This window comes from Rhopalosiphum padi, chromosome 3 (genome assembly GCF_020882245.1).
Source record: "Rhopalosiphum padi isolate XX-2018 chromosome 3, ASM2088224v1, whole genome shotgun sequence".
NCBI classification, from domain to species: domain Eukaryota; kingdom Metazoa; phylum Arthropoda; class Insecta; order Hemiptera; family Aphididae; genus Rhopalosiphum; species Rhopalosiphum padi.
Window position 1 is genome coordinate 24,839,578 of NC_083599.1, and position 144,179 is coordinate 24,983,756.

Genomic DNA, 144,179 nt, shown 5'->3' on the forward strand with positions numbered 1-144,179 from the left:
GCCATGCCGCCATAATATTATTCTATAGATTTTAATATTGTTTAATGTTTACAGTTTATATGTTAGAATCATAATATTATAATTTAATATAATATTCCTAATATAATAATATAGTAAGTTGATTGCAATAAATAAATGATTAATACTATAATATAGCCGTATAAAAATCACATTAAAATTATTAAGTATATTAAGCAGATTCTATTCTATTTACAAACGTCGACAATGAACATATTATTTATTGTTGATTAATAAATTTAGAAGTATATAATATTATTACAAGGATTATATGATTTTTACTAATGCAATTATAAATTAAACATAAAATGTAAATACATTAAGGTTACAATTTAACTGGAATTACTGGGTAAGTCTTGGGACGATTAAAATACATCCCATCGGGAAGTTCCTGTTAGGTATCAATTGAGTACTACACGGGAGGTTCCGGAGAGGTCGAAATGCAGCCCATCAGGAAATTCCTGTTAAGTATCAATTGGGCTCTATATAGGCGGTACCCGGGAAGGTCTGTGCTGTTAGGGATGTGTGCGTGTTGTGTGTAGAGCATAATATTATACATAATGTATTTTTAAGTGCGAGCTAAGTATTATTGTTTATTTTTATCTTTCGAGCGGAAAAACGCAGATGAGGTGTGGACGTGTAAGGTAGGTAAGAATTTGTGACGTGAAAACTGTCATAAGCTATATAATATGAATATCTTTTATTATAAACCTACAAAATACTTATAAACTATAATACTACAATAGTGTATTGTACATATTATTACCTACCTTACTATATTATAGTAGTCGTGAACGGTAAATTATAGTTGAACTAAATGTGTAGAACTGTAGAATTTATGAAAATAATTAGGTAGCTATTGCCTATTGTTACTTTGAACTATATACCTACCTAAGCGGAAATTCCAGCATCTAAATAATATAGCTACTTTATATAGTGTAAATTGCAAATTTAATTAGTAATAACTAGGTACTATAAAATAATAATATAGGTAATAATAAGTATAATATAACCTAATAATAATCTTAAAAAATTATAAATTATGATAACAATGTAATTAGTGAATAATTTATAATTATAATTACTAGTTATTTTACCCGTGACCACTCATTTGTTCATAATTCATATTTTATCTTGACTTATGAGTTATGGCATAAACGTATAGGTATAATAAGTATATAATAACAGGACCCAAGTTCATTACAGATTATTTTTGTTTTTTTTTAATCAACGTTTGCTTGATATAGCAATAAGCCAGCAAGTATTTATTCATGCATTGTTATATTTTTTGTTGTATATTGTTCTTTTACAATTGAAAACTAAAGACTAAGGTATCTAGTTTAAATAATAACAAATAAAGCACAATAAAAGATCAAGTAGTTACAAGTTTGTTTTATGTTACGACAAATTCAAATTTGTAATTGTATGTTGCATTTGCATATTATTTAGACTTATTTTTATTTTTAAGACTTTATTTTGAACATTTTACTGCACATTTTTTATTTTTAACTTATTAAAACGACATTCCCTTATTATATAATTAAAATTTTAAATGCACCCACACACCAGCAGACTGTGCACAAAAAAAAAATGAAATTTATCAATAAATCATGTTATGGAATATTTCCTAATCATTAAAAATAAAAGTTAAGTTAGTTAAATTTAGATAAAAAAAATGTTTTTATTTATTTACGAATAGTAATTAGTAATAGCGTAAAATATATTTATATTACGCAATTTTTAAACCTCTACAAAAAAATGAAGCTCATATGTATTTGATTGTTTTTAAATGTGTAAGTGTTTACATAATATATCTAATGTTTTTTAGGTTTATAAGCAGTGGTGTAACTAAGGGGGTGCAAAAATGTCTTTAACACCTTTTGTTTTTTATACCTAACTACTATTATTTTAGTGAAATATTATCAATTGGTAAACTGTCGCAGGCGCGGATCCCAGGGGGCCATGCCCCCCTCCGTAGACTATGCCACACAGATAAATTTTAGGATATCTGTTTTTGGCAGCTGATAAAATACGATACGCACATAGTATTGCTCCCCGTAAATTTAGTCTGGATCCGCGCCTGAACTGTCGACAGTTTTAGCACCCCACATTTTAGAGGTCTAGTTGCGCCTAGCCTGTCATCTGCCCTGCAAGTAATAATTCATAATAATGAATAATTAGTACCAATACTTACATAATTGATTATGATTAGATATGATTTTATAGTATTTAAAAATACACAAACATTTGCTATAATATGATCTTAAATATAATGAAGTATGTTAATACAATTTAAAAATATGTACGTGTAGGTACAATGTAACTCGAAAATATGGTGTTCAACCGACGAGTGTTAATGAGGTCTGGGTGTTTATAAAAATAGTAAATATTGTTTACTAATTATGTTCGAGTTGGTGTACCTCCTGCAATCATAAATATTTGTTGTTATTTTAACTACCAACTAGTTAATGAAAAAAGTCTCCAATAAAATAAATCATAATAGGTCGACTAGAATAATAAAATTTTAGACAATGACTATATTTAAAAAATATAACAAAACTGAAAGTATCTACCCATCATATAAGTATACCTACATACCTACTTATTCGAATAAATTATTTTCTTACATAAAATCTATATTTATATGCAATATTACACAATATATAATCGGATATAATGTATAAAAACTCTCATCAAATTTAATAAAAATAAAAATATGCAAATTAAAATTAAAATTTAGTTTTTATATAACACAAAACATATTTGTAGCTTACTCTCTTATATTTTTGAGTAGATACTTAACAAATATATGCACATAATGCTAGTAGTTCCATAATTATCTAATAATATTTAAAATATTTTTATTATCATCAAACATTCAATGTTAACCGATCATAATTATGATAATTATGAATAATGATTTACGATTATTGTCATATAGTAAAATAAATTAGGTAGTAATACTACATTGAAGTGTGAGTACTTACACTTGTTCAGTAGGAAAATAATGAGTAATTTATGTGGGCATAATATTGTATCGGCACATTTTATACCAAAGAAAGATTACATATATTATTAATATAATTTAACTATTAAGTAGTATAAGTACCAATTCCAATACACTTATAGGCGATGACTTACCTATATATACATAACGGGGGTCATCAAATAGTGACCCATTTATGAATTTTATCTGGCCTACTGATAAAAAATTTATTTTTATATTATTATTTTTAATGGTAAATTAAATGAGGTTTTTATTAGTTTTCATTTGATGTTTAGATACTGAATGCAGTGATGAATGTATTAATTTTACAATAATGTGAATTTTTTTTATTTTACATCATGTGTGAAGATTTTTGTACATAATATTCACGATTTAGTCGAAAAAATGCTTTGATCTTCAACTTTGAGAGTGCATTTGGAGATCTAGATGGTAATTTAGTTGATCAAAATTGAAAATTTCTTATAATTTTCAAAAAAATCAGGAAAAATGGGAATTACGAGCATTTTAAATTTTTAACATATTACATATTTTAAGAATTTAAATATCAATAAGAGCCTAGTTAGGAAAAACCCTAAAAATGTAAGAATAAAATGGAATTTTTACGCATCATCAGTTTTGGATAAAATCGATTTTTTTTATTTTTCTGTAACTCAAAAACAAATAATTGTAAATACTTGACATTTTCACTAAATGTGTCAATATAGAAAAAATTTTATGAGAACACGAAATTTAATTTTTTACGAAATCGCGTAAAATAACGATATATTACAATTTAAATATAGCTTATAATATAATATATCTTACTAATTATGCTAGACTGACAAATCATCTCCATTCAGTGTTTTTCGTTTACAATGATACCTGTCATTGCATTCAAATTTAACACATTCATTATAATGACCTACTCTCCATCTTTATTAGAATACAGCAGAGCGATACCCATTTTCCCACCATTTTTTTTTATCCGAATCAATGTGATAAAATATTATGATTTATAACAAGTAATAAGTATTAAGTAATAACACTACCTAATGATACAGATGAACTATATTGTATACCTGTTTTAACTGTAACATATTCTCATAGACCTTATACCTTATTATAAGGTTTATGCATATTCTTAAATAAAAATCAACAATTTTCCGATTATTCATTAATATATGTAGGTATTTATTATTTAATCTACTCAGTCTCTCAAATCTGAGATGTTCAAAAATGTCATTAAGTGAGTATCTCTTCCCGATATGGGTACTAAAATTTGATATCGTGTAATTGTTTTATCGAATAATATAGCTATTCACGTAATGAAACAAAATATTTGATATTACTAGGTATAGGTAGATTACTAATAAATTTAAGCGGGAATTATAATTTATTTATTATAAAATAAGACTTATATAATAAAATATGTATTAAATAGTATTGTATGTATCTACAATATGTGTTAAGTCTTAAGTATATGTATATATTATATATACATGTCTTGTTCACTAAAATGTATTATTTATTAAGATAAACTGGAAATTCAGAAAAATGTAATTGTACATTTAAGACTTCATGACGAATTTAAATCTGTTTACAGAATCTCAATTGTATTATTAAAATAAACAGTAGGTAGCTACTTATGTAGACATGAAGTATTCGTAGTACTGTAGTAGGTATGTACGCTATAAAACCGAAAATGAAAAATGTCCAAATAGAAAATATTGAGTACATATCTATTAATTATACCATTTATAGGCTATAAATTATAGCTTATACCACTAAAATAACAAATGCCTACCTATACTGCAACTGAACATTTTTAAAAAATAATTTTTTATGTTGGAAGTTATTCCAAAAACAAATGTTTTCATACACGTTGAGATTCAAAGAATTCAAACATTTCAAACACGTCATATTAAAAAAAAAAAAATATGTAAAAAGAACAGGCATATATTATAGCAAAGTAGCTACTAAACAACTAAATTGCATTTAGAATTTATGCCAGAAAACGCTCTAATATTAAAAGCTAACAGCATGGATTCTACTGAACGCAAATTTGCTATAGGTATTGTACATTAGTAAGACGGAGACAGCACATGCGCGTATGACGTCCTTTTAAGTTAAAGTTTAAACAATTAAAATCAATGAAAATATCAGTGAGATAGGGAGACAATCGATTATTATTATTCGATTTTGAATTCAGTTGGATAAGTTGGAATGTAATTATTCATTAAATAATTAAATATAATATATCAGTGAAAAACATCATTACAATATTAAAGTCGAATAGTTTGTATGGAAGTAATGTGTATGTGTATGCAATTATAATAATAATAAAATTATGTCAAAATAATTTGTCGTATAATAAAACAATTATGTTGTAGTAAAAAATCGCATTCAATAGTTATTTTTTTTTTCTTATCAGAACTCGACCGACAGTTAGGCGATTGCTGAAGTTATATCGATAGCAATTCCGAAACCGCAACACGGCCAGCTGCCGTCGTCGTTGTCGTCGTGCCACGGCATGACGTAGCATGCTGTTGGCGAGACGTTTGGTACAGCGGTGGTGTTATCACTAACCAAACGAATATGGTCCGATTGATATCCGGCGAGCATTATCGATAACGAGTGGGTCTACATCGTTTTCGTGTAATATTTCACAACACATTTAAAACGTATTATTATTTCATATTTTATTCGAGTCCGGTCGTGTTTTGGTTAGAGGTTAAAGTTTAAACTTACATATTTGATCGAATGCGATAAATGTAATGTTTATACATTTTCTAAGAACAAAAATGGCTCGTTGTTGACCGCACAAAATATGATGTAAGTACTTAGAAATACTTGCGATTTTTTTCGTAACTGCTTTTTGTTTTTCCTTTTGTCAGCGACAACAATATAATAATTACATAATAATAACAATACTGATTTCAGTATTTGTGACTGCGACTTGGTAATTTCTATGTTACGAGTATTGACACTAAATTTTTGTTCTAGACATATCTTCATGATGCAGTAGCCACACCGAAACTTATAAAAACCACACAACTGTCATTATTTAGCCATTGATGCACTGTCGGTATTCAAGCATCCTTACCAAAATGTTTAGTTTTACAAAAAATAAAATACTATTGCCAGTTCAACTCAAGAAACTCAGTGAACACACATATAAGTGTGAGAGCCGAAGTATTAGCGATGTATATCTGCATCCTTTTTGGAATTGGCTAGTATTAAAAACACCCATATGGTTGGCACCAAACTTAATTACACTTATTGGACTGATCGTAAATATTGTTACTACACTGGTGATTATACGTTATAGTCCAGATGCTAATTCTGAAGTAAGTGGAAATTTGCATTTGATTTAATTGAAATTGATATAGACCAATAGTTAATAAGAAAAATATATTATACTCAATTTATTATACAAGGTTATTCTTTTAATTGCTATGACTCATTCATTTTAAAAGTATTAACTTATCTAACAATTTAAGATGTATGCAATTTTAACATTTTGTATTAACCTTATTTTTTTACTTTTAAGTTTGTTGATGATATTGTTAATAGTATGGTTTAGATGTCAAATAATGATGTATTTATAATTTAAAAATACCAAACCTTTTTTTGAAAGTGTATTTAAAATAATAAAATAACTGGTTGAATTATTATTTAATAATTATTTTATACTATAAATGAGTTGATTCAACATAAAATGGTGGTCATGTGAAAAAAAATCATTGTGTAACAGTAGCACTTGAAAATAAAAAAATGCAAATGCAATGAAATCCAAAACTTAGTTATTAGTTTTTTATAATGATTTTACCAACAAACATAAGAATAAAAAAATAAGGGTTAGTTTTGAATGTATATTACATTTTGATAAAAATCTGTATCAAAATATTACAAGTTAAATTATTTATTGCTTAATATTTTTTTTATAATCTAGGTACAATATAATAGTTGAATCTAGTAAAAATGAGCCTTTTTTAATGTTAGAGCAATTTAAATCATCATCAAAAAGTTTTATTTACCTATTTTAATATTAACTACCTATTACTTATTAAATATATATATCAAATCTTTTAACTATATAAGTTATATTTGAAGATAAATTTTAATTTTAATGATATAAGCAAGGATCGTGAGTTCATGCATTTGCATATTATCAATCTTGCTAAGTCCTATTCAATGCTAGGTGACATGGAAATCAATTTCAAGGTACTGTGGTTGAGTATGTGAAGTTTTATTTTGCATATTTAGAGGTTTGTTTTAACTATTTGGAATATTTATGTGTTTTTCTATTTTATTGAGCATATTTAGAGTATTTTTACCAACATTTGATTAAAATGCAATAATTTATATTTTTGCCGAGTTTAAATATTTTGGAGTTCTTACAACATAAAATTATTAAAAATAAAACATATAAAGCAAATTAAGCGTGTACAAACGTACGTATACGAATGTATTCGTAGCTCGCATTAAGTAATTAGTGGAAAACATGTTATATGAAATAGTCTTTTACTCTAATCTTCTTAATAGTTGTACAGTGATGTATTCTTGATATTTCAGTTGTTATTGTGACAAATGTTTTGGAATTACATTAATTAAACAAATAAAATATAACCTTTACAAATATAAATGGACATTTTTTGTTATTCCAAAATTTACTTATAATTTCTTCTTTTTTTTATCTACATATTTTTAGGTTTTTAGTGATTATAGATGCATATTTTTGAATTTTTAAAGGCATATTTCAATGCATATTTTGCCAGCTTTTAGTGCACAAGTGCATACTTATTTAAGCATTTTTTAGGGCATGAACTCACGAGCCCTGGATACAAGTAATATCTTGAATAATAATATTCAAGTACAGCCAGTATATTTTGTATTATTTATACAACATTATTTTTCGCATTATAAAAAAAATAATTGGAATGTTATGTGTAAGCAATTATTAGAGAAACATGTTACTTTTGTGTACTGCCTTTTAATTATACTGATTAGTGAACTACTGTTTGTTCTAGAATCTAGTATTTTCTGCTTAGCACCAAATATATTTCTCCTAAAATATTTATAACTTGCATAATTAATAATTATATAAACATTCAATTAAAAAAAAAAATTAACGTCTTTAAAGTTTACATAAATTCCATTTATAAAATTAACAATTTAAAATCTTAAGGGTAGCCCTACAATTGTTTGTCCATAAAATAGTTTCTAAATGTATGACATATTATATCCACCAATAATAATTTCATTTACACAGTGTTTACCATTAAAAATAATTGATTATATTGTTAGTACATTATATAAAATGAGCATGATGTCAGAAGAATATTGAAACATTACAAAAACATTTATTCCAATTTTTTATTTTAAATGTATGCAAATCAATGCTGATTTAAATTCTTTTTCATTTCTAAAAAAGTTTTTCGTGTGGATAAATACTTATGATAATATTATTGTGATGTTACATATTATTATGTAAACATGATATTTGTTTATTTCTCCATTACAGTGTTTAAAAAATATTGTCAATTTTAGTTTCATTACATACATATACATTATTCATAAAGAAATCTAATTATTTAATATCAATAATATTAACAATTTATGAGTTTTATAACTTAATAAAGATAATATTGTGTATTAACTAGTAATTTTTATAGACATTTCCTAAAAACACAGAAAAATATTTTTGAGATTAAATAAGAATATATTCATAATTGTTCAATTTTTCAATTAATATTTATTAAATAATAGCAATTTTATAGATTTTAATTAATGTACTTCTTATATAGGTTTTCAAATTCTATAGATTTCAACTTTCTGAAATTATTTTACTTTTTCTAAGGTAATACCATTTTAATTTAACTTTAAATTTTGATGTTAATTATTTATTATTCAGTATTCCCCCCTGCATTTTAATAAATTACTAGGTATCTCAGTAATCAATACCAAGATTAAGTTTTTAAATATTTGAATTGAAAAAACAAATTAATTTGTTAATATAAAATTAAATTTCATGAAGTATGTTATTATTTTACATTGTTAAAAACATGTACAATACATCTTTTGTTATATTTTTCAATTATATACTGTTGCATTTGTGTTGTATAATACTTTTTTTTATCTAAATAAAATTATAATTCAATCAATCATATAAATTGCTCTTTGAGTTATAGACAACTTCTTTTTTTAAATTACATGAATTTTGTGTATGATTTCAAAATATAAAATATTGAAATATTTCAAATGATGAAAATTATTTTAACAAGAATGTAAATTGTAAAACAATTTTTAATATATTTTGTGAGACCTATATAAATGTAAAATTAATTAAAATGTTGATTTTATATTTTTTTGTGCTTTGGTTTGTCATACCATTACTAGTAATTATTAGTATTAATAACTAAATAATATCATAATATTATTATCAAATTTGACATATATTTTACTTAAATGTACAACTATGTATTACAGTTTTATACGAGTTATTCAAACCATAAAGATAATTTAGATATCATTATCTATAAAATTATTGAACTAACTGTATTTTAATTTGTTACTGTATAAAAACTGTATTTTTAGAATTATAATAATAACTAATTAAGTATATATTTTAATAGATTATTATTAAACTAGACCAAACACATTTCTTATCTTACTATTATTATTTTTTTTTATAAAATTTATTTGCATAAATTAAATTAAATTATGTGTTGTTGGTGTTATTTTATAAACATAGTTGTATATGTAGAATAATTTCAAATTTTAATCTCTTTTGGATATGTTATAACAACTTTATTCCTTAACTAGCTAAAGCATTAATTGGCCTTAACTAGGTATCTTCAGGGCCGGGGAGATGGTAGGGCAGGAAGGGCTAAAGCTCTAGGGCCCGTGACACATTTTTTACAAAATTATTTTATAATCATTTGCCGTAGCATAAGATACTATTTTAGAAAATATTATATATTTAATTCCAAATTAATTTTTTTTAGGTGACAGTGGCATAGCCAGAATTTTTTTAGGGGGGGGGGGGGTTGTAATAAAATGTAACTTGTGAAGGATTTCACTCTTCCTGAATTAATGTACTCATAAATTGTTTAAATAAATTATAATATGTGTTTAACTTCTAAATATTTATTTAAAATAATTTTTTTCTTTTTTTACAAATAATAATAGTAGTATTAACAATAAAATAAATTACCTAATATGTTGGTGTGTGTAAATTTATCTGTACGAGTGAAATAATATGACACTGTGTGCACTATTTAAGATAAAGTTTATCTTAAACCGTGGTAGTGTCTGAATACATGCCGTATTAACAGAATATTATAAACATTATATATTTTTGATATAAATACAGCCGAAGGGGGATTTTAACACCCAAAACCCCCCTGGCTAGGCCACTGGTAGGCGATCAGGTACTATCTCAAGAAGCTAAGGATATAATTGGTTTTTACTTTTGTTTATTTTAGTGTTGGTATTTATTTTTTTCCCAAAATGATTTTAACTAAACCAAATTACTATGTTTTTGATGTTTACATATTATAAATCTTAAATATTTGTATTGTATTCACTTTTGTACAATATGTATTTAATTGTTTTATCATGTCAGACAAATAAGTGTAAGTAAAGGGGGCCTAGAATCGATCAGCCCTGGAGCCCACAAAAGTTTTACCGGCCCTGGCTATCTTCATTCCCTTTGTTGCCCATAAAAAAATACCACCTCTTATATAGGACTTTTTAAAAATGATTTTAGATATTGTCGATTCCTTATTTACTGTTGTAAAATTGCCCATCCGCACTATTTGTTTTAGTTAAGCTTTCTTTTTTTTTTTCTCTTAAAAATTGTAGCGTGATATGTTAATAGCCTATAACCTTTTTCAAGAATTAAGCTAACAAAATGCAAACATAACTTTATAAATCTGACTGATAGTTCCAGACAATATTGCTTGAAAACAAACTAAAGGACTTTAGCTTTATTATATTAATATTGATTATAAGTAGAGCGTGGATTTCTATGCAATTGCATATTTTTTTCCTTTTAATATTTTTGAATTTTTGTCAGTTATCTCCACAAATCATCATAATTTGAAGCTAATGGTGAAATTTTTTTTGCATATTTCTGCATATCGAAGCGAAAATTTAAAAAAATGTATAAAATAATATTTTGTCAAGTAGAAAAATTAAAACTAAATTTCATAGTCACTAAATAATAATTTATATATAAATTTAGTTATAAGATAAATAATCGATTACGACGTAAACTTCAAATATACCCCAATAACTTCGGTTGACGTTGAACATTCATTCTCAGTCTTTAAAAATATGTTAATCGATAAACGACACAGCTTCACAGAAGAAAAACTTGAAGTGCATATGATTATTCATCTTAATAATAAATAAAATTTTAAAAATAAATTAAGTTCAGAAAATTCCCTAAATTTTTTTTCATTAAGTATTTAAGTAATTAGTTATTATAAGTTTTATTGTAAATTTTAAATAAATAAAAAATTCTTGCATATTTTTTACATATTTTCATAATTTCGACTGCATATTTTTTACATATTTTCATGATTTTTACTGCATATTATATGGCATATTTCGATACTTTTAAGTGCATAAAAATCCGCGTTCTAATTATAAGATATTTTAGAAGTAAAAAAAAAAAAAATATTTTGTTATTATAAATAAATGTTCTACAAGGAGAATTATAAATGTTTAATCATTAATAATAATATAACATAAGCTACATCATTTGTAGACAACATCTTTAAAATTAGAATTTTATGAATATATTTTTTTCTTTTTAATACATTTTTTAGTTTATTATCTAAGTGTGCATAGAGTTATTGATTCCTTACATTAATATAAATACTACAATTTCAATAATTTTCTTTACTAATTTTTTTCATTTTTGTTATAACTTAAGCAATTTTAGCATAATAACCATAATTGCTGATAAAGTATTTTTTTGGTTTGGTGGCTTAAATGGAGAAAGCCACACACTGGCAACACTTCTGAGTTTGGCTAAAAGGTAATGTCAGATGGTAATTTCTTTTTCAGTTTTTTTGAGGATTACTGGGCATTAATTTGGCTAAATATTTTTCTAGGATATTTGGGTAGTTGAATAATTAGTTGTGGTTATATGTGTAGAATTTAATATTTTTGTATTTCAGATCTAAGATCTGAGTATAGTATTTATTTTAAAATGTAAATGAGTGCATTTATTATTAAAAAAAATATTGTTTTAAGTAATTGTATATTTTTACTTGTATCTTAATTTTAATGTCCATTTATTTAACATTTTCAGATTCCTAGATGGGCAAGTTTTTTGTGTGGTTTTGGATTATTTGTTTATCAGAGTTTAGATGCTATTGACGGGAAGCAAGCTCGAAGAACTGGTTCTTCTTCACCTTTAGGAGAATTATTTGATCATGGCTGTGATTCTGTTTCTACTGGTAAAATAAATTTAAATGTTATTTTAGATCCATGTTAATAATTTTTATTTCAGTATTCATTACATTGTCAGCCTGTGTGTCAGTAAAACTAGGAGAATACCCATCATGGATGTTTTTGCAAAGTTTTTTTGCTGTTGCTTTATTTTATTTTGCTCATTGGCAGACTTATGTTTCTGGTATGTTATAATTTTTCAAAAAAGTAAGAGTATTCAAAATTAGTAATTTATTTTTAATTTGTTACTATTTTTACTTATGACTTAGGTACATTACGTTTTGGTAAATTTGATGTCACAGAAACACAACTATCTATTATATTTCTTCATTTAATGTCTGCTGTTTTTGGTACAGGTATTTGGGATTATGAAGTAAGTACCTAATCATATAACCTTGAGTAATAAATTAAACAAGATAGTGCACTTATACAGAAAAAAACATTTTAAAATATTTATAAGTTAATAAGTTAATTAACGTGAAAATTATTATATGTTAATATCAGCCAGTTTTGCATTTACCAAGGGTGCTGGGAGGTGTCATACATATTACATTAAGATGACGTTAGTGCACTATTTGTTTTCTCTCTGGTTTGCATGCAACATAGTATATTATTTACATTAAGTAGAACCCACCTTGTGTTATTGTTTAAATATAAGTGAATTGATTAAAATTTAATAGCATCAAAATCAAAATTAAGAACATCCATGTTTTTATGTTGGCTTTTGTACAATATTTTAATTTTTATGAGAGTTATAAGTATTTAAGTATATAAAATAAAATGGTTCTATCTCTTTTTAAAATTAAAATATTGTAAAAAAAAACCAGCACAAAAATACAGATAATGTTTTTAACTTTAAGTTTGATAATAGCTAATTTTATTCTTATACTAAAACTAACTACAGAAGGTTAGTTCTTCTTAACTAAAATTTGTTATGTAATATATTAGCTAGAGAGAAAAAAAATAGTACACTGACATCTTTTTAATTAATACCAGATATCATACGATCATTTTGACTTTAAATATAATATACTATTATTATGGTTAAATCTATTGAAATTGTAATTATGGATCAACTGTGTTAAAATATGTTTTTAATACCTATCTACTGAACTAATTATTTATTAATTATTAGAGCATGAATTTTATATAATAAAAAGCTATAATATTTTAATATTTTTCTTTTAATTTTTGCCAAAATATATTTTAAAAACAAGAAATATTTAATGCCAAGATTTTATTCAAATTTATTTTTTTTTATAAAAAAGAAATATATTGAATAGAGAAAGTCAAAAAATCTCAACGAGTCCGAATGCTAACTATAGTGATTAGAGTAAAATAGATTGTATAACAGAAATAGTAAATTGTTTACTTATTTATTATGATTTATGACAGATTAAATATATTTTCTACAGAACAATGATTATTATCAGAACTAGGATTTATATGCAATAAAAAATTGTAAAATATGTATTTTATTTGCCAAAAATCAAAATATGAAAAAATATGCATTTAAATAAGGTAAATACAAAAATATAGTTAAAAAAAAATATTTATTTATTGGAATACATCAGTAATTGGCTGTTTGTCTTAATATAATTTAATTAAAAAATAAAATGTATAATTCACATTCAATAGTGAAAATACGAGTGTTACATGCTACGACCATATATTTTTTTAAATTTTCGAATATAATAATATAAATGTTCGGCGATTAGATCGTAGTATTGATTTATATTGACTAAAGCTCCGTTCAAAGTCATATGATGTAGTTGGCGCATAATTAAATAAAGAAATTTATCCTAGTGTTAAATTACAACTGAAATTGTCATCATCCGATTCACCATTTAATATTTTATTTATTGTTTGTAGTTTTAATCCTTTATTTTTTTGCAAAACCAAGGATATTTTGTTTTTAACTTTATCTAGAACTATTCCGTTACACTCAAGAAGTTGATCCCTAGCATTTATTATAATTAGTACTTTCATATTAATTACAAAATATACTATAAAACATGCATTTTTTGCATTCTTATAATCGAAATATGCAATAATATTTATTCTATTAAATATATGCAATAATATGTAAAAACATGCAAAATAAAAATCACCATTTATCTCATATTGAGATAATTCACGGACATTACTGCCAAAATCAATAATCAGAAGTCTCATAAAAACATGGTGTTGCATATAAATCCTGCTAAAACTAATTATTGTCAATATCCAAATAAGTAAAATATAAAAGTACGAAATATTTAAGAAAATACATTTACTTCAAAATAATATGTAAAAATAAATATGTTCTAATTTTTGATATTATGAAACGTACTCTTATTATAGTTCAGAAATTTACATTCAATAAAATTATAAATCTACTTAAAATATTCGGACATATTAATTATGTATTAAATGGGCTATATAATATATGCTTGCATTGTCATCGATGAATACTGAATGCAGCACTGGTATCAGTGTTTTTATTTATTGTCATTAAAAAGAAATATATATTTTTTTATCTTACTTTGTATTGTGTTGTTGTAATAATTGTTAACATTTTTAGAATATATGTGTACATATCTAGTTTAATAATATTACTTTTTATATCTAGTAGTTATATGCTATGTTTGTATTGTATATTAATGTTAACAATTTTTTTCTTGATATAATGTACTAATATATTATAATACATTTTTATTTTTAGATTCCATTTTTCAATGTCAAACTCAAGTTCGTATTACTACTTACGACATTAATTATATCAATGGTTTTAGCCAAATCAAATTTATCAGTTATACTTACTGGTGGTGTTGGCAAAAATGGATCTTCAGTAGCTGTAAGTCAAATAACTATTTAAATCTTAAATAAATTTTCATTATTTATTAATTTTAGGGTACCAGTGTTTTGTCTCCTGCTATTCCTCTTATGTTAGTGGTTCTCCCTGGATATATTATTAGTTGCAAGAGTACTGAAAATATTTATGAAACTCATCCTGTACTTTACATAATGGCATTTGGTTTAGTTACTGCTAAAATAACAAATAAACTTGTGGTAAATAAACTTTATTCAATATAACATTTTTATTTTTACTATACAATTTAATTTTGTCTTCTGTTATTAGATTGCTCATATGACTAAAAGTCCAATAGAATATATTGATTCCACGCTTATAGGCCCAGCTATGTTATTTTTAAATCAATATTTTGATTCTATTCTGCCAGAATACTACGTACTGTGTGTTTGCATGGTAATAATTTCATATATTCTATTTTTTCTGATAAATATTAATGTTAAATATAAATTTATAATTACAGGCATGGACTGTTATTGATCTAGCAGTGTACTCAATGTTTGTCTGTAAAGAAATATGTGATCATTTACGAGTTTATTTATTTTATATAACTACTACTACATCAACTGCAAAATCTGGTGCATCTTATAAAATTACAGGATCAAATAGTAAAAATGGTAGCAACAATTCAAGTGGCATGTATCAACAGTTTAAATATCCATCCACATTTACTAGTTTTATATATCCATCAAAAACGAAAACAAAATAATAACATTTAAGTTAATTGTAGTCTTAATCATTGTTAATCTCATTGTCGACGATAAGCAACCAATATAAAAATATTGAAATGTTTGTTGATATTATTTTGGTTTTTTTTTTGTCTTATGTAATTATATTTGTTATTATATTTATTTGTACTATGTACGCGGCTGATGCAATCATATGTATATTAGGTGAATTGAATACCTACTGTTGCCAAATTGTACATGAATATAATTAACAATGACTGTTTGTTATTTTATGTGAGATGTAGTCTTTGCCTTATAATAAATAATTTAAGTGGTTACATTGAGTAAATAATGGGATAGGATTTAAGTTAATATGTAATTGATATTCATTATAAAACATTATTCAAAACAATATTATGGACTTTGTATTGAAATGCTAAATTTTCATGTTTACATTTAGGGCAGCGGTTCCTAACCTTTTTAGTTGTGCGGACCACTAATTTTGTAAAAAAAATCTTTAAGGCCCACTAATGACTAATAGCGAATAATATACATGTATATATAATATGTATAATACTATTATGTATATAATAAAAATATACAATAATATTATTTTAAATAAATATGTTATTAATGTTATTGTGGTATGGTTCACTGCCCAGTTCTACGCTGCCCACGGTCCACTTGTGGGCCGCGGACCATGGGTTGGGGACCGCTGATGTAGGGTATTACATCGAGTACAAGTTCACTATTACTAATAAGTCTAAAGAACAACATTTTATAGTGCTTAATTGAAAATGTTATTACGTCTAATATAATTTTTAAATTAAAATGTTTATATTTTAAATTATAATTCAATTGTATAGATGGTTTATAAATAAAATTTTACTTTACAGTCCTAGTTTGAAGTTTTATTGTTCTATAAATTAAATCAAATAGACTGTTTAAAATGTAGCCATCATGTAAGATTTATAGTTTTTATTGTTAATTTTTTCAATTCCATAAACTTAATATTGGTCTCCAATTATCTATTACAGTAAAAACTCTATATAACATAAATATTACATTATAATGGTTGGTTTGATTTATAATCTATTGTATAATTCTTATACCCTCTCTATTACGAAAACTCTCTATAACGTAAGAAATCTCTTGGTCCCTTCAAATTTGTTATAGAGAGTTTTCACTGTATTAGATAAGAGTGCATGCGACTAGTGTTGTTCTCATCTATCGAAATAGATTTAGTCCATAGCCATAAATATTTAAATTTAAATTAAAAAAAAATATATTTTTAAAAGTAATTATAATAATTGTTAAGGACCACATATGTTTATATAATAATAAACTGTATTATTACACAGTGGGACAGGGCTATCTAACTATTGTTTAATATTAATATACCCATTAAACCTTAGTCATATTTGGGAAATGGATTACTCACAGCCAGGGACATACACAGTGGGGTGTTTTGGGTGTTCAAACACCCCCTGAAATACTTGGGTTTTTGCATGGTTATTTACTTATTCAATTTTAATATTAATTTTGTTAGATTAATGTTTTATCTAAAAAAAAGTATTTAAAGTATACCTAATTTTCATAAAAATTTTTGGTATATTTATTAAAAAAAGTTCTACTTTTCAATAACTAATTTTCAAAAATACCCCCCAAAACTTTTTTCTGTGTACGTCCCTGCTCACAGCAGATAACTGCTGGGTGCACAGAATTATTAAGTATCAGTGACATGGCAAACTAAAAATTTTCTGGTGGCAAGTTAAAAATACCACATGTACCCACCCACTACTATTATTACAGTAAGTAGCAATGGGAAGGGGAGGGAGCTTCAAAATATTCTTATAAATAATCTTTTAAATGTTTAAGTTATAAATGCATAAATGTATTATAATATAATAGTACTAATTATTTCAGATCATTATTGACTATCTATTTAGTATATCATATCACATTTTCAACTAGGGTACCCAACAGACACCACCCACAGCCCTGTTAAAAAAAATTTGTGAGGCAATTGCCTTTGAGATTGTCGTCCACCACGCCACTGATAAGTATTAACTTAAAAACAGCATCACACATGTTGTACACAACTCAATATCGATAACAATAGATGATTAATGAAAGGTTCATTCTAATGATCTAGTAAGACAGTTTTTAGTCAAACTTTACAAATTCCACTTAATTTTTAATAGATTTTAGTAATAACCAAGATACTCGTACTGTAAATGAGCAGTAATATCGTTCATAATTGGTCGTAACAACATTCAACAATCTTCGAAACCGTTCCAAGTTTTATATTATATAAATAGTATAATTATTGTTTTTGAAGTTTTATAAATAAATGCAATATATCTTGATTGATTATAAACAATTAATATTCATATTTTTAAATATTGAAAACAAATAATTGTCGGGCACACAGCACATTTTTGTTTTAATTGAACTGTACATGAACTTCAACTTTGATATGACTCATTGAATTTAATATGTTCCTCACTAAAAAAATTTTTTTTAAATATTTTTACATAACATATAGTAGGTATACCTACAGAAATAATTGTATTAAACAATGCATATGTATTTTATTTGATAAAATTAACACCACATTAAACACATGTTATAGCTATATGTATAACACATTAACAAAGACAATTTTAAAATAAAATTTGATACAACTATACATTATTATAATGCCCTAAATATTTGCATGTACCTACAATTATCAATATATATACATACATATATATGTATATATGTATGTATATACATTTATGTTCATAACATGGTTGCTCAAACTTGTTAAGTATTTGCAAGAAATTAACAATTGCATAAGTTTAAGAAAATATAACTAATCTGTTATTAGGTACTTTTTTCTTTACCTAATATTATAAAGATTATAATAAATGATAATATAATAATTATAATAATATTTTTTATCCTATATATTTAAAAAAAAAAAACATATTATTTAGTAAAGTTATAAATAATCTAAATAAATCTAATTAAAAAAATGGTGTTACGAAAGTTATTTAGCCATTTAAACATGAATAGCTGTTGAACATCAAAACTATATAATAATAAACAAATAGGACTTTCTACTTAATTCTAAATACCATATTTCCTTGTTTACATATTTAGGTATATTAAACACCTGTAATAATGTCCTGAGACATTAGCATTTTTCACTTGATTCGGCTGAGTATGTTGACAACTTTCGTTGTGTTTTGTCTTTATAGGTTTGACTAATTGTCCGTTTATGACCAGCAGCAATATACGAAAACACGCATAGTACTGCATAACAAATTTGTCCAGCCTTAAACAAACAAACATGATAAAATAGTAGTGTATATAATATGAAATATATTTGTTTTAAGTATTATAGCTGATTCAATGCATTTCAAAGCAATTCAATGCATCAATTAAACTACTACCACTTAATTGATTTTTTTTTTAATAAAAAATAAATCTATATTATAAAATATATATATAGAACCTATGTTCTAATTTTCTCAGCCAATTTAACATTTGCTTAATTTATATTGTTACTATTTGGAGAGGAATGCATTATAATTCAAGGAACTTTATACTTGTGAAAATCAAATTTGTTACCTAAGTACTAAGATAGTTGGTAACATTTCAAAGCAATTGAAATTGTATTCATTTTTTGTTTAAGTGATTCATAAATCGGAATAAGATACATTTTAATTAATCATATAAATATGCATTCAAAATTTTAAGAAAAATAGAATTCTAAACCTTTAAGTATAAAAACATATAATTATTAATTTTATAAAGAGTATACATTTTTTGACAAATTTATTACCTATATTTTTAATTTATATGTTATGACGTGTTCCTATTGCCATTATAAAATAATTAATTTATAATCGGTAGGTTAACCGAATTGACTGAGAAAATGAACATAGGTAACACTAAGTGAAATAGATCACTCTGTATTGAAGAAGGCATATAATAAAATAATATAATAAAACGTATATGAAAAAAAAAAACAAAAACAAAACAAAACCTTAATGTGGGAGTGACAAACAAGAACATTCCAGTTTATATTATAATAATAATTTAGCTCTCCGTGACTTTCATTGTTCTCAGCATCAATGTTTGCGTATATACAATAGACATGATGCGGTGCAAAGACAATAACATTTCGCTAGCCTAAAACAACATAATGTTATCTATAAAAAAATAGTACGTTGTCAAATAATCACCATCGACAATTATGAATACATTTTACATAGCATAATTAATAATTCTTTGGAAACATATTATACGCAAATGCAATTTTTCATGCAGATGAAATTAACTCATATTGCAATAAGTTTATATATTATGACTATAACTAAACCTAATGATATACGACTATAATTGTAATAGGTACATTTTAATAATGTTAAATAAAATAAACTTTGTTTTAAATTTTTAATAATACGAATATGCATAGGCGTGCACAAGTCTTCATGGTTGCGGTGATACTAAGAGGGAAGGAAATTAAGGGGTCTTTATGGATTAGCCCCTCAAAAAGTTAGCCCCCTCCATTTAATTTAAAGTCATACAAACTCATTACAATTAATCGAAATAATATTATTATATGATTTTTATATAAAATTCAATCTTGAGTCTTGACTAAGACTACTTTAATGGTATTAAACAATTTTGTTTTTAGAATTTGAAAAGCTTAGGTATCTATTAGATAAAACGACTTGTCGCTATTGTTAGGTATTGAAACAATAATTACAATAAATTAGAAAATTAAAATTTTTGATTGTCCGTCAAAACCAGAAAAGTCTTTGACAGTTATTGTTATTTTATACTATAATACATTAATAGCTACCTAAAAATGAAACTGTAAAATATATATTTTGCAAAACAAATTTCTCAGAGAAGCATTCCATGCACCCTCTATAGAAATAATTAGGTACATATAGCGATCTATATTTATTCTGCATCTGCCTTTATACGGTATTAGTGTATTACACTTCATTTACTACAGGTAGGTAGTATAAATAATATATAGATTGTAAAATATTAGTTAGTTATGAATAATAATACTTTTAAATTATATAAAGAAAATATGAAGTGAATGCTTCTGAATTTATCTAATCGTATTTTAAATTAATTACTATATTATTTTTAATTAACTACAATTTATATATCAGTAAGGCTTGTTTACATTCGAGTAGAAATTTAAATTACCTACAGATAAAAAAAATGAATTTTTTTGCATAATCCATGTCTGCGACTAATGTGAAATTATTATACCTACCTATTTTAATCTCATCCACGTAAGATGCATAGTTAGAGTAATTTAAATATTAACCCTTTTTGATTTATTATTATAAAATAACACATATTTGAGTTGAGTAATTAAAATATTGATAGTTAGATTGACTCTAATTAAAGTTTTTATTAATTTATTTTTATTAATGATTCAATACATAAACATGCAAAGAGTGTATTAACTATTAGGTATGTACCCCAGCGTAGATATTACTAATTGAGTTAATTTATAAAAAAAAGAAAGAAAAAGATGAGTTTGTCGGATGGGCCACTGTCAATTTACAGATTTCATTTTAGTTGGCCTATAAATAAAAATAACTAAGTGCTCTATTTGTAGGTAATAATGTATAAACGTATATTTGTATGTACATTATACGGATAGGTCGTAGGCACACAAAGAAATAATACAGCTACAATGCGTAGGTAGGTACTAAGATTGTTTTAAACAAAATACTTTAAATGAAAAAATGATGTAGGTATATTTATAATATTGGTGACATGGTGAAATGGTGGATTTCAGATGTTATTTTGAATTTTAGTACAATAATGAATCATCACGTTCGAAAACAGATTCTAATAAAGGGAGAAACTATACTGTTTCAAAGTAATAACTGATAGGTATAGTATCGAGTTTGAACATTTCAAAATGTTCGGGTTTAATAATTAATAAATAATAATATAAACAAACATTAATCATGCAATTATATTATTGCGATATAGGTACTTTGGGCATGCATTTTAAAACAGTTATTAACCTATACTACATAATATATATATATAGAACCCAAGTTCTAGAACATAACATCATTAGTTACTACTTACCATAGGTGATTCGTATTGCCTTTGAATAATATGCTTCAATTTCGGATCTTAAAACACATTAAACGGTTATGGTTTTAGCAACAGTTGTTTGAAATAAACTAAATTATTTGGGTATACTCACTGTATTCTTCCAAAACAAATATTTTTTTCTGCACTGTAAAACACTTTCGCACGTGATCAAGTCGAACGAAAAACTGAAACGAAACAATTAGTTATTAGTTCTTAACGTAAACAATATTTTAAGTGAGATGACTAGATGTGCTGGTGATGCTATTTATTATGTATGTATAGTTGTTAAGTATTTAATTTTACATTCGCTAACGGCATCGGATTAAAATTGTGCACCTAATTTATTGATCTTTATATATATATATATAATATATATATTATATACTACTAATTAATTAAGTTTTTATCAAGACAATTACTATAGACATTAAAATTATTACAACAATAAATTATAGTTAGTCAATCGTTTTATTTATACTCGTATTTTATAATTAGGTAGGTAGGTACAGCACTGTATATTATAAACACACAAATCGCGATCGACGCGAAACTCGGAGTTGTCATTGATGGGAAAAATTGGGATGAACAAGACATCTACAGAAACGTCAGAAGCCGGAGTGAAGTGATCGTAAACGATAAACGATGGCATTGAAAAAACAAATTTTAGCAGAGCTTGATGAAACCTCAGTTTTGTTTCTCTGGCCACTACGTTATTTAATTTAGGTACCGCGTTTAAATCGATGCACAAATTTCTTCAAACATTTTCAGCCGTTCTTCAATAGGTACTTTAAGAAATGCTATTGAAAATTGCCATCCAAACTTGAATTAAAATCTTAAAAAAAAACGATCAGCCATTTACTACTGAGCTTTTCAAAATAAATATAGCACTTTCAACAACAACAAAAGTCAGTCCTACTAGTCACACGCGGGTAATGAAAATAATGATCTCGTTTTTAAATCGATTCTGATCCATCATGTGATGATTGTAATATGCTATATGGTAGATACGAGATACCTATGTAATTATTGGTCATATAGGTAATAAATGATATTGAAATGCTCTACGTTATTTTATTATTGGCTGGACGTAGAAAACTGTAGGTAAATTGAAGTATTATTATTAAAACAAAAATGGCGATTTAATTTTTGTAATGAAAACTGGTGCTGTTAAGAAAATATAGAATATATAATGCTCGGTGATCCATTTACTGCAACAGTCTTTATTTCTAAAACTATTTTTGCGTTTTCACGTTACATGATTTAATCCGTTATAAAACAACATTTTTTAAATTTTTATTTTTTTCAAACGATAACATGCATTTTTAATACCTTGTTCCAAAGTAGAATATATTTTATTGCAGAACTTCGATACATATAAATACAATTTTGGACAAGCAGTTTATAATTATAAGTATTCATATAGTTTAGAACTGGGGTGGTTAAGAGTGCCCCGCAAAATGTTGGTCCGCTATTAAATACTTACAATAACTAAACCGTTTGACTGAAATTTGATTTTGATAGATAAAAATATTCCAAATAGTATTCTGATTTGGAACATGATATTTTTCCAAAAATGTTGTCTTATAATGATTTGAAATTATTTAAAATATATATTTTTAAAAAGTTAGTGTCTTGCGATAAATGGATCACTCGTATAAGGGACTTCTGATCGTCATATCGGAAAAACAGCGCTATAGTTTTTATACACGTTGTAAATAATTTTTATAAGTACCAATAACTTACAACACGTTACATAGGTAAAAATGGGTAGGTATCTATTGCTATCGTCTATTAAACCTTAAAATATTTTATAATTTATACCTAGTGTAGGTACCTAATAATAACACATACCACATATTTTATAAAGGTAATTATTTAAATTAAATACAGTAATACACATGCAACACAATAGTGGGTAATACAAATTGTAAGCGCAAACTAGTTAATGTAAAAACAATTCGGTGCAGCTACATAATAATATTATAATCATACTATAATAGTCTATACAGGTACACACACTTACGGTAATAAGTCTAAAGTTAAACACAGAACAGTGATAATACTTAAAACATATTATTTATGGTTGAACATCGTTTTGATAAATATTTTTTTTTTTTTTTATAAATAATGAAATGTAATATGTCGGACAAAAGCACAAACATCAAAAATCAAAGCTTAAGTCAACTAGTGAGATGGCCAGGCAGTTACTGTAAATAATTATATAGGTAATTTACACATAGTCATTATCAATACACGTTGATGATACACATATATGAATATATGTATATACATATTTATATATACGTGCTACATAGGTAGGTACATGTAAACATATACATGCGTCATATATATCTATGTTATATATATTACTGAAAAACTAAGCTGTTATAAAGTAATACATAAACATATATACATATATATTTTTTAAAATTATTTTCATCGTCAATTATTTTTACTGAAATATATAGGTACCTGATCGAGTGACTTAGTTTTCAATGACATGCTTACACAGACTCTAACAGGCATGTACGTACGCACGCACGTGCACACACGCACACACACACACATATACACACACACACACTCACGTCACACATATACACACACACTCACGTCACACATATACACACACACACTCACGTCACACACACACACACACACACACACACACACACACACACACACACACACACACACACACACACACACACACACACACACACTCACGCACACGCACGTACGCACGCACGCACTAACATACACACATATATACACATATATATATAGATAGGTAAGTAAGTATATGTATATGAATACATAATAGGTATGTTATATGCATATAGATGTAGTTATGTAATATGTATATATAAATATAATTTTTTTTTTGTAATGTTTTTGTGCAATTACAGCCATGCTCCCCGTTGTAGAAACTCCTAAATAAATGCATCATTATTATTTATGTTGTTCACGTTTAGTGTGTGTGTATAGGGTAGAACGATCGAGGAACAGTAATTTGTAAAACAATAATAATAGAAAAAAAACAGTGACGCTACTCGTCTGCATAATATATATATATATATATAGGTAATAAAAGAAAATAAATAAATAAACGAAATATTTTACAGTCCAATCGTATATACGTAATATGCACTAGAGTGGTTGAATTATAGCAAACAGGAAATCAAAACTATATTATAATATCTATTACCAATGACAAAACCGTACTTTGTTTAAACGTAAATGTTGCTAATATAGGTACCTCAAAGTCCTGAACGAGACAACAATCCATCGCGTTATGACATTTCATAAAAAAAAAAAAAAAGGACAATTGAAAATCAACAAAACACAACTAAACATTATGTTTAACACGAATAATTAATATTATTATACATCGTGTTTCGATAATCATTATATTATCGACCTGACCGAGGACCATCTCAAAAGTTTCTTAAACTTTGCAGTTAACAAGAGGAATAACAACAACACGACGTGTTTTTCTGACTGAAATAAAACATTAAATTTAATCCAAGGCGATAACAATAAATTATCATACCGTTGTATACATTTATTGATATATATATATATATATATATATATGTATGTATTCATATATCTATATATTATGTATTCATATATCTATATATTTTTATAAATATTTAGATATAAATGAGCGTTAAAACACGTGTGAAGTATAATATTTTAACGAGCGTGGTGTTATTAATAAAACTTTGAGAATAAAAATAACAATAAATAAATAAATTATAAAGCGTATTGAACATTCTGAATTGTTAAAAAAAAAAAATGTAAATATAAATATCCAAAAATATTGAATATTGAATATACTTATACAATACGTCTCAGAAATAATGATCATGATCCATTCAAAATATCACTCGTATTAATTATTTAATTCAAACAAATTTGGGATAAAAAAATATAAATAAAACCATCTGTTGTGAGCAAGTATCGTTTATCTCCCAAATTTGTCGATATAAAATGTATTAAATATATTCATTTTTTAAAGGGACATTTTGAATGGTTCTGTATTTCTAGGACACAATGTATCTATATATATATATATATATATATATACAAATATATATATATATACAATCACACAAAATAAAATATATATTATGTAAATATATATATAAAAAAATATATAGATCAGAAAAGATATAAAGTATCGCATGCCTAATTTTCTGTAAAAATCGCGGTTAATAGAAAGCTTTAAGAAAATATACACGCCTATTCACGATAATGATATAATAGTAGGTAGGTACTAGGTACTTTTTATTTTATCGTGTATACATCATGAATTAAGTGTAGTTAAGTTATACCAACGACCCGAATTTGAAGTGGGATTATTCGAATATAAATTTATACTATATATTATACATAAATGTATTGCAGCTTCATTTACGTATTTATTGTGTTAATGTTTTAAAATCAACACAACAATAATGTTTTAAGAAAGTTTTGAGAGGTCCTTAAAATATATAAATTTGTAGTAGTAAGTTGTAATTAACAGCTTTCTTTGTATGTAAGTTTAGTAATCATAATATAGTTAAAAGAAAAAAAGTTTTTGCTTAAAATTAATTTTGTTGGGTATAGAAAAGTATATAGATATATATATATATATATAATATGTAAATTTACTTTGATATCCTTTTTTTGAAAATTCTTTAAAAAAAGAAAATATATGAAAGATCTAAAAAGAAGTTAGAAAATTAATCCACTACAAAAAGTAAAACAACATTTTATCATTATAAGAAACAGACATTAAGATATCTGATATAATGAACAAATATAATAACAAATATTAGAAATTTAGTTATTGTAGTTATAAAAAAATAAGGATTTAAGGATAAGGTAGTTAAAATTGTTGTCATATTTTCATGATTGTTATTGATATATTGCCATATTTTATGTGATATTTATATATTATTATAGCCGTTATAGGTATTATCCTTTATCTTATTTATTGTAATTAATAGTTTATTACTTATACACGAAAAGATATTATTATATATACATATATATCTATGATGTGGTAGTAAACTTGTTTTTCTTTTAACCACAAATAAATTGAGAAAGGAGGGTTTTAAACAAAATACTACCAATAAAAATTATAATAATAAAAAAATAAACATATAAAATAATATCATTGATAATAATTAAAATAATAATGATAATATATGTATATAAAAAAAATAATTATAATAATAAAATAATAATATTGTAATAATAATAATAATAATAATAATAATATATTATATTAACAATAATAATAATAACAGCAACAACAATAACAATAGTTTTAATAATAATAGTAATAGTAATAACAATAAAACGCATAATAGTAATATATATCATTGTTGCTGCGACATGCATTTTATTTATTACTTACCTTACTATCAGCGAATAATAAACCAACACCTTCCATGCATACTTGAAGTATACCACCTTCCCCAGTTGCCATGTCCTTAACAGGAAACTCGCCTCCTAATTCAACTCCAGGAATGATACCTTGTCCTCTCTCTGCGGCTTTTTCCATGGAATGCTTGATACGAGTATACAAATCTTTGCACTGTATAGCGTAATATATAAAATAAAAAAATATTTACTCAATGTTTTGTATAAAAAAAAAAAAACCAATATTTGTACTCTATTCAAGTCAAGAATAGGATGATCGAATTGCACTTTTTACCCATAATAAGAATTGAACTTGGTTAAAAGAAAAGTTAATGGTCGAACTGTACACGTTCAAAAAAGAGGTTTCAACAATATATTCGAAAAATAAACTAATAAACGTTAAAAAATAATATTACGAATTTTGTTTACGTTATGGCGTATTTAATATAGTATTATAATTGGTTCTCGAATGTCATTTAGATAATTCAGATAATTTTGTCATCGAAAATCGACAAAAGAATAGCCGGATAATATATTCTTAATATAACCAATGTCAGTCCTTAGCCTTTAAGATGAAAGGGAAATGAGTGTTTTCTAAATTTTAATCTCTTAAAATGTACGATATTTTTGTCAAAATATGTTTTTAAACCCGAGTGCAGTTCGACCATTGCCTTTAAGAAAACTTCTAAATGGCCGACTTGTGTGTAAGGTCAGTTTTACAACAGACTGTTGATTTAGGGGGGGGGGGGGTAACAAATGTGTATTGCTTGACTACCATCTGATGAAAACTGTTCGCTTGGTTACTTTCTTAACTTGTATAGAGTATAATTCTTTTTTTTATCGTTTGAATTAACATTTAAATTGGATAGCATGTGGTAGTTAAAATTGTTATAGAGCTATAATAATATAAGTAATTAAAGTAATTTGTATTTTTAAGGACCACATCTAATTAAAAATAGGTAAATACTTTGAAGTCTGTGATATTAAATAAAAAGTCTACGGTGGTACGCCCGGCTGATTAGGTTAAAACGGTTAGATAAATTGTAAAAGGATGAGACTTGAATGTAAATTCTCGGCTCTGCAAATGTCTATTAAGTTCATCACGTCATTGGATAAAGAGTAGGTATTGAGATTGTCACTTACTTTTTTTGTATAATATTTGTTCAGTTGAAGTTGTCCACCGTTGGCGGTTCTCCAAAGACAAAATATTTTACTTCTAGGGCTGTAAGTCATGTTTACAATGCGTTCATACCACCATCTACTGACAATCACTCCGCTCACTGATCTTAAAACTAGTCCGTCGTCTCTAACTTCTAAGAACAACAATTCCCCAGTTGAATCACCACAGTGTACAGCAAAGCTTTGTCTATGTGCCTGTCTTGAATTTGATGGCTTCAAATCAACATCATTTCCATTCTAAACAGCACACCAAACAAATAGGTATTAAATAAGTATTTAGGCTAAAGCATGTTGAAACTTACCAAATTGGCTAGTTGAGACATGAGGCTCGTTATTTCAGTCGCGTAACAATTTGTCACTCTACTTTTCCCGACTAAAGTCCTAACGATTTTCATAATACTTTCTTTAGGAACGTTTACCATGATCATAAATGCAATTAAATTGTATATCATTATGGATAGGAGTTTATCTTCATCGTATTCTAGGCGTTTCCGTTCACTTTGGTTTAGATTTTTATACCTATAAGATAATTATTAAAATACCAACATTTATAAACATGAATATATATTATTTTATGTTATAAAATAAAAAATCTTTTTATAGACCTTTCCATCATTTCTACTGGTCCTTGATCCATGCCTATCATGTCTCTCTCTTGACTGACAGCATCAATGAATACATCTTCCCAAAATTTTAATTGGTTCCAAATTGTACTCCGTTCTTTTCCCAGTATACCTGTACAAAATAATTGTGACGCGTGTTAGTATTATTAACATAATCTTATTTTGTAACCATTATACATTTATAAGTATTTTTAATTTAAAATAGTAAATGTAGGTATATATAAATACCTTCAAACAAATAAGTACGTCCTGATTCTGGGCTAGGTGATCCAGACGCGGTGTTCAACAAATTACCTCCGTGATATCGAAATCCAGCGCTTAGTGATGATTTACTAGACCAAATACTTTGAGTACGATTCTTATTATTCGTCTTGAAAAGCTGTAATGGAAAATATTTTATTTTCTATAATTTAATTGTAAAACTTAAGTAATAACTAAAAAAAAACATAAAACGCTAAACTTTTGTTCCTAATATACAACTTTTAAGTAAAAATTTTCAATGTACTTACTCCTGTATTATCAAGTTCGCTGTCCGACACAGCACTTCGAAAGAATGATGAATTGTTTCTGCAGTTATTACTTGTCATCCGTTTCAAATAAAACGACGGATTGTTGACTAGTACTGTACTACTGTTACAACTGGATTCATCTGATACTACTATAGGCCCAATGGATGATCCTTCTCCCTAAAAAATCGAGTAGATGTTTTTTTAGTAACTCTTAAAAGAGTTTAAAATCGTTGCTATTATTTCACCATCAATAACAATTTATTATATTTAAATCAAAATACTTATTAATATTGCTTTCGTATATACGTGTTTTAATTTTTAAAATGAGTAAAAATATATAAATCTAAAATCTTAATAGAATTATTTCAAAGTACAAATTTTCAAAACCAATTTACATTTAAAATGAATTCAATGACATTTAATTGCATCGATGCATTTGATTTTTATAAAATGTAATAATATAAAAGAACATAAATTATTTGATTCACCTTATAAATCTAATATGAACACTAAATTATCACTTTAATCGTCAATGTAATTGTTTCGCACCAATGAATCAAACATTATAGGTTTAATTGACTTATCGATGAAAAAATGGTCTGCTAGTAGTTAGTACCTAATCTAATTTAACGTTTTTACTTAGAGTTACATTTATTGTTTTCACTCCCCCGTAAGTAAAATTTATGCAGCTTTTAAATATAAATATTTCAGGTTATGTATTATAAATTCCGGAAATATATATGATTAGGCTATGTAGGAAAGAAAATCTTCCACATTTTCTAAAAGTGTTTTCAAGCCTAAAAGATTGAAAACTTTATTCTAACAATGAATTAATTAAATATTTCTTTTAAATATGTAGATATTAGGTAAGTATATTATAATAAATAATATAATTAAGTTAATTTTATTGCAGTATTGGCAACATTTTTCGATAAAATAATATTGATAGAAAAAATAATAATATTTATTTGTATTTTGCTTTTTATTTTTAATATTATTTATTTAAGATTTTATTTTTTTGATTTCATCAAAACAATTGATCAAAAACAATTTTGATAATACTTAAACAAATTATTCTGTTTAAATTTTTTTCTTATAAAATATTAATGAAAAGTATCTAGTTAACTATAAAACTATTTTAATTGAACTCCTGCATCTCTTCAAAGTGTATAATTACCTAACGCGATACAATATTTGGTTATTACCTAGGAATTTTTGACAGCAGCTTTAATTTATACTTAGAAATAATACACATTCTTATATAAGTAGAAAGTAAAAAGTAATTAAAATCATACATAAAATGTCTATGGTAAATTATACATAAATATATATATATAAACAAATTATTTACTTCATTTTCCAAGAAAGGGTTTGTTGAAATTTGTTCTGGTTTATTGTTTTCGATATTCATTAACTCATTGAACGTTTCATTTAAAGAAACATTAGAAGTCGATCCTTCTCCGTCATCAGCTAATGAAAATTCGTGTGAAAATTTTCCAGCTCCACTATTTTTACATTCTAATTGACAATATTAAATAATATTATGATTTAGTTTAAAATTATTAAATTTGAGATTTATAAGCATATAATATAAATACAACGCGATTCTTTTAAAAGCACACTCGCATTTAATTAAATGTACCTGTTAATAGTTTTTGAAATATTTCTACATAATTTAAAGTCCTACATTTTTGAAATCATTTGTATCTCATTTTTACTATTTGTATTGTTATATATTATTTTTATTATGTAATAAACTGTTTTGGCCGAGGTAGGGTTGTGTGAACAATATTGGTTCAGACTTAAATGGTAAGCTTGTAATAATTATATTATAGTAAATTAATTATAGTTTTTCTGTTATAACTCATAAGCCGTAGACAGAAAATGACAATGGACGATTGTAAACTCTAACGATGATAAATTCTCTCACGTCTACTTAATTTCTACTTGAAGGGTATATGTAATCTTTTCCGAGTCTGTAGTACTTCGTTTGCATATAAATTGTATAATTAAAATTTAAAGTTTATAATAATATACACACATGAATTTCAAAAGTCAAGTTTATAAATCATAGTAGTAAGACGCAATAAAAAACAATAATAATATAAATTGATTTCTTTAGCTGAGAGGTATAATTATAGCCAAGATAGGAATAATACAATTAAAAAACTGGTTAAATTGAATATATATTTTTTATTATTTTTTATTTTTTTATTAATGTTATCAGTTTGTGTCAACTTTTATATCAGTAAGACGTATCCACGTCTTCGTTTCGACTAATGACGTACGTGAAATACCTACATTGACCAGAAATCACATATTTTCTATTAAATTCGTCAGTTTTACGATTGATTAGTAATAAACGTTTATTAACAAGGTACTCCACAATTAAAAGCATTACCCTGTGAATAGCACATTAAATAATATGTTTTCATATTTATATATACTCGTATATACAAAAATAAGAATTTTACCAGATAATCCAGATGTACTGGTTTGAGAAGATTTCCTAGATGTTTGATAAACACTTGACATTGGTGAACCAGCAATACTTGGACTTTGTAGTGGTGATTGTACATTTTCACGGCTACTATATGGACTGGACATCTACACATTAAAATAATAATAAAATAGATAGGTATATAAGTGATCCAGAAATTGTATAACTTATACAGTATAAGTTAGATATAATTAACTGTTTACAGAAAGTTATAAAAGATAAATCAAATTATATAATATAATTTTATAAATAATTTTTAAGAATCCTTAAAAGTATTCTATTCCTGTCAATTAGTCATTTCCGGATCCAAGAGTTGGAACTATAACACCTTGTCAGAGAATCATGATATCAAACAATCGTCAGTCAAACAGTGAAAACCCTATTCGAGTACATTTAGTGGTTTTAATGAACAAGAATAATAATGTGAAAACCAAATCTTATTTATAAGTCGTAGGGACTAGAAAGAGATATTAATTATTATACAACACATATAATTTTATTATACAAATTTTAATAGTAGAACAGTGCTTAGATTTTTTTTTTAATACCCAAATTTGAAAATATAGATAATATTTTAACTTAACTATTCAAAATATAGATCTTCATAATATTGAAATAGCTAATGTCCCCTTTTTTTAAATTTCGTGTATTTATTGCAAATCAATATATTAAAAATTGTCAATAATAATCAACACTTACTCATTTAAATAATATTTCATTGAAATTTATGAAAACATACACATCTGTTTAAAACTAATAATTAATCTATCGTTCCATTATGTTACATAAAACAACTAAATGTGAATAATTACTTGAGATTCGAAACCAGTCATAGATATGTCTTTAGCCCAATAATGAGTATGAGCTATTTCTAGTACTTGGAATGCAGATGCTAATCCACCTCCACATTGATTGCCAAAAGATACTTCTAATCCATGAATAATTGCTAATAAGGCTTTAAGCATTCCTTTCCAAACAAATCTATTTATATACTAGAAGGAAAAAATATAATCTTAGTATCATAATAATAACATTTAAATTTATTTCATCGAAATAAGTGTCAATTATATCAATGAAATAATGTACAACAAAAATGTGTTAAAATCATTACCACATCATCAATATGATCACTTGGACTAATTTTATTATCCAGTGTGCGGTTAAGTTTACTGACAACTAAATTCCGGTATCCCTCTTCTTCCATTAACTTTTTGAATCTACTGAGCTTGAGCCAACCTATCCCATCTCCATCAAGAATTTGTTTTGTAACCTAAGATTTACAAGAACCTGTTAGTTTATACATCTATATGTCAATTAAAAATGATTTGGTGGTATGAATCATACATCCTTTAGAAACGTTTCATTATCCATGTGACTATTTGGTTTAACTGATTTTTTGTTTGGTATTTTTGTCGTTTCACTTAGTTTTCTCGGATTTGAGTGACGAATCAAACTAGATTTTTCAACTAAATCATTACGCCCGGCTGAAAATAAATAAATACGAGATATAAATACTAAAATATTGAATTTGTAAAAAATATTTTAGAAAAAAAAATTGATTTACCTTTTGTCGGGAAAGGTCCAGAGGAAGTTCGTTCTTTAGTTTTAGTTACTGGCAACGTGAGCGACGACTTAATATTTTTTTGTTGTTTATTACCACCTAAAACATAATATTAAATTTCTTTGTGTTAATACTCAAATTATTTATTATTTATTTAGTATTTAAGCAAATCATGCTGACAATTCAGCATATTTCCATAAGAAAATATATAAAATGAAACAAAAGTACTGAATTAAAGACAAAAATCTAAGTAGGTAATGAGAGTTGAGGGTACTTTATAGTTGATTAGACAGATAAAATATAAATGTACCATTTATCCTAAAATTGGAATCAGTATATAAAGGAATAAAGTGAATATAAAAAGAATTTTATTATGGTATCTATAGTAGGTAATAATAATTATTATTTTAACATAGATATGTTTTTGGTCTAGGTACAATGCTATTTTTATTTTTCATTATCTATTTTTTTTTTCGTAGTATCTAGGTTGCCTCTAACAACCGACACATAATATAATTAAGTTACTATACCAAGTTCTAAAAAATGGTTTCACAGACAAATTCCTGGTTAAACATAACTATGATTCATTGTTTTTTCAGCTGAGAAAATGAATAATTTTTTAACATAGATAATATTATGTTTTGGGATGGATATAACTTTTCCATTTCTGACCAATTACTGGTAAAAGATTTTACGTACCTAACGCTATTTATTGAAATCTGTTACTATAGCCACTTAATACTCATTATTCTTGGCGGTAATCAAAATATTGATTTAAAATCTACTAATGGCCAAGAATTCATAGTGTTTATACCAACCCAAGGACATATCTATAATTCCTCAATTTTTCTTGTAGAGGAAAATATATAGTATTTTTTTTCTAATCCTTACCAAATAAATCAGTAAACATGCTTGTAGTTTGATTTGCCAATCCATTTATATCGTTTGATATATTTGAAAAAAAATCTTTTGTGGCACCAGTTCCCATCGATGTCACTGATGATTTTCTAATTTCCGAAATAGAACTCGTTGATATTGGGTTAGTTGATGGATTGTTGTCATTTATTTCATCATCAAAACTAAGTTGTTGTGAGCTTAAAGACGTCGATTCACCTAATAATCCTACCTATAAAATAAATAAATATATATACAAATTAATAATATGTAATTGGTATGTACATTATATTTATTATACCTATTCATGGAAAGGTATATTATTTAATATAATAATATATATTATATTTATAAATATTATATTCAAGATTTCAATGTTGAAATTTAAAATTACGTTTATGACAACAACGCATGTACCTAAATACCTATGTGTCTGACAGTACCTGTACAATTCATATCTAAAATAAAATATGGCGGCAGTGAAGTATTAAGGCCTTACAGATTTTATCTAAAGACTTATCACTAAACAAAATAAGTTCAAATTTATCTAGAAAGAGTTTGTAATTAAATATTGAACAAATTTACTATGAAGTTAAATATAAAGGTTATAATTACTTATTATTTTAATAAATAAAATATATTGTAACATATTATATAAAATAATTATTTTCTATATTTTTTACTGTATTAAATTGCATTTAATTTATAATTATTTAAATAATTTTTAAATGCACATAGGTAGGTACTTATGAAATTTAAATTTTTAATAAATATCATTATTATCATTAGTGTTAATTTTTTTCCGAGTCATCGAATGGTTAAATTGTTTCTACTGCATATTGAAAATTATTAAATATATATAATGTAAAATTTTGAAGATAAATTTAAATTGTTTAAAACAATTAAGTTTGAGATATAAGCTTAATAATATATTTATAATAATATAAACAATACAAGTAGCCCCTACCTTAAATCCTTTTTTAGACGCTACTTGTTTTGCACTTTTAGTGAGGTCACCGATTGTACTTTTTCCAACATATGTTAAATCATCAAAAGTGTTTTTACTGACACCAGCCGCTGTTTTACTGGCTTCAAATGCAGTTTTACTAGCTTCGTGCACAGATTTTGTAGCTTCGCCTGCAGCTTTTTTTGCCTGAGTGGTCAATTTGTCTGCTACATGCGCTAGTATTCCTCCAGCTCCTTCTTGACTACTTTGCCTGGCTGTTTCTCTAACTAGTTCTTTGGCTTGAATAGCAAAATGTTCCAATATTGAATTATTTTGACTGGATTGTCTTGTCAACTGTTGGTGTAAGCTATTTATACTTCCCTTTCTTGACGAGGGTGGACTAGACGTTATATTTTGTTTCTTTTCTAGTGCCCCCGGTAATGTTTGATAGAATTCGGATGACTAAAATAAAAAAATAAAATAGCCAGAAATTAAAATTATGTGTGAATGAATACTATTATACATAATATTTATGAAATAATTAATAGTAAATTGTATAATAAATCACTTTATACAGTTTTTATAATAATATAATGTTAAGATGTTAAATATACAGTTTTAGTTTCAACTTACTGTAGATGTTTGCGATGTAGGTCTAAAATTACTATTTTGTTTTTGTTCTACAACTACATGGTTTAAAGCAGAATCACTACCACCTGTGTTATGTCTGCTTAGAAGAAGTTTGTTACTCGTAGCAGTTGCAGCCAACTGTGAAGGTGATTGTTGCAATTGGCTAGATCTAACGATATCCTACAATTTGACAAATATATTTGTGGATAGTATTTATATTTATGATATGATTTTAAAAATGTGCTTGATTTAGAAATGTATTATTGAGTTGTGAAAAGTTGGAGGATTAGGAGGTTATAAAGGTATGAAACATGAAGTCATTGGAATAAATTAATGTGATAAGTGTATTCTACAATCTACATACCTACCAATGTCATTTGACTATTTAAGCGTGGCAAGTTGAGCACATGTAAATAAATTTAATTTCAACAAACGTGCCAGTCTATAGCTTGTGAACTCTAAAAACTAATTTTTTTTTAGGTAAACACTTTGTATGCTTATCATGCTATAGTTATTTTATTATTTTCATTGCTGTGCGAAGATTAAATATCATACGTAATACGTAAATCAAGAAAATACCTATATGACTTAATGTTAAAATTATATTTACTATTTTATTAGTCGGGTTTATAATTGGGTAAAAATTAAAGTTTTTATAATGTAGATAGTAATTAATAATTACCTACCTATATGTGTTATATAATTAATATTAATAGAAGGTACTTAAGTGTTAGTATTGGGCCCGCGAGCTATCGAGAAAATCTCCGTGAGCCGCTAAAAATATGGGCCGATTATGAGTGTTTTGTCGTACCTAATTTTATTTTTTTATGATAACGATAAATTAGTGCTAACATTAGTAAAACATATAACTGATTCGAATTATTAAACCGTACAGAAGCTGCCATACGTTAGAAATCCTAAATCTAAGTCTAAGTAATCTAATACTTTGACTATTCGGCGTTGCGTACACGGGTGACCGGACTCCATACGTATAGTTGAAAACGGAGAGCGAAGAAAACAGGAGAATCTACATATATTGACTTGACCTACAACTTACAAAGTATTTAGGAACTTTGTATACTTAACCAATTATGTACAATCAATTATAATATAATAATAGGTTATTATTCAATAATTGATACGTCTTGTATTAAAATGATGTTAATATAACTAATATAAGTATATAAGTACCTACCTATCATACAATTAAATAATCTAAATATATATTTTTTTTATTTGAAACCGATAAAACGACTATAAACAGTAGCTAATTAAGTATATTATAATTAAGTTTTTTTTTCTAGACATGTACTTTTGTTGGTAAATGGTAAGTTACTTTTTATATACCTAAGTTTATTTTTACAATAATCAAACATCAATAATGTAATCTTAATAAATTATTTACAGGAAATTTTGCCTGTTCTCATGTATATGCTCAAATCGCCACGCTCAATTCACGGGTCTCCGCTTTTCGTGTAGCTAGGTTTAATGTAAATTATCTACCTTTCATAAGTATTAGTTACTTACTCTAAACATTATAATAATAATGATATTGTGTGAAATATGAATTACTATTGAGCTATTATATTACCATGAAAAAATATTTTATTTTTTCTCCGATTATAATTAAATTAATTTGTTTGACAATTAGTTTCAATATGATAAATAATTTGAATACAGAAATCAATACGATAATGATATTAAAACAATATTTAACGTTTGAATTTTTAAATAAAAATATCGGACATAGATATTTAATTTTTTACGGTTATTCACATTTATCCGCCAGATAAGTTTATCCGATGGATCCGACGAATCTGGCGGATAACTGAATGAATGAAAAACCGGGCCTTAATTGAATGAAAATATTATTTATTCACGATAATTATAATTAAATGTATTAGGTAATGATTAATATTTTAGCTTGTATTATTATGTACATTGGTATAGTATCGGTTAATTATTTTGATTGGAAACTCAAAAATGTATTAAAAATAGTTAATTCGATAGAAATGATATTTTTTATAGTTATACTCTAGCACTTATTTAGTTTAGGATTGTAGTAGTTGAACTAAAAATACAAACTATTAAAGATTCGGGTTTAAACATGGGCGAGCTCATGTCACTGTGGCTACTGGACGGCGATGATCCAATAGATTTACTGCCGATTGATTCTATGGTCCCATCATCGTCTGGGCTATCATCTGATGTCAATGGGAATTGTAATGTTATTGGTGGTTCATAAGCAGAATGTACTCCTTGTATTATTGGTCCAATATTGAGTCTTTGACTTTCTAAATAAATATAATATAATATGTTTGTTATTCGTATACATTTTAAGGCAGCAATGTACTATTGTACTATGTATTTGAATAAATAGTATAATATTTATAAATTATTATAATAAATACCTATTTTCACAATTTTTTCACCAGTAACACTGTGTTTGAAATCTTCGCGATAAATTTCTGGTCTCTCGTCTTCACTGCTACTGGTATCACTACCGCCACTATCAGACTGATGACTCCTTTCAGCTATGTAAATACAAAATAAGTATATTTGTCTTTTATATATTAAAACATATCTAACGTGTCAGAAATTATATTACCTATCGCCGAAGAAGGTTGGTTGGAATTTACATTTATATTCATTATATTTTGAATCGAACAATTTTCTTGCCACACGGTAAATATAACAGGCTCTAAGGTATTTGCAAACCATTTAAGCTTATCGCCAATCATAGACGGGTCGTTAACACCTGTTTGAATCCGTTGGAAGACCACATTGTTTGGTGTCAATGCCCATTCGGCAAAATAATCAACTGCTTGTGTTCGAGCCAGTTGACACGTGAAAAGTGAAGGGTTAGGGCGGCTCTTCAGAAAAGAATTTATTTGAAAGAATACTACAGGTCTAGGGTAGAGCCTCAGTGTTCGTGAATGTTCTGTTAGGTTGGCCAATACGTCACCCGACAAGAAGAAACGAACCATAGCCACTCTAATTGCAATATCTACTGAATCGATATCGACAGTATTGTACGCTGTATTTATCGACGTTTGTCTTCTAAAAAAAAAAAAGTAAAGTGCCGTGTTTAAGACTTAAGTATTTAGCGCATTAAAGAAAAAATAAATTTGTATGTGAATGGTAAGTGTAGTGGATACGTTAAACAAATAACCATTACTCCAATGATTTAATAATTGGAAAATTAAGAAATTAAAAAAGAGGGGTTATTGAGTGTACCTATCTATTATATTTTGGCGTTAATGAAACAATTTGAGATAACCAATTTATAAGTCTAATTTTATTGTTAAAATATTAAATCTAAATATTAAAAAAAAATTAGACTTTTTGTTAGCGCACATCATGTACAGCTGTCGAATAAAAAATAATGTGACCATTACCCTAACAAAAATTATCATATTTAAATATATAATTTTAAAAGACTAAGATATAAAATAAAGTTATTTAGGACAACCTGTACGGAATGATCCATTTAACATTAGTGATTTCCAGAGTTAATCAAAATTTTTTTTTTAAATTTAAAAGTAATTAAAATATATAATTATTAAGGAATTAACTATAGTCTATGATAGTATATTCTGAATAAGCAAATCTATAACATAGACCAGAGATTCCCGTGCCGCGAAATTATTTGAAAAATATTTTTAGTATATAGTAGAATTCATTCTAATGAATAAATATTATTATTACCTTATTTCGTTTCCTCGATTTGTACTATTATCAGTGTTTACGACATTACTATTTAATTGAAAGTTTTCCATTTTTCTTTTTGAGATATCTTCACCTGTACTCGTATATTCTATTGGAGGCCGCGATGTTGACATAATTTCATTTTCCGGAAAACTATTTGTTGTTTTATTATAAATATTTATTCGCGAAAGTCCATTTAAAGCCTATTTAAACATAAATAAAATAAGAATAAATTGTTATATTCACAAGTTTATTAATTGTTATGATGATAATAATTACAGATTTCAAATTATTTTTCAAAGTTGACGCTTCAGACTTGGGTAATTGTGGTATAGCATCTTCTCGGTTAACAACTATCGGTGGTGTTATTTTATTTGAATCCAAATCTACTATCCAAACGTCTTTTGGAAATCTGAAACATAAAAGAATGTTTATTGTAATGCATACATGATAATCATTAAATCATCCACAACTAACCTGAAATCTCGTTTTGTTGAAAAAAAACTGGACGGAACTCCAACAACATAAGGCACAGGACTCTCGAATAGCTAAAAGTTATATAAAAGGTAATTGAATTATGTAATTTATTATTCAAACGCATGTATTAATATCAATATTAATGTATTGCGTTTTTTTATTATTATTATTTTACCATTTCCGATTTTGGTAAGCTTGTAGGTAGTAATGGTATAACAGTAAACATGTATTGCAAGGGATACATAAGGGCCACTAAAGCCATTACTGACATAGTGAGAGCATTATAATCCTTCGATTGGAAGACAACCTAAAGTTTAACACAATATTAGTAAAATGCACAATATAACTAATAGAGTTATCTTGAACGTTATCTATTATATTAAATAAAATATTGTTTATTTACTTACTTTACTTTCTAATAATATAATAGTTAATACGTAAAGACACGTATCTACTCCCAACAATTCTAATGGTAAATGTAAAGGGAAATCAATTAGTGAAAATCTCGTGTGATCGGGTAACGCGAAAGCCAGTGGTGGCTGTCGCTCGTTTTGTGAAAACAAATAAACCTATATGAAAATAAATTCCATTTAATAAAGGCATAAATATATATTTTACTTAAAATTTCTTAAATCAATGTATGAATCAACTTAGAATAATTAATTGTCTTAGGTATAAAAAAAATATAAAACTAAAATAAAAGGTTAAAAAAGTGAATATTTTTATAGATTGTGTTTTATACATTTTGTTAGATTTTCTGAATCAATCTAATTGATACTTATAGGTATATATCTACTACCTAGGTTATGTGAATCCATTATTTAAGAATTCAGAGAAAGATTGAAGAAAATAGAGACGGTATAAAATTAATATACATTGTAAGTTACAAAATATTTATTGTGGAAAAACTACAAGAAAAGAAAATATACGATACTTGTGGACTAATTGTGTTTTACGAACTTTTACAGAATTTGTTGAAATTGCAAAAAATTACAAACTATTTTGTAGTTAGGAATTCATATAAATTTTCTTTTTATATCTAAGTTTTGAAAATTTAATATAAGATTCTTTATAAATCATTCATACTGAAACCATAAAAATCTAATAAATATATGAAAAGCAATTATTTTTTATTGACGTTTTAAGCTTACATTATCGTCTTAAATTATCAAATTACCGTAATAATGTTATAGTAATACTATAAGTTAAATAAATTACTTAAACAGCTATATAAAAAGTCATATCAAAAAACATAACTAGTGATATAGGCTGACAAATTGCCTTCGCCTTTCGTCTTCGTTTTTTTATATACAATAATAAATCATTGAATATAACACACTCATAATAGTGACTTACTCGACACCTATAATGTACAGCAGGGCGGTACTCTTTCCTATCTTTTTTAATTTGTTTTCTATAAATCGACGTGATAGTTGTTCTTATTTAATTTATCTTACTTCTAATTTGGTCTTTCCTGGTACAGGAACTGGAGTGCTGAGCAAACGTAAAATCCACATTTCAAGTTCTTTGATAAACCGTATAATTCTCGGTGAATTTGCTTGAGTTAAAAATCCAGTCAATAAACTCCATATACATTCTTTTCTATATACGAAAACGTTTAACCATTAGTTATGATACCAATTCTAAGTGTTTTCAAGTGTTATATGTACCTTTTATGTCCTTCTTTTCTGCTACGATTGATTTTTTTATTGCACGAATCGATAAGGCTTTTTAAATAAAACAAACATGTACGAAAACTTGAAAATAATGGATGATGAGAAAGAAGACACAACGATGTTAGAGAATATAAATCTTGGGATTCCTGAAATAATTAATAACGAAAATTAACAATTTTTTAGGTATAAAATAAATTATAGGCATAAATTATGAACATAATAGACTGATTTTATTAATTTTTGGGTAATAAATAAAAATAAAAATAAATAATGTGTTCAAAACTTCAAATAATTTAATAAAAATCAAAATCAATTGTTGAACACTTACTGGCTGTGATGAGATATTTTGTGTGACTTTATCGTTTGTCTGATCTGTGGGATGTTCTTGAGACATTGATTTGCCAAAAGAAGTTGTAGAATGACTGTAAATAAAATACATTAATACAAATTTTATTAATTAATATTAATTCATATTTTGGGTCAAAATATATGCTGTGAAATATGTAAGTACTAAATTGTTTTATTATAATCGTCAAGATAAAAAAAATCTAATTTAATACGTAGTTTTAAAATAATTATTATAATCTATCTAAAGCAGTAAAGTTAGTGTAAATTATTATAAATAGGTATCTACCTACTTACAACTAATTAAATTTATTCATCAACTAAAATTTATCATAATTTTCAAAAATAGAAAACCAACATTAAAAATTGATTTAACGATTTAATCGTAATTATTAAGTATTTTATTAATTTGTCTACATGAGTATGTCTTTTGATCTTATTTTACTTATCATTCAGAAAAATAAATAATTGTTTGATATGGTTATAGTTAAATAAACGCATTTCATTTTTCAATATGAACTACGCAAGTATCACGATGATACATTAATACATTACTCATCTAAATAATTAATATGTTTATATGCTTTAATGTTCTAACATATATTTATTTTCGTAATTTAAATTTACTTATTATCGTGTTTATAGTAATTTCTTTGATTTCCTTATCATTTAAGTGAATATATATAAATAACTAGAGCTGTGTCAACTAGTTTACTAATTGAAAAGTTGCAAAATCTGAAAAAGAGACTATTTATATCTATCAAGGTTCTTGTTTTCAATTTCTTTCGATTTAACTCTTATGTTAAAAACAATAGTACGAAAAATAATTTGATTGGATTAAAATACATACAATTCGAACGGTGTCCATTTTTTCAAGAATTTTTTTAAGTTTAATTAATTAATAAGAAATTAGGGCAAATGTTGTATTTTAGAATTCACTTCAGTGTTATAGGTACCTTTAGTCATACAACATTATTAAACTTATAGTGTATTTTTCGTGTAAGTATATTTTAACCTGTCGTAGCATATATTGTAAAATAATAAATCAAATACACACTATTCATCAAAAAAATCATTAGTAGTAAACTTTTAAAATCTAATAATTAATTAGAAAACCTTGATGTTATACTGATTTATTTTAACATTTTAATGCTATAAAGGTTAATAGGTTTCTATATGATTTTTTTTTATTATTAAATTTTATTAGTTAATAGTTAATAGGTAGTTAATTATGTTCGTTATTTACATATGATTAGTTAATGGTTATAAATACTTGGAAACAAATTTGAAGTTGAGTATATTCAATAATAAACATATTTTTTGATAATTTAAGTATTGTAATAAAATCAATAACTTAATATCAACATTTTTTAATTTTTAAAATGAATGAGTCAAAATTAGTTTTGTATTTTTAAAATAAAAACATTATGTTACATTTATTAAATTATCTTAAAGCATTACCATCTTAAAAATACCGAAGAATGATTGTTTTGTGGTTTCTTTACACACTGTTCATCATTTATGTTTATATTCTTTGAAGTATTTGTAAAACATTGACCGACGCGTCTGTAAAAATTTACACACACGCCGTATCTAGTTCGGGCTATTGGACAAAAAAAATATTTATCAAATAAAACTTCCGATAAAATAAAAATGATTAGATTTCTTAAGGTGAATTATACTGACTTGTATCTTTATCTGTTAGTGTAAATACAAATGATGTAACTTTGTTCGATTCAGATCGGCTATGCTTGAAGGAAACACATCCTTCTGGTTGACAAAAATATGACATCGTTTCCGGTAGTATAAAATCTTTATGGTCTTCTGCTGGATACCGTCGGAGTAATTCTGGGTTCTAAAGTTATCAAAACCATCAAGTTAATAGAATTTTATACGTTTTTAGTTGAATATTTTAATTTTTAGGTATGATAATTTGCAATAAAAAAAAAATCATTTTAAATCGACATTCTTTAAATATCAAGAACAAACATTTTAATTGTTAGGTAGTTGTAATACAAATAATTAGAAGAGCTAGTTAAAGTTATATTTTTAATATTATTGGAAATAATCTGTTTGGAATATCAATAAATAACTTTCAAGTAATCCAAACTATTTAGTTTTAAATTTGAACTTTTTTATAAATTAGACATATTTATTTTTCTTAGGTATTGATTCTTAAGCTTAAGGTAAAACTTTCGGAAAACCAATGGAATCTAACTATCTGTTTTTCAAGCGTGCATAAAAGTCTAATTAATTGAATTATTATTAAAGTGCCATTTAGCCACTCAATATTTTATCACACAACAAATACCTATTATACACCCGATTGGTAAGCAGTACCTAGTACCCAGTATCTAATTTTTGTATGTGTCACTATAGACAGATTTTCTTGAATGATTATTCATAATGAATAATAAGATGCATAAATTATTGTAGGTACCTGAATATAAAAGTTGTCATCACTACTGGATACCGTTGAACTGACTCCGCTGTAATCGTCGTTGTTGGTTCCATTATTTTGTAACTCGTATAAAGAACTTCTTTTTGAAGAATTGGGATGAGCTCCGACAATAGCTAAATAGTCGATCAGCCGAGGGCAAAAGAATTGGCTCTCGCTCATAGCACGTAAGTGTAATTTTTTTGAATAATAAAAAGGTATTTTTGGATAACTAAATGTACTGTCTAAGCAGCTTTTATGTAACAAAAATATAGGAGATATATCACAGTTTGGAGTGTTTGTTTTTTCTTACGTATTTACATACATATAATAAGTATTGCTCAAGTTTAGAGTTTAACAAAAAAGAACACTATGAAAAATTCAACATGTACTGATACAGTCGTGAGATCATCACCGGATAGCCCTGCCACCGAAGTGTTTGTATCATAATAAACAAATTATTATGATTTTAATATCAATGGCTGTTATTATGTTACATCGTTGAAGACATTTTTTTTATAAATCTTCGCAGCTGCAGCTAAACAGTATTTCTGATTTGTTTGGAAAACATCTTGACATTTTTCGTCTGTCATAATCAAGCATTACAGCCGTTCAAAGTTGCATAAATTGTCGACTCTGTAAAAAATAAAAATATTATTTAAAACAAAAGATTATCAATATAATCATAACATGATTTAGTACGGAAGCTTAGAATAATATTATTAATGTATTTTGTGATATCTGTGTATTTAAAACCTTTAATAGCATACTCGTTTAATAATAAGTATTTTCGGAAAATACGTAAAAAATAAATAATCATTTATGTGCATCAAAATTTCATGAAATATCCTCATAAAAAAATTTAAATATGCGTTACGAAAGTCTTAAATATGCACTCAAATATACCCGTAAAAATGTTGATGTAGGTATGCATTTATTTTATGGAAATTTTTCAAATATGCACTTATATTCAACAATAAAATATTCAGAGAATTTATAATAGGTATGTACATTTTTCTTAAACCTGTTTTTAATATATAAAATCATACTATATTTTGTATTTCGTATGCGAAATATCTAAAATGCTTAAAATTGTTGAGAAATATGTAAAACGAATAAATTAGATCCTATAATCTATAATTCTCTTTCAGCCAGTAATAAAATCATTATCAAACATATCTTCAACTTTATTTTACAGTCAGGTCTCAGAATTTAATAACGTGAGCTTTACCAACCATGTCTTACTTTGTCGGTTTACAGTGTTTATATGTTAATGTTAATGTTTTATGTTAATGTTTACTAGTTTAATATTGTTGGGATATAATAATTTTTGTGTAATTAAAAAATAAAAATAAAAATAAAAATTTTAAATAATTATTTTATTATTATATAATTTATTCGACTATCTTTATTCAAGAAGTTCAATAATTTAATAAATTAACTTAACTAAAAACTTATTTTTTGATAATAATGACGCAAATTTGATGATAAGCGTATATTTTTAAGTTTGATATTTTATTTTCAAATTATTTTTGACTATTTTGTAAACAATAATTATGGTTTATGACATAGCTAATACAGTGTAGAATAAAGGCTTTTGCGTTAAAGGACAAACATATTTTCACTGTTTGTAATTCCCTGGAGAATGGGATTATAAATTAATTTTGATAATATACAATTTATGAGCAGCGGAAAAAATAATGACCCTTGGGGCACAAATAAAAATTATATTTAGTAAATTAATGAAAGTGGATAGTCTTTTTCAATCATTTCAAGTAATTGTAGCTTAACGTAGTTTTATTAATTTAAATTATAATACTATATTGTATTAAATTCATATGTTAGTCAATTAATTTGTTTCCACATAATTAAAAAAAAATTAATTAAAAAATGTTGAATATTTTAATTCTTATTTTTGGACTAAAATAATTTTATTTTCGGTAAAATATTATATAATATTTTAGTATATTATAATTTTGGTAAAGAATATAGATATTACCTAAGTAAACTCATTCTTTCACTATTTAGTAAATTATCGCTATAGTTAACTAAATATTATCACTTTAAAATTTTGAACAAAGTTAATAGATAATACCATAGTTATTACTCGTATACATTGATACTAATGATACCTATATTAAAGAATTGGGAAGTTCAATAAATTGTATAATGTTAAAGACGTCACCCCTTATAGTAATGGTGACCAGACGTACTCTTTTTTGTAGGACAGTACTCTTTTTTGATGCGTGTCCTAGTGTTCTTAACAATAGTGTTAAGTACATGATATATTGTACTCTTTTTTTAAAATTATTATGGGCTAATAGGTATGCGTGTTAATGTGTTTTTTATTATTTGATTATTTATTTATATTATATTGTTCGACCTAAAGCATTCTTATTGGTTGGTAGTACGATTTAAACGACTAAATGATATATATTTAAATTTTACACTCGGTATTTTTACCTTTAAAAATAATTTATACTTTAGTTTAAGTTTACTTTAAATTCTTCAATATCAAAGTATTTTCAACGTAAAGACACACACTAAATGAGTTGACATTATAATTTCAACTAATTGGTTTTTATAATTGATAATAATGATAAAATAAATAGAGTAATCAGATGAAAAAAAAACAATTTTTATAGAAGGAGATGACCTATGGAAATATGGGTAAAATGGGTAGAATAGTATATGCATTGGGCAATTACGACAGAGAAGGAGCTAAGTTTTAAAATGTACTTTTTTTAAAATTTTTATAACTGGTCACCATACTTATTATAGTGTACACTCAATGTGGGCTCCTTCTTGCTATTAAACATATTTTTACCGAATGTAAAGTATACGATACAGAGAAAAGAAAACTTCAAATACCTTATCAGTGACCACCTAGCGGAAATATTAAGCACAGAAGTGTTTGTCGTTTGCGCATCATTAGCACCTTATAATGTGGTAAGAAATTTGATTTGTCGTCCTACCTACTATATTGACATGACCGAATGATACACCGATAACTTTATATAGGTGACGATAATATCATAACTGATAACTTATAAGTTATAAGTTATAATAAGCTTAGGAACCACAGTTGTACATTTATACGAAAATCAACAATATCTAGAACCGTAGTTTTTGGTTTTGTTATAGGTTACGTATATTCAAAAGCTTATCATTACCGTTATTATCATTATTAAATATTAACAGCCTGTCATTTAAATGTTTCGTTATAAAATGACTACATCACATTTGATACAATCGAAGAGATGTGTTTCGGCAATAATAGTACACGAATACAAATACATGTACAAAATGTCACACGCCAAACACAGGTGATATTATACGGAAATGTCCGAAAATAAACGTGCTATGCTTCAGTGAAAACCGACAATAGACCAATACTCTAAGAATTCTTTGTATAAATTTATAGTTTTGTATAATTATTGATATATATATATGTATATACTTACGTAATTTATAAAAATTTTAATGCTCAAACGGCGTATAAAAGGTTAGGTATTTGTAATAATAGCTATTGCAAAACGAGTGTTATTTATTTTGAATATGAATATTAATGATTTTTTTTTTATACATTTATAATTCAGTAATTATTGATATCATAAACGTAATTTATAAAAATTGTGATGCGCAAACGGCCTATAAAAATGTTATTAACAACAAAAGCTATGGGAAAATACCCCAAGCCTTTTTAAACAAAAGCGATGCGCAAACGGCCTACAAATAAGGTCATTCGTAACAATAACGCCGATGCGCAAACGTCCTACGCCCAAGCACAAATCCATCCAACATCAGTATATCACCAAGCCCAGCCAATTTTTATCAGCAACACATCTCATTAACTTTGCCTATAGTGAACATCAACAAACCATTACTCTTCAACAATTTATCTATGCTTTACATTCATTTATCTATATTAATTGTATACAACCATTTTTCTTTTTTTTAAATTTGTTTTGTTTAATTTATTTAAAAAACAAATGTTATTTACCGTTATTAACTAATCTATATAAATTGTTATGTCTTAATTTATCTACACTATGTATTGCACTGTTACGTCCAATGGCCACAGCAACCGCGGATTATAATAATAATAAAATGTTATAGCAAATCACTTTCTATTTTCAAATATGTGTGTTTGTTATAAATGAAAATATTTGATAAAATAAATTAAAAATATATTTTATGCAGTGTTAGCGACTTTCAATTTTATGATACTCTGTTTAGATATAATTTTATAGTTTATGCAATAATGTACAAAATAAAAAAAATCCTAAAAAATAATTGACTATGATTTTTATTTTAATGAATATGGTAAGTTTTAGGTAGGTACCAACTACCAGTATTAATTGAACTACTTCATATGTGAATTGTATAGTAGGTTACCATAAAACTAAAAAAAAGTAATTTTTTATTTGATGTTCAAAACAAGCAATCTAAAATAGAGTCTAAAGTGTTGTTTTGCTATAGCAATAAAACGATTTATAATGTAAGTGTACTTATATCAGTCAAGGATAGTCATTTTTTTAGACATATAAATTGTACTTTATGATACAGTTTTTTTTTATAGTTAATTAGTATCAAGTGTATTAAAAAACACTTTCAAAAAGTATTTAATTATATATTATTTATTAAATATATTGAACTACATCATAAAATATGTATACCTGCCAAATAAATTTTCAATGTATGCTAAAAGATGGGTTCCTAAGTTAGTTATTTTTAACTTTTGTTTTTTCATAGCGTCGCATTTTGATTGTGATTTTGTCTTCTTTTTTAGGGTAACTATTTGTATTAAGATAACCTTGTTTCTCTTCCAAAGCTTTAAAAATAAATTATTTTATGTCAACAATAATAACTAATATAAGCTACCCACAAATATTTGTATAATGAGTTATAGCTTTATTTTTATAAATTGTTTGCTTGACTTATCAACATGAAATAAAGTGTGTAGGTTGATTCTTACTACGCAAATAAAACGTATCTCCTAAATAAAATGTTCTTTTTTTTTTAATCAATTATTCATTATTTTATATTAGTTTTAAACAACACGTCCAGTAGAAGAGAAAAAACCAAGTCAAATAAATATAATAAAACTGTTGTATTCGTTATTTAATACCAAAGGGATTTGTGCTTAAAATCTAACGAACAGTAACTACAATAATTAATATAACTAAAATATAATCCACGGTAGCTATCTAACTGGTAACAAAAACTAAAGCTTCAACGTGTATTCAATTTAATATAATACTGTTGTACCATTGATCCCGTATATATAGATACTAATCAATTATAATTTATAAACGAGTACGTATAGTATACGTTGTATACTGTAATAATATTATATTGTCTTTGACGCCCGTCGCGGTGTCGCCTTTCCAGTTTCCACCCACGGGAAAAGGGTCGGAATTAAATGTATGTTTATTAAAGACACATCTAATTTTATACACAATATACTGTTTATACTTTAAATACGCTTTTAATCCATTAACCTTACTACATTAGCTTTCCGGGTCGTCAATTAAAAAAAAAAAAAAATATATTAGTTTTTATTAGTTATTTTTAAATTAATATGTCTACAAAATTATATATTTTTTTAATTGTTATCTGTAGTTTCAGATACACTTTCAGATAACAATTATTTTTACCTAGTATTAATATTTTATGTACTTGGAATAATTTTTTCCTACAATATAGGCACGGTCACATTAATGTTCTAGCGGAAATATATTTAACACAACTTTTTTATTATTATTATATTTTTTTATTTCATAATAAATTGTAAGTACTTTTTAACATCAAATATTGACTAAATATAGTAAAGCAATATACAACATTAATAACATTGTATTGTTCAATTGGGGTAGGTGGAAACTGGAGGTAGTTGCGAATATATACGGTACGGTACAAAATAACTTTTTCTGGAAAAAAAATATTAAATAAACTTAGAAACGAAACCGAGACTATATATGTCAACGTATATTGTTTGAAAAGTAAAAATTACTTTTTGTTTGTCTATGTCCAGACGGTTATGGCGTTCAGCATAAAATATCCCTTAATATAATTGAAAATTCTAATGCTATTTATATCAAGTTAAGGAATAACACAATTCTATAGAGACCATGATCAAATATTTGAATATTTCTACCGTCTAGTGATTTTCAGATGTATAAAATACTCTGGTCCAATAAACCATACAAAATAAATAACAATAAAATAATAACGACAATAAGTTGCTTTACGATTTTTCATAAAAAAAATAATAGGCAATAATAGCTAGATAATTACTAGTACTAGAGAAATATTATTAACTATTGACTTTATGTCTTTAATCATTGATCGTTAATCAGTGTTTAAATTATGTATATTTTAAATGATTTTGACAAATTACTATTCAGTTCTTACCAGATATTTATACTAATAACGTGTACACTATTAACACAGACTATTTCTTGACAAACTTACGGAGAAAAATATTATAAAACAACGTTTTGAAATAATATATTATGCATTACAATGTATTTAGAGGCAAAATACTATTTTTTGGAAAAATCCTAAATTCAAAAACAAATTAATTTTCTATATTGTGGTATTATAGGGAAGTATAATATCATTGACCAAGTTGTACTAAAGATTCCGGATAAATGGTAATTCAATAGTGTTCAAAAACTAATTTGATTACTAAATTATAAGTATAAATCATATACCTAATTTAATTTATGTGTGTTATTTATCTATTGATCGTTTTTTATAAATATAAATTGTTTTTTAAAAAAAAAACACTAAATAAATTATTTTTTAGTCATAGAAATTTGAACATTTATACATTGTATACTTTGTACAGTATATTAATATGCGGGTACTAATAAAAAGTTACAGGTTATAGAGAATATGATGGTTGTACCTATAGGAAAAATGAATATAAATTGACACGATTAATAGGTAAGTAATATACATATATACGTCAATGTCTCCGATAGAGGTAAAATGTTATTATGTTTGTTTTATAATAAATAAAAACTGAAATTGATATAAATAGAAGTTTTATGAAATATTATGTAATTAATTACCGAACTAATTACGTATCATTTATTGTATTTAGACTGTACGTTTTCACTATAACTATCAATTGAACAAAAGTGGAAAATAACAATAAATCATATAAGTATGAGTACATTACTACATTCATTTATAGGTATTAAAAACATATAATAAAAATGTAGTTAAAAAACGGCGCTGAAAGGATCACTTCTTTCTAACGATTGATATAAATATATCAAAAGGTATTCCATGTGTACATAAAACAAAAATGATTATATACAGATACATTATTTTTATTTGAACTCGAGCGAATACTATTTAATAGTTTCCAATAAAAAAAGTATTATATCTTTATTTTATACCACATTTATATTGGTAAACGTTAACTGTATATAAAAAACAAGTTCATGTATAATATGCTTGCAACTGTATTGCTATATCTATTAAGATTATATTTATATATATTTTAATACATATTTAACTGATCGATTCGATAAAAATTGATGCATTTAGATTTGTTTCTTTTTTTATGAATATTAATTTCACTTACTTATTTAAATAGTTTAAGTTTAACACTTATACCGAAAGTGGTTTACGTGTGAATGTCACATTATTAAAATATCTGAAGATGAAAACACTTTGTCACCGATGTTCAATCAGTTTAATTTAATTGTTTTTATTAAGGCGATAAACATAACTAAAACAACTCGATTATTCGATTCACTGTGTTTTTCCCCATAACGCGTGAGGCGTTCAGTCACACTAACAAATCCAAACACACATCAAACGATATAGGTATACCGTAGTTACAGCCTTGAAAACGCGTAGGTGTAGGAACCGACGGCCTGCGGTGAGCCGATAAAACAAACAGCAGTGAAACTAGGGCACACCGTATTATTTAAATTATGACAATTTGCTCGGTAGGTACCTAACAATGTTATGATTAGTATGCGAAAAATAGTTGGTAACAATTGGTATATAGGTATATATTTTCCGCGTAGTAATTATTAAAACACATTGCCAGTATATAATATGTGATATAGGTACGAGGTGAATTCTTTCATCGCTAAGCCGATAACTTTTCATCGGTAAGTGTATATTATGTTTTTGAAAATATATTTTTAAGACAATTTAAAGTCAGAACACTACAATATTTCAGAAAGGAAAGTATTTTTTTTATAATTTTTACTATTTTTTTTACCGTCGTTGGTGTTTTAAGATATTAATTTAAATTACATCACTAATGTAAGTAATTAACTACCCAATGATTCGAAATTCAATTTAATGAATTCAAATCGAATCATATTAGTTAATTTTTTTTTATATATTTAGTTTATGTAGGCAAAGGTTATAGTAATGCAACAATATTTAGGAATTTAGGGCGAGAACCTATACCCTTGTGTCGCTCTACATCACAGTTACGCCTAAAATTCTATTGACCTTTACCAAATTATGTATCAAAACATTGTTTTCAAACATACATACACACATTTACTGATAAATGTATTGTATATACATAATATTATGTATCTAGTGTATAGCTACACTCTTATTATCTATTACATTTACGTTACCTAAATAAATAAATCGTATAAATTGTTCACATAATATTTCGATGTTTCATATCGACACAATTTTGAACGGCACAGGCGAACACCGTTCTTACACATACAACAATATAGTATAATCTAATGAGTAAATGTTATAAAGGTACTGTTATACTTATTATCTACTTAAGTGTAAATCATGCAGTTATATTAATAATATAAATGTTATTATATAATATGATGTTTAACTTTCAGCATAAACTTATATATTTACGCGTTAAGCATAACATTTTATTTCATTTCACTTTCTATGGGTTCAAAACGATTATTTAAACGAATGCCTGTAGTGTATATGTTTTTATCTTTTATAGTTTGTAACTTACCTTGTTTTTTGTAGATCCGTTGTAACGTGTATATAAAATAATATAATGTTTTCAGTCTTTTCAGTAAAAAAAAAATAAATAAAACAACGTGAAAATTTGCGATTACAAAAATTAATTTCGGTATTCCTCCTTCTATACCTAAATGACGGAGACCAACAACTCGATATTGTAAGCGTATATTATTACGGCCAAGATAAGTTCACGGCGGGTCGGTCGGATGCCGCCGAGCTTGCGCAATCGCAGTCGGCCCTCGAGAAAATCAATATTAGCCGCCTCAACCTTATTGTGTGACCCACACGTATATATATATATATAGTTATAATGACATATTTCTACGGAATAATGTAATTCCGAGCCTGGCAGCCCGCACGATGATGATCAAAGTTTCGTCAACGAGACGGTTACCAGCTTGCGGTTTTCGTTCGCTGTATAGCCTGCAAGTTTACAACGTTGCCATTTTTTTAAAATTTTCTCAAAAACCAATGAGAAAACGTGATAGAGAAACTAGAAAAAAAAAAATGCTTTATTTGTATGTATAAAACATACACATTATCACGCGGAGGTGCTACTTAAAGCTTCCGGGATTTTTTTCCGCTACCGTAATATAAAAATACATGAATATTCGACGAAAAATTAAAACACGTAATTGAATAATCATTATATGACTCCTACGCGTCACTAATAAAAAGTTAAAATAAACAAGGAGAAAATTATTAGATTATAATACCTATATGTACAATTATTAATGATGTGCAAAATAATACATTTCGTTATGTTTGACATATTTATAACGATAACATTAAAATATGAAATACAACACATTTTTATCAATTTAAACTTTATTGTGATTAAATTAAATGTTTCGTATATTATATTATATCGTATTAATTATTGTAAAACGTGTATAATATGCGTAGGTAGGTTACGCTAGCATTATCTCTTGGCCAAATAGTGCACGAACGTAAAAATTAAAATTTCCACAGAACAAATACTTTATCGAATATTTAAAGTTAATTTGTGACAAGTTTATTACAAGTTAATTTTGTTTTCTAACAAATTTGTTTTTGTTAAGTAAAATTATGACCGATTGAGTTTTTTTTTATTTATAGTGATTTTATGTTATTCGATAATTATTTTCATTTTTTTTTATTCAATTATATTATTATATACCTTGAAATTGGTACTTAATATTTATTGAATATTTTTGTGAATCGTAATATTGTAGTGCCGATAGAAAAAATTGTATTTATTAGTGTGTGTTTCTGTTGAAAAGTAGAAGATAGTTACTTGGTTGGTTAAGAGATCGCGTTCCATGATATACTTGGACACCAACTTGATGTTTATAGCCTTTTATTTTATGACTTTATGTTTAATTCAATGTAATTTTAATGTATGTAATTTGATGTATTTAGTAATGTTCATTTAGTTGTATTATTATCAGCCACAATAAGTGTTAAAAAAAAAGAAGATTTTTTCAATGTCTTGTTCATATATTTATGTATGTTAGAGTGGATATGTTAATTTGATGAAAAATGTGTATTGACATTTAAACATGCTAAATACTTGAATTTAATATAAGATTCTTCATAAGTTATTCTTACAGCATTTTAAAAATATTGAAAATACATTGGCACAATTTTTTATAGATATTGAAGCCACATTACTAAATTTGTATAACGATAAATAACGATTTTATGTAGTTATTATGTTGTACTGTATAAAAAATTAATGATAATAATTCCAATATATTAACACGTTGAGCGCCAAAGGTGCTTCTACCAAGTTACTCAATTTGGCCATGAGACACATAATTGGGTCTCAATAAAGTACAATAAAACATCTTGTGAGACCCATATATGGGTCTCATTATATCATTGTATTTATTAAGCGATTACCAGAAATAGGTCTCATTTATCGGAATTATTTCATTGGATTTTAATTCTACAGTGTTGCCACATCATTTTGGTGTTTGTAGCAACGGGATATCTTGTTTTTTTTTTTTTTTATGAATTGTTTTCTATTCTGTAACATCGATGTCTGTAATGCATAATATTCCGCGGTAACCATGTTATTGCATCAATATCAATGATAAGAACTGGTATTCAAGTGTAGAACTGGCAGAATTACTACAATCAAAAAATACATATTTAGTTGGAACATTAAGGTGCAATAGAAAGTCTAATCCGAAAGAAGTAACTAAAAAAAAATTGAAAAGAGGGGAAATTGTGTCTCAGAGAAGCTCATCTAATGTGTTGGTGCTGAAGTGGAGGGACAAACGGGATTTAGTTATGGTTTCTTCTAAACATGATAGTGCTCTTACAAATTTGAAAATAAGAGGAAAAATAGTACAAAAACCAACAGTAGTTGTTGATTATAATATTGGAAAAACTTCAATTGACCTCTCAGATCAGATGACTTCCTACTCCAACCCTCTTCGTCGCAGTCAAAAGTGGTACAGAAAAGTTGCTCTAGATGCATTATTAAACATAAGTGTTGTTAATGCTCTAGTTTTATTCCAGAAAGTTACATCTTCAAAAATGTCTATTACAGTATTCAGATCTACACTTGTAGAACAGTTAATAAATAAAGAAACTATCACAGAAATTATATCACAAAAACATGTTTTAGAAAAAGCAAACAGAAGTAGATGTGTTGGCTGTTACTCTAAGGCAGTAAAAAAAAAAGGCAGAAAATATGCACAATGCAATACAAAAAAAATTAATACTAAATGTTTTTTATGTGATAAACATTTTTGTCTTGATTGTTTTTTTGAGGAACATAAAATTGTAAAGAAGTAAAGTTTTTATTGATTTGTTATGTTTTATAATTTATAAAATAAAGTTGTTATTTTTATTTAACTAGATTGAAAAAAAATATGTTTCAAGTTTTTATTGATTTGTTTTGTTTTATAATTTTTAAAATAAAGTTACAATTACCATTATGTATTACTATTGTTATTCAATGAAGTAGACTGAAATTTTTTTAAGTTTTTTGTTTTTCTATAAGAATATTGAACATAAGCAATGTTATTTTTTATATGTTAATAAAATTAATTACATACAATTGACTGCATGTTATTATTGGTTTACTCTACATTTACCAATAACATTTATAATTGGTTATGTCAATCTATGATTACCTATTTTATAAAATAGTTGAGGGTCAAATATGAGTCTCAAAATATCATTTAAATAATATATTTTTGATGGGTGACTCCGTTTGGCCATGAGACCTATTTTAGGGTCTCGCTCCAAATCAGTTAAAAAATATTATTAATCCCTTATGTTAGCCATAATAATAGTATGTGTAAAATTTCAAACCATTTGGGCAATTTTTTTTTCAATTTTTTTTTTGAGTAAACCATACCAAAAATTATGTGGCGGTTTGATCGAAGATAAGTGAGACCCAAATTTGTGTCTCATGGCGCTCAACGTGTTAAGGACAAAGAATGTTTGAGTACCTAAACTTTAAATTTAATTTTGACACTAGGAAAACTTGACAGATTAGAAAAAAATCTATAGTTAATACTATAATGAAAAAAACCAAAAAATAAATTTCAAATATCTATAAATACCTAAAAACCAATCAAAATATTTAGAAAATTATACTAAATAATAAATATTAAAATAGGTAAACATTTTGTGAAAATTTAAAGAATTTCTTGTTTATCGATTACAACAAAAAAAAACAAAATCACTTTTGTTGAAAACTGATTTTGCGTAAAAATATTTATTTGAATGAACATTTTTTTTATCAACAATAATTGTAAAAAAGTAGGCAAGTGGATACCACATGAGATGTCCAGTGGCTCGCTGTTATGGATATTTAAATTGGAATTCAATGATATACTATTGTATACAAAAAAGCGGAGACGGTCAATCAGCCTGTAAAGTATACACCTATTTAGTTAAATATATTTCATGAAATGTTTTTTTGATATAGCTATTTAAGACATTTATTTTACTTTAAGTATTACGATAGGTTGATATAGTTTTTTTCGAAAATATTTCATTTATTATATTGTTAGTATTTGCTGTAAAACAGTAAAAATAGATTCATAGCATAAATACATAATAATATCTTAAAATATCATTGCAATAATAAAATTTACATAAAAAATTTAAGTCCCAACGAACAATGTTTTCAATATTACAACGAACGTGCATCTATTATAATCATCGGGTAATAATATAAATAATAGTCGACTAATATTAAAGAAAATATATAGCGTTTAATCGAATAACATATAATTGTGTTTTTCGTTGCGATATTGATTCAGTTTAAAAGTTAAGATGTGACTGTGTATATAATGTTCCTTAATAACGTTTACTAATCGCATTACCTACTCCTATAATGAAGGGTGCTTATAATGTTATATATAAATTAATAAATAAGTAAATCTGATATACAATTATTTACTTATTACTTATTATTCACGAATATTTCAAAACGAATGCAGTGAATGTGAAGCGCAAGATTATTAAGTTTAATAATTAATGCTTAGGAGAGAAATTTAAAATAATTGCTGATATAAATATTTAATTTAAGTAACCCATACGTTTTGTGTAATTGATAACGTGGCGAGTATACTGTAGTTAGCTAATTCACATATTTACACGAACAAAATAAGAGTAGAGGACCCGAATAATTAATTATTTTACATCGGTTGTTAAACATCTGACATTGTACATAGGTACTTTCGTTACTATTAAAAATGTCACTACTTTATTTAAGAAATATCTAGACTTTAGCCTCTATACATATTACATAAAAACTGATCGAAATACTAGCCATAAATCTGTTAGATAAATTGATGATACTATGATAAGTAGTATAGATATTAAGTATTAACTTAAAATCGGGCATTTAATCTACATAATTTTCCCCTTTTCGTAATTATTTTATTATTAAAAAGCGTCAGTGCCTTTGCGTTTCTTACCTGAACGAATGTTCTTTTTGTCTATTATTTTGCTACCGTTGTTTTCTTTAGATTCTGAATAGATCTAAATACTGATATTTAGCTAAATTTATTTTGTTTTTTTGATGTAATTGAAAAACGAATATCTGTGGATAGGTACACTTAACATTTCCATCAAATATTTATGATACACATAGTATAATTTTCTAAATATATTAAATTTTTTTGAGCAATTTATAGAATTTGAAATTGTTTAGATTTTTTTCTATAAATTGGCATAAAATAATTTTCCCTAGGGCAAAAAGCTTCAAAATTGAATATCAATTTTTTTTTAATAGGTTTTCGTCTATTAATTAAAAAATATCAGAAATATTTATTATATTTTATTAGATATACGCGCATAAAGTTAGTAATGTGGTATTGACTTAAAATATAACAAAAATAATACGAGCATAATGTACCAACATAGTATAGATATATATTATTATAATAGTTAAATATTAATAAATAAAAATATTAACTTGTAGCAATACTAAAAAAAACATATCATGAAATGTACTTATTGATAATATAGGCTGACTGGCCGTTTCTGCTCAGTGGTCATTGAATTTAAACACACCCGTAACAGTTTCATTTCTACGTCTACCATACAGCAGAGCGATACCCACTTGCCAATCTATTTTTTAAATTTTTTATTTTTATCAATTGGTTTTTTTTTCAATCCGAGATTTTGTATCCATTATTGGATATTTTCACCATTGATATTTTGACTTGGATATTTCGGTACAGGATATTTTTACCTCGATTAAGTAAGTATATTATACACGAGAAAAATTATTTATTTTTTTAAACTATTTAAAGCTATTTAAAAAACTTGCAATAGTAAAAACACATACGTCCCTCTTTTTGTTGTACAAATGTTTGACTTTGTTTACCTGTATTTCTGGTGGTGTTAAATGTGTGTGTACCATATTTCATGTCAATCGGGCCCCTTGTGTGGTTAGGTTTATTTGTCTGCAGTATTTTTTTTATCCGTTTTATGTATAGGTTATGGTTATAATATTATATAATTGATATTCCTACAATATTTTGTTGTGTTTGTACTTTGCAGTCATTAATATTACAAACACATATAACTTAAACAAAACATACTTTTAAATTATACATCCTTCGTTTTATTTTAAAGCAATTAAATGGATATATTATATTATAGAAATAAATCAACGCATATTAATGTATTTTACATTAATATTTTACCAATGAGTTACAATATACAATATTAAATAATACTTTCAAATTGGGTTAAGACTACATCATAGAATTAAAATAAAAAATTCGTAAACTATTATTAAACATAAAATTAATGGTATACATTTTTTACTATATTAAAAATCACAAATATAATTAAGTATTTGTCGACTGAATCGCAATTGCTAGCCTTCGACAAGGGCTCGAATAGTGCTGAAATTATAAAAGCGAACACGGTTATAGTACATTTTTAACAATATGATTTGGTTTTTAATCATTACCTATGTCTTCATTTAATCTAGACCATCCTATTCGTTCCGCTTTATTTTCATTAATTAACCAGTGTGTGAGTGGTTTAAAATATTCAATCAATGGCCGTGCATCAATTTCACTCGTTCTTCCTCCGGTAAGGATTTTAATAACTTGTGGCCATGGTTTTGAATAACCCATTGACATTATTTCACTAATAGAAAAAAAACACGATACAAATAATAAAGAAAATATAATATTATATAGTGAAAGGTAACGTTTTATTGACATTTTTTTATTTTAAATCAGTATTCGTATTGTCCGTATTGACATCGTGTATGAGAATGAAAAAAGTTTCATGTGCGGATTTATCAAAACAACTTTAGTTTTGTCGTATATACATAATGATTTTAACGACTTGTTTCTGAGCTATAACAATTAATATAACGGTCATTTGGACTAATTGTATCTCTGTATATATATATATATATATACTGGAGAGTGGAGATCGTTTAACAAGATACCTGTTGTAGTGATAATACAGATGAGTTTAGATTTTTTTTTTGTATAATATACAATATACATTATACATGTGTATCATAATACTACTATATTAGTAAAAACATATATTTTTCACAATAATATATTCTATATGATTATATAGATATTTGTTTTCTTATTGTCGATATATGTCATAAACATAAATCCGTTTGGATTTGTTTTTAAATTTAATGCATTTTTTGTAAGTTTTTAAGTCATTTTACATTTTTTTTGTGAATCTTTTAATAATCTAAATTGTCAAATTGTAGGTCGTATAGCTGTGATATTTCTTCCCGAAAAATTAATTTCATCTTTTATCATTTTTAAAATTAATTCCTTAAGACAATTTTCTATTTTCTATTTAACTACATTTAAAAGAATGACGCCTGTTCCCTGTATAGTAATATTTAAAGTTATTTCACGTATCGTGGTAGCTCACTACTATACCACGCCACTAGTATGAAGCATTTTGGTTCCTACCTTAATATCCGACCAGCTTCTCTTGAGCGGTATATGTCACAAGTATGTAATGGACCAATATGTCCTGCTGCTGTACACAAGGCTTCGTGTATTTGAAACTGAAGTATTATACTAATGAAAAATCTGAAATATTTGAATATTAAAATTAAAATATTCAATCTATATTTATTTTATTGCTAGAGATTATAGAAGTATAAATTATATTAAAACTTATGTAATTATATGAACATTTTGCATTGCAATAACAGCTATTTTAATAGACTACGCATGGAAATTCTTAATAATATTTTATGGAGAAAGAAATTATACACCTAAATTATTTAGGCTGAATCATAAATGCTTTATTAACCATTTCAATAATTATTTTTTATAGTTGATCAACTAATAAATTTTATATTCGCTTACTTATTTTCAATATTTATATTATTGTATATATCTTTAATTAGGCATAATATTTTAAAAGAAATAATTTAGGTTCTGGGCGAAGTGATGATGATATATTTAGGTTCATTAATGAATTATGTGGTTTTTCGCATGATTATCGTCGCATTTTAGAGCTGTAAAAATGCATAATTTTTCAACTTTGTATGTGATTGCTGGTAGAAGATGGAATCTAGTTGATACTTTAAGGTTCAAAAGTAGAAATCACTTTTTTAAATAATTTGGATAAATAAAAAAAATTAACTGACAAGTAGTTATATTTTGTTTTATTTCAAAATCGGATAAATATAGGATAATATAATTTTCAAAATATATATTTTGTTTTTTTTATCTATTTATAGCAACTTGAAACTGTAAATTTTTTTTATATATTATGTTATACTATATATTATTTTTATATTTCAAAAAATTTGATGAAAATACAAATATAAAGTTTTTCATAGTATTTTATTATAGCGCATAAAAAATATTGAAAATACATAGTTTCATCGTTTTTAATAAGTTTAGTATTTGAACTTATCTAATATTTAAATTTACGAAATTAGATATATATTAGATATATTAAATAAAAAGTAATTATTTTAGTTATTTTATTGTATTAATTAAAAAACACGAAGTGACTTGACACTTACAATTACATATATTTTTCTTTATTTAGACACAAACATATTCACACCACCGTTCATACGGTACATTGGTTGTTAGTATTGAATTATAACTTATAACTTAATCACAGGAACTAATACAATAATATAATTTTATATTGATTTTTATATTTGTTTTTGGAAAAAAAATACTTCTATAAGACGGAATACTTATAGAATAAGAAATTATTAATAGCATTTTATTAATAAACATACGTAAATCAAACACGCAGTTTTCATTTATTTTTTTATTTTTACTTTAACGTTCAAACAAGTTGTCAAACAGTCAATCTTAAAAAATCAATTTAAACGAAAAACAATTTAAGTAGTTAATTAAATATTTTTAACGATTTGACAACCGTTACAAACTTTATAATAATTCATTATTACTAATAAGTAATAATAAATATATTTATATAAATCAAATAATAACAATATTTTTGTGTCAAGATATAGAAGTTTTGATTTTGATTTAAATTACAAAATTGCAACGCGCAGTCCAAGAAGTATTATATCTGTGCTTGATAATTGCAAATTGACTTTTGTACCACTCCCTTTAAATAAAGGTTAAAACTTAGGATACCTACACAATTGTACACAAAATAAATTATGTTAACATAATCTAGAATATTCATAATTAGAGGTAGCCAGAAATTAGAAAACTACTAGAATTATAATAAAACTATTTTTGAGATTTTTATAGCTTTTTACAGCTGGGTGTTATACTTACTTTATATAAGGAGTATCAGCAATCACATGATACTTAGAACTTGGATCAAAATCGTTTTCATCCCTGGCTATCGGTGGAATGATTCCTTGATACAATAATTTTAAATCCCACCAACGAGCATTTAAATTGTGTATGCCTTTTGAAAAGACACTCCATCGCCACTATAATTTTACATGTTAAATATAGACAAGACTGAATACTTAAAAATGAGTATCGTGATACCAGGTATAGGTTTATACTTTTAGTTTTGTAAGAGTATTCGTATTATTTTTAAATAATTTAATGCAAATGTATTTGATATAATTTTGAAAAAAGTGCTTGTGGACAAAGTATTTTAAAGAAAAAAGATTTATTTTTTAAATGATCTATAAAATTAATGTAATGGTACGAAAAAATGTTTCCGTGATTTATAACTTTTTAAGATGTGAAAAATGTCATTGAAAAATTTTGAATGTATCTATAAATACCTTTTTAAAGTATTTATATTTTACCCAAATCATTTTTTTACCGAGTTATTTTTCAAAATAAGTATCTGTGTTTGAACTTAAAACTTTGAAAAAGTATTTATTACACGACTGATTTCTTGTTTTGGTAGACACTAGATATTCGTTAGTTATATAATAATATTTCACTAATTCAAATTAATTAAAAAATAAATGAATAATTAAATAATTTAGATAATGATTATTAAATGTATTTTCATTAGTTACAAAGCCATCTCATTTAACTATTAAAATAAAAAAAGTTAATCAAAAGGTTACAAATGAGAGTTATGAGTTTAAGTTATAAAACCATAATATGATATGGCTACGTATTATATAATAAAATAATCATTTAATAAATATTAATATTATAATATTTATATTTTAAAAGTTGAATAATGCCATATACAATTGAGTTACGGTTGGACAAGAATATTTAAGAAAGCAACTTAATATATAAAAATAATATACCTAATTATAGTAACCATTTCAAACAGTAAATTTAACCTTTTTTAAGTATCTACAATATAATAAACAAAAATAAATATTTATGGTGGTGTACTGTAAATTACACAGTTTTTTCTTAAGGTGAAGTTTTTAAAAAGTGTATGCTAATAAATCATACTATATTTATGGTAGTGTCGGTCCTATGTTATTACAAATATAGAAGTTTTCAATAAGACTACTTTAGACAGATATATTATGCCATACGCACATACCTAATATCAAAAACTAGACTACGTGTGTCTGCGTATGCTTAAGTGTTTTGAATACAAAAATACTATTTTGTGGGTGCATTTATGCACACACCAACGTTCATTTGCTTACCTTATAAACATCTTATGATGAAAATGTAATGATTATATAGCTATTATAGAATCATAATGAATTATACCTAGACAACACTCCTTAGAGACAAAACCAACTACAACAGAGTCATTTAGCTTAAAAACTGTTTTTATTTTGATAAACATTTTTTTTTTATAGTAAGTACCCACAATTTTCTAGTATTATTATGTATTATTATTCGGAGCTACTTACCAAATCAACTGAATAGGCAAAAGGTAGATAAGCAATTTTGTCTAAAGCCATTTCCATTAAGAAGTCTATTTGATCTTCTGCAAAAATAATAATAACAATTTAATGCATACAATATTTTGTTTTAAATTTTAAATCGCTACCGCACCATAATCGTCAGTTATGTTATTTAATAGTCCAATCCTGTGCAAATGCCGTGGTGTGGAGACAGAAAGAATAACTGCGTCACTCAAAGCTTCATGGAAACCTAAATGTATTGATTTGTTTGTAATCGATCTAATTTTAAATAAATGAAATAATCATATATTTGTAGTTGGTATCTACCAGGATTCGCTCCTTCTTTAAACAGCAGTGGCTGATCAGAATAATGGAGATAATATTGAATATGAGCCATTTCATGATGTGTCGAAAATAGATCATCCATTGAAACTTCAGTGCATTGTTTTATTCTAAAAAAATTTAATTATTATTTAAAATTGTTTTAAATTATTTTCAGATACTTGTTTATATAATTTATATACTTTTATTTAATAACTGTATAATAATTTTAGTAGGTGTCAGGCGGTATAATTTCCATAACCCAATACATATTATATTAATAACTGTATAGAAAATAAGATAATAAACTTTTAGTTAAATATTTCAGTAAACATAGTAAAATTTAACTGCACTTTAAAAGTAACAGTTTAATTGTCAATGTTGAGTTATTGACTAGTTTTTTTAGGATAATATTTAACTGTAATAACCAATAAGTAATCAAAATCGACTTTTATTCAAGTAAATAACTAATTTTCATTAATTATTCATACTTTTCCGATATTGAACTATCAATTGAATATATTTTAAATACCAATAAAAAAATAATAATACTAATTCAAACAGCAAATGTTCACGTATTATTATAAATTTATAATAGCTTAAGTTTTAGAAAATGATTACTTTTATTACTATAACTTTATGTAACAATTTTAAGATATTTTAATTTAAACACTAAATAAATACAAGTGGATTCTTTTCTCTAAATAAAAAATACACAAAATCAACTAGCTGATTACTTGTAATTTTTAATATGTATAATAATATTTACCTGTAATCATATTTATTACAAAAATCCCAAGCAGATGCTTTGCACGATACTGGCCTATTTGTTGGCTTTTCAAAAATTGAATTATGCCAAAACTCCACTGGCATCGCTTTCAATCCAAGTGATGTGAAAAATTCTTCAGAAATTTGAAACATCCTGATATTATGTAGGATATTATTAGTATCTATTATTTTTATATTCTACAGCAGTGGTCGGCAACCTTTTTGGACTCTCGGCTACATACGTAAATTAAAAAGTTCACGGGCCAGTCAAAAATAAAAAATATATATTTTTTAATTATTTATTATGAAAAAAAAATATTGTCTAAAACTTAAAATATAATAAAATGTTAAAAAAAAATAGTTATTTTAGAATTCAAAGTGGGCCGTATATAGTCGCGTGGGCTACCGGTTGCCGACCACTGTTTACAAAGAATAGACCCACCAAGTATAATAGTGCTTTACAAGACTCTTCCATTACTTATACTAAATTACTAACCATATTAATTAATGTATAATAAAAAAAATAAATATTTATAGTAACACATTTAACGAATAGAGATAATCGGAATATTATTTCTACAGTGTCTTAAAATTATAAAAAACCACACATAATTATAAAAACAATAAATTCATTAGCCGCTTCAGAATCTAAATTTCAGATAGTTTTTTTGGTAACATCTGTGTTGGGTGTTGAATATGATAACTAGGGCACGAGTATTGTTGCATTTGCAACTTTTTTTCTACTTTTTCAATATATTGCTATAAGTACGTTTTAAATGCATGTCATGTAAGTACGAACTAAAATCTAAAAGTTTTAAGTGCAATTTTTGGTATTTTTTAGTGTAATATTGAAATCAATTTTACTAGTCTTTTAGTACTACAACATCCATGTTCTAATGATAACCAATAGTCATATAGAATCATGGAAGTTGGGATACTTTGAATTTTTGACTGTAATGATCTTATTCCCCTAACAAAAACGTTCTTCGATATTTGCCACGTTTAAATATAGTTAGTAAGCACCCATGTAACAAATTCACTATACTTATAACTTTAAACGTGGGTACAGCTAAAATAAAGTGTTCATTTTTTCAAATTAAATAAATCCCTTGATATACTAATAAATAATAATGCTGAATTCTGCACGATTCACACTATTACGTATTAACGTATTAGTTTTTAAATTTAAATTTTTAGGGTTGTAAAGTGGTGTTATGGGTTTAAGTGTATTCGAACCAAAACCATTTCAAATTACTTCATTTAGTTTTAGGTACCGAACAGAACTATAAGGAAAATGCTTACATAATTTATTTTAAATATACCTAATGAAAAATAGATTAATTTTATGATTATATAATTTAATCAGGTTTGATGAACGCTCAATTTTATTATTATTAATCATTTAATCATTTGATTATATTACAATGCATAATAAGTATTTTTGTCTCTAGTTGGAAGAAATTTGTTATAGTTGAAAGATCATTTTTAGTTAATTAACAATATACAGCTCAATATATGTCTTATATCTTGCATTAAACAATATTAAAAATATAGTCGAACCACACATTTTATTTTATTTTTTATCTTTGGATAATTAATGAGTATTTGCGTTTTGCTTAAATCGTTATAATCTAATTTTCTTTATCACTTCGATGTATATATCTACATAATTAAATAGCCAAAAGAACAGTAGGTACTATTGATTTACACACGTTAAAACTTTATGTACATAGGATTTACATTTATCGCGTTTTAGAGGGTTTACTTTGACTTTGATTAGAGCCAAATGTTAAATGGATTTTTCAAATAGGCATCTACTCCGATTTTATTGAAAAGGCGAACAAAATAGTAATACCAAAATACGTTAAGTACTAAAAAGTAGAAATGTAACGTAATTATTCAATTATTAATTTATGTTAGACTAAGCGATAGCAACAAATAAGTTGCATACTTACGTCAAGTGTCTTAGCTCATAACTCTATAATATAATTAATCAATAATTATTATGTATTTACGATTTCACATATTTAGTTACCTATCCTATATCGATAGGCCTCACCTAAATTATACAGAGAACTCCTATAAGACTCACAGATATAAAGTTCAGTGGTTTATTAGGCTTAAAATCGTCTGGAACAGTCCGGACGTATCCAAATACATTATAAAAATTCGGTTATAAGACTCACACTTCGTTTATAAGACTCAAATTTTGTAAAAAAAAAAAAAAAAAAAAAATGGTAAGAATAAACATTTTTGATTAAAATTTATAAACTGGTTTTTAAAAATTACATATTTTTTTCTTATTCGTAAGAGTTATGATATTTGTTGAATTTATATATTTTGTCACTACCCATCGTCTTCGAAAAATAATTAGATACTAATTTATTAAATTTGTATATTATTATTGTTTTTATGGGAGAGGCCGGGGTTATGTACATTTAATATCTAAAATACAACAGAAAATGTTTAGTATAATTCCACAGTCAAAAATTAAATTAACCTGTTCATAATTTGATACGTATGTTCAAAAAATAAAAAATGTATTTGGGTCATTCCGCTATTGTTATTTGTTTAAATGCATTAATTCTAATGGACATATTACTTTAAAGGCGTGTATCCTTGACGTAACATTTCACCGGAAACATCAATACGTCTTTTCTTCGGGAATGGAATCACTAAGTCTATTATATTTTTCCAGTTCTGTGCCCACATGTTACCTTATCAAAAACATAGAACTGCATAAGATAAATTGTAAATTATAATATTATAAAAAAAAGGGTTGTAGTAGATAAATTAAAAATATGAAAAACAGATTTTTCAAAACTGTTTAACTTAAAATACACCTATTGTGGTACATACTTATTGAATTCAATGTACAGTAAAACCTTTTTATAACGGAATAGCTCGGTACAAACCAATTTTTCCGTTACAAAGAAGTTTCCGTTATAGGTATACTAAAATACCGATACAGGGGATACAGGGGCTATGCGGAACTGTTGTAGTTTTCCGTTTTGAGGAGATTTTTACCTTGTAGAGGGTCCGTTATAAGGAGGTTTTACTATATTTACATTTAAATATAATTATACACCTAGTTTATATTTGTAAATAATTTTGCAGAATAATTTATTATAATATTTTATATATTATATTATTCACATTGTATTCATGATACCTACCTAGTAAATGTGCTGGAATTGGTCCATCGACTCGAACCCTACGCGTACCATAGTGAGAAACTAATTTTCGCCGAACGTAAGAGTGAAGATGTTTATAAATCGGCTCTATGGCTGTCCACAAATTGTCAAGTTTTGCTTTAAAATTTACATCTTCATACATTGCAATTTGTTGCTGACCTGCGTCTTCAAACCCTACAGTTACAAATAAAAAAGAGTGATATTTCATCGCACTTGCTGGTAAGTCAACGTTTTAGTTGTATATTTGCGTGTAAATATATTATGTTAATACTACTGCAGAATTATAAATAATAAGATTTAACTATTTAAGATTATCCGATTATTTTATTTTCGTTCACTTTTAAACACAATATGTTATTTATTATTTAATATAATATACATTATTAAATATAGCGTAACTAATTATTCTTTATTGTTTTCAATAAATAAAAATATTACAATACCTATTGATATTGCAGCTTCGTTAACCAATTCCATGTATTTTATGTATTTAGGTCGAATCTCATGTCCAATATTATCTCTCCACGAACGCCAGGTATACAATAGTTCTTCAAAATCTCTTGAGTTAGCCATTACTCTTACTAAATCTTTTTGCATTTTTTTTTTCAAAATTATCATATTACTATGCACACGACTGTTTATTATAATATATAAATAATGAATTATTGATACCTGGTTCAAGACTTAGTTCACAATACGATGTCAATCTATAATTGAATGGACATATTTTCGCTTTAGCATAAATATCTTTCATTTCATTTAAAATTGAATGCATCTATACAACGAGAAAAGATTAGTACTTGTTTTATATACTTAAATAATAAAATTATAATTAATGATAAAAATGTTCATATCGTGTAATCATATTTTGTATTGGTACTTCAAAAATATATACAAAAAAAACAATATAGCTCACGCCCGTCTACGTAAAAATATTTTTTTATAAAATGTTATGCAGTTTGGTATTTATTTGTTAAGTGTTTTGATTAGTGGGCGAAACATTAAAACGTCTATATAGGTATATACTATTTATCAACAAAATCGCATAATAAAAAAGATTTTTCGAATTCAAAATTTCGACTGTCTATACCTATAAGATACTGTTACTCAAAATTCTTGATTTATATTAAAAATAAAAAAAAGGGTTAATATAATCTTAATTCAAAATGTGAACACACATATTTTATTGGATAGCTAATAAGAATTTAATAAACGATCTACCTACCCGATACGTATATGAGAAAATTTAAATTTGAAAAGCCATCTGTTTTTTAAATGGTTTGATATAAACAATTTTATGACATTTTGTGAAGAATTAAAATTTTAAATCCTATAATAATGTGTTGAAATACGTACTAATTCAAAGTATCTTATAATAGTAGTTGTATACACTCCCAAGTCATTAAAATTATTGCTTACAATAACAAGATTAAATGAAAAACGATTTTGTTCGAAAATTAATGACTTAAACTATAGCCATAGTTAAGAAACCAAGTGTACCTACTACCTATAGGTACATTTTAATTAAGAATTTATACTTGTTATACTTTAGCATTTCTATTATTTTGTTTACATCCATTAAAAACTATAGGTATGGCTCATAAAATTTTGTCTTTTATAGGTATCCTGTGTAAATTTGATTTCTCATTTATAACTGTAGCATGAGTGGTTCTTTTTCACAAAAAATGATTTCACAACCTGTTTGTCTTACTAATAAATGAGAAATGACAAATATTTGGTTCCTTTAATTTTACTTGTTAGAACTTATATTGAATTAATCAATGTACAGCTAGTATACAGTATTAGATTTAGATTTCAATTTTTATTTTTAATGAATATTAATGCAGGTATATATAGTATATATAAATATAGGTACCTACCTGATTTAGTTTTGAATCTGGTATATTTGATTGGCCTTTCAGTGCCAAAATTTTGAGTTGTCTTTGTATAACAGGATCAGATATACGAGTCCACATGAAATCAGAAGCTTTTCTCCAAGATACTCTATTGAACTTTGAGTTCAATTTTTGTTCATCTATCTTTATAGTAATAAAGTTCGAAAGCAATAAATATAAAAGTTATTACTTATTATTATTACAATGATAATTATAGTAACAAATACCTAATAATAATAACTCATTATTTACTAAAGAAAAAAAACAATTATGGCGTGGTTTTATTAATTAATAATTCAGTAAAAGCCAAACTTATAACTTACGTATATATTAAGTTTTTACATATTTACATCATACTAAACGCATAGTACCTATACGTAATAACTCGATGTCAATGTATAAATATCTGACACAATACATTTTTCTTACACTAGGTATGTGTAAAACATAGTTTTACTACACATTGGTAGGGTAAATTCTGATTTTATTAAATATGCCTGATGTGATCTTAATATACAAGTTATTTATAAGTCAATACTGACGCTTAGTACCTATAATAGTATGATCGTTCATGGTATACCACGTATTTGAATACCAAGTTAAATTTGTTTGAAAATAAATATTATCATTATATTATGATACAAACGATTAAAGTGGTCAAATAGTGAATAGTTTCAAGTTCATAGATTAAAATTTTTAATTAAAAAAAAAATAACTAAAATCGTTAAGAACAAAATCGATATATTTTGTTTAAATATCGTGGTTTTGATGATTTATGTAAAAATTTAAACTTCAAATAATTGAAAAAAAAAACGTATTGACTTATATTTTCTATATATTTAAATTACCATAAGATCATCTAATGAGGGGCCTTACATTATATTTTTTAAATTGTTGACCTAGTAAAAATAAATGTTATCGACATTTAAATAATTAAGAAATTGTTTAAAGTATTAAATGTTATATTTTTATAAATTGTTAAAGCAGAACCAAACTATTTTGAAAATTATATCATACCTAGTCACATAGATAGGCAATATATAAATTTGATGACATTCGTAAGATCTATCGTTATATTCAAATATTTCAATTTTTCCGTAAATTTTTTTTATATATTTGTTTATTTTGAAAAATATTTTTTTAATTTTGACTTCTAAAAAAATCAACAATATTTAATTTGTTACCTGAAACTACACTCAAAATTGAAGATTGAAGTATTTTCGTTTCTTCAAAACGTGATTATAAACAAAAAAAACACATCGTTGTAAAAGTTAAGACTATTTGGCTGGGGGTGAGTTGCGTCCCGAGTTTTTATCATTACCTGTATAAATTATATTATATTATAGACCTAATATATCTGACAGAAACGATGATGGTGATAAACGAAATGTTCGTAAGTAGCTATTTATGTTGATATAATATGATTAATGTTATTATTATATTATACTGTACAATAAAAATAAAAACCAACAAAACAATATTATTTATATAAAAATTGAAAATTGAAATGTGAAATATTATATTGTTGATTTAAAAAAAATATATTAATATTATTACTATTATCACTATATTTTTAATTTAATATTTGAATATTTGGAAAATACGTAATATTAATAATTTATTTAGTAAATTACTTTTTTTAATGTACCTATATATTGTGATATGTATATACTATATATATCAGGGGTGGCCAAATTTTTCTTGATCACGATCTACTAAAAATAAACTTTACTTTTGAGGATCGACTTCCATAGAAAATGTATATAATATATAAAACTTATCGACAATTTGTTCACTACAACCTCAATTAATTTTAGTGCGCGTGACCCGTAAAATAAATTCTAACACGATCGACATTAAAATTGTCTGCGATCGACTGTTTGGCCGCCCCCGCTATGTACTATATATTATGTATAATAATACATTGTGTGTCCGCAACTCGTAATTTATTTAGGAATTGGGCACAATTCACCAATATCAGACCATTTTATTCATCACAATTCACAGGTATACCTTCTACTAGTTCTACTGTTATTTTAAATTGTTAGTAGACGACCACTATTTAACAAAATATATGTTATATATCGTTGTTTCAAAACTAAAATTTAAAAATATTTTAATTTTTATAGATTCACCATTTGCTTTTTATTGTATTCCGTTATATTTGTTGCGTATGTCCACTGTGCCATTGCCACTCTATTGCACGAGGCTACTGCTTCATTTTCCCATTCACGGAGGAATTGTGTAGCTTCTTCCATGTTAGTATTAAACCCCTAAATATGGATAAATGGCTTACTAATAATAGTAGGTATTATGTTAATACTACTAACTACTTTTACAAAAATAATAAGTTCATATTTAAAATTTAATTCGATTTAAAGTATAAATAATAAATATACAGTGTTGATATTTTATCAAAAATAATATTTATTAGTTTTATACCACGTTTTTTTTTAAAAAAAATAAGATAATAATAAATGTTTAATTTTTAATTTATTAATAATTAAAAATACCTATTATATTATAAGTTATTATAGATAAATAATTATATTTATCTACAGTTAAAATATTTTAGTCAGTTTCCAAGTTTCATTGAATTAAATTCACATTTTCCTACTTATTAAATTTATGATTTATTTATTTGTATTACTGTTTAAGTAAATCATTACATATTTAATAGAAAATATTTAAAACTTTTAATTGTTTAACGATAATTCAAAATGTTTCATGAATATTTTATGTTTTATGTTTTGGATTAAATTCATCAAAAATAAATTAATCTGGGTCTTGGATATAAAAAAAAATGATAAAAAAAAGTTATCTAGTTGTGTTGTATATCAATCATAAATAAAGCAGTGTGCGTCAAATTTTTTTGCATATTAAGTAAAAACAAATTAATTATACAAAATAATTAAAAAAAGGTACCTGTATTTTCGAATAATCTAATTCCACTGAATATTTGATTAGGTATACTGCAAAAATTAGAATAATCTTCATTGGGAAATTAGAGGTTTTCATTTTATCCTATAAATGTTTTAGATAATTTTATTTTTAAATAATAAATGTGTAATAAATATGTTGTGTACTTGGCTATATTTTTTTTAATTTACGTTTACATAATTTTCAATTTTTTTTTTTAAATAGATAGTTGTATTGTACAACTTTTTCATAAAAAATAAATCACACTTATAGAAAATTTGCAAAATAGTAATTTAATTATGTTCACTAAAATTAAATAAATTACACAGAACAACGTATGTATGTCCTATTTGGATCACAAATGGCAACTGTCAAAGAAGAATTATTTGAACGTACTTCTTTAGGTTTATATTGTAATAACTTGTATTGTGATCATCATCTGTAACGGGCAACAATTACATTATAATATACCTTCACTATTTTCGTCCGTTGTTTAATTTGTGATTATATAGTTTCAAACATTTAAAAAACAAATTTCGTTTTGTTAAGAAATTTGAATAATTTATTTTTAATAAATATTTGTTTGATTCACAGCTGATCTTCAAAAAATAAATATTAATAAAATGTCAAAAATATACATTATTATTTAAATTTATGTTAGGATGTAACATAAGTTAAATTTAGTCAAGTTACGTCAATAAATAACTGTATAATATACAGTCTCGTAAGTGTTAGAGAACACAAATGTTTAGAACCTAAAATAATACTGGTGAAATTCTTGTACTTCCAAAACATTAATGTTTTATGAAACGTAGTTAAAAGCTCGAATAAACCTGCAGTTGGCCCGCACACCTTTCACTATCATCCTACAGTAATTATAAACAATTGGGTTATCACTGAGGTACATTAATAGTTAATAATAATCTCGGCACTTATTATATTATGTGATTAATAAATAACGATTGTAATAATAATTTTGATTTGATAAGGTATACATTCTCTATTCATAGAATAATTTTTTAAGTATTTTGAATTATTTTGTGTTGTTTATAGAAAACATTTTAATTTTCTTTAATTTCTTAATTGTCAATAATACATTTTTTCTCGATTCAAAAGTTTAAAAATATAATATTAAGTTCATCAACAATAATTGTTCATTTATATACTAATCGAAAACTATTAAAGATATATAAGCACAATTTTTTCACAAGCATTTGAAGTTCAAAATTTAATAAAATACATAAAAATTAAGAACATTTGTAAATTATTTTGTAGTTAAAAATTTTCAATTTTTATAGGTTAGACTTGACAATTAATAAGTAGAAGGTTACTCATAAATTTTTATATTGAAATTAAAAAATCTAAAAAATATATAATCATGCTTATTTTTATATAAGTACATTTAAAGTTTAAATTTGTCGCTGGATGGCTACTTCAATTAAACTATTTCTCGTGTAAAATATAAATAATAATATAGTGTACAGGTATAAATATAATAAAGATATTATATGCTATTAAAATAATTAAATATTATTGGCAATCTCTTTTTAAATAATATATTTTAAAATATGTATACCAATATGAAGAGTCTATTATTATCAATGTAATTATAACTCTGGTTTTTTTCTTTTCAACCACCCGTGTAACATGCTGTGTCCTATTTTTTATATTTATAAAAGACCTTTGGATCCAAACAAATTTATATAAACTTATAAATTTAAATATACGATTTTAACTATAAGTACATTAAGTATATTGTGTAGGTAAATAAAGGATTTTCAAATTGTTGTTTGAAGTTTAGCGACTGTGTCCTGTTGTGTTAATTAAAAATGTGTATTAAAACCACACAATACTGATACATTTTATTTTTTGAAAATAAAAAAAACCAATGCAGCAAAAAAAAAAAAAATCATTAATACCTATTTAATGTATAATAGGTCTAATAATATCTAGGCCTTACACAAATTCACAAATAGTACAGTTATTAAAATATATATTATATAGGTATTTTTGTAATGACAATTATAAATTACATTTCACACTATTATTATTATTTTTGTTAAATTTGTGTTGCATACACTCTGGTAGACGACAAAGAACACATCACAGTACTGCCGATCGCTGATTTAGACGAGGGCACGGAGACGGATACGTTTATATTTTATATGACATCGGATCAAATGTAGGTGGCTCTAACATCTATTTTTTTTTTTATATTAATTATCTGATCAAATTGCAATATAGATGAGCAAATATCGAACGGCATAAGTAGTTTACCTACTCTTCCCTGCTAACAATAATTAAGTAGTACAGTGTACGTATATGTGCGACTGTACAGGACACGAGCCGTCTCGCTGTTCGCTCATACCGGTGAAATATATATGTAGTTAATGCGTCACGTACTTGTATTATTATTATAATGTACATTTGAAATCAACGAAACGATAATATTTTGTACATTAATAATTACCTCTGTGACAGCAAGCACAAGTTGACAGTTCGTAATTTTATTTATTTTTTTTTTTTTAAGACAATTTATGTATAGAAGAACTGTGCCTTCAATATTTTAATAACAGGAAGTGTAATTTCCTGCAAATGTTTATCGGCCTGAAACGCACAGATTATAAGATGGCTCTACTTTTTGTGTTATGGTGCTTTGGCACAATGCAATCCCGTTACAATTTTTTTAAACAATTATCTAGTCTACGATGATTTATTTTTAAAGAAGATCTTTACTTATAATATTATGTACGACGTACGTAGAATGTATAGTATATACTATATATATTATACCTCCTCGTGTTTTCATATTTTATTTATTTATTATTGCCAAAATATATTTTTTAAATATTTTATTTAGAGGCTTATAGAAAATAAATACGATTAGTTCATATAAACTTAGCTGTATTTTGAAAAAGAAATAAGACTACTGTCTAACCTAAGTAATTTCAGTACGTAATTAATTAGAAAATAATATAATAAATTTAACTGTAATCGGACAACTGTTAAATGCACATATAATTCCCTAAATTGTTTAAGTTATTTACGGACAGCTGAACTCCTTTACACACTTTATTCATGTGTTGTCAAATAATTTGTCAGTTAATCTGTATTTTTACTTTAACTCTTTTAGTTTTTTTTCTACATAAGGAAAAAATTGTAGGTGCCTGGGTGTGACAAACTACTATGCTGGTCAGTGATAAATTGATAACTTTAGAATATATTACATTTACAGGAAATGAAAATGTTTTTTTTCTTAGTTTTTAAACGTAATAATATTATGTGATATTGATTTTAAAATTTTAAGTGAATCCAAAACCGGAAATCGGTATTGATTATTTAGTTAATTAAACTTATATATATATATATATATATATATGATCACATTTTTAAACAATAGGTACTTACATTTTATCGGGCAAGATTTTATTAAACGATAGAAAATTTGGAGTTTTTCATGGGTTTATGACTTTTACTTTACATGCCTATTTCGCAATTTATCATTGTTTTAAAATTTAATAAAACTACAGCACTATATTGCATCAATATGATTGAAGCGAGACGTATTCCGACCACTTAGCATTTAAAATTTAAGTATACACCATTCTTAAATCCCTTCTGCAGTTCAACTGTGTAGGTTTATCATCATATGAAGATAATTTATATTATACTTAATGGTTATTATACACCTAGGAGTAATTTTGTTAGACATTTTTGCTGCAACAAAACTAAAAAAAACATTGGCTGCAAGCTTTAAAATTACCCGGAAAGTATCAATCTACAATACCATAATACAAATGTAGTAAAAAAAAATACGTTACAGGGACAAATAATAAACTGAAATTACGAGTTTAATATTATCATGATGTTAACTATATTTTTTTGTTCATTGAAATGTAATCCAATAAATTTAAATTGTATAGATTTACGATTAAATATTTGTTATGCATTTCAAATAGTAACTATACGCATAGCTATAAAAATTGAATATTTCACAAGATTCAACTATAGGTACAAAGAATTTGCAAATTTTCGTAATTTTGACGAACTTTGTCAAAATTTTAATATAAATATAAATAGAATTTCCTTTTTACCATTTCATGCACATTTGCAGTAAACAATAAATGTATCGGTATTTGATGTAAATTCTAAATATAATATTATGGAATAAGTCATTAATATAGTATAAGCGTAAAAGTATACTTAACGATTTTACCACTATAAAAAAGAAATATAAAAATAATTTTTGCGAAGTATTTAAAATAACGATAAACCACCAATTATAAAAATTTAAGGTACATCACCTGTTACGCGAATACATATAAATATGTAATTTATGTTATATTTCTACTTCATACTTGGAATCTTATAAACATTATAATCTAATTTACACGGGTAAGAAGTAGATATATTCAAGCTACGAGTGTATAGACAATCTATAGTCCTAGTTAAAAGTTCAAATGATCGCATCGCAAAAATAGAAAAACTTTTACTATGCAATTTAAATTTTATTTTTTCGATATTAGGTACAATAAAACGAAAAAAGTTATTATCATTTTAGAATCCATTTATTTTTACGTTTTTAAACTGGAATAATTTTTTTATAAACGAGATATTGAAAAAATAAATACAATATTGCACAGTAAAAGTATTTTTGATTGTATAGTGAACGTTTAGATTTTATCTATAGGGCTTGACACTGTCTACAAATCGAGTGGTAATCTTCTCGATTCATTCCTTCGCGGAACATATTCATTTATTAAAACATATTCAAAATTTAAAATGTTGATAATCATTTAATAGTTTTATTTATATTAATTCCTTTAAGTGAATGCGTGATGTCATCTTAATACACTCAGTATTAATAATTTTGACATCGATATTTGTTAGTATATATATCGAAAATTGAATTAGTTTTAATTAAAATAATAATTATTACAACGACAACTAAACAATAATTGTTCTCTATTCAGGTGTTATCATTAATCCACTATTGCCGTTTTTAAATTTCAAATACATTGATTAAAATGAAAATAATAATTTCTTACATAAAATCAATTTGTTATAAGCAACGTAAAAACACGTGTCTGTAAAATTAGTATAGGTACACACCTACCTAGGGGAAACAATCGAATTTGAATAATATAAATTTTGGGTTTTTTTTTTCAATTAGGGTAGTGTATGTAAACTATACGAGGGTGAAAATGAAGAAGAAGAGCGATACCATAGTCGTTTTCATCAAATGGCCAGCCAGTAGAATATAGTTTTATTCCTCTCTCGTTGATCATTAATCACAAGTTTTTACGAGCGTTTTCCCCTGTGTCTACCACGTTTGCCCGCAGTTGGACCGGCTGGAAAACAGTTTTAATTAACAGCTAAATGTCTCTAATAGCTCCCTCGACATTACTTTAATCTGGAGCTAATTAGAGCTGCGGCGAAAACTCTCCTCCTCCCTTAAACGCCGCCTGTTCACATTGGCACGTTGGTGGACCGCTGCTTGCTTGCTCCGCCTAACATAAAACCACTTTTTAATCTCTGAAGGAAATTGTAAACTCGCCCTAGCTCATTTGTTTTCTTTAACGGTGCCATCGTTCGTATGTATTTAGGATCAACGTCACACATTTAACCTATTGAATTAATGCATTTATACTGTAATTAACGAGAACAAATTTTAATCTTGTAAAATATGTTATTAATAACACAATACATTTGAGCACTTAATTGAATTCACCGGCATCGCAAAATTATAACTTTTACATTGCTGCAGGTGTCCTGTAAGGCCGTTTAGTATAATATTATTGACGTATCAATAATATAGCGTAATTCATATGCCGAAAATTTGATTTTTTATTATTAAAATACACGAGGTAAATAACAACGAAATAATTCAATATTCATATTAATAGCATTAATTTTATTATTATTAATATTGTTACATTTAGATATTTGCTTACGTCTATATTATATATAACACATAATCTATTCAAATTAAGCTCGGGATTACTAGACTAATAGTGTACCTAATTAAATTAATTAAACAAGGATTTCTCAATATTTGTACCATTATTGTAGCTATATAAATGTTGTATTGCGTGGTGGTGTAGTAATATTAGGTAGGTTCCTGCGCGTGGCAATAATTATATACTGTATAGTGTTGGTGTATTAACATATTATAATAAATTCAAGTGTAAAGTTTTAAAATTATCTTTATATACTTAATATGTATTATTATTAGGGTTAAAATGTTTATTTACGACTTTAAAAACTAAAAAAATGCACATAAACATGCTTGAAAATTATTAAATGCTCTTAAAACAATCAAATATGACATTATAAAACGCATTGAAGTATGCACTTATTCACTGATTTTTTTTAAATATGAAATTATTCCTGTTAACCCTTAAATATAAAAAATAAAATTTAATATAATATATGAATCTATGTCAAAAAAAACGTATTTATTACTTATAGTCTGCAATGTGCACGACTAAAAGAACAAATATGTATAAAATACATACACATCCTAACCCTATTAATTATAATACTAATATAATCATATAATATTATGTATATTTATTGAGGAAAATGTGTTTTATATAATTATAACTGATTTATTCAAGTCGCTTTAATCATATTTGATTGTAATCAAAGTCTTAAGTCCTTAACACAATTAGTATATTTAAGAGGTGACGATTAGCGAATCTCTCCTAGAAAGTGTGGACGTAATTTTTTATGCGAATACTTGTTATTATCTAATTAATAATACAAATTGTCAAATCAGGAATGAATGAAATAAAATATAAAATAATGCTGTTGAAAAAACGGTTGATTAATGTGAGGTATGGATTGCAAGAGTTCTATTGTAAAAATTGTACAGCGATTTCCCAGATTAAACTTCAATAGAATCACTGCAGTTTAACACTTCGATTATACAATATATAAGGTAAGGTATAATCAGTAATTACCGATGAAAAAACTCAATTATAGTCAATTATGTTTTTTAAAAGAATCGAGATCTACAGCACATATTATTATGTAGCCTGCAGCCGATAATAAGATAAATTATTATGTCCATTAAAATTAATCTTATGAAGGTAAAAATAAATTAATATTGTTTTAGTATTTATCAAATAAGTACATTGGATATTTGGTAAGTAATTGAAACGCTCTTATTTTATATGTAATTTTTATTTTTATTAAATATTCACATATCATGTAGTTATTTACAATTCACATGAATAAAGCGTGCACTTATACAATTTTCAGATTTTGATTGAGTACTAGCATTTATCCATTAAATATGTTTCATATTATCTATTATTAAAATATTTCATAATAATATTAAATTAGTAGGTAGTAAGTATGAATAAAAACAGTCACACAAAAACATACAATTATCTCTCTCGTATAACTAAAATAAATAATATACGATATTGTTAAAGAACATTAAATTTATGTAAAAGTAAATATACTTGATAAATAACAATATGTTTTATATAATATGAGTATGCACGATGTGTTTATCATATTATAAATCATGATAACGATTTCAGACGATTATTTTAAACAAATATATTACTGGAAACCCAGATTAATATTCATTACATAAAATTAAAAATATTTGGGTAGGTATACTTGTTTTATTAAATATAATGCTTTCCAAATAAATTCTAAATGTTTAGAAATGTGTTTAGATGAATACATTACTTTTTAATTGTTTTGTTAATAAATTATTATGTTATTAAATTATTATATTATTCAATAGTACAATATTATGATATATATATAAAAAAACAGTATAATATTATGACGTATAATGTATATCGATTTGATCAATTTATTAAGTTATAAAATAATTAAAACCAGTTAATAATGTCTATAATACAAAACGATCAACGTTGTTATTATTTCGATCGGAATTTTATACACAAAACAAATTTACTCGAAAGTCTGTTATGATACGTACGGTCTGTATAATGACTCGCAATTTCCGTCTTGCTCGTGCGATCTAATATTGTTTAAAGTGTGATAATTATGGTTTAGTTGAGCAGTAGAATTGTGATGAGATTGAGTTTGAATTGTTGTGGCAGCGGAAGATGTCGGACAGTCTATTTTTATGCGAGATTCTTCGGGAGATCTGATGTTAGCGTTACTTTGAAGATCATTACTTCCAGTGCCGCATGTTCGAATGTTTACGGTTCCTCGTTTTTCCAACGTCGTATCGTCTCGCGAAGATATTTTAGCTTCTTGCTGAGCCTTTTTACTACGTTTCCATTTCATTCGGCGATTTTGAAACCAAATTTTTACCTAAAATAAAAATATTTACATTATATAAATTATTATTTGTGATTAATAATTATGAGTAAAAATGTATATACTAATTTAATTTAAATAAAGTTAATTAATAAATACGTCATAAATTGTTCACAAATTTAAAATTAATATATTTCATTATATGTCGTAAGTTATAATATTCAATATAAATTAAACTACATTTCATATTGATTAATAAATAATGATTTTTTATAAGTTTCAAATAATTATTAATATATAAGTACTAATATTATACAATACTAACTAAAGATATACTATAATTCTATTATTCTGCAGAATAATTTCTATTACGAGTAGGTTAGTAAATAGACACGAAGTTATGCATAACATCGAGTTACATGTTTTTACTGAGATTGTGTTATACACTTTCAAATACATATTTTTTTATTTGTCAATGAATAAGTGGGCATGCATACATGCAATATTTGTTACCGCATAAAAATACATATATCGATGTTAAAGAACTCGCCTAATTTGTTCAACAAAATGTTTTATAAATAGCTAGGTACATTATTATTGTTTTTATGTTTAAAATCTGATTATATTTTCATTATTATGACAAAATGAAATTCAAATCGATGTTTAGTGAACCGTTAATTTTGTAATATAAACCATTTTTAATTTTCAATAATATAAAATACCTTTTTATTTTTTCACAAAAAAGTTGGGAGATGTGGAATTGTGGACAGACACCAGTTTTATACATATTATTATGAATTTGTAGAGCACAAAACCATATTATTCTTAATATTTTAAACGCTTGAACGTCTATTGTCTGTAAATCTAACTCATATAAGAGAACAAATTTAAAACGTATAATTCGTAATACACTAAACCGAATCCAGACCAAATTAATTTATAAGATATGAAAAAAATTAAGACTTCACGTATAATTAATAATTTACCCAGCACGACATTTAATATATCATATTATCAATAAGATCCCAATTAAATATTATATAGGTTTATTGTTTTCCGAAGTATACTATGTTTTTATATAAGTATGATAATCTATTGACTATTATTTTTGTTGTGTGACATAGTCCCGAGTCTACCTATTGCTGATGGCTACCTAAAGGCCTACTAACTATACTAATAACTAATTAGTGCCTATACTGACGAGAAAGCTGATTAATTATATTATGTTGATAAATAATAAACACTATTGTGTTATATAAATAATTAAATTTATTATATATTTATTGAAATACGTTTTTTTTTTTAAATATTATATATTTACTTAACGATCATGATGTGTGCGACTGCAGTGTGAGCTACTGAGATATCATACCTAACTTGAATCTGCTCTTTCAATTACTTCATATTTCTCGATGGTATATTATTATATTTTTATGTGTACACTATACACGGATAACTACTTTCTGAAGCAGTGTAAAAGCGTGGTGGTGAAATTATAACGCTCGGCGGTATTTCTATAGTCTCTATACTGTCTCTAACTACTGCTTGAATTAGCATACGTATAATATATACATTTCAGGAAATTTAGCAGAAAGGATTACCTATGTCTGAATGGGACTCCTTGATGTGAATGTATGTACAATGTATTCACATATATAGCTACCCATAAATATTTAAATGTGTATATAATTATAAAAATACAAATATAGTATGAAGAAAGTTCTACGAGTGCACGAAGTTTCTGTTTTATACATAAACCTAATTAAATATTACTAGTCTGAGATGAATAATTGATGAATTTTTTTATTGCAGCACTTTCAACTCAAACTAATGATAATGTAAGTTTAAACCATAAATACATACGCGAGTATAAGCACCGATAGGTAATTATTATGTGTCATAACTTCTAATATAATATAATTTCGATGTATAATAAAAATCCAAAATGATTATTAATAATTTAATGACAATGAAATAAAAACTATACAGACCAAAATATATATTTTGTCAAATGAACGCGTGAATATGATTATTGCAGGTTGTCGTGCCAATAAAAGTCACGGCAAACAGAGCAATCTTTTGTAGATTTAAAGTGGAGTAAGTGAGTAAGTGTGCTATTATAGTTTTACATTAATGAGTGATGATGGCTATTTCTTTTACGTTTTTCCTAACAACTCTTAGGTACAGTGAAAACAATTTCAAATTTCAAACAATTCTCTATCTATTAAAATGTTCTCTAGTGCAAATAGAAATTATTGCATGCCTATTGTCGTAGAAGGCTAATTAAAAAAAAAAAATGTGAAGATTTTTAATAGTTTCAAGTTATTATTATTAAATAATAAATATTATTACTCAATTATAATGTAGCGGTAATATAATTCAAATTTAGACACGTGTTGAAATTTAAAATATTAAAGACTAAATTTACTTACTTGATTTAAATAAAAATCATTATCATGATATCATAAGTAAGTACCTAATATTGAAAATAATTAACTAAAAAATGCTTATAAAAATAAATGGTTAGATTTAAAAATGTTCATAAGTAAATAATATAAAAAATAAACTAAAAATAAATATAGCACATAAATGTTAATTCAATATATTCTTCGCTGTATCAGTAACTGTACTCAGAATCTAAAATCCCAGCGGCCCTTCCCTGCGCATACGAATAGGTTAATTATACGGCCCTACAACACATATTGGGCGTATATTCCTATATCATTATTATTCATTATTTAATGATCTATTATGTAATTTGTGTATCCGTGTTTGTGTATTTAATGTTTATACTTAAAACAAACAGTAAATAATAACATATTTGGTCTTTGTATTTTAGTGTTAAACTTTAGTATTTATCCATATTATAATGTTAATTTTTTTTTTCATATATGATGAAACCTAAAACAAAGTCTATAAATTTCACTTAAAACAGACAACAGTACAAAAAAATGTAGGTATAAAGAAAAGTTAAGTTCAAGTAATTTACAAAACAATTATTTAAAAATAAGGATTATATTTTACGTACAAGATGGATTATTTTAAGAGATTATATATATTATTAATGTTTGACTATCATAAATCACACTAAAAGATAAATATAATACTCTCTTATATGTTTCACAAATTCCTACGTTATACGTATAACGTATCATTTACTAATTTGTTTTTATTTTTTAATATATTATACTTAAGCAGTAATTTTTTTTATTAACTTCTTATTTCTTTTAGTATATATTTATTACATTAAAATTATTGATTAAGTCAATATTTGTTTCCCATTTTTTAATGACTTTTTATTGAGATTTTTTTTAAAATATTATGTGACATTTAGTATCTAGATTCTAGGTTTATTATTTACGTATACATAATAACAGAGACACTTTTTTTTATGCATTCGTATTATTGTATTATAATAAAATTCGTTACACTTCGTTTACCTCAGCACTAGATTTTAGAAAAGAATTATAGGTACCATACAGTTATAACATCCATGTAAATTAAAAAAAAACTTAGCATTTTGAAATGTTAAATTATAATATATAATATTAGACAAAAATTTAGTTATATTTTAGGTAAAATAGAAAATTGTAAATAATCATTGTATCGTTGTGTCATTTATTATTATTAGTTCATTGAAAAATACCATAATATGTATCTAATGCATTAGCTATCATCATACACGAGAATAATCTAACGCTAACCCATCATTAAAATTTAAATTGCATTTAACATAGTTTAAATTTAATTAGGCAATAAAAAATGTTCTAAAAAAATATTGATTCAAAATCATAACGTATTTGTAAAAATATATATTCTTATTATATATCAATAAAGTTTCAAAAATATTTAGGTATAGCCGTATAGGTAATAATTATTTAACTATTCTTACTTGAGTTTCAGTGAGCATTAAATTTGTAGCCACCTCGAATCTTTTAGGTCTGGATAAATATTTGTTTTGTCTGAATTGTTTTTCCAACTCTAGAAGCTGCTGACTAGTGAATGCAGTTCTTGGCCGTCTTGTCTTCCCCAGTAAAGTATGTGGATGTGGACCTATAAAAATATAATCGTTTGTATATAATTAAAGTTTGTACATTTTTTTATTGTGCCGTAATTACATAAAAATAATAAAATATAATAATGTGCATGTCATCCACAGACTTATTTGTATAATGACTTGTTTAAATATATTTTTTATTCATTCCGCAATAATTTTACGTCATATAAATTAGATTGTCGGTGTAAAATATATCAAACGGAATCTTATATTAAAGTAACCACATACGATATAAAAACACAGAAATCGATTTTTACACCTTTACTAACCAGATTGTAAAATTCATTTATTCTTGTTGCTTGTATACATTTTATTATTATTATTTATTTATTTTTTTAAACCGATCACATATACAAACAGTGGGTGTTGAGAATTTGTCACGCTTCATTCACCATTGATTCAGGATAATGTTGTATTATAATTTTTGATTTGAAAGCAATGATGAATCATCGCGTTTGAAAAATAAAACTGAGGGAAGATCGGTTTATTAAAGTGTTTTTTCAACTTCAAGTGATCATAAACTAAATTTGCATAACAATTTCTGAGGGTCTTGTTAACATTAATAACATTATGTATGATTAAAGTAGGTAGGTAATCGATAATACTGAAACTAAATGTGTGTAAGTTGATTATTGACAAAATTAACATTGTCGTGATATGAATAAATTTACCTATGAATCAAACTTTAAATAATAAAATATTTGTACAAAATAAGATGATATAAATTTATAATCAACCAATAATTATTTTATAGTATAATATATGATTATATAATTTATAACGTCGTATTAAAATGTCAAGTCTTGAGTATAATTTAAACATTAAAGCACTATCATACTGTAATTGGAAATTTAAACAATCTAAATAATTTTTAATTCATTATAAGATTATAGTTCTTAGCTAACAGGCCAATTTTTTTAATTTTAAACTGATTGAAGTAAATAACCGGTTAATTAGTAAATAGTAACTAGTATAAGATAACAATAATAATTATAACATTTTGTAATGTTGTAGTATTAATATATGTAATTAATAAAAGTAAAAAATAAATTAAAATAGACACTTTTTTCATAGTTTATGTTTAAAAACCAATATGATTCTGATAGTATATAAGTGTAAACATATATTTAATGTTCATTCGTTTTATATTGAAATAATATGCTCATTTGATATGTTGAAGACTCACATTATAATTTAGTGAACTATTTGTGATTTCGTGCATTAAGTAAATAATAATTTACCTCAGATACCAATCCAAACCAAGCATAACAAAAATATTTTTTTAGCATAAAAATACCAACTTTCAATTAATTCTATTATATTTATCTAAAATTACGATATTATATTGTGGTCATTAAAAATTCAAACAAGTATTACAAATAAACTGATAAGATATCTACATATCTTGTATTTTATTTCAATTTTTTTTACCATAAATATTTTAGATTTATAATAATTATAATACTCGTACCTATGCAATTATTAATAACACTATATATTCATGGTTTATTTCAAATTTCTCTCAAACTAATATTTTGTTTTGCTCTATAATAAGTATAATATATTATGTAACTTATAATAGTAAAGTTCATACTAAATTTAAAAATGTAATAGAATTGGGAATTTTTATTTTATTTAGAATTTTTAGATTTCAAGAAGAGCAAAGAACGTCTTAATTAAACAATGATGGTCTTTATGATAATATATTTTTTTCGTTTGTCTACGTAAAATATAATTATAAAAATATTTCATTTTTCAATTTTGAGGGCGGTTTCTAATAGAAAATTGATTTTAGTTGGTTCTTTTGAGAAGTAAAAATTGAAAATTCCATGTATTTTTAATTGGGAAAAACCAAAATTTTTAACGAAATAGATTTGTTGTGTAGCTAAATAACGAATAACCTTAAATACTTGAAATTTTCATCAAATGTTTATATTAGCATTTTCTTTACATAATATAATTTTTTAAATATTTTGACATTTTTGTCTTTTTTAAATTTTTTTTCTTAAGATAAAAAGCATTTACTTTACATTACTTAAGCACTTTTACATTACCTACTTTTTTCATATGTCTGTCTACATATTATATAAGGTAGTGGTAAAATGCTTTGATTTTCAACTTTAATATCTTTTATAATAGAAATATTAATCAAATACTTTAAAATAAATCAGTATATACACAACATTTTTTTTTATGTAAAACTAAATTTTGTCAAAATCATTTTTCTTATTTTGTTAAAATCAAAAGCAAATAATCGTAAATATTTGAAATTTTCACCAACTATTTTTGACATATTTACACAGATAAAAGTTTTGATTTTTTTTTTATAGTCATGTTGATTAAAAATTTTAGGCCGTATCTAAAAGCAAAAAATCGTATAATACAAAGTTCCTTATAAGTAGTTTATCATAAATCATAATTCTAGTATATCATGAAATATACTAAGTAATCTATAAGCCGACAAATCGTTTCGCTCAAAATTGTATTTGTATGTAATGATTTATCATTGAATTCAAATATTACAGTGACTTATTCAATGTCTAGATAAATATGACAACCGTTACCTACTTTTCCCTTTATTATATCGTTTGAATTATTTGTAAGTTGGTAGGTATACCTATAATATTATGTAGCATACAATAAAATATGTTATAATAAAAATTCGTTTTAAATAAACACATTTTTATCACTAGCAAACGCTAAAGCAAAACTTAATCAGTAATTTATAACAATATAACTAATGTGCTATATCTGGTTATAATATTTAAATTGTACGTGTATAAAGTACATATTCATCTCATAATATCGTTCATTCTCTTCTTTTTTATATGTTCAAGCATGATGTTTGAATCTAACGAAACGAGACTAATGTGCAACCTCAAAAATGTTATTATTTATTTTACTAACTTTGTAGGTATGTATATACCGTAATATTATTATGTTACATTATGCTGAAGCCGAGCTTACTAAAACAACTGCGTAATTTTTAACAATCATTATACTTTTATAACTCTTTAGTACATAAATTATATACGATATTATGTTTAATATAGCCAATTTTCATTTTCACCTATACATTATATTAATGGTCATAATTAACTACTTCATAACTTAACTACTTTTTGGACATTAAAATATTACTGAAATAATATAATCTAGAAAATCTTGTATATAATTCAGTCTTGAAACATTTTAGACCTAAAAATCAAAATTATACGTTTTAATATTTTATAAAAATAATAATGATACAATTGTCGCAGTTCTTAAAAAATGCACCATAACATGAAATAATTAACATTAGTTCAAATTCTAGCACTTATAAACGATTGGCCAAAGTCAAATCTTTCCGGTTATTGGTTCATATCTATATAAGTATTAAATAATGGCATAATATAAACAGATAATTGACATTATATATTTTGTTGCTGGTATTTCAAGTTAAAATCGGTACGTTTATAAACAAAGACCTATAAATAAAACCCCATTTTTTGGATATATCTCTTTATATAAATCAAAAGACCGCTGGAAGCTATTTCATAAATAATATATAAGTGGACAAAAGATGTTTTTTTTTTATATTTAAACTAAACTTTCGTCTGGATAAGTACCTAATAGGTATTCATTTTTTATTTAATAGTACGTACAATACTTGATAGATTTTTTTCATTTTACATAATTTTATGATATATTGATGTCACTGATGTGCCTATTATACGTTTTGAAAACGTCGTTTTCTTTGTGAAATAATAGTAAAATTATTTTTAAAAAGACCAAAAAATATACACCGAACGTTGTACGAGGTAAAATATAAAATATTATAGCTACATAACTTTTCAATCCCACACTATATTTTCAGTTCTGTTTCTTGTAATTCTTAAAATCTTATCCAATGAGATTATGAAAATTAATTGCATACCTAAAATATATTGTATATACATATATATATATATATATATATGCATATTTTATCAGATTGTCAGTTTTATCGGTAAATTTCCTAGTTTGACTATAGACAATAGATATACATTATGTCATATCTATATTTTATTTATACATATATTATGGTATTGCGTATTTTTTGTTTAATATTATAAATAGTCTTAAAATATTATTTACTCACAGTTACATATTTATTGTTTAATTAAAAAGATAATGTTTTAATAATGATATGAACACAAATATTTAAAACTACAATAATAATAAATTATTATTTAAAAAAAATTGTATTTTAAATTGTAAAAAATATTCACATAATTATCTACCACATTTATATAATCAACAATTTAAAACAATTAAGTAAGTAAAGACGTACAGTATTATACAATAAGTTCGGGATTCAAAGTACAAAATGTATTATTGGTTACTGCAAAAAGATTATTTTTAATCTGTATCATAATAAAATTATATTATACAAAATATGAATGAACTTATATAATATACATTGAAAAAATCTTTAAATCATAAATTATAGTTTTTAATTTGTTTAAACTACTATGAAATAACTAAAGTAGTAAACTTTAACTCCAATATGCTAAAAATATGCATACGCAAATGCAACAAAGTTAGAAAAAAATGTATTTTTCCAATTAATTTAAAGTTATAAATTAAACGCAACTACTATAACTGCATATTATTATTGAATGTATCATTTATAAGAATTTTTAAATTCATATGCATAGTAAACAATATTCAGGCACATGTTTGTTTAAATAATTCAGTTAGGCGTTAAAAGTTTAACGAACGATCATCGACTATTTATTTTCTTTTGGATTCCGAATAAATAAGTACATCGAATCAAATGGAAATAATTGAAAACGAGACGAGTGCAAATCATATTATGTAGTAACATTTAGCCGTTTCGACGTACATTCACAGCATTTCAGCATGTACCACTGGTGTTCTATATTAAGTATAACACTATAATAATAGCCAACACATGGGGTAGCTAAACAATTTTGGTTTGTATAAGATCTAACGAGTATATATGTTTCCGTACGAGATCAACTTTTACGTCAGTATAAATCATTATTAATTAGTATTAATAATACTTTTGAAAACTGTATAGATAATACAATTAAAAAAAAAGAAATATAGTAAATAACTTAATTGAAAATAAGTATTTAGTAATAAAATATGTCAATATACAACACTACGATAAGATGATATTTAGTTGAAATCTATGATATCTCGTATCAATAAATAATTGATATTGATCGCGACAGATCAAAATTTGGATATACTTGTCGAGGTCACCCCCTTTTCTAAACGATAGTCGATTACCTTATAATATGATGTAGATCGGTGTTTAGATTTAATAACGGTTTCGCGGTTTTAAATGACAACAGGCAATTAATATTTTTAAGTCATTTCCGACGACCGACTGCGATACCATCGGAAATCAGAGCCGTTCGTTCTCTCCCTCCCGCCTTACACGTATATATTGACGTATCGCGACACATTTGAATAATAAAGATCAAACACGTAACAATATTATATTATTACGATTAATTATTATAACAGTATACACGTCGTAACGTTGTATTGTATACGCGCGCCGTCTGCCGCTCGTTTAAAATGCGATCTTAATTCGTAAAGTTGACAAATATTCGTCACTCTGCAGTGCGGCGGCGGTGTGTACACAATACATTATACCGAATGCGATCGTATTATTATTATTATTGTATTATTATTTATTATTATTGTCGTTCGAAAAGAGTTTTGTCGTTCGTACACCACCGCCGGAACAATCGATAATGAGAAGTGCGCGATGGGGTCACCCGGCAGCGGTGGTGGCGGCGGCGGCGGCGGGCCGACACGATAGCCGTGAACCACATGCCGCGAGTAAACACAAGATCACGCCAAATGACGTCCCATTGTGGCCCCGGTGGATATAATATAATATAATATAATATAATATTCGTACGTTCGCGCTGCTGCCGCCGCCGTGTGTGCGTGCGTATGTGTGTGTGTGTGTGTGATTCTGCTTATTATGGGGCGGTTGGCCTTTTCTAATCGCACCCTTTATAATATATGATTTGTGTTTATCCGAGAATTAAATTATCATAACAATGGCAACTGTCGCGAACAATGGTTAAACGTTTAGTCAATGTTGTCGTTATCTATTAACCACCCCACCCCCGCCTCCACTTTTATACCGGTGATGGTTCTTGTCCGTTTTAAGCTACTCTCTCGTGACCCTCTCCCGATTAATTGGACGCTCCTCCTAATTGCAACGGCGAGGGAACGCTCTACACACGCGTGATGTTTATGTCCGTATATATATATATATATACATTATATTATACACACATATGCACCTACATATACGTATGAGTCAGTATAATAAAGTATATTATAATCTTGTGGTGACATGGTATATATATTATTATTATATTGTTATGTGAGTGTACACGCGCACACGCGACAACATAAAACGCCATATACTCGTCGTATGTACATATATAAATGTGTTGACGTTTGAATGCTTAAACGTGTAAGACTATATATATATATATACCCACGCGCGCGTTCATATTATTATGCGTACACATTTGACTTTCGGTCCAGTCTCTCGAGTGCTGACAATATTTATATAATATCTATAATAAAGTTATACCCATTACAATTATTATACGTATATAGCCCAGGTACGTACGACGCATAATATCACTCTTCGGCTACTTTGATAATTCGATTTAAATCAAACGGCCATTCGCGTAGGTCACACATAATAATATGACCTATTGCTCACTTTCGGGCGTACCTTTCCCCTTTGATAATTGATGATATATATATATATATATAAACACCGAAATAATATTAACATGTTTATAAGTATATACGTATAGTATATGCGTACACATTGTGTGTACATACTGAACGGCCAACATATTATTTTAAACTTTTAATTGACCGCGTGTCTAAATAATAAAATAGTCATCGTAGCAAAAGTTCATCATAATATAACGATGACGAAAATCGAATTTAATATTTATTAATAATTAACGATCAATTTATTATACAAGTAAATAACTGCACATAATAATAATCATAAAATAATAGTAATAGTGATTTTAAATTATTTTACCGAAAACACCATCGGATTAATGAATAAATAATGAAATAATATTAATATATTATATGGCTTGAGTGTTAACAAAGAGTTAATTTTAGAAGCTAGAGTTTATAAATCGATGGATAAATAATGTCGGATTGATGGGTCATCATTATCCCGTTGATGAAACTGATTTAAATTAAATGTCAGTGTCAAGTGCTTCGGTTTAAACGATGATCGTAGAAACCAATTACATAATATAGGTAACCTGGTATTATTGTGATATTCCATGACCGATATGACTATATCGCATATACATTATATCACAGCCAGTACAGATATATTGAAAAACATAAATTATACTACTCAAAAGCTCAGACTACTGACTAATAGGAATTCGATCATCATTTGTCGGCATACAATTATGTCAAACAGTGGTTTAAACTTTTTTTAAACCTACATTAATCATTTAATAGTTTTTAAAAAAAACCAATTTTAATATGAATTATTATAAATACCTATATTGAAACCAAATTAAATAATTACTTTGAACACTTCTATTATAATTTAATATGCATTGATTTATTGTTACAATTTTTAATTCAAATAACTATAGATTATTCCATATTTGTATACTTTGTAGTACAACTACCTACTGTGCATTTATTACTTATATCAAATTGATGTACTTATATTTTTATTTTAGACAACATCGATCTTTCCTTAAAATTAATAAGCGCAGACCGTAGTACATATAAATATATCGTATTGCATTAAATTAAATCTCGTTTAAAATTGAGGTAATATTACAATGGAAATTAATTAATAAATTATACAGGATTTCGTAGCTATGATAAATTTATGATAAAAAATTCATTTATAACCTATAATAAAAAAAGCAAATAGCATTTTTTGTATGTGTACCTACGTAGATTGGAAAAACGTCTTGAACCAGGAAAGTTTAAAAGTCAATAATAAGCGTGCGTTATATATAATTTTATTTGCACAAAAGTTTTACGTATAACCACCACATACCGTATATGCTATGTACCGTTAAAGTATATAATAATAAATGTCTTAATAGATACATATACCGATATACCTATCTTATATGTTTTTAAATTTGCGGCTTTTCTATTCAAGGGGACTGAAACAATCCATACTTATTTTTTATGCGTTTAGATCAATAAATGGGAGAAAAATATACTTTCAACAGTTCGATTTTAATTTTGAAAACTATATTTGGTTTGTATGCCCCTTTTACCTTGCATATTTGCTCGTAAATAGATTTTTATCAATTTTAATTTCGTGATTATCTATAATACAACTCAGGTGTAAGATATTTAAAAAATAAGTTATAATTAAAAATAAAATAAAATCAAAAATCTATTTCCTAACAAACCTAAAAAATAGGTTAATGAATTCAATTTATTTTTCAAAATTAATATTATTCGTTCGAAAAAAGTATATTTTTCTTTCACGTTTAATAATCATAATGTTTATATATCAGACTTGTACAGAGTATTGGTTCTAGAACATTTCTATAAGAATTTTAGTATATGCGCAATAAAAATAATACCTATTAAGTATATACCTACTCGGCTACCCATATGCCAAACGATTATAATAAAGTTATTGACTACTGACGACCAAATAAGTGATAATATATAATAGCTATAAAATTAATAGTTGATTAATTTTCAAATAAAGTAAATTTATTATACGACAAAAAAAAATAGTTGTTTTTAACTATTCAGTCAGTATAGTCAAATTGTGCAGTGATGTTTTCAAAATGAACAAAGACTGGCGTTTTTGCAAAAAAAAAACCACGACTCTAGCTGTTTGCACCGCGATAAAAACCAAAATTGGCTAAATTAAAACGTAAAAAAACTTTTTTTTCCTGCAGTTTGAAACCGACAACGTCGCGGGAATGTTTTCGCAGTACGTCCGCGTAGCAACCAAAACGTAAAAAAAAAATCTAAAGATCGTTAGAACAACAACAATGAAGTAATTATTACAATAAGTACATTGATTAATTGATTAGTCAAGACTAATGATTCTCGTCACATTGTCTGCAACTGCCACTAAACTACAACTATAATACCTATATATCTGTGTATAATGAGCTTATTATCAATTTATCAAAAACAAGGTACCAAAAACAAGTGATAATACAATTTAAAAAATAGTAAATGGATTAAACTAAAACGATGATGGCAATTTTATAATATCTATACTTATATTATATAACTAAAGGTAATAATTATGTATTATAATTAAATAAATGTAAAATTAGTATATATTTGAAAACATTTGAATAATATATTACACTCGGATAAAAATATAGTCAATTCATTTTTCATATTGGAACACTATCGAAAAATATATAGTTAAAAACTATAATGAATTAAGAAAATAAGTTTAAAAAAGTATTTCATATAATGAAAATAAACACAAACAAATATGGACGTGTATTTTAACGACAATAATATCGTGATAGGTTCGGTTCTTAAATGTTATGGGTATAATACCTAAAAATCATGAACTATATACAACTACCATATTATTATATATAATGCAATTATACCATTAACAATTACTTTTATTAGTAATTATCAAGTTTTTATTGTATATTTTATTGTACCGCCTCTACTCTACCACATGCAGATTGTACGTAATACATACTGCCTGGTGTGATTATCGGTGACTTCTAATATTATCGTTTTAATTTGTTCATAATAATAATAAAATTGAATAACGTTTTAGCGTAGCACTCTGTCGAGCCAAAAGCCATTTAGAAGACGAGGGGAGGAAAGGAGCGAATCCGGACGACGGGATTGCCTACTTAATTTAATCACTTAGCCTTTGCTGTGGACCATCACAACATGAATTGAAGGGAAAGAAATTCAACAATTTCCAATACAATCCACATCAAACAACATATTAGAAATTATTATATATCTAATATACAAACGTGTTAAAATAGTTAGTTCCGGAAAGAGAAATAATGTTTCTTATTTAATTTAAACGTTTTAGAGTATCTTATTTTATGATTAGAAATAATAAAAATATATTTTAATAAAAGAGATAACTTAATTTAGTAATATTAATATTAAAAAGATCTTTCAATATTATTAAATCCCACTAAGCCAAGGGGTAACATTAAAAAAAATGTGTTTAATATTCAAACTTTAAGTTTTTCTTATTATTGCCATAAAACGATTTCAACAGTAGAAAATTAAAAAATAAATACATCTCGTATGTCCGGATACTATCGGACAATTCCTATAAACATATATTTTTATTTTTTTATACGTTATTACAATCTGATGGCGAGAAAGTTATTGGCCAAAGCTTAAAATAATATGTTTTTCTTTTTTTATGTGAATACTTTTTATAGGAATATAAATATTTCAAGCTTTATGTATGATGATGTTCTATATACTATATAAGTTTATAGATTGAATACATAAGATATTTCTGGCACAAAGTTTTCAATAGTGATGTTAACGCAAAAATAAAACTATAATATGTCACTGGTAATTTATTTTTTTGTAAAACTTTGAATATTTTCAAAACGTTTCAAACGTTAAATATACATTAATAAATATAATGCTTTGTAACGAACACTTCAGGTACAAAGTCGTTAATATTATTTTGAGAATAGTCGTTTTATAAAAAAAATAAATAGATCATCATAACACATTTTTGTGGTAAAATTGAAACTTAACTCCGTTGATTTTTCTATAAATTAATTAAAATCCCACGCAATAAACTTTTGACAGATAATTATTTAGAACACGTTGAAAATTGGTTATAATAAAATACAGTAAGGTGTCCTAACATTTATTTGGAATAAGTCGTCGCGTTCGAGGTTTTCGGTTTTTATAAGGTAATATATAAAATGTAGCTAATATTACTTTCACAAAAATATTTTATTTTATTACTTAAGTAAATTCAATTTAGGAAACATCTTATCCGTCGATGTACATACTAATAAAAACTATTTGATGTGATTTCAGTATTTTATTGATCTTTATTTGCTCACTATAATTCACCATATTATAAATATATCTAATAATGTTTTTCCTGTATCATATTATCCAATTATTGACCGTAAATAAATACAAACAGTGATTTTATATAATTGCGTATTACTCTAACCTCCTGCTAATAAATTGGTATATATATTATTATCATGCTTGTGCCATGCGCGCCCACCATCTGTCACCATTACGAGTATATCAATATTTCATAGATTTGTATTCTGAATTTAGTATTGCTGTTGAGTGAAATGAAAACTGAAAAATTATCTGTATGAATGTTTAGAATTAAAAATTCGGATTTGTAAGTACCATAAAGCATTTTAAACAAAACCGCAAAATTAGGTATAGGTAATATACGTATATAAATTAATTTAATTATTCTTCGGAATAGTTTTTATTGCTATTTTACATTATACGATGTAAGTACGCATTATTGTTAGTAAATATTTTGGGTATTATAATGTAATCAATTACCATTAACTGTATCATATAATAGTACAAAGAGCAAAGGGAAGGCAGCAAAAAGTAAGGGGAATTTAAGAACATTTTGAACTGCTGAAAAACTGATCGTCTTTGATTGTATATGTTTTGTAGTTAAGCTTTGTTAACTGTTTATCTGTCACTGTTAGGGTTTTCGGTATACTTAGCATAATGGCTATAAATTTTACATGAAAATCCCTCGAGATGTTTTCTCTTCAGCTCAGTCGTTTTATCGTCCCTGTTGCAACTGCCGTGGAAAAAAAAATCTGCAATTCCAAATAGTCTGGCATATGAAATCTCGTACATTTTTCCCCTATTGTTCAGAATACATGTTTCAAAACTACACAAACTACTCAGTTATGCTAGCAGTAATCAGAAAAAGAAAAGATGAACTTTGTGTATAAACAATAAAACGTTTGTGTCGCCATAACGATTTTCTATAATATATAGTAGACATTTACTGTTATTTTGTTTTATTTAGTGAAATTCTTGACAAACAAATCGTATAGAAAGTTCAGCGAAATTATAGTATTATAACATTTATATTTATAAAATATATAGGTGATTGTTGTAAATTGTTGATACTCAAAACTATTCAGAACAAAGAATGATGAAAAGCACATCGTGGAAATCGTGAAACACTTCAAATTATCGTAATGAAAATCTAGTAAGTAGAAGGTGTACAATTTGTATTTTCCAACAACATTTTAAAATAAGCAATTTAATTATTTCAAAGGTAATTCGTAATGTGTAACCATAGTAATTACATTCCTAGTTGCAGTTTGTAATCAAGAAAAATCTTTTATTAAATATAAATAGTGTTAAACTATGTAATATATATACTATAACATAGGTACGATTTATAGTATTATACGCTTGTTAAATAATTTTTTTATTTAATAAAAGTCTTAATTTTCCTTAATCTTTGACATTTTTTTTTTCACTTTGAAGGCAAATCGTTGATGTAATTATTGGCAATAATTTATAAGTTATAATTTATACTGAATATCTATTCTGTAGATTGTTTACTTATGGTGTTATTTATAATCTATACATTTTGATGATCCTATTAGTTTGTAAGTTATAAATATTTGTAAGGTATTTTTAATATTGAATATATTTTATTCCGTTTGTAGAAGGTGAATGATTAACTTAATTATGTAAAAATGTAATATTTTATTTTTAGAAGTTTATAATTATACTAAATATGTTTGAAAAAAATACATTAATTAAACAAAAATAAAAATTATCTTCATAATTTTAATAGAAGTACCTATGTTACTTATTTTATTCATCATAGAAAATAAGATTATATACCTACCTAGCTGTAAAAGCAAATTACTAACTAGTTACAACAATTTTATAACAATGTACTAAATTGACAATATGAAATTTTACTCTTCAGAAAAGTAATTAAATATAATTTACTGTTTAAGTTAATACGACACCGGAACATTTTTGAATGAAATGTATTGTTTTTTTTACAAAATAAACAGTTTTATCAGATTCTACGAAGGTGAATCAAAAGCATGCGCATAGTACATACAACTATTTTTATTTTTATGAAACAAAATTATGAAAAAATAAATAGTTGTTTTTAAAATTATTATACTTCACTCCAGATTGTGCCCGTCAAGCCTTTATTAATATCCGACTCGGTGTTTTTACTGTGTAAAATAAATTATTGTAAATTTCTCTTTACATTTTTTCTCTGCCAATTATATTATAATGGTTATCATTTATCATGCACTAGTTAAAATTGAAAAATAGTTTTATAGATTCATTATTTATTAGTATTTTATAATATAAACGTTTTATGCTTATTATTTAAATGACTAAAAGTTAATTTTATAATGTCATTATTCCGGAATAAATATTTTTATATTACATTAGTATGTCAAATACATTTTAATTAATATTATACCTAAAATACAATCCGCGTTGCGTTTTGTAGTGCAAACCTTTTTTTTTTTAATTAACACGATTAAAATTATAATACTACTCCCGGTTAAGATTACCTCAACTGTTGTATAAATAATGACGACAAGTCAGAATTGCATAATGAAAGTTTTTATTTGAAGTATACACATTCATTATCATTTCTAATTAAAGACAAAGCAGCGCTGTCGTAGGTTTATACCCTCATCAAGAATTGAAAACTGACGTTGGTCGAATGGTTATACAGTCTAATGCTTTTCACCATCTGCATAATAATTCTAACCGTTGCCAATATACTCTATTTAGTTACCTTCAATATTTAACTGAGTTAAATTCAATTAATAATTCGTCCTTTAAATTTTTAAATAATGAAATATACTCTTTTGTATATTATTTAATAATTAATAATAGGTGTATGACTGATAATTAACTTGATATTTATAACAAGAATACTGAGTAAAAGCTCAAAAAAGTAAATCAAATTCAAAATTATATTCAATTACCATTTAAAACCAAACCAAAATTCTACGATTTAGATCACTATCGAGTTCACTCTTAATTGTACTATGTGAAAATATGTAAACAGTGCTAATAAATATTGTGTGAAATATGCGTCATAACTCATACTTAGATTACTATGAGATTGATATTATTTATAGGTACGTGCAATTTTAAAAATAATATCTGTAGGCACTATAAACGTATTAAAAAATGTAAATTATTTCCAAAAATGCAGATAAATTTGTATCTACTATTAAATAAATTTATTTTAACTGTCATAAAAAATTTCTGAAATTATAATTGGAATAGGTGAAAATAATAAACTAAGTATTAAAATTTGTTGTAAAAATATATGGGCGCTACAGTATCTTTTTTGGCAATAATAATTTAGTTCATATTATTCTTATATTCAATAAATGTACCTACTTCATAATAATTAATAATATTTATATTCATACTATACTAGATACCTATATTAAAGGTATTTAGCATTTGATACAAAGTGTTAAACAAACATTATTTTAGATGATTACATATTGTAAGTATCTATACCGGAATTCACATTTAATTCTATGAAAAACAATATTGAGGAATACTCTGAAGATTTTTTTTTAAACGGTATTTACGTAGAAATATCATTGACAAAGGCACAAGGAACTTATGGACTATTCACTAATTTAGCTGAAGAATATATATTGAAACCTTTTGTTAGCAGGCCGGAGTATTATAACGTGATTTGGTTAGAAATTACTCAAAAATGAAATTGATTAACATAAAATACTTACCGAGTTTTTTTAAACATTTTTACAAAATGTAATCCAATATTATTCTTTAATTTTATTCGTTTAAGTTATTATGGTATAATATTATCTCATTAAGTTTCGCATTAACTGATTAATGAACTTGATTGTGAATTATGACAAACTGTTAAAACAATTTTATGAAAATTGAATACCTTTTTGATTTTTAGACAATATTTTAAATAATAACATAATATGTTATTGGTAGATAAATCATAATAATATAATAAATTCAACTCGAGTTTTTACACATGTGTCGCTATGCGGTATATGGAAATTAATAAATTAGTATATAGATAAATATCAATTCTATAACAAAATGTGCTACTTAACATTTAAAAGTATTTATTGACCAACCAAAATGTTTTTTTCTTAACTCAAGAGTTACACTACGTATCTAGTAACTTACTCAATAATTTATCTCTATAGGTATTTTATATATTCCTGTATATCTACTTAATGTAATAATTATTTCAATTATTTTGCTTAAATGTATACAATTACCTTATTTATCTGGAATTTAAATTGAGAGTTAAACTTTATCTTCGATTGCGACTTATAAAAACTGTACTCATCATCATTTATCATAATATTTAAGATTTATAATCTACTAAATATATATTTTACTGTATACAAATAATTCTGGTTATAGATATGCATATTCATATATTGACAAACTAAAAGAAATTTCTCAGATTTAAATCTAAAAAATTGAATTTACCGCGCGTTTAAACCAATTTCTTATTTAATAGTAACGATACGCATAAAAAATAAACGTTAAGTATTTTATTATAATCTCAACTCAATCAAATTTGAAGTTTGCTTACATTTTTTGTAAATTATACCTACGTAAGTTATATCATTATAGATATACTCATTAGTTAATAGTAATTGTAAATCTACTATTATTTATTACATATTTGTTATTAACTCTTATAGTAAATAACTATAAAAAATGTGTCATACATTTTGTTTGTTTTAAAATTAAAATTTAATTGCAATTAAAAAATTGTATACGCGTACCTATTGAAACGCGTGGTATAAGGTATATTGCATTTATAGCTTTATAAAAATATTCTATTTTTAAATTTTCATAATAAAAATGATTAAAGAATATAAGCTTATGTACCTAATTTAATTACCATTATTTATGATAATTTCAGACGTTATTTCAATGAATGGCTTGATACACCTCTCGGTGTTATATTCCGGAATGCGAAGGGACAAATGGTCAAAGGGAGGAAAATATAATTATTACCATAGCAACCCTGCAGTTCTCGCACAGTCATGGCGGCGGAACCAGACGACAAAACCAATAATATTACTTTAAAACAAACACCAAATTTGCTTTTGGATTGTTAGTATCAGATTATTAGTTTTGATAACTAACTAGATTCCATTTTCAAACTCGGTATTATGAACAATTTGGAAGGTTTACGTAAATAATTAAATAAAGGCAATTCGTAATTTGAAATATAGAGTGATAGTAACAAATTAACAAATAATTTGAATGTAGGAATAATAATAAACTGAATTCTTGTTGATATCGTTCTTGGTTTATATTGTAATAATCGATAGTTTACATTTTTTTGAGAAACATGTTAGTCTAACTTGTTTATGATATTTAAATAAAGTATTAAATTATATTTAAGTTAATTTACTTTGTCGGCCAATAGTAACTTTATTTTCCAGGCAAAGCAATTATTCACTTTTCAGTAATATTGTCTTAGTAGACAATATTAAGACAGTTTTACAGATTTAATAGTGAACTTTTTACAGTTCATAATCCATAGTAAATTGTAATTAAAAACATTATAAAATAACGAAAAAATATAAAAAAAAAAAAATAACGAGAGTTAATAATAAGGTATTTATTTATTTTATTTTATATAAACACATAGCTCATTTGAACGTCGTGAGGTAAGTATTGCAGTTTTATAATCTACCTACATAAGTTTTGTGTATAAGCATTTCACAAAGTTGAACTTTAAAATTGTCAAAATTACAAACATACCTACATTTATATATTATTCACATAAATAATAAAAACTGTGTTAATAAAGTACAAAAATAACGACAAAATTAGTAGTATTTCAACTGAAATAGTTTTAATATAATTCAATTTATCTATTAATTATAATCACTTTATAGAGACATTAAGTATTTCAAGTTTTAATAGGAATCAGTACATCAACTAAACCTGATTTTTGAATTATTTTAAAAATTAACTATAAAGAAAGTATGAATAAAGAATTTATCCATTAAGGAGACACGCAATTTAAATTATGAAAATAAATAAATTTTTTGAATCTTATTAAACAGTCAATTCAGCACAGAGTATTGTTACTTTAGATTTGAATGTTTATTATTTGAAAAACGATTCAGTCGTTTATTTTATTTAAATATAATTGTAAAACATTTGCTCAATACGCTTGCTGTTCTTTTTTATTTAGACTCCCTCAAAACTAAAAACCAAAAAATTCAAATAAAATACACATAAAAAGTGATACAATTTGCAGTATTTGCCTCCAATTTGTAGAACTGCTTATGGTAGACTGAAGTTGGTGTGTTTTTTTCAATACCAAATAAGTATAAGCCGACAAGAACAAAAACATAACTACTCAAATTAAGAAAAATCAAATAAGTCTTATTTAACTAATCTGAATTTATTAAATTAATTTTTTTTCTTCTCCTGTAATTTACTATTTTAGATATACAACCTTTACAGTTTAGGCTGAAGATATATCATTGCTCCGCTAAGAATTTAAAATGTAATATGTATTTGGAATCGTTATGTAAAATATAGTTTTGAATGTAATTACCTTCTTAATAATTAGTGCAATAAATTAATATAGTAATAAAATTGTTAAGTAGTAATAGCGTATTACTAGATAAATAATAACTACGGCTGTGAATTGATATATTACAATGGTTTAATGTTAATTTTTTGTAGAACATAACTTCTGTAACACGATGCTTGAATTAGGTACTAATGAATTAAACTTTAAAACTTTTATTTTGCAGTTTTTTGAATTTTTGTAATATTTGATTTATTAAGTTTTTTTAGGTCATTTTTTCAATTTTGTATATGTTTTTTGATATTTTTAATAATTTTATCGATAGAAACTTCTGATATATTTTTAAATTATTTTCTTCAAATAAATAACTCACACATTTTACACGTATGTTGTACTAAATAAACAATATCTTTAATCTAAAATATTTTGCACTTGATACAGTTTTAGATTTCTTAAATCATGATTTTTGTATAGTTACTTGCATGCAGTGCATTTTATAGTGCATTTTTGAGATTTCAATGTATTTATAAGATTTTCAATGCATTTTTAAAGATTTATAGTGCATTATGTTCTGTATTGACGAGATTAAAATGCATTTTTAAGCTATACAAAATGCATTAAATTCAAAGCTCAAGTAATAATATTTAGTTCTATCATTTTCACCCAATTGTCCATTCAAATTAGTACCGTAACCACATTATATGTGAAGTATACTAATCATCATACCGAAAATTTACTATACACTGAACTTTTAATACTTATAAAACCGGTGGTTAAATCGAAAAAAAATTAAGTTAAGATATATCGAGAAATACTGTCGGAGATAAGCATATAAGTTAGGTCGACTACACGAAAGAAGAAGTAGAAGTATGTACTTATATACATTATACATTAAAAAAATTTTTTTGATGTTTTACTTTAAGTATATTTGATACATTTCACTTGGAAGATTTTATAAAAATTGTATGGACAAGTAAAATATAACGAGTTAAAAATTTCAAACCTCACTTGGTAATATTAATTGATTGTTATTTTAAATGGACGATTTTTATATATTTTAATTTTTTATCACCACGAAAAAATGTAAAGTCTATTTTGAATGTAAATATTTGGATATGTCTTTAATACTTTAACGTTCATTAACAGCGGTGCTTTAATTGAAGAAAAACTTATTATAATATACAAAATACATAAATAAATAATCGCACAATACGCATCAAAACGTATTCTATGTATCTACGTATTGTTATCACTCTATAACTCAAATATGTTTTATTTGTAAATTTTGCATATTGTACACTCTTTTGTTTACTTTTAAATTGTATAATAATAAACTGATTAAAAATAATTCATTAATAATTGTGGTATAAATAGACTCTATTTGAAACCAACGCGATGATGTGCGATATAGCGTATGAAGAAAAGTTTTTCGTTTGCAGACGTTATGTTGAAATCAATACTTACTGAAAATGAGCTGTACGAATTACAAACCAATCAAACTTTCAATCAACTTAGAAAGAATAGAACCACAGTGCCTACAAACAAATTTATTTACCTAGCCACACATTGCCTATCTAAACAATCAAATCAAAGCGGCCGTAGAATATAGAGGACGGCAATTTGTTCAGAACTCAATATGTGCTTTCGGCTGAAAGCAAAAATGTAAAGAGAAATTCATAGGTAGGTATCTATAAAAATAACAGACAGAGTGTTAGGTCCTCGGGTCTATGTTTCACGTGTTTATCTATTTAATTGTGAACTTTAATAAATATAACCTTCTCAGTTCAATCTGAAATCGAATAAAGACGGATCCGCTGTCGGCCGGCCGGTTGACCGCTTTCTTCAATTACAATACCAACAGACTATGACTAGAAAATCGGCGGAATCTATACAATCGCCTTTTCACAAAATATCACTATCGGATTCGTATTTTGTCGTATCATTTACACTGAAAAGAACTTCATGAAAAAAACCAAGGAATGCGTTTGTTTACACGTTCGCTTGACGTTGACTGAAATAATACATAAATAAATAAAAGCGGAGCACGAATAAGATGTTTGAACAAGGGATTTGAAGGAATCATTCCTTAGGAATGAAATAGCTGAAGCATACTTGTATATTCAGAGTTCACACACTCCCGAATTGATACCGATTCGTTTTAGTTAATGTGTCGATTTCAAGTCGATTGCTTACACGTTTAGCGGGTACCTACAATGCATGTTTAGACACAATTATTTTTGTTATTTTTCGATTAATTTCTATACAAACACGTATATTATGTATAGGTTCAATAAAACATTCATTTTAAAGTTCAGATAGAGATCTACGGCCATTAGATTATTTGTTTTCACTCATCGTGGGATGAAATTTTTGTTTCTTTCTATTTCTACGTAAGTATTGTTAAATTCACTTTTGTGATTTGAAAAAAAAATCGTTTTTCAGTTTAAATATCATAGTGTTATGAACACAAACCACGTTGAAATGGATAGAATATATAATATGAATCGATGGTTGATCTACCGGTTTAATACATAAGTTAGTCGTGTTGGTATTACAGATAAACTAAGACACCAACATTTATATTTTAATTTAATCTGCTGCTGTTTTCAATTGTTGGCGTATCACCAATGGATAATTCGTTTATAATTATCGCCCATCAATAAGATGGACGTAGATAAAATAACAGTTAATTAAAATATGATACAAAATACAAATATAAAATACATGCTTAGAATTTTCCGATTTGATTAAATGTCACACGAATAGCAAATAACACCAATAGGTATATTGGTATAGATAATATGCATTGGCCTAAGAACAAATTTAAAAATGATGTGTACGAAACAAAACATATAACTATGGAAAATCTTAACTATTATTAGTTTAAAGCGATTCACATTATACCTTTACCTAGTCAATTTATATGTACTTGTAGGTTCAGATTTATACAGATAAGTTATTAACATAGGTTGGGCTAGATCTTAATATTTTTTTATGAAAGTTCCGTCCTTAAAAAATAATAATAATAACAAATTTGTGTTTAAAATACTTGTTTTAAAATTATTCGATATTTTAAACTAATAAATACAGTAAATAATTTTCTTATTTCCACGAAAAATTAACTTAATCTAACTCATTTAATTTTGTTCGTTTATATATAGTGTAGAAGGTTTTGTTCAATTTCGGATTAAGTGTCTACAACTTAAGAGTTCATGGCGTAAGTGAATCAAATTTAGCTTCAAAAAGGATGAACGGACCTACCTTAGAAATATTTAGTACTATCAATAGATTTGATTTGAAGATAATAATTATAGTTAGAACAAAAAATAATTGTATTGATGACTGAAAACATTATAAAGTGAAACATAATATAAAAAATTAATTTATAATCGGATCATTATATTTTTTAATAATACATTTTTTCTAAATAGATGCCTATACTATTAGGAGATAATTTAATATTTGAAATTCAAAGTAAAATATATATTTTTTTAACGGGAAGTTTTACCGTAAAATTGTTTTGTAGATAATAATTATAAAATGTAGACAATAGTAAAACTTTGATTTATAGATGTATTATAATATGATAAGCCTTAAAATAAATTTTTGTTTTTATTTGAAATAGAAAAAATAACTTTATTAAAACATTAATAATAATATCTATCTGACTTATTTGATCTTGTTCTATTAGGTAGTTAATTAAATACCACATTTACAGGTATTTGGAAAAAGTATTACTATTTTTATAAATAGTATATTTATAATTAGTATATTACTATATTTGTATAGTATTTAGTATATTATATTTTTTAATATAAATTTTCAAATGAAACCTTTACAAAATATAAATATATTTACTAATTATAAAGAAATATGTATTAAATAATAAAAATAAAATGCTAAAAATCGGTAGGGTAAAAATATCATCTTAAAATTTAAATAAAGTAATAAATTCTCTACTTTTTATAAAACCTATAGGAATTTAAAATATTATATTATTATTTATTAAACTCTATCAATCTTTATTTCACGAAAATAATAATACATTTTAATAGTTTGAGAAAGTTTTAGTTGTCGTTGAACTTATTTGAATAACGACATAACCTTATTATTACATTAAAGCGAAAAAAAATAATTTAAAAATATATTTTACCTGTTAAATCGTGTAATCTTGGTCCAGCGTAAAACATTCCTGCTCTAGCAAACCACTCAAGTTGCATCTGTTGCAATTGGCCAGCAGAAACATTGGAACGATTGGGATTTGTAGTTGTTGCCGAAACTGTTGCGATTGTTGAGCTCGGCAAATTATTGGTGTTAGTGTCTATACGAGGTAATGGCTGAAATGCTGAAGATCCGTGAATAAATCCAAAACTACCATTCCGTCTATGGTCACGGGTTAAAACGTCGGCCGCAGAGGAAGTGATCGGGAAGTCGGATTTCAAGTAGTTGGAATTGTAAGTTAATGATCTCATTGTCGAAGTCGAAATTCCGTCGTTCTCGTCGCTGTGTTTACCTTCATATCCGAACTGTTGTTCCGGTCCAGGAGATATCGAAGCACTACGGCTCGAACAAGGAGTAGACGAACAATCCGATGACGCGGTCAATGATGTCTTACGTGAAACTTCACGATGGCCGAGCAACGCTTCTATACAAAATGAAGTTTTCTTCGACTTTGACGGAGAGTCACTTGTAGGTTTCTGTTTCAAATCCAATGGGCTCGCCGAATACCGTACTCTGGGGCACGAGTCTTCTTCGATGTCGGACCGTGACATAATTGAATGTTTTGCGTTTTTAGTGATTATGATTTAAGTATAATTAATATGATTAATTAATTTGACTGGTTTTAGGCGAAATAACACTATGCCGCAGTATCAATTGATGTGTTTCTACAGTGCACATGTGGTCGACTGTTACGAGATGGAGTTTATCATACAGAGAACGATTGTAAAAACCATTCGGCTACTTAACAGGGGGACGAGGGTTGGCGATACAGCTACCAGTGCATAGGGTGAGAAAAGGGAAACGAACGGAACGACCTTATTGGTTGCCGTTTTGTACAGTGGGCCACGCCTCTATCTCTTATTCTTTAGTAGTTGGCATATATGCGGGGTTACGGGCTTTTAACAACTTGTTAGTATCTTTACCAAACGCATTGGTCGTATTATTTGGCTTATTCATTTCTGTTCACGAGAACGATGTGATTTTATATCGTATTATTTATATGGGTTTTTATTTTATTATTTTTTATTTTTTGTCACGCTTATAAATCTAACAAACATTATTCGAATAGCCAAAAATATGAGTAACCAAATTACGGACACTGTTCTCGTGTTTCAGATTTTGCATGTATACAAGCTTTGAAAAATAATTATCATACATCTGTGTACTTGTATGCAATATATTATTTTATATTTCAATCGTACTAATAATTGTCATAAACTCATAAATTAATAGATAATATTATGTATAATACTAAGTTGGCTTATAATAAATTAACGGTGTCTGATATACTGTGATTGCTCCTCTATTACAATTAAAATACGCATTTATTTTATCTTTTTAGTTTACACATTTTTTTTACAATTTCCCATGGTAGGTATTGCCACTTTATTCAGCATTTTAATTTAAGTGCATTTATGCGCTGTTTTCCTGATTCAAACTATTATTATTGCATGTACCTACCTACGTAATATTATAAATAAACTTTTATTGATCCCGTAAATGCGGCTTTACAGTCGACATAAAAGCTGAAAGGATTATTTTTATTTTTATCTTTATATTCTTAATTCTTGTTCCATGGCATTTTACTAAATTTACAAAACAAAACAAAAAATAAATTCAATTTTATAAGTATACCTGCGCAATAATATTATTTTATCTATACAATTATACCTATTGGATTTGTAGCAAATAGGCACTATGTACGATACTATACTTATTGGCTGTATTATAGGCATTAATATTGTACTCCACCTATTATATTATTAGTTTGCAGTTAAATTTTATTTCATTGCACCATACCTAAAAGTCGGCTGAAGTATATGTATATATGTTTTAAAAGACGACGTCGTTGTTCCGTTATTGGATACCTACCCGTTTTGAGGCTTACGTTTTCTATTTTTTTACTCTGCGAAACTATATGTTGAGTAAACAAGTGTGTTTGTGCCTTGTTGGCGAACATCAAGCTCTAATATACCCTGCAGGGACTACGGGTAATAAGCGGCGGATCTGATCTAATCAGAGTCCGCACGGTCTGCCGAAAAACAAACATAGTTCTCGTAATTCCAGTCACGTACGAATGGGAAGGCTGGCGTGCGAGTATTAAGCTATTTATCGTTTTCCACGACGACTTATAGTTAAGTTTTGCGTCGTTTGCGCATGATAATGTATACGAATTCTCCATTGTGATCGTTCGAATGAAATATTACAACTGTTTGAACTGAATAAGTTGTTCAGTTCGAGGCTAATATAAACGGCTGTTTTTGAAATCGACAATAATTTTCTTTTTGAATTCAATTTCAATGCTATCGCTTAACAGCGTGTAATTGAATTGTTGCGTTATGATTAGCGTTTATATTTAGATACACGTATTGAAGCTTATATTGATTGCTAGTATACCTGTGTATGGTTAAATTGTAGTTTGATTATTAATTTGTCAAAATGAACCATAAAACTCGTAAAATTTACTTAACAAAAGAACTGTAACGTTAATATATTATGAGAAAAAAATCTATGATCACTGATAAACGAAGATATCATATTATATAAATATATAATATTTATATTTTATAATATTTATCGTATTAATACGTACATCATATTATGGTACCGGTCGGTCACGATAATATTATATTATCATGTGGGCTAATAACCTGTGTTGTTAAGGCCTTAATTTAATAATAATAATAACAAGTTTATGTATTATCATATTAAAAAAGAAAATAATTTGTAAACCATTATTCTCTAAATGTGTAAGAAATAATCGTTTTAAATTGTCAAGCGTATGTGTGTAAACCACATGTATTATTACCTTATATATTTATGTGCTTGGTGCGCAGGGCTTCAACGCTTATTTGGTGATATTCGTTATGCTTATGTATAATTGCTTCTATTTATAAAGATCTTACCATCTTCCTCGTAATTTTAAATGAAGAATATTGATAGTGATACATTTTGTTCGGACTCATTCCTCAGTAAATGTAAATTTCTTTTTACATTCGACATCAATAAGATACCAATATTATATATTCAGCAATTTAAAAATGATTTTAAGATGACCTAATAAAAGTATAATAGGTATTAAGGTATGTTATAATTGTTTTTATGTATTAAATATACCTATTTAATATGTATTATTATACAAATAATTACCCACTTAAATGTTTATATTTACTAAAAAAAATCTTAAAAATTAAATTGTTTAATTTTTCTAAAAATAATGCATAGTCATGCCATTGTTACTGTTAAATTAATATTTTCAAGTATATTCTATATTGAAAATATTAATTTAAAAAAAAAATCGATTTATTTTTTATTTAAATATTCTGATATAGGTATCAAAATACATAAAGATGACATATCAGAATATTATCTTTATTTTAAATATTAATAAGTCTATATTATATAAGGTACTATAAGGTACTTGAGACTGCAAATTCCATTAAAATCTTAATTATAATTAGGTGTAGTACTGTAGTTTATAATACATTTTGGTATATATTGTATACATATACATTATTATTTATAATTTTAAATGTTCATAATAGGTAAATAATAATATGTATATTGTAGGTACACATGGTTGACTTTATAATCCATGTCATGTATACCTGCTAACATTTATAGGAAATTCTTCAATTCCACTAAATCCGTAGAGTGTAGACTTACGCAATTAAACTATTAGTACTATAACGTATAAGATATTGTTTTATGCCATTATATGACAAAGAATATAGTTAAGCATTTCAAAATAAAATTATTTAGATGTTAGTGGCAAACTTATCCAAATGAGTTAAATAAACGTAAACATTTTAATTAAGCTAGTGTTGGTACTCAGATACTAATAAAAACGTTAATATCAATTTAAAAAAACTAAGAATTTAGCCCCACTTTTACTGTAGTATGTAAGAAATCACATACGTATTATAATAGTACTTATGATATAAATATATTAAAGATACTAATGATGTAATAATAAAAATATTAATATAAAACCAATATTATTTGAATACCGTTATTGGAATCTATAGAGAGGCGAAAATTGTACAGACTTACTATATGATTAGCCACTATTTTAGATTAGCCTTTGCACAGTATAGTATCTTCATTTAAAATTCGAAAACTGTAATTAATAAAACATTCTAAAACTTGCGTTTTAATAAAATTGTTTCACCTATAGTTATTAGAAAATAATTGAATGATTGAAAAAAGTCACATGAATAATTTTTCTCTGTTATTAAATAAAATATAACTTACACGATTTGTAGGTAAAATTCATATGTTATATTCTTATATTCTATTGATGGTTTAGGCTTAGGAATTTTTAACATTTGAATATTTGGTTTTTTTTCAATAAACAGTAGTCAAATAAAAATTTGAAGTAGAAGGACTCCATTAATCCAAAATTACATTTTACACATTTTTGCATATTATTTTAAAGTTTTACTTTTTATAGAGTATAGGTGTTAACGCATTATCTATAATTTATTGTTTATACATTAACTATTTTGTAAAAGCAAAAAACCATTCATAAAAGCGTAATTTAAAAATTAAAAATGCTTACAATTTATAATTATTACCATATTACCTATATGTAAATATTGAGTGCTTTTCGCAAAATTTTTATTTAAGGATCGGATTTTTGGATAACATTAATATAAAAGTGATATAGCTTTACAAAAAAATAATAAAAATAACAATACAAATAAATATAAATTAAAAATTGTAATAATTCAACAATATTTGTTTAAGAACATGGGTATTTTTTGTAAAACATTTGCTCATTTTTTGGTATGTATCTGTGTGTTTTATAGAGCATATAAGTCCCTAAGCCTAATGTTCACATATGATATAACTTTATTTAAGTTAGTACAATATAGTAAAAATATTAAGTAAGATTTACTATTATAATATTAATTTATGATATTTATAATAGTATTTAACTACCTATCTCAAAATTGTTTTAGAAGTAGGAATAATATAATATGTACAATGTACATTATTATAATATTTTATACCTTTAAACATACATATATATTATTGAATCAGAATAAGAATAATAATACATATTCACACAACCACGTGTATAAAAAAACATAATATCATATTTAAAAGGTAGTTCTTATAGTTTTATATATAAATTACACGTTACTTATTTCTATTATTATTTGATATCTGATCCCTTTAATCTAAAAACTTGTGGTAGGATCAGGGAAAATATTAGCATATTTTTCATTTGTGTATGTAATATTGTAAGTACTTACTGTGATATACATAAATACATTTAATAATGATTAATGGTTATAGTACCTACTAAGAGAATTTTCAAAAAACATTAAAAAAACGTTTAATTTTTATAAAAATATTAATCAATTACGTTCCGTTTCTGTTTAATCGATTACATTAAGTTTAAATTTAAAGTAACTCTTACTGACACAATATTATTTTTCCAATTATGTAATAAAACCCATAACTATTTTACGATCTTTGAGGACCCTATAAGAAATGTCAGCATCATAAGTCTATAACAGGTTATTTATAAATGAAGGCGTGATACTATAATATTCGCTTGATGTATATAAAACAATTCAATATAAAAACGATTCGTGATCGGCAGAAAAAAAGAAGTCTCATTACGAAGCCGCCATTTTGAAATGATGATACGTAACTTGGCACTGAGCTCAAGAAACAAAATAAAATCTAACGAAGCGTTACATAATTTGATTTTAACCTACGCCTCCCTTGCTTTGTGTAACCAGAGGGAAAAACAATTTTCCCACCACACTATATATACGTAAAAGCTTACTACTCATATTTTCATTTACGCTACAGTTATTTTCAGTAGCGTGGTCGCGTAGATATCCAGAATTTTTTTTTTGTGCAAGTTCAAATATTTCTATTCACCCTAAAAAAAAAAATAGTATCACTGTTATTCATATATTTTATTTCGAGTTGATTATATAATCCGATAGTAGGGTAGCCGGAGGGCTGAATATTTGTGGTTATATATTATTATATGTTTGTATACATGTCTATATATTTATTAGATAAAAAATATATAAAACTCAATTACAAGACTTAAAAAGGTGAAATAAAATTAGGTTATCGTTCTACTGTACAGTATATATTATGTGTTGAGTGTATATCTCATCACTGAGTAAGTCACTGTAATATATCTATGTGTTAAATTTGAATTATAAGTCATCGCACACAAAAAACAGTTCTGAGCGAATATTGTAGTCTGTCAGCTTATATCGGCTACATAGCCTATAATATTACCAAGTACCTATAATATTTCGTGATATGTTTTTTTATATAACTATATTAAATTATTTTATTTTACTGTTAGTATATCACTATTACGGTAGGATGATTTAATTTTTGCCAAAAATAAGATTGTATTTTTTATACTATTAATATTTAATCTTTTAATAGTATAATATAATATATTTATACATTATTATACAATTGCTATTAACTTTTGTGTATTAATGATTTATAGTTGGAAAAAGGTTCGATCTTCAACTTTAACTTTAATAGACAATTAAAACTACATAGATAGTTGATACTTTTGGGAGGTTAAAATATAATTTTATTATAATAGCCATCTGACAGACGTTTCCATTCGGAATCGTTTTTCACATCCAATTATTTATCATATATCGTTCTTAAATTTAGCACCTCTTCAATAATGAGGTACACTCGATTTCCTACTGTGTACAGCAGAAGGGTTACCTACATTTTTTATTGATTCTGAGCGAAGCGATGAATGTATTGATTTTACAATAATGTGTTTTTTATGCATGTTTGAGGGTGGTTTTGGATAAAAAAAATTGAATCTAGTTTGTACTTTAGATAGGTCATAATTAAAAATTCCAGTATTTTTTTTTTAATCGGAATAAACAAAATTTAAATTAAGAAAAACATGAATTTTTACGCAAATCCAATTTCTGACAAATTTGATCTTGGTATTTTGGTGTAACATAAGAATGAAGGTAACCGTATAGATATTTGACATATTCATCAAATGTTTACATTAATATTTTCTATATATTACGATCAAATTTCTAAAATATTTCAACTGTTTTTGATATATTTATAAGCATGAGAAATTTTTAATTTATTTTCTAAAAATAACAATTAAAAATTATTCTCTAAGTAAAAATACTTAAAAATTTAACACAAATTTTTCAACTGAAAAATATCGATAATCTAGACAAAATATTTTTTTATAAGCGTTTAAAGTTTTGAATTTTGACAAAATTCGTTAACATCTTAAAAATGTACAAATTATTTTGTAGTTAGAAACTTATAAAAATATTTATTTTTATACCTAAGATTTATAATCGTTATAGAAGAGGCTTTTTATGATCGTATGAAGTTAATATTTTTACGACAGCGGATATTACCCTGTATAAAACCTATTCTTTTCCAAACAATTTATGTTGTAATCCAAAAATGAATTATCGTAGATACTTAATTTTTTCACAACATTTTTATATTATAATTTTCTATACATAGTATCATTTATAATATTTTGATTCGTTTTTAGTTCTTTTTAGGCGTGATAAATTTTCGTTTTTTTTAGATATTTATCTAAAAATGATAGTAAAAATATACATGTCCTATACATAAGTTGCTCTTATATCTGTGTAAACAAATTAAAAAATACATAGCTACAATTTTGTATATGTATTTTAATTTTGATGTCAGAATTTTGACAAAATTTCTTATTTAAATTATAAATAACGATGTTAATTATCTTGTTATAATAAAATTTATAATCATTATTCATCGGCTCATCGGCCATTACTCGTGTGTAAACTTACGTTTACGTTTAGTTCTTTAATATGAATTTTACTACACGCAATGAACATTTTTAATTTATTTTAAGATATGATTTATTTATACTATGAACTTCATATTACTTTTACTATTTTACGGTATTATAAAGAAATGTTACCTATTAAATTTTGATTTATAAAAATTGATATAATATATTAATATGGTATAAATGTATTTTATTATAATTAATTATCACCATAATAATATAATAAAAGTAATATTTTTGGAAAAACAGCATCAATCTCGAATCTATCACAATGTTAAAAGTAAAATAAACGACAATAATAGCTATATAAAAAAAAAAAATCATAAGATACTTAATGAATACTTAATGTTTTTCGTATGCAATGATATTTCACTGAATTCAAATTTAACACACACACACACATAACAATAACCCACTCGCCACTCTATTCCTAATATAGAACAGTGGTACCCAATTGATAATTACCTACCTTTTTTATTTTGATTTAGTATGATTGTGACATACATTTTTCATCTAATATTTTACTTGTGTATTAGTATTTTCCAGAAATAATCAAATTCTCAAAATATTTTGGCTCTTTTGTGCTATTTATAAGCATTTGAAATTCACAACTTTTTTTATATAATACATATAAATAACAAAAACCTTGTATTTTAAAGATTTCTAAATCAAGCATTACTATTTATCAACATTTATAAAACCAAAATTGAAAAAAAAAAATCGAAAATTTCAAACACTATGAACATATTAAAATTAGTCTAAATATTTTTAAAAATTCATTATTTATAAGAAATGATAATTAAAATATGAGTTGATTATTTTAAGTTAATATTTTTTTAACTACAATATAAAAATAAATTTTTTGTGAGGAAAAATCATTTTTTTAAGTATAAATATTCGATGTCATCAACAAACAATCACTCATTGAATTTAAAAAAATTGAACTTGCGATATTTTATGAATTGTTAAATTCGTATACAAAATAATTTATATTACCACATATTATCAGAAAAAATCCCCAAAGTTGAAGATTGATGCATTTTTACCACTCAAAAAGTGATACAATAATAGATACACAACAAATATATATTATATATATTTACGCCACCTATTTATATAATATTTTATTAGAATGATAACATTTGAAAACTAATGTATATCCAATAATGAAAAATAAAAATATTAAATGTTATGTTATATAACAATACATAATTTATGTGGTGAAAACGATCATATTATAATCCTTTGCTGAAAATAATAACAAGTTTCTATGATTATTATTTTTTGAGTTCGCCTAAAAACAAAATCGATATTATCGAAAACTAGATTTGCGTAAAAATTCACGTTTTTTCTTAAATTTGTTTGTTTTTCTCGATTATTTCAAATATGATTTAGGTAATTTAATTTTGACCTTTCCAAAGTACAAATTAGATCTAATTCTATAACCAAAAACCAAACCATTTTTCGACTATTTATGGGCAAAAAACACATATCATTAATGTACACACATATACATTGCTTCGAAGTTAAAAACTTCTAGTTACGGATCGGTTTAATCTTTAGGTAATATTAAAATAATTTAAAAATACATATTAAATAAATAATATTAAATTAATATTTCAATATAGGTAGGTACATTACCAGGCATAGGTATAGTTGATTGAGGTAGTTTGGTGATATCAACCACCATCTGGATTAAATCCGCTCCAAAAATCGAACTAGTATTCGAGCTTCCATTATTACCTACTCAATGATGTTATTATACATTCCAAACTAACTATAGGTACCTACTGCAGATATTAGGTGCTTTCTTGATTTTTAATCAAGTAAGCATGGTAATTGAAATGAAAAAAGTCTAAATTTTTAAAACTTAAAGAATTTTTGTTAAATAGGAAAATGATACAAATGTAACTTAGTTGTAATGAGTAGGTAGATAATTAACCTAGCTTTAACATAAAATATTAATGAGAGAGTTCCGATATCACACCCAAGCGGTATAACGATATGAAGCCACAAAAATTTCGGTGTGAACAGTCACAAAATTTCTATTTTTTTTTTTAACTTTTCTCCAAAACTATTATAGCTAAAAAATTGGTTGATAGTTTATTAAAAAGGGATTATCAAGTAGATACAAAATGTGAGTATAAAAAATCTTCAAAAAAAATTATTTAATTTTTCACAGTTAAAATAATAGTTATTTTTTGCTAGATTTTCATTTACCGAAACTGGAGAACGGATTTTGTTATTTGGGGTCTTGTTAGATTCACATTGGCTAGGAGAAGTGCAGTGAAGATATTCAGAACTTTATCTTCAATCGTTAATTCACTACAAAGCTATAAAAATAAAAACATAAAAAACGCATAATATAATGTGTTTTAATTTTTTTTTGAAGCTCTATAGTGAATTAACTATAACAAATTTTCACTGAACTTCTCCAAGCCAATGTGAATCTAACAAAATCTGCTCTCCGGTTTCAGAGATTTATCTCACTAGATGAAAATGAAAATAAAATACATTATACATACATATTGCATAAAATTAATAAATTTCTAAAAATTGAAAATCAAGAAAGTTTACATGCCGAATTCTGACTTGGCAAGCTTTTTTTCTTTGGTAATTGAAACGGAATTGTGATAAGTATAATATTTCTTTTTGATCAATACACAATGTTAATAATAATTTTAAAGTATATATAAAAACAATATTGTAAATAGCTTTAGATAGGTTATAGGTACCTAATATAGTATTTATATATTTAAAGATAAAATTGTTTTGTTAAAAACGACACTATGTAGATTGAATATTTTTAAAGTTATCACATTTTAACACATACCTAATCAAACGCCACGCTGTTATATTTGTGTATAATTTATTTTGAATATAACCATAGGCGGATATTGGGGGGGACTTGGGGGGGCTTAAGCCCCCCCATAACGTAATCAATCCCCTTGAAAGGTTCTAGTATCAGTAATATCTCTACTTCAATTACAACATACAATATTGATACAATTTTAGAAAATAATAAAAATTTAAAAAAAAAAATATTATTTTGTAAGAATTTATTTTCAAACTGTCCCCATTACCACTGAATGCTGATAAAACTGTTATGTCCTGTATATATATATTATCTATGAATGCCGCCCGCAAACCATGTTATCTGTGTATGAACGTTAATATAATGGCTATATTTAGAATTTAGCCATGGTTAATATGTTATCCTAATCAATATCACTGTGGCGATACGGCCTACCTCGTCCGTTATTCCCACATCACTTATTATTAAATCGATATTATTACGTTCTGACTACACTCCGACTTCAAAATAATTTATTTATATTTTGTAATTGTACATGTTAATCATTTTTATTTTATATGATTTATGCGTGTTGCTTCACACAACACGAATTAATTTATAATGGCCAAAGTGTTTGACATTTTTAATATCAAAAAACAGAAATTAATTGTTACTAATTCCTCATCAACGACAACACAAGAATCTGAAAGTATCTGAAAGTAAGTGTATCTAAAGATGTATTGAAGTCAGAAATGGCAGTGGTAAAGAATTGTATTATGCAATTTACTGAAAAAGAATGTATAACTTTAAATGATATAAAAAGAGTTTTAACAAAAAATGTTTTTCCTAATTTTTATAAATTATTTCAAGTTGCTATGACAATACCAATAAGTTCCTCAACTTGTGAGAGGAGCTTTTCGGCAATGCGCCGAATTAAAACTTGGCTTCGAACTTCTATGTTGCAAGAACGGTTCAACAACACATCAATATTGTATATTGAAAAAAACATAACTAAATGTATTAATACCGATACTGTTATTGATATATTTGCAAAAAAAAATAGATTAATAACATTAAAATAAAAACAAATTTAAATAGCTTTAAATATTTATTTTTTTATGTTCATATAACCTATACATATTTGGCGCCTCAGCTAGAATAAAGTAAGAGAGCCACTAACTTGCAGGTTGATGTGTCTAATAATATGTTAACGCTAATGGATATAGTAAAAAATTTTAAGCCCCCCCCCATGGATGTGACTAGATATCCGCCTATGAATATAACAATAGATATAATGAATAAATTAATATAAAAAAATATTGTTACCCATAGTAAAGTCTTCATCTGCTGAAGGATAACTTATTTCTAAATAAATCGAAAAATAAAACAAGTAGGTACTAACAATGAGAAAAATAACTAATTCCAATTACTCACTAAGATGATTAATATGTTATAAATAGGTATGTAATGGGCACTCGTATAATTAATTTAAGAAAATATCCACTATAACTATATTATATATTTAAATAAGGTAAATACTAATATTCACCAGCATAGTTGGGTGCTTGATTAGGATTGCTTTATGCTTATCGACTTTATATTGGTTAAAAATGTTTTTTTTCCCGGCCGCGACATGTGAATATTATAATACAATTGTAGATATATTATGTATTCAATGATTTTTTTTTTTACGTTGGATATATTAACTGATAATACAACATATGATGTTTCCAAACAAAATTTAATCTCGTTAGGAGTTGTGTGCGAACAGACTGAGTGATAGTTTTATTGTGCGTGGCGAGAATGTGAGGAGCCAAGCTGCTGTTACCAATCACCGTAATCTAATCACGTGCGAATACAAAAGTCACATATGGGAAATTGTTGTTTGGCAAACCTTATACTGTTAGTGTTAGATAAAATGATACAATTTGTGCGTGTATATGTATATATATATATGTTTTTTATTATTTCTTGTTAACATTATATGTTGTATCTACCTACCTAGATCTGTATTTATTTCAATCAGATTTTGGTATTTGAAGATTTGTTGGCATTATTTTATTTTACTATTTTTACACAATACTTTAAAACTACGAGTGATCCATATGTTGAAGAATAAATTATTTACATGGAAGCAGTGGCGTAGCCAGGATTTTTTTTCTGGGAGGGCTGATTAATTTTTGTAGCGATTTTCATAGACCATTGAAAATTAAAATAATTTTTACATTTTCTTGTTATTTTTTTTTTGGTGGGCGGGCTGCATCCCCTTAGCCCTCCCCCTGGCTACGGCACTGCGTGGAAGACAATCGAATTTTAATTTAATTTTAATAATTTAAAAATACCTATTTAATTCATGTCTATACATCATAAATATTATTTAGAAAAAGATATTGATAAAATAGCATTTTTATCTTAGACCAAAGTCGTAGTAAAAGAACTCATACTAAAAATTGTAAAAAAATCTATATTTTTCAAAAAAATTTAACAATTTCAGTATATTAAATAATTTTGGTTTATTATATAATTAATATAATATACTGTCTATAATTATATTAGGCAAAGCCACTTATTTTACCATCAATAAATAAGGATTGTATTATATTAATATTTTAAAAAAGGCGGTCAAGTGGGTATCGCTCTGCTATATAGATAGTAGAGGTGGAGAATAGGTCACTATATTATAATGGATGTGTTAAATTTGAATGCAATGACATGTATCGTTGACCGTTGTATACGAAAAACGATTCTGAACGGAGATGATTTGTAAGTTTAGGATATATTATATTATTACCTAGGTACTTATATTTTAATTCTAATACATTTTTTTTTTTATACAAGTGATTTATTTTTCTTAACTATACTGATTAAAGTTTTAAATTTCTATGACTTATACTTTATGAATAATAACAAATATTTTAAATCATTACTTATTATGGAGAATCTTATATTAGATTTTTTAACATTAGGTGTAAATCACAAACATTTTATGAATTTTCAACTTTAAAATTTCTTGCAAATTTTCGCAATTTTGGCATATTTCGTAAACATTTGAACTTTAAATGTTATTATAAACAAAAATTGTGAGTGTGACTTACAATTTTTAATTTTTTTTTCTACGATAAGTATAACTTATAATAAACCTTCTATTAAATTTTAAATTTTTGTTCATACAAAAATATTTTTGTGATATTACTCTTAAATATGATAAAAGCATATTATCAGCAAGAATATTTATAAATTTAAACACTATATAATTTTATTTTCTATATGAATACATTTTATTTTGCTAAATATTGCAGTATATATTGGGTTATTTTTTCATTCTATAATGCAAGTTTCAAAAACTTTATTTTTTTTATTATGATGTAAGAACTTGTGTATTATAGTATTTTATAAGCAAAGGTAAGATGTTAAAAGCAATGGTGTTTAACTTAAATTATTTTATTTTTATAAAGATGTTTAAAATGTTGACGAAATCATGAACATTTGCAAATTATTTTGTAGTTTAAATTTATAAAATGTTCAATTTTTATTCGAAGACTTGAAAATGTAAAACATGATTTCTCATAAATAGCCATTACAAAAACCTAAATATTAATACGTGTTCAATTATTTTTTATAGATATTTGAAGTAATAGTATACATTTTGATAAAAAACTACAGCTCTAGTTATTTCATTGTAATTTATATTTTTCATATATTTATTATAAGTATATTTTACAATGCCATTTTCAAATTGTTTTTATTAATTTAAATTACCTATTGGCTATTTATACCATTAATCTATAAACTAAAAGTAGTCAATATCTATTGACTCAGAAGTAATAACAATAACATAATAAATGCAATGTTTTGGCTATAATTAATCTAATCTACCGTATTATTTCTTTGTTAGTAATACGGTAGGCTGAAGATTGAATTAATTTCTGCCAAAAACAAATAACAATTTGAATATATTTATTATTAAATATTAACTGTTAATAAGTATAGGTAACTATTAACTTATAAGTCAATACCAACGTACTACAGAACAGTATAAATAGATTCGTAGTAAAATTAAAGATAAGTAGGTAGGTACCTATCTATAACTTAAGTACTATTAATATCTCTATAAATTATAATATGAATTGTGAAAAATATTGTTAAAATGGCATCTATAGGTATAAAAAATGATAACTAAATCAAGAAGATCAAAGCCGTAATTAAAAACAGATTTCGAGAGGGGTCCAAATTTTTTTTAATATTAATACCGAATACTTCTATTAATGTCTCATTGGGTACTTAAATAAAATCCATGAATAATTATTTTAACAGTGTAATTCTATCTAAAAAAAAAAAAATACAGGCACTTTGAGAACAAATCCAAAAGAATTTAAAGAAAAAACATTCGGGATGTACAGATTTTAGATTCAAAAAGTTCAGGGATTCGCTTATAAAATATTTGATTCAGATGACATATAACACAAAATATCACAATACATTTGATATTCACAAGAAGGAATCGAAAAAATTCAGCACAAATAATATTCGTGAACACCACTATGAAGAACCTATACCATTTCCACTTGGCTATAAAAATAAAGAGAAAACATAAACGTGCATAGATACAGTGCAAGATGTGTTGCGTTTCTCTGTGCTTACTCTACTTCAAAGAATACCATGCTAATTTACAATGCAATTATGATATAATATTCTAATAATTGATTATATTTATTTTTTTTTTTAAATGAAATAATTCATAGGTTTATTTTTAATTTACCTATAAAAATGTGCTGCTTATTTGGTTTTGATACAAATTAAAAAGAATTATTTCTTATAATTTTTTATTCATTTTTTTTTTTTATATGACAAAAGTTAAAAGATGTTTAATAGTAACAATAAAAGTAGATTATAATAATTGCAACTGATAATAGAAATTATTATTATTAAGTTACCTAAATATATTACTGCTAGTCATTTCATGAATTTGACATATCACATATATATATATTATATCAAAAAAATATATAAAAAATTAGTAGGTACTAGTTTCTATAGCGGTAATGAAGAATGAAAATAATTTAGAATAATAGGAAAATAGATGACTATATAGTATATACAGAGCTATTAAAAATAGTAGACAAATCATTATTATAAATGATGTAAATAAAAGGGGTCCAAGATGTGAACTTTGAGGTACTCCAGAACTAACTATGTAAGTTTTAAAAATATTTGTTCAAATCCAACAACAACAGCAACATTTAATAATTGACAATTTATTTAATTATTTGCTGCAATTAATACACCACCACCATGCGATTAAGATTCTACAAGTTAAATTTCAATTATCTCTTTATAAATTATATTTTGTAAAACTAATTTCCTCATCAAGTACATTATTATTTAACCATTTTTCATTTAAAAAAATTATACCATAATAAACAATTGATAAAGTATTACGTAAAAAAGGAATTATTACTAGAACACCAAACATATTCTGGTAAAAAATATTAATTATAAAAAATAATTTAAAGAATTAAAATCACAAGTATTAGGTCGATTATTCTTGAAATCGATTTTTGGTTTATCTTATAGAAACTTAATAATTAAATGTACTTTTCCATTATTTCTTCGAAACTTTAATTCATCAGGAAATTTTTTTGGAAAAGTATACAGTCAGAACTGATACAAATGATGAAAGGAGATTGTAATGATAATCTATTTTTTCTTTGATTTTAAAATATATAATAACATCGACTGTTGAAGAAAATATAGCCTTCATCGGATAGATTTTATTTTGGTCCAATAGTCATGTTCATTTCATTAAGTATGAAATCTTTAAAATGATGTGATCCAAAATTGTAGGTTTTTGAGTTTTAAGATCATTAACTTAAATTAATAGACTATTAATTAAATGTTTCAATTTGGGGATATCACATTGATCATTATTAAAAGATTTACGAATACATTTTAGATGACGATTCTCCAAAGTGACACATTTAAGTTCACTCACAGTTAGACCTGAACATTTATTATAAATTAATAACTTACAACCATCATAAATTGATAGGCGAATCAAGCTTAGCAAATAGGTACAAGATTAAATTTGTAACAATTATTACTTAACGACATTGTTGTATATAAATCCGTAAATTAAAATTTAATTAGACTAGGTACAACATTTTAAGAACTTGGTTTCATATTATTTAAAGTTTCAAATATTTCAATAGTAATGAAATAATAATAAATATATTTTTCACGCGATGAGTCTTTTAATTCTTCTACAAAACAATCGATTATAAACATTGGTTTTAGTACCTAAATTTTTGTGAGCAATTTCTTCCAATATGTTTTTAAAATTATTATTTGTATTATTTCTACAATTTAAATCACTTAAAATATCCATTAGTTTGTATCAACATTTTTAAAATCTTTTAAAGTAGTTTCATAGTTTGTTTGTGAAAATACTTCAATTAGGTCAGATACAGTAAATCCAAATAATACTTTTTCAAAAAAGGATGATACAAGCTTTACTGGAAAATATTTTATCCATCCTATGAAAAATATTTTTGCAATTGTTATTTGCTGTAAATGTATTAAATTGTATCGCAAACAAGGTATTTTTGAAAAAGTTCTTGAAGTTGAAGTCTCATAAAAATTATCCCAATACTCACTAAGAGCATATTTTAATATAATAGCTGAATTTATTGAGTTTTCTGGTTACCTATTTGGTAATATAAGTTCAATAGTAATAGACACATAGGTTTTATCAATGTTTTCAACTTTGTCTAATAAATTTTGAAAAATTTTTCCTCGTTGTTGGATTAGGTGAATATGATTTTGAAACCTATCAATAGCTATTTTTAGTCATATGTTCGAATTGTAAGTAAGGCAAGAGGTGAGGGAGGCCTTGAATTAGTTGTTACTGATATATAACTGATGTCACATGATAAAAATAATTTGCTTCCATATGTGGCAGTAACAGGTGCATTAAAATTATAATTACGATTATGTGATACATCATCAATAGTTAGACCCACATGTTTAAAACCTATGTATAATTAGTTATATATAGGTAATTATTAATTACATCATCATATTATCAGTTTATGGAGTAGTGGAAGCAAAGTTATTACATTCATAATTTTTAGGTGGATATTCATGTAAAATATTTGATATTGTTATCGAGTTATCATGATAAATATTTCAAATGAATCTTGAATTGTGGAATTAGAGTTACTATTTTCACAGCATTCTGCAGTATATTTTTCTTTAGTTGCCAGCTAGAACTTTAATGATTTTAATTTTGTTATCATAGTAATACAATTAAACATGTCAAATTATAAAATATAATATTATTTACCTTTTTTGTAATAGTTCTAAAACAGTAATATTTTATATAAATCAAGTAAATCAATTTGAAAATTAAATATTGGATCTTTAGTTGACTGACCGTTGGTATAAAATAAATGTACTGGAGCATTTATTTTATTTTTTTTTGTTAGATTCTTTTGGCATCATTTTATTTCTAGCACCTTCTCATTTCTAAAAACCTAGAACATAAGAAATGATTTAAAATTAATTCTATTTTATTAGATTTTGAATAAAATGAAAAAAATATAGGTGATTTTAAAAAAATGGGTATAAATTAACATTTTCTAACTAAATTTTAAATGATCATTAGAATAAAATATTTTATATTTCTAAATAATTCCTAAAAGAACATAATATGTAAATATTAAAATAATGATTTTATTTTTGAGTTTAAAGTGTTAGTTTTAAAATTAATATGTTCTAATAAGTATAAGTTGTTTAATAATTTAAAAAAAAATTTTAATTTATTATTGATATACATATTTATTTTCTTTTAATAGGAGAATATTAAACCTGATTACTTTTAGTCTTTAGATAATGTTTAATTGAAGTATCAGGCAAATAGGTATGGTTATAGAACAGTTGTAAGTTTTTAGAATTTTAGATTTTGTGAGGGTGATAAATACATTTATTTTAAAATGGTGTGTGTTTTTTATCTATTTATTATTTCTGTCAGTTAAAATTTTCTAACTTAAACAGTAGTAAAAATACTTCAATCTTCAACTTTAACATTTTTTATGGTAGGAAAATAAATATTATTAGTACTAAAAGAGTCAAATGTAAAAAAATTCGAGTAATTTACAAAAATATTGGGAAAAACTTAACTTCGAAAAATCAAAAACAAATTGAAGAACAGGAATTTTTACATAAAACCAGTTTTAAATAAACAGCAAAAAGATTTTATTTTTTTGTTGTTGTATAATTTCAAAACAAATAACCATAGATACTTATCAAATAATTAAATTAGAATTTTCTCTATAAGAGATAAAATTTATAAAATATTTTGACTCTTTTTGAGCTAAATATCATAGAATATTTTTACTTCTATAAATATCAATAAAAATGTTTTAACCAGTGAAAAAGCTTGACAATAAATCAAAGATTTTAGTTTTAAATAAATAATAAATATACGCATAGGCTATATTGACATAAACACAATTATTTTTTATAAGCTTTAGAAGTTCTAATGTTGACAAAATTCGTCAAAATTACCAAAATTTGCAAATTATTTTCTAGATAACAATTTATAAAATGCTCAATTTTTATAGCTAAGATTTGGAAATTGAGTACAAGATTCCTCATAAAGTTTTAAGTAGATAATATTGAAATCAAAAAATCTAGAAAATATAATATAATATATTATTACTTTAAACCCTATAATTTATAATATTTTATCATAAAAATGAAAAATTATGTATTGTCAACAATGTCAACAATACTATTTGATTATTATAGAACAAAATATTTGTTATCTAGTGCTCATAAGAAATTATTATCATTATAGTGATACATTTAGTTGACCAATCGAGAAGTTGTGTGGTGTAAACGAGATCTTATTTTTATCCTAAATAAAGTTAGTTCTCAACGGTTTCCGAAAATCCAGCAATTTTTATAAAATACTTTGAAGGTTTTGATTTTATAACAATATTTAATATTATTTAATAATAAATGTTTTTGCAGTAAATGTAATACTCTATAGCAGCGGTCAACAACTAGTGGTCTGCGAGACAATTTAGGTGGTCCACAGGAAAATTTGAACGTTATTTGCAATATTATTTTATTAAATTTCCAGCGAGTGCGTGTCATATAATCACTATGTGACAAAGTATAATTGTATTATGTTGCTGTATAAATTTTGTATTTTTATATTAATTTGGTATAAAACTAATCAGTAGTGGAACGGTATTTATATAAAAAGCTATTATAAGCTATAAGTGGTCAGCAGAATTTAGAGTATGGTTTTAATGGTGTGCAAAGTCCAAAAGGTTGGCGACCGCTGCTCTAAAGCAAGTATTTTTAAATAGATATGTAACACCTGTACTTAAATATTTTGAAAATAAGTTGACATAACAAATCTGATATTTAGCAGTATGTTGACATTCATAATTCCACAACAATTTTAATATACTAAAACAGACATATTATAGTAAATAATAACATTAAAAATACTATATATATATAAATACTAATATTACTAGTAATATTGTACTTGTATCATAAAAAATATTGAAAATTACCATAAAATATTAACACAATATAATCCTGAACCAATTACTAATTTAGAGATATTTTTTTACTATGCAACATTCAATACAAACTTAACATTGTGTACCTATTATAATATCTTAAATTAATTAAATTCTCACATTATCATAAGCTTTATCTGAAAAGAAATTTAGTGGGAAAGCAAACTAATAAACTTTAACATTGCTTTTAAATAATTTAAAAAAAAGATAAAGGTAATTTAAAAAATATCAAAACTTTATAATCATTTAATTTTTAAATTATTTATTTAAATTAAAAGTGAATTAGATAATAGATTAAAATGATGCAGAAATACAAGGAATATAAGATCTATCATAGGTGTCTTTATTTTCTATAATACAATTTTACCTGTATTATGCTGATAATGATTTGAAATGCTGGGCATCAGCGCCTGGTGAAAACGTGAAAAAAGTTGACACACAACTGCATAGCGTAATGAGAGTGATTAGCGGCACGGTTAAGTCCACTCAGTTACAATGGCTACCAGTTCTAACCAATATAGCTCCACCAGACCTACGAAGAAAGCAGAAACTTATTAATACTATCAGAAAAGCCGAAGATAGGAGGAACTCACTGCTAGCCGAAAGATTAGAAGATATACCAGCACTCAGACTAAAGTCAAGGAAACCGCCTTGGAAGACAGCTAAAGACCTAATAAGATCAGGATTTGAAACCAAAAAGTGCTGGTGCGATGAATGGACTAACTCTACTTTACCAATCAGAAACAAAAATCTGGTGATGGACCCCAATCAAGGAGTTATGGGTATGGAACTGCCTAGACATGAATGGTCTGTACTAAATCGTCTTCGAACAGGCCATGGCCGTTGCTCTGATATGATGTTTAAATGGCGACTCCAAGACAGCCCAGCATGCGATTGCGGAAACGATAGACAAACCATAAATCACATAATAAAGGAATGCCAGATAAGGAAATTCAATCAGGGCATCGAAGGAATCCACGCGATAACACCGGAAGCAGTAAAGTGGATAAGGGAACTGGACGTACACCTGTAACCTGTAAACTGTAACGCATTGTCATGTCATATTATGTCATATTATATTATATATTTATAAAACCTTAACCATACTAATCTAAATTTAGTTAAATTATGCTTTATGTTTATGTTTATATTTTAATTTATTTTATTTTATATTTTATTTTATTATTTTATTGTTAATTTTGCTGTAAATGATTTGTTAAGCCATACGAATAAATAAATAAAAACCTGTATTATTATTGTTTTACTGAAAACTAAAATTATGAAACTATAAAAATGTTAAAAATATTTTTTTATACTAATTAATAATTACCTAGAAAGACCACAAACTACAAATGTAATTGAATAGCAAGGTATAATTCTTTGATTATTTATTTTTGCATAAATTGATATATATATATTAACTAAAACATAAAAAAATGTATCTACCGTTGCATATTTTATAATTTATTAATTACTTACCTATTTAAATTTAGCAGGAGTTAAACTTGAAACTTCATCCGACCTTATAGTCTTTTAGATTTAGAATTAATACATTTTGAAGAATCAAAATGACATGAACAAATTCTATTATATTTTATCGAATCATATGAACATAGATTGTTCACCACTAAAAAATCATTCAATTCTCCATCAATATAAGATTAAATTGAGTTAATCTGAAAAAAGTATTATAAGACACAATAATAATAATAATAATAATTTGTTTATAAAATTATTATGCAATAAACATAGGTACTGGACATATATGAGACCTATCTCTGAATTTGACTTAATGACTTACAACCTGGTCTAATATATGATCTACTGGTATCCTATCTAATGCTCTATGGTTTGTTCGCAATGCTACATTTCATAAAGACTTTGAGTTACCCACAATAACTGAGTACATAAAAAAATGAATAATCATCTAATTCAATCACATAAATTCTACTAGCATCTACTAGCAGTGCGAAATATTACAGACCAAGTAACCCACCTTTTAAACGCTAATTCAAACAGACGCCCATGCGACCTTCTACAATAATTTTTATTATTTTATTAATTGTAAATATTAAAACTTAAATGTATTATATTGTCACTAATATTATAGTTAGAACATAATACACTAAACGCTGTAAAATCATCTTTACTGACTTTTGATACAATTATTGTTATCTATTTTCCAAATGTTAAAAATATGTCATTTCTGTTAACAATAAATTCAAATAACTGCCTAAGAAACTTTAATAAAAAAAAATGTGTTTAAACATAAATAATAGAGTACAATAAAAAATATTCAATTTTATACCATAAAGTTAAACTATTATAATTTGATATTTAATAAATTACCATTATCTGGTAATACAATTTTGAATAAACTTTTATTTGGTTAGTTGTATTATTATTGTTTTACTTTCCTACTTTTATAATATATTCAAACAGATGTAGTACAAATATATATTAAAGCTATTACTAAAATATTTACATATTGTAGTAGGCCAATCAATAATTGATGTATAGTGGTGGTGTAGCCTTGGTTTAATAAATAAGATGATGCAAATATTTTCAAAGTATAATTGATTGTAAATTATTCTATGTGTATTTAATTAAAGAAATTAGACTAAGTCGCAGGGACTGTTTTGTGATGTCAACTGATGTGAAAGTGCTCATGGTAGATCACATCTGCCGGAGTCCTCTCCATGGTGCCCTTATATAGTCAGTTTCCTCTTATCTACTCTTCTACTGTCCTTTCTGGTCAATCGGATATGCATAACTTGTTGTTCGCATGTTATTACACAGTTTAGGATTTACGAGGACATGCGAAGACCTAATTAGATTGTGGCAGGATGTAACCTTGTTTATACATGTCCATAAATGGTATTCTTTGCCATATATGATATGTACTACACATATCAAATTATTCAAAAATTTATTAATTATCAATTATTATCATACTATTATTATTATCGTTATTATATTATATTGTAAATTGGACATTGTCCGTATAAAATAAAATAAATAAATAAATATTATTACTGTGTAGTTTTTATATAAAATAAGTTGATTTGTTTTAAGAGGACACCATACCTGTATGCGTTGTCTCTGTCTTACATACATCATAACAAATTTTTATTCAGTAGAATACATTTTGTGATGTTGGTTTTAATATTAGAGTAAATTTACCTATTATCAAATTTAAAGATAAGAATATTATCTAGACAATGACATATGCTTTTAATGATATTATTATTTTAAAGCGAGTTACAGCTATGTAAAATATAACAACTTTAAAATGTTCATAACTCACTTTAAAATGATAATATCAATAAAATGATATGTCATTGTCTAGATAATATTCTTACTTTTAAATTTGATAATAAGTAAATTTACTCTAATATTAAAGTAATATCACAAAATGTATTCTGCTGAACGAAAATTTGTTATGATGTACGTTAGTAAGACAGAGACAACACATGCGGGTATGGCGTCCTTTTAAGTGTTAACCAAATTCAAGTGTTAGAGATAGTAAACAGTTTTACAAGAGACATCCTAATATGCTGTTATTATTATTATTACGAATTATTACAGTGAGTTCCGCTTAATGTAATCACATTGGTTCAGATCATTTTGATTCTATTAACTGGTTGATTCCATAAGACATTTTTTTTAATGATGAGTTTATATTTGTATGTGTGTTTAAAATTAAATTAAAATAAAGTAAAGAAACTAGCTATTTTTTATAGCATTTGAGAATTTACTGATTTCATTTTCATATTAGCCTAAAATTAAAATCAATACTCAATTAGTATAGTATATACATGATTTTTAATTATTTAAAATTAAATAAATAATAGTGTATGCACATTGTATCTATAACTTTTGGAACTGAAAAGTATTGTTTTCGACATATTTTTGAATAGCTCTTTTTAACTTCTTCAAAACAATTTTTGTTTCTTTTTAGTGAAAGTTTAAAATACCATTAAAACGATAAGAATGTTCTTAAAAATGATTCAATTATCCAGTACTTGGTGATTCTAATAAAAGGTTAATGTAACATTAGTAATATAAGATCTGGTTTGGGATTTTCAATAAACGATTGATTCTATAAACCAGTGATCATATTAAGAGGATGTCAGCGTAGTATTAGTTATCTCTCTTAAACCCTCGCGCAACATAGCAAATTTTACATTCACAAAAATGGCCATAACCATATTAATTTCTCAAATTAGAGTAAAATGACCTATTATAGAATTTAAAGCTAAGAAAATTATCGAGGGCATCTCATAAGCGTTTTATTATATTTTTATTTAAAGCGAGTTATGAGTATTTTAAAATTGTAAATAGTTTATACATCTTACAAAACTCATAACTTGCTTTAAAATAAAAATATAATAAAACGCTTATGAGATGCCCTCGATAATGTTCTTAGCTTTAAATTCTATAATAGGTTATTTCACTCTAATTTGAGAAATTAATATGGTTATAGTCATATTTATGAATGTAAAATTTTCTATGATGCGCGTGGGTTAGAGAGAGATAACTAATACTACGCTGGCATCCTCTTAAGTGGAACTCACTGTATTACTATTACTATTCTGAGATGTAAGAGCACACCTCCTCACAAAAAAAAAAGGTTTATGTCCTCAAGACAGAAATCTTTCAAAGTCTAGTACAAAAATGGTTAAATTGCAGTAAGTACAATACAAGCTATTAAAACTTGTTTACAATAATTCAATACATTCTACACCTGTGTGTTCTTACACACATGTTAACATTTTTTTTTTTTCATATTTTCCAATTATACATTATAATATACGTTGATTACATAAGTGATTAAATACTTATAAATGTTGGTTAATAGTTACATTATTTTTCATTAATACAATAAAATATGTGGTTAGTGGATTTTATAATATTGTGATTACTTATGTGATTAATAAAAAAAAAATGATTTAATCTTATACAATAAGATGGTTTACAATAAATCAGTAGTATTTCATTAATATAGCCTTTATGCTCTCTTAAATATTTTATACAATATAATATTAATATTTGTTGTATAGAGTAATGGTAAGATTAAGTGTATATAAAGTTATTAATTTAAAAAATATCTTAACTCTTTCTATTTTATTTATATATTTTTCATTCATATTTATTCACAACTTATTTGAATAAAATTAATCTTAATTGATTATTAAGTTCATTTGGTCAATCCTCTTTATGCATTTAGATTGTGACGGAACACGTTCCACTACATATGTGTCATAAATTCTAGTGGACGCGCCACACAACTCTAAATAATTTTTAATTATTGTTAGATTGATCTAACATAAACACGTCTCTTGAATTACTATCAAATCAAGTCACATAAGCAAACACCAACTCTTGTCTATATATCACGAGCATTAGTGTGTTGCTTACATAAATCGAAGTGACTTGAATTATTACTATCTATATTTATATTTTCTTTTATTTGCTAATATAATATAATATAATATAATGCTTAATTTCACATTTAGAAAAGGAATTATTAAGGTTTATTCAATAGAAATTGAAGTTAGGTTTTACAGTGAAAAAGCTGAGGAATTATTACAATATTATCAGTTAAAATAACTGATGGATTCAACATTATTTCTAAAAAATAAATTAATTCATAACAATACGGTTACTCACGTCTCTATCTATAGACATATCTGATAAAAATCTTTTTGATGCAAATATCATTCCCGTGTGTTAAAGATTGTTTTAGACTCTTATTCAACTGGTCAAGACATGTATCTCGTATCTCCGTTTTACATCTGAATATTCTCTTTATCTCTTTAATAGTTACCTATAGCTCTTGATTCCTCATAGGTCTTACCTCTTAGTTAAGGGGTAACAATAAAGGTCTACCCTCAAGTTTTCAAATTTTGAAGCGATTTAAGCTATTTGAGATAGCGCGGGAGACAACCACCAAGCTTGTTTTATTCTCCATTGAAAATTCAAAATCCATTATTATGAATTTTAGTGTCTCTTTTCTGTATACAAAGAAATTATATTAGTTTACATCAATATTATTATACATATAATAAATTAATATTAATAATATTATATAATTTACTATTTAAATTATGTTATGGATTCATGGATACTAGAACGATAATAGAACACTACAAAGTTATTAAAACCACATATTAATTTAATAAAATAATTCAAATTGCTAAAAATAATCATTATACATCACAAATATAACATAATAAAAATTATAATTCACATTTACTAAAATAATAACAATGGTGTTGGCCAAATATTGTAAGACCTTTAGTGTATAAAAGAGATTATAGGAGTCGCCATATATCAGAGTTGGAAGAAGAACATATTGAAATAAACCATAGTTGTTGAGATCCAAACACCTTAATGCCTCAAGACTATTATAATTAAACTATTACAAATTACCTAATGTTTAATTTAATATATTAGTTTTTTACATTTAACTATGGAAATCATCTAAATGTAATTGACTGCTTAACCTTTAAAAACATCATATATGGCTACTGGTATGGTATCTCCCATATATTATAACTATATATTTAAAGTGATAGGACCTAGCTGATTCAATAATACACAGTAATTTCACAGAATTCAATAATTTGTTTTGTTTTCATGTTTTATTTCTGTTATGCTATTAAAATCTACTAATAAAAAAAATGATAGGTAAATTAATTGAAATCATATACTTGTGAAAGATTAGATCATTAGATTTCCTTTAAGTATTTGTTGATTTGTCACTCACAAAGAACTATCTAGGCACTATGACTCGAGGTGTAATAATTCGTAAAACTGAAAAATTTTAAAACAGAATATGACTGTATATTACAAGTAATAAACTAATAAATAATAATAGTATGATTTGAAAAAGTAAATTGTTATCGCACAACACAGAATGTAGATAATTTATTATGAATTATTCTGTGATATCATTTCGAAATTAAATAATTTTGATAACAAAAACGCGAACCGTGAACCAGGGTTGCTACCAGTTTTACCACTTTCCATATTATCCATTATATATATTATCACCCGTAGGAAAAGTAAACTATAGAAAAAGTCAACATAACATTTATTACTAAAAACCATTTTATTCAATAGCGATATTGCAGGGGCGCCATTTGGGGGGGGGGGGGTGCAGGGTATACTTTGGCTCCCCTATTTTTTTTCGAGTCTTGTTGGCCTGAATTAAAATTTACAATGCGCCGACGGCGCACGGGCGATGGCCTATGGCCCTATGAGTAAAAATTAAAATATATTATTGATTGTTATGAATACTATATAATGCGTAAGTATAATGTATAAGATATAAATGCATAATATTTATTATTTTTAGTTTCTTATTAGATAATAGCATGAACTATATTATGTCTATGATGATCGATCAAAGCTATTTCCAACGTTCCAGATAATGTTTTTTAAATAAATGCGGTATAATAAAATATACCTACTATAAATATAGGTACCTACCTATATATATAAAAATATATAATAGGTACATATCGGCGTATGTGGGTATTCCATTGTACAATTATGCTTATAATTCAGAATAATTCTGTATTTCGAACATTTCTATGATGTCGTTATAGACTACCTACGGTTACACTTAGTATAAGTATAATATTATATCTTCAATGGGTGACAATTTGTCACTGACAAACGATTAAGTGATTTAATGGTCATGGCGATACAAATAAAAGATGCTAATAAAATAAATTTATACGAAGCAGTAGACAGATTTTCTAAAATAATAACTAAAAGGTATAAGCTAAAATAGCATAATTAATTTAAAAAACGAATGTATTTTGTATGAAATATTGTATTATTATTTATTATAATATGTTAATAAATAAATATAATATATTAATTTTATTTGGAATAAATTGCATTGATTAAATATAAGTACCTAAACTAAATATTTTTGGATCTATACCCAAAGGCAAATAAATTATTAATGAATAATTTGAATTCATTAAAATATACCTTGAAGGGTTTAAACACATACAAGCGACTTACACAGTGTTTCTTTCAGGTACTTCTCCGGGGGGGGGCTTTGCCCCCCCGGATAATGTCTAGTGCCCCCCCCCCCCCGGAGAAAATTTGTAGAATAGAAAAAAAAATCAAATAGTCATAGGTATGACAAATGTAAATTCTATATCACGGCGAATCACCAACAATAGATAAAAGATACATCCAATAAGAGTCAATACGGTATTCTATTTATAAATTTTTTTTTCCCGATGGAAATCAGTAATCAGTAATCATATAAATAATATTATGGAACAACGGTGACTATAAATTATTAAACACCAAAAATAATATCAGAATAATTTGTAGGTATTTCATTAGTTTGTAATGTGTATCATTGTTGTTCACTGTGATTAATGTACCTATTACTTTACTATTGTCGAAACGGTGAAATGTATTGACTGTTACTATATTATTTGTTAATGTGTGTTGTGTACCTAACTCATTGAAATTTGTATAAAACGATAAAAAATCAAATGATATTTGTTTAATAATTTAGTATAGTTCTTAATCATCATCAAAAAAAAAATCGCCGAATTCGATTTCTTTAGAACTTAAAATAATTTAATAACAGTAATAATATCATTTAAAATTAAAATGTAATAATTTTTAACCAAAAATAAGGTAAAAATATTTTTTCTAGCTATTATTATAATTTATTTTTTTTTTGTACCTATATTGAACTTAACATACGTGTATTTAAAAATAAGGTTGATATATAACAATACTATGTGTGTATTAAAAACTTTATGTTAAATGTTGTGTATGACGTATCTATTTAATTATAATGTTCACAGTCATAACAGACAATCAGCTATTATAATATAATAATGTGATATTGTGTAAATAAAATAATACGTATTATAATTATTGCCCCTCCGATTTTTTCAAATGCCCCCCCGAAGAAAATTGTCTGAAAGAAACACTGGACTTACACACAAACCATATCTGTATTTACTATTTTGAAAAAAGTGACCTGACGAAAAAAAATTGGCCTGCTTAAGTTTTGGCGCCCTATTATTAAACTCAAATGGTGTCACTGCGTTATTGTACTGTGTTACTATTTTACTATATTGTACTCAATTTCCAATAGAACGTTTTTCTATGACCCAATATTTTCTATGTTTCCTTATTCCCGAATACTACTATTTTTAGTTATAAAATAATAGTCCTAAAATCTAATTTATCTAATTATACAAATACCAATATATTTCAATCGGCAAAAGCACAGATATAAATAATTATATATTTATATTTAGATATAGGTACGTATACCATTGAATTGAACTACTTATACTGCAGTCTGCAATGCTGCAAAGTGCAAGTTATTTGGTCGAAAGGCATATTTGGAAAAGTTACGTACCAAAGACGTAATTTCGACACCCCGTTTACTCTCTTTTTTATAAATAATAATTTTTACTATAGAAAAAAATTATTTTACTTATAACATTGAATTATAAAAATTACCTGTTAGTTATATTGTTATATTTTCCAAGTAAAAAATGTCCAGTAGTTTTCCAAGCGTCAGGAAAATCTTGAAAAAGTAACGGAAAAACGGGAAGTTTTACGCATAACCAATTTTAGACAAAATCGATTTTTTGATTATGCTGTAACTCAAAAACGAATCATTGTAAATACTTGAAATTTTCAAAAAATGTTTATATTAGCGTTATCTATTTACGATTAAATTTTCAAAATATTTAGAATTTTTAAAGCTATTTATAGACCATTGACATTTTCGATTTGTCTAAATTTTTTTTTTGAATTGCCGACAAAAAAAATTTAACTTTCCAAAAAATCTTTAAAATTTAATACTAGGTTTATTATAAGTTGTTCTTATTGTAGTAAAAAAAATCAAAACGTTAGTCACAATTTTTGTTTAAAACCATTTAAAGTTCAACTTCAAATGTTTACGAAATATATCAAAATCGCAAAAATTTGCAAGTAATTTTAAAGTTGAAAATTCGTAAAATTTTTGTGATTTATGCCTAAGGTTAATAAATCCAATACAAGGTTTTCAAAAAGTTTTTCTTCAAGTAACTTTAAAAAAAAATTCTAGCTTCAATATAGAACAAATTTTATGAGCGTATGAAATTTAATTTTTTACAAAATCGCGTAAAATAATATTAGGTGTACCTATTACAATTTATATATAGGTAATAATATAATATATCCTACTAATTATCCTAGACTGACATATCATCTCTGTTCATAATCGTTTTTCGTATACAATAATATCTGTCATTGCATTTAAATTTAACACATCCATTATAGTGATTTACTCTCCATCACTACTATACAGATACCCACTTGCCCACCTTTTTTTTTTATTGATTTTCGATTTCTAAGTCGTTCGAGATTCTCGTATAATTATGTTTGAAAAAAAGTATATTACAATATTTTTTTCTATTTACAAATTGTATGAACTATGAATTAAATAATAAGAATTAGATTACTTCATTAAGTCTTATATTTTAGTAATTTTCATTTTTTTCTTTTAAAACTCATGGCACGCATAGCATCTGAATCTATTTCTCTGGACCTGGTACACATCCACAAGCTACAATTATTTTCCACACTCATCATAAATCTAATAATGTAGTTGTATACTATAAACTCACAATAATATAGAATGAAAAAATGATTGTTATTGTACTGCCATTTCTAATAAATTTGATAATTTTTATGAACTACCTATACATTTTATATTAATAAATTAATAAACTAGGTATATAAAAAAAGCACATTTAAGAAATATTTTAGATTTAATATTACTTTTTTAAACATCGAATAATGTTATTATAACGTAACAATTATAATATTTTAAATTTAATCAAGTAGGTACTGAAAATTTACATTTATGATTATTTGAGGATAATACCAATTAATATTATGAATCTTTTTTTTCTGTTTTATGGTATTAAAAGAAATATTAAATTAAATTTTAAGTTATAAACATTTTTAATATGGTATAAATATATATTATTATATATAATGATTAAATGTTGTCATACGTATCATCTGAATCTATATCTCTGGACCTGGTACACATCCACAAGCTACAATTATGTGTCTTACCATACACTCCTATTTTTAACACTCATCAATCATCATAAATAATGTAGTTGTATACTATAAACTTACAAAAATATAGAATAAAAAAATGATTGTTATTGTAGTATTGTACTGCCAATTCGAACAGTATTAATTTTATGATTAATTTAATATTATGTTTTATTTTTCGAAGAGGAAATTCGCATAATTTATATCAAATAACCATCAAAAAGAGAGAGTATGCTCTCTACCAATTGATAGAATCAAACATATATCAGAAGAAGGCATAAATTTACTCACAAAATAAGTATTTTAATTTATGAATATTTATTATTTTACTAAATGATGCGACTAAACAATTTTTATTTTGTATTATTGTCAATTATTTACAAATTACAAAACTTTTTCTATTTCACATTTTTAAATAGCAGATATAATTTTTTAAAGGCCTCAAGTAAACGTACGTGAATCTGGCACTACAAAGTTAACATAACAAACTAAAATCATTCCAACAAACTCTTCTCGGACTCGTTGGACGTTGTAGGACAATTGTTGGAATTTGTTGGAAGCTATATTAAAAGTTATTCAATTTCAAAGTTTGTAGTGCTAACTACATGCCTAACACTACAAATGCAAAAAACTTTTTAAAGAACTTCCAACAATACTCATATAACATTGTTGGACATTGTTGGACATTTGTTGGAATTTGTTGGAAGCTATATTAAAAGTTATATTATTTATAATAACAACGATCGTAAGAATATTCTAACTTATTTTTTTATGGCTATTATACATATACCTAGTTATTAATATAAAAAAAAAAAAGGTGGGAAAGTGTGTATCGCACTGCTGTATAGTAGAGTGGAGAGTATATCACTACTGTAATGGATGTTGTACGTGCCCAAATGGATGGGCTACCCGAAGGACCACTCGGTAACGTCCGAGAGCGAAGTGAATATATTTAGTTTTAAGGGGCGTGGATAGGCAACTAAAATTGCTGACGCCTTATAATATTATAACTATGCAATATAATGTGCACTTATGAGAACGACGACGAGAAAAGGAAGTGGAGTTCGCGGGAATGAGGATGCATCAGTTTAATTATGGGGAGGGACTCTGTGGTCGATTCTATATGGTGCAATGACAACAGAGTTTACAGATTAGGGACACAACTTAAAAGTAACCTTAATATCTACGGAAGTCCGGGTACGATGTGGGCCAGCGGAGAAGGCGAACGGATTATCGAACTCGATGACCTGGGCGGCCTCTCACACAATGTACCAGTTGCTGGCGGACTTACGCAATGACAATCGCGATGGTGACGACGTGATGATGGAAACGGCGACACACAGTAGTCGGGAGACGCTGGCTATGATGCACGGGTGAAGGAGGTGGTAATATTATATCAAAAAACTTACGAGAGATGTCGTGGTATGAGATCTGTTTTATTTTGCTCCTCACAATGAAGAGGTCTCAAAAAATACAATAATACGTGATGTGATCACGGAATAATAATAATAATAATAATAGGCGTACAAGTTATAGCGCTCAATGCGACTTATAATAACAGTATAAAACAAATAGAACACGATTTGACAATCCACTGCAATAGCAAGAGAGAGAGAGTACAAAAAACACGTACGTAATACAGTGAAGAAAGTTGAGTAATAATAATAATAAAGGGCGTTGGCCGCAGAATAATAACAATAATAATAATAAGAAGAGAACATATTATGATAATATACAAAACGGCAAAGCCGGCCAATAATTAATTAATATAATAGGAAAAACAAAGAGAATAAATAATATACATAGATAGTATAATAATACTAAAATAATTACACAATTTAAAAACATAAAGGACGGAGTGGAGTGCGGGGGAGACGGGAGAGAAGTGGACAGACAGATGCTCCTCGTCGCCGCGCTCTGTGCTCATTAGCATATCGCGATAAAATATTCTCAGCGCCAACAGATGTGTTAAATTTGATTTCAATGACAGATATCATTGTATACGAAAAACGATTCTGAACGGAGATGATTTGTCAGTCTAGGATAATTAGTAGCATATATTATATTATTACCTATATTTAAATTGTAATATACCTATCGTTATTTTACGCGATTACGTAAAAAATTAAGTTTCATACGCTCGTAACATTTGTTCTATATTGATGGTACAATTTTTTTTTAAAGTTACTTGAAGGAAAATATATTAACAACCTTGTATTGGGTTTTTAAACTTAGGTATAAATCTCGACAATGTTATTAATTTAAAACAAATATTTGTAATTTTTTAAGGACATTTTTATGTCATATTTGCATTTTTTAATGTTTTTAAGGTCATGAACTTCCGAGCCCTATAATGTATAATTATCTTACGTACGATTTTAAATCTCGGCCAACGGCAAATCCCGCATGTCAGCCAACTGACATACGACGCACCATTTAAGAACAAGTCCTGAATACGGACGAAGAAAATGGGAGAGCAAAATGATGCCGAGCTACGCATAACCCGTAATATAACATTATAGGAGGTTACACATGGTCTTTTTAGATAAAATATTATTTTTACCATGTCGGCGACTTATTTATAAACAAATACTTTAGTATTAACATTTAAATTTCTTGATAGTCAGGATCATCATAAAAATCGCGATAATAATGATAATATTCATCATAAAAGTAATAACAATATGAAAATAAAAAATATAAAAACGGTGATTGAAAAACATATGTATAATGATTAAAGTACGTTACCAAAACAACTCTATGTATTAAAATTAAAACTAACCATTAATACTTTAAACATTCATTGTTCATTACTTGAGACGTACGTGAACCTGGCACTATAAAGTTAACATAACAAACTAAAACCATTCCAACAAACTCTTCTCGACTTGTTGGACGTTATTGGACAATTTTATTGTTGGAATTTGTTGGAAGCTATATTAAAAGTTATTCAATTTCAAAGTGTGTAGTGCCAACATCACAACCAGCACTACAAATTTAATTAAAATTCTAAAAACCGATGTAAAAATAAACACATAACATTTTAAAACGTTGTTGGACTTTTGTTGGACAAATACTAAAAAAGTAAAAACACTTTCTGAATTTATACGAACATCAGTAATTTAGTTATTTCATATTTAAATGATGTTCCTATTAAAAAAATCGTATTTTTACAATATTAAGTTCTGGTGTCCAACAAACATGTTTACACGCCATAGATGAAGAAAAATCACTCCAACAATTTTTACTTAATTTTTAATCACCATTTTTTCCTCTGGCACTACATTTTTGTCATTTTTTCGTATTAAAAATTATATTCCTATTAAAAATAATGTATTTTTATAATATTGTATGTATGACTAAATAATTAATTAGATAATTAATTAGAATAATGTAACTCAAAAAAACTTTTTATTTTTATAATGATTATTTTTTCATTATACTTTCCTTTTGTTACAATATATTTTGTTATTCTTCTTTTGTAAATAGCGTTGTGTGTGGTTTTATCTTTCTTGTCTCTTTACATCTATCTACTCGTAAGGACAAGTCGTCATGGTATTCCCAATATCCATGCAGTCGTCTACTATAAGTAACATAGTGTGGCAAACTTCCCTCCAAACCCTCAACAAATGCTATGACTGCAACAAATCTGTATCTGTAATTATATTTTTTAAATGAAAATACATGGCTTAGGTTTGTATGTAATCGTTATTTATTTTTTCAAGATTTTTATCAGACTAATTTTTTTTTGTTTTTTTCAGGTTTTGAATTATATTAACTTACTTATACTTATGTACATTTATATTGAGTGGTATGTCTTCTAGTTTACATTCCATATCCATACCTTGGTACATAATTGTATCAAACCAAATATGCTGATTAATAGTTTTTGTCACAACTATTGTACCATTGCATCCACCGTGATAACATTTACTGTTATATGTGGTAATTGGATCAGGTTTCATATTATCAATGGCATTTTGTATATGAAAAAGAAAAAAAATAAAAAAATAAATAAATATATATTAATCCTTCTAATAAGAAATATTTACATTTTAATGCACAGTATTTTGTTGTAATTTTATTTATTCAATATCATCTTATCGAGTATAGTATTGGTGTATTATTTTATCCTAAGACACCCCTTTAAAAAAAAAAAATATATAGTTCTTTTAAATGTGTTTATCGATCATAAATATGCTTATTTATTTAAAAATTAAATTAAATTGTACATCACTTTGTATTTATTATATAAGAGTAATACCTTAACTCATTTATACCATATCATAATAACCCCATTTCAATCGAAACTTTAAAATATTAGAATTATTCTAAAATGTATATCTGTCATATTAAAATAATAAAATAATATATACATATATACAACAATATTTTACAGAAATATTCTAATTTTCAATCTGATTATTGACTATAATTAATATAATAAATGTTTATAATTTTAAAATCAATTATTGTTAGTCGTTTTACTATCAAACAATATTAGTAAAGTTGAAAAAAGGGCAATTTTATGGTTTGAGAATTTTCCTATTATTTTGCATCTTTTATATAAATATAACCACGTTTTAATTGTGTTTAAATTGTTTATCATTTTAATAGATTATTTATTAACCAAAATTGTTCTTTGCATTAAATCTATGAATTTTGTTATATTAATTTTTTATATATTTACCTTTATTTAGTTCACCAAGGTTTATTGGGATGAATATCATTGGCTTCATGAATTGCCTAGCTTCAGTATCACACGTATGATATTCCCATATACTTGGTTCGTCTTTAATTAAAAGTTCTAATAGGTTGT

At 25.5% G+C, this 144,179-nt stretch overlaps 4 protein-coding genes and 2 long non-coding RNA genes across 17 annotated transcripts; 2 read left to right on the plus strand and 4 right to left on the minus strand.

The window, feature by feature from the left end:
• The first annotated feature begins 5,484 nt into the window (after nt 1-5,484).
• Nucleotides 5,485-16,326, plus strand: LOC132927074 (cholinephosphotransferase 1). Its single transcript, XM_060991526.1, has 9 exons — nt 5,485-5,836; nt 6,008-6,351; nt 12,330-12,477; nt 12,531-12,653; nt 12,739-12,842; nt 15,174-15,305; nt 15,362-15,520; nt 15,591-15,716; nt 15,784-16,326. Exons 2-9 carry the CDS (start codon nt 6,079-6,081, stop codon nt 16,027-16,029), a joined length of 1,311 nt encoding a protein of 436 aa, XP_060847509.1. The 5' UTR covers nt 5,485-5,836; nt 6,008-6,078; the 3' UTR covers nt 16,030-16,326.
• Nucleotides 16,327-18,353: 2,027 nt separating this feature from the next.
• LOC132927073 (MAP kinase-activating death domain protein) lies at nt 18,354-54,181 on the minus strand. 8 transcript variants are annotated; one of them, XR_009661611.1, is made up of 35 exons: nt 54,010-54,181; nt 45,030-45,662; nt 44,276-44,444; nt 44,051-44,192; nt 42,573-42,666; nt 42,239-42,390; nt 42,026-42,170; nt 40,976-41,137; nt 40,744-40,875; nt 40,569-40,639; nt 40,371-40,503; nt 40,092-40,294; nt 38,992-39,443; nt 38,795-38,917; nt 38,469-38,677; nt 36,387-36,563; nt 35,775-36,215; nt 34,805-35,039; nt 33,917-34,012; nt 33,697-33,836; nt 33,464-33,622; nt 33,165-33,344; nt 32,327-32,459; nt 31,204-31,370; nt 29,853-30,029; nt 29,572-29,722; nt 29,326-29,455; nt 29,023-29,239; nt 28,685-28,957; nt 27,537-27,716; nt 25,386-25,394; nt 22,239-22,311; nt 22,118-22,164; nt 20,028-20,173; nt 19,182-19,313 (listed from the first exon to the last, which is right to left on the minus strand). XR_009661611.1 is itself a non-coding variant. In XM_060991521.1 (34 exons), exons 2-34 carry the CDS (start codon nt 45,207-45,209, stop codon nt 19,173-19,175), a joined length of 5,493 nt encoding a protein of 1,830 aa, XP_060847504.1. In that variant the 5' UTR covers nt 45,210-45,662; nt 54,010-54,180; the 3' UTR covers nt 18,354-19,172. The 8 variants fall into 8 exon arrangements, 4 of the variants coding, with proteins under 4 accessions (XP_060847504.1, XP_060847506.1, XP_060847508.1 ...); XM_060991521.1 differs by lacking the exon at nt 20,028-20,173 and having other exon boundaries at nt 18,354-19,313; nt 54,010-54,180; XM_060991523.1 differs by lacking the exons at nt 20,028-20,173; nt 54,010-54,181 and adding an exon at nt 52,630-52,811 and having other exon boundaries at nt 18,354-19,313.
• On the plus strand, nt 53,036-102,653 carry LOC132927076 (uncharacterized). The gene is made up of 2 exons (XR_009661615.1): nt 53,036-53,167; nt 102,166-102,653. It is a non-coding gene; the product is annotated as an uncharacterized LOC132927076 (long non-coding RNA).
• LOC132927688 (angiotensin-converting enzyme-like) lies at nt 60,080-74,218 on the minus strand. 3 transcript variants are annotated; one of them, XM_060992273.1, is made up of 16 exons: nt 74,041-74,218; nt 73,880-73,978; nt 73,090-73,227; nt 70,940-71,098; nt 69,732-69,834; nt 69,503-69,646; nt 69,042-69,233; nt 68,468-68,582; nt 65,867-66,019; nt 65,104-65,228; nt 64,928-65,026; nt 64,783-64,859; nt 63,260-63,420; nt 61,445-61,567; nt 60,457-60,638; nt 60,080-60,388 (listed from the first exon to the last, which is right to left on the minus strand). In XM_060992273.1, exons 2-16 carry the CDS (start codon nt 73,970-73,972, stop codon nt 60,288-60,290), a joined length of 1,965 nt encoding a protein of 654 aa, XP_060848256.1. In that variant the 5' UTR covers nt 73,973-73,978; nt 74,041-74,218; the 3' UTR covers nt 60,080-60,287. The 3 variants fall into 3 exon arrangements, with proteins under 3 accessions (XP_060848256.1, XP_060848255.1, XP_060848257.1); XM_060992272.1 differs by having other exon boundaries at nt 73,880-74,218; XM_060992274.1 differs by lacking the exons at nt 73,880-73,978; nt 74,041-74,218 and having other exon boundaries at nt 70,940-71,094; nt 73,090-73,157.
• LOC132927075 (homeobox protein Hox-A5) lies at nt 81,492-108,764 on the minus strand. Its single transcript, XM_060991527.1, has 3 exons — nt 107,954-108,764; nt 86,019-86,179; nt 81,492-82,180 (listed from the first exon to the last, which is right to left on the minus strand). The coding sequence occupies exons 1-3, from the start codon at nt 108,570-108,572 to the stop codon at nt 81,827-81,829; spliced, it is 1,134 nt and encodes a 377-aa protein (XP_060847510.1). The 5' UTR covers nt 108,573-108,764; the 3' UTR covers nt 81,492-81,826.
• A 14,789-nt stretch (nt 108,765-123,553) lies between these two features.
• Nucleotides 123,554-135,171, minus strand: LOC132927729 (uncharacterized). Of its 3 annotated transcripts, XR_009661821.1 has the most exons (5): nt 134,959-135,171; nt 133,916-134,259; nt 129,722-129,918; nt 128,032-128,123; nt 123,554-126,175 (listed from the first exon to the last, which is right to left on the minus strand). It is a non-coding gene; the product is annotated as an uncharacterized LOC132927729 (long non-coding RNA). The 3 variants fall into 3 exon arrangements; XR_009661819.1 differs by lacking the exon at nt 128,032-128,123; XR_009661820.1 differs by lacking the exon at nt 123,554-126,175 and having other exon boundaries at nt 127,379-128,123.
• Nucleotides 135,172-144,179: the final 9,008 nt, after the last annotated feature.

Excerpts from the sequence above, each read along its gene's own strand:
- LOC132927074 (XM_060991526.1), top strand. The coding sequence starts at position 6,079 with ATGCACTGTCGGTATTCAAGCATCCTTACCAAAATGTTTAGTTTTACA. Across the intron at positions 15,306-15,361 it reads AAAATGGATCTTCAGTAGCT|GGTACCAGTGTTTTGTCTCC; the intron begins GTAAGTCAAATA and ends TATTAATTTTAG. Across the intron at positions 15,521-15,590 it reads AAATAACAAATAAACTTGTG|ATTGCTCATATGACTAAAAG; the intron begins GTAAATAAACTT and ends TTCTGTTATTAG.
- LOC132927073 (XM_060991521.1), bottom strand. The coding sequence starts at position 45,209 with ATGAGCGAGAGCCAATTCTTTTGCCCTCGGCTGATCGACTATTTAGCT. Across the intron at positions 40,640-40,743 it reads GCTTACCAAAATCGGAAATG|CTATTCGAGAGTCCTGTGCC; the intron begins GTAAAATAATAA and ends TATAACTTTTAG. Across the intron at positions 39,444-40,091 it reads AATCGAGGAAACGAAATAAG|AAGACAAACGTCGATAAATA; the intron begins GTAATAATAATA and ends TTTTTTTTTTAG.
- LOC132927688 (XM_060992273.1), bottom strand. The coding sequence starts at position 73,972 with ATGAAAACCTCTAATTTCCCAATGAAGATTATTCTAATTTTTGCAGTA. Across the intron at positions 68,583-69,041 it reads AATTCCAGCACATTTACTAG|GTAACATGTGGGCACAGAAC; the intron begins GTAGGTATCATG and ends GTTTTTGATAAG. Across the intron at positions 64,860-64,927 it reads TAACATAACTGACGATTATG|AAGATCAAATAGACTTCTTA; the intron begins GTGCGGTAGCGA and ends TTATTTTTGCAG.
- LOC132927075 (XM_060991527.1), bottom strand. The coding sequence starts at position 108,572 with ATGTCACGGTCCGACATCGAAGAAGACTCGTGCCCCAGAGTACGGTAT. Across the intron at positions 86,180-107,953 it reads AAGATTACACGATTTAACAG|GTCCACATCCACATACTTTA; the intron begins GTAAAATATATT and ends ATATTTTTATAG. Across the intron at positions 82,181-86,018 it reads TAATGCTCACTGAAACTCAA|GTAAAAATTTGGTTTCAAAA; the intron begins GTAAGAATAGTT and ends TTTTTATTTTAG.